This window comes from Durio zibethinus, chromosome 12 (assembly GCF_047325235.1).
Source record: "Durio zibethinus cultivar Kanyao isolate XHJ-2024 chromosome 12, ASM4732523v1, whole genome shotgun sequence".
Taxonomy (NCBI): domain Eukaryota; kingdom Viridiplantae; phylum Streptophyta; class Magnoliopsida; order Malvales; family Malvaceae; genus Durio; species Durio zibethinus.
The window spans coordinates 25042761-25185438 of NC_143173.1; the positions used below are offsets into that span (position 1 = coordinate 25042761).

The window sequence follows — 142678 nt, forward strand, 5'->3', positions numbered from 1 at the left end:
ATGAGCACTTCCAGACTGCTCTTGGAACAAGCAATCCATCAGCTCTGCGTGAAACTGTGAGTATAATGAAGATACTGCTACTGATGAACAGATTCATTGCTGATTATGATTTTTTGGGGTCGGTTCTGTTTCCAATAAATTTTTTCTTGCTCTTGGTCAGGTTGTTGAAGTGCCCAATGTCAGTTGGGAAGATATTGGAGGCCTAGAGAATGTTAAAAGAGAGCTTCAAGAGGTAATACTGTTTACTAGTTTTGATTACTTCCCAAATTTCTTTCCTTTTTTATCTTTTTAAATTAAAAAAAAAAGGGGATTAATTTGTTACTTTGGCATGCAGACTGTTCAGTATCCAGTGGAGCATCCTGAGAAATTTGAGAAGTTTGGGATGTCTCCCTCAAAGGGAGTACTATTCTATGGCCCTCCAGGATGTGGTAAAACTCTTCTGGCCAAAGCTATTGCCAACGAATGTCAGGCAAACTTCATTAGTGTCAAGGGTCCAGAATTACTTACAATGTGGTTTGGTGAGAGTGAGGCCAATGTTCGTGAAATTTTTGACAAGGCTCGCCAGTCTGCTCCTTGTGTCCTGTTCTTTGATGAACTTGATTCAATTGCTACCCAGGTATGTTCAAGGCTAATTAATTATCTTTATGGATTAACTTTTAGCAGCAGAGCATATTGGTTTCTTACTTTCTGTGCGTGGATTATTCTACCAATGAAATTATGCTTGTGTTGGTGTTCTTTGGCTTGCACTTTGTGTAATGATGATTCATGTTTATATATTGCAGAGAGGAAGCAGTGTAGGTGATGCAGGGGGTGCTGCTGATAGGGTTTTGAACCAACTTCTTACTGAGATGGATGGCATGTCTGCCAAGAAAACCGTTTTCATCATTGGAGCCACCAACCGACCTGACATTATAGATCCTGCACTTTTGCGGCCTGGTCGACTGGATCAGTTGATCTATATTCCCCTTCCTGATGAGGAATCTCGCCATCAGATCTTTAAGGCTTGCTTGAGGAAATCCCCAGTTGCAAAAGAGGTTGACCTCAGGGCTCTTGCCAAATATACTCAAGGCTTTAGTGGGGCTGATATTACAGAAATTTGTCAGCGTGCATGTAAATATGCTATCAGAGAAAACATTGAAAAGGTATGATTATGTCTGTTTTCTCCCACATTAATTTATTTTCTGTGCAGGAGATGAAGGAATAAATTATGTTTTTAACAATGATTGAAATGGTGACATGAGATATCTTTATGTTTTCAGGATATTGAAAGAGAAAGGAGAAGAAGGGAGAACCCTGAAGCTATGGAGGAAGATGTCGAGGATGAAGTGGCAGAAATCAAGCCTGCGCATTTTGAGGAATCAATGAAGTTTGCTCGTAGGAGTGTGAGTGATGCTGACATACGCAAATACCAGGCATTTGCTCAAACCTTGCAGCAGTCAAGGGGATTTGGCAGTGAATTTAGGTTTGCTGAAACTGGCTCCAGGGCTGCAGCATCTGATCCTTTTGCGGCTTCTGCTGCAGGAGCTGATGAAGATGACCTTTACAGTTAAATTTCCTTCATCTTTGTTTGCTTAGTTTATGGTGGCAATTTATCCTTTTAATGTATGTTGTATTATATTGACTGTATGTTGTAAAAGCTCCTTGGCAACAACTGTTGAGCCAAAGGGAGCCTTGCCTGGCTACCCCTTGGAGTTCAAAAAGCATGTGTTTGTCATTCTGGAACTGAAAGTTTTTACAAGATTCAACTTCAATGTAAGCTTTAGGTTTACTTTTATGGTTGTGGCATCTTTCAGTTTGAGTTTAAATTATATTAAGATATCTTAAAACATAAATAGAAAGAAAAAAGTGCAATCAAGATTGTGATCATCAGGGATTGAATTTGAGCATTAAAATTACGAGTTCATCATTATTGATTTATTGATAATATTCGTAAGTATCATTTAGAAAAATTTATAGTAGCTGACAACATGTAACCATCTCAATATCGATGAGATATAAAATGAAAACCAAATCAAATATATATTATTTTGTATTTTATATTTTCTTTCCCTTTTCTCTCTTTTTTTTTTTTTTTCTTATTTCTCTCGTTATCTAATATATATCTTACTGACTTGAATATCAAAACATACCTTCAAATATTAGCTCTGATATGTACTAATTTTTTTTCTCTATCATAAATCTGACATACTTTCCAATTTAATCTCCATCAAGCTTGTCAATCATCGAGAATTACATCATGATATATAATTTTTCTTATACTGTTTAGGGTTGGTAGTAATGGAAAAACCTTGTCTCGGTATATGGATGCAAAACTTGGGCCTTGTTCCTCAAATCTAGTTAGCCACCAACTAGACTCAACAAAAACCAGCCCAAGCCAAGTTAGGGATGGCCCGGTGCAGGGGAAAAGGGGTCATGTTCCTCGAAACAAAGGCATTGAAATATATTTTGATAAGATAAGATAGACGTGGGTGGCAATTGTTGATTAGACTAAGCCACTTGATGGGAGACAACCCCACATGAGAAAATGGAGATTAACTTGTAATAATTAATGTGGCATCATTGTCCTTGCACTCTAGGCTTCTTTGGTGTTTGGTCTTTGCAATTTTTGATTATAACTCCATGTCGGTTGTCAAGTCCTACAATAGTGTGACCCCAAATCTCCCCCCCCTTCTTGGAAAAATAACATCAAAATCGCTTGGATGCTTTGGCAATGGGTACTTTGCTTGTTTGGTTGCCTTGAATAATATTATTTCAAAATTTTGGATTTCAAATTTTTTTAAGTTCGGTTCAAATTAAAAAATAAATTTTAAATCTATCCATTAAATTTAATTTAATAATAAAAAATTAAAAAATGATTAAATTAAATTTAATATGTTTATATTCAATTCATATATATATATAAATATAAATATAAATTATATATAAAAATTAAAAATAAAAATCATATAAAAGTAAATATTAAATTTAATAAATTATATATTTTTTATTTTTTATTTTTATACATATGTAAATTAATTTATATATAATTGACATATATATAAAAATAAAAAATTTATATATATGTGAATTTAAGCCAATTTCAGATTTTAAATTTTTTATTCAAAATTCAACTCAAAATGTAAACGAATTTAAAATATGTGTAAACTTATTCAACAAATTTTAATTTTTTATCTAAATTTTTTTAAAATTTAGATAGACTTTCGAGTTTAGACAAGTGATCTAATTTTTGAATAGATTTCGATATCACTTTTTAAAAATAATTGTATAAATCAATTAAATTAAATTCTAAATTTAATGAAAATGTTGAAACAACTCAATCTTCAATTTTCAATCCAAAAACCCAAACACAGCCTCGATTTTTCTATGTTGAGGGGACATGAGTTGTTGTCAATACTCATCAAATGCATTTGAGATAATTAGCATAATAGTAACAAAAACGTATATCAAATCATATCATGTACCAAATACTAGCAATAATGGTGATGAGAGCACATCATATCATATCATACATGAAGATACCATTCCTATCTAGGGGCATACCTTTATAATTATACCCCACCACTTTACTCCTTTTTTCCGCAAATTATACTAAACCTATAGTAAACCCATGCATCCTCCAAATCCATTGTATTGCCATGTCCTTTGAACTCAAATTGGATGTGCTAAATATATTATCAAGTTGTGTATATGACTTCATATATCCATAAAAGATGCTGCTTTCTTACTATAAATTGAAAACAAGATGATATTTTATGTAAAAAACTTGTAATCATATTGAAAATGGTGTGATCAAGCTGTTGTGATGGATTATGGAGGACGGATCAGAGATAAAAAAATCAATAGGGCGAAGAGAAACCCTCCTAGATAGCCCAATTCCCACAAGAATGTAAATTATGGGACACCTGACAAGTGGTTGGAGAAGATAACCTAAAAAGAGATAAAACGAAAAGGGAAGAAAAAGATTGGAGGACCACTCTCTTTTCTTTTTGCCACGATAACCACCACGCAGCACTGTTTGATTTCTTCCTCCGATTCCCTTTTTCTTTATTTCTTTGGTGTTTACCCACACGTGCATCTCCATGTGGAAAGTCTTGAAAGGCTACTGCACAGAAACAACTTGTATGCCGCTGCTTTCTGCTATTGATTCGATTGAATTCGGCTAGCAGCAGCAGCAGCAGTACTACTGCTGCAGTAGCAGTAGTAGTAAATTCCAATCCCATGCCATGGTAAACACAAAAACAAAAACAACAAAACCCCTTCCCCTGTATTTCAATATTGTCAGATATGCACGTGTTGACTCTGCTCATTTATGGGTGTCCCCTCCTTTCTTTGAATTTCCATAGTCCTAGTCGTAGACACGTAGTAGTAGAAGTAGCAGTAGCATTTTTCTTTCCATATTTTGGTGCCCTATCACATCTTTCAACTTCGGGTCTTTTTGGTGAAGTTAGCTACCAACAATGGTGAAAATATATGTCTCGAGGTAGCCCATGGAACTTCTTGATATTTCACTTTCAAATTCAGAATTTCATTTTGATTTTTTCTTGACAATGTGGGCATTCAATCAACTTGTAACAATGTGTTAATGTGTGAAATTGTTTTTTTTTTTTTTCATAAATGGTCAAAACATGAGTGCATTTGAATTTTTTTATAGGAAATTATAAAACGTTGATGAAAGCGTTGATATGGTAGTGTTGAGTTGATGAAATTAGATCATGAATATTGAATTTGATGGGGGGAGGTGTGCAAAGCAAATGCAATGACCAAGAAGGACTAAAAACGGCAGGGAAAGTGGGACCAAAGAGTGAGGGCCGCACGAGGGGCACTGAGAGTAGGGGTAGCTGTAGGGATTGTACCCTCCCTCAGCCTCACTTCTCTTTCTTTACTCTAAGGATTCTTGCTGTCGGCTGACACAGCCATTGACCCACCCACATCATCTCTTGGCCCTTTCACATCGCTCTCTCATCTCACCAAAATATCCTATTTTCCCTTTAGCTTTTGGCTTTGTCGGCGTGATCCTCTTCCCCTTTACATTTCCTGTGCTTTTATACTCCCTTCTTATTACATACATTCACATATTTTCTCCGTAGCAAATTGGTTTCACAGTGACTAGATATATCAAACAAAATAAAAAATGAAAACATGGAGAAGAATCAAATATATAGCACCAACTTGTTCTACCTACTTCAAGGATAATGTTTATTTACTCAGCAGCCATGCATCTTACTTTTCTAATATATTTCTTCATTTTCCACCCCAAAAGTGTAATGGAACAAGAGTAAAACGAGATAATATAATGAAAAAAAACAAAAACTATGCTTACTAAAACTATCATGTATTGAATTCATGTCTATATCAAATAAACTTGATTGCCAACCTGGTCTCTAATCGTACTTCTATATCAGGTAGTATCTTTTCTACTGTTGCTTGGAAGTGGAAGTATAGTAGCTTTCCAGGCTTTTTTTTTTTTTTTTCTTCTTTGTAGAAAGCATGATCCTATAGCTAGGTTCATCTAGTTCAAGATCGGAGTCTATCTAGAGTACACTTTTTTTAACCACAATTATACGAGGATGAAGTTCTGACAGCAACTGTCATTTGACATGTGATCATATCCAGCTGCTATATATAAAACATAATGTCAATCTACATGTTTTAGTTAGAAAAGTTAGAAGATTATTAACTTTAAAAAGTGGGAAATTAAAGATAAACTGTGTTTGAAAGTGGAAAAACAAAATCAACTTGATAAGATTGTTTGAAGACAAGAGAAAAGCATGATTTGTCTGTAATATAGGGGAGTGCTCTTGCCCTGGAAGCATTCTAAAACAAATTTTTTTTGTGTCATATCAGCTAAGTGTTTCCCCTTACATGTGATTTTCATTGTACATAATGGGATCATATGTTGGCTATAATTTCAAATTTCACGTGCATGTGTTGGATTATTAAAGCTTTTTGTGTGAAATCATTATGCTGCTGCTGCAGCTTCCACATCAAACTACTAGTGCCCTTTCCAAAAACTATAGTAAAAAGTTTTGAATGATTAAATGGATAAATAAAAAAAAAAAAACCACCTGTAAACCAATATGCTGGCTGGTCAAGAATTAGTCAATTTATGTATTTAAGTCAAATTAAAAACTCAATTGGAAGGCTCTTATAATATCCAAAAGTACATTCTATAATTAAATTCATCTAAATCTTTTTAAATAGGCAAGATGATATGAAAGTTTCGGATTCCAATTCTAAAAAATGATTTGTTTGCTATATATACGAAGATAATATATAAAATTGCATATATTTGCCATTGAGAAATTCAACAAAAATTCTTTTTTTTTTTACAAACTTTCAGTATGGTAGAAGTCTCAGAGTGGGTCCCCAGCATGTACACTTGGTTAAGGAAACCCTATAATTAGTTGAAGAGTATATATGCTTTAAAAAATTTCCATTTTCATTGGAGGTTTTATTTTGGAATTGAAGGCTATAATTTGCAACTTGCCTGCAGAAGAGTTGTGGTTTTGTCACAGGAAAACTTAAATTATTCTTTTGTGATGATCATGTATATGGTATTGGTATATATTTGATGTATGGTCAGCCATTCCATTTAATCTGAGCCATTGGATTTGTGTTGCATATAAAGGAACATTAAACGAAAACATGGGGGGGTTGGGGGACAAAAGAAAAAATATAAACAAGTTGAAACTGGAGGATGGTCCAGGAAAATAAATGTGAAATTAGTGCTTGCTCTTGTCTGATGTTCCCTAAGCATAAGGACCTGGTGATTAGGATTGTCTGAATTGACCAAATCATATTAGAATCTAGAGGTATGGGGATGAATATTGATTAATGCTCTAATTATTTAACCCAATATCATTCAACAAATTTGAAATTCAAATCTTAACACTTACAATCTTTTTTTCTTTATCTATTTTCTCTTGTTTAATAATTAAATCACAGAATTTTCTCCCAAAATGAAATTCTATAACAAGATTGTCTTAGTTTATTAGCATTCCATTTATTGACAAGGAAATGAGAGGAAACTAGTTCTTTACTGTAGCCAAACGATAAGTACTAGATGTTATTAACAAAGAAAAAGGGTAGGATTACTTTAGTTTAATGATTCATGTGGTTGACAGTGCAAAAAGGAAGGTTGAAATCTGGGAAAGTAGAAGCAACTGTCCTCTTTGTTTTTTCCCTCTAACCAAAGAAGATTTCATGTGAAGAAATGGAGGAAAAAGGAAGAATCTGCAATTTCTATTTACAGCATACAGCTATCACCTCTTGAATACAGAGCCAATAAAAAAATCCAGGTCTAATTCACAAAAATTTCCTTTTTCAATGGAAATTGTTGTAGTTTGTACCTGATGAGACCTGAAATAGATAGCTAAGAAAGATAAGGAATAGAAAGAATGAAGAAAACATGTATATGCGAAACAGTGAAAGTATCAGCCAGGAAAATTAAAAAAAAAAGGGAATTTCATTCTTCCACCAATGAGAAATGGATATGCTATTGCATAACTAAACTAACTCTTTAAGAGAATTTGATGACATCCCAGATTTTCCTTCAGTCCAATCAATCACTTTGACAGCTAAAAAAACAAGTTTGAACTTCACAGCATTCCAAGAAAAGCAAAGCAAGATGAAAGTAAAAGGAGCAACAAAAGGAAAGAAGAAGAGCAACCATTGCTACAGTTACATGGACTCAAGAAATTAACAGTTTCCCATTTCTCAACAAGAAGATTAAGAGAAAAAAGGACATCACCTAAGGAATATCCAAAACCTAAACAGGTCTAAAATTTTATTAGTAGAAGGCTAGACAAATGAACTACTAGTATTAATCAAAAATACTTCTTTTAATTACACTCTCCTATACAAGTAGAGACGATAAACCCAAGCTGGCCTTTTCAAGGCTCGCCTCGTTCACGCCAGCAGACAAGCATTGCTATGCAACGACGGAGGATGTAGAATTTGGCTCGTTGTTTCTTAACCAAATGGCTGCACTTTCCACCAAAAGATCTGCAAGGCTCACAGGCGTGCTTGTTACTAATAAATCTTGTGTCCTTTTCTTTGCCTTCCATATGAAAATGAGTAAGCTTTTTTTCTTGCTTGAGCCCTGTCTAGTGTTGTTCTTACTGGCACTGCTACTAGTAATAGAAGATGTAAATATGAAAGGATAGAGGTTGAATGAGCTTGAAGTGTTATTTATATAGAAAGGGAGAGAGACTTTTTGAATTAAGGGTGTTATGATTTGATTCTGGGTTGGGCTCCTCTAAATAAGGTATAGACTGTAGCCACTGTAACCCACTAGCTGTCAGGGAGGATAGAGCACAGCAGCATATGAGAGAGAAAAAATATATATACAGTAAGGACCAGTATCAGTGTTCCTGCCAAATTCACCTCAACTGTTACTAGAGCATATTTCTTATCCGATTTTAGATGTTACAATGATTGCAGATGATATGCTTCTACTTGATTCTATAAATGTTTTTACTTTGGAAACTAATACAGTAATTATGTATTAAATCTCAAGTTTTTTAATTGAACATTTAATAAACAACTGTTCATTTGGTACAGAGAAAAGCAAAGGAAAAGAAGAAAAGGCTAAATCTGAATGCCACAAGACCAAGCCATGCCAACAATAATACACTCTAAACAGTGTAAATTCAGAACTGTGGTGAGATGCCTTCATTATTTTCTGCTAAGTTGCAAGCATCATTCTCCCTAAGAACCAGGGAGGGGGGGCAGGGCAACCAATTGGAAAGAAAGTGGTAGCGTTTGCTAAAGTTTGGAATTGCTTTCAAGTAAACATGCTTGAGCAACAGTAGGGAAGATGTCTTCTTCCTGTCATGCTTTTCATTGGTGGTGGAATGTCTGTCCCATTCATTTGCTTGTCAAAATAAATAACTAATCACAGTCGTATGCAACTACAACTTGTTAAATATTATCTTTTAATAATGATTATACGATTATATTGAATAAGCTTCGGGTTCAGTCACTTCAACTTTATAAAGGAAAAAAAGCAGTAAAATTTGAAATTGTAAGACGGATTTTATACTGTGAAAATGATAAGTGGTACAAACAATTGGGGGACAGACAGGCTAAAGCCTTAAAGCTGAGAAGAAGCCAACAGCAGTTAAAGGGGATTTGAGGCAATGCATTCAGGCCACTGGCAGTGCATCTTTGGTGAGATGGTGTCCAAGAATGGTAAAATAACAAAAATTAAAAAAAAAAATTCTTTGGATACTTTAAAAAAATTTTTGGGATATTTTAAAAGTTAAAAAATAAAAAATTTGAAAAAAATTTATTCTAAATATTTTTTTCGTCAATAAAATTATTATATATAAATAATTATATATATTATAAATAAATACCAAAAAAAATCTTAAATATACCAATGATACAGGTTACGGCCAGGGATGGCAACGGGTCGGGTCGGGGCGGGTTTTTGCTCGCCCCGAACCCGACCCGATTTTAAATATACAATACCCGTACCCGTACCCGACCCGAAAATTTTTTTATTTTTAATACCCGAACCCGACCCGACCCGACCCGAAATTAATAAAATATTATTTTAAATATAAATATAAAATTAAATATATATAAAAATATATATAATTAAATGTAAAATTTAAAAAATAATTAAAAAAATAAATTTTTTATATATATCGGGTCGGGTAGGGTCGGGTTTGCTTAAAACCCGACCCCGACCCGACCCCGAAATTTTTTTGACTCTACCCGACCCGACCCGACCCGATACCCGATTTTCAAAAAAAAAAACCGACCCTAAGGGGTCGGGTCGGGTCGAAACCCGACGGGTTCGGGTGATTTTGCCCACCCTAGTTACGGCCAATGTTAATGATAGATGCTGAGTGTATTGTACGATCGAAAGAAGAAGAAAGTCAAGAGCCAGAGATCCTGTATATGGGGCCTGCCATGTGCAAAGCCAGTTTCATTTAGTGTCTTGGGTCTTAGGAAAACCTTTTAATTGATGGGTCGCCATCTTCCATGATTTACCACCTAAAATGTTATCATATCATCATTGCAGTTGTTTTTTTTTTATTCTAATCTTTTGCTACAGCCGTTGAGCCTGTACGAGAGCGTACAGTTTCTATTTCCTACTAGTTTTTCCTTATTTTATTTTGTTTAATCTCAAATGACAAGTACTTTTGTATAGATTCATGGATCAGTTAAATCCATGCATCCAATGGTGAAAAGATTGGAAAAAAATTCCTCATTGGTTGGCTCATCATTGACACAAGACGTTTTACCAATGTCGTTCTGATTCAATGGTTTAATAATTTGTGATCATAAATAAAAGTGATAACGATTTAGATATTAAATTTGATTTTATTTTTTTAAATAATATATAAAATTATAAATTTTTAAAATTTGATTTAGATTTGAATTGATTTTTTTAAATAATATATAATATTATAAATTTTTAAAATTCGTTTAAATTTGAATCAATTTTTTTTAAATTGATTTTATTCAAATCAAATTTTATTAATTTAATTCAGTTTATTAATTTTTAAAATTTTTTTATTTTTATATATTATTTTAATAAGATTTTTAATATATTTAAATAGATTTATATATAAAATAATTAATTTTATTTTATAAAAATTTAAAAATATATAAAATCTAATAAAAATATATAATTTAGTTCAATTCGATTTTTTTAATTTTTCATATCTCGATACAAAATTTGATCTGAATTAATATATATATATATATTTAATATTCAAATTTAATTCAAATCAAATAAAAAAAATCTAAACCAAATCAACTACTACAATTTCAATTGGATTTTTTATTTTTAAAACTTTTTTCCACCCCTAATCATAAACATTGAGTTGTGAAATTTTATTGAAGCAATTCTCTTTTTCAAAATTCTTTTACCATAAGTTAGTGGAATTTGCCCAAGGGAAACCCTGTCCCTGAGTTTATTTATCGCATTAACAATGCAGTTTCGAGCCGATGAACTGATGGGTTTTGGCAAGCTCACAAGACCCAAACCAAATAGCTTAAACGATTTCCCTGGTGGTTTATACACATCTCCTGGACTAGAGAAGAATCCATGTTCTGTAGTTTCTGTTGGCGTACTATTGCACCTGACCAAAGAAATGCAATGTGTATTAACAATAGTGTAGCATAGGTTTTAGCCCACTATCAATTTGTAAAACCAGTACTGTAACTGACAAGTTAATTCCCCAATTGCCCAGAAAAATGGTAAATTAAAATATGATGGCATGGCATCAGAAGCTGAGTAGCATTACATCACCTCATGTTTCCCACACAGCTGCATTCCCATTGACGAGGCCAATGATCTTTCCATTAAACATGGTACTCATCCAACATTGACAAGACGACACAAATGTTGCAGGGAGAAGCCAAACAACAGCTATATAGCCTCCAGCAGACGAAACAAATGGCATAAAAAAACAAGGTTGGGACAGACAACATGATAAAGAAAGCACAACATAACGCGGTCCTAATAGGTCACATACTGCTCCACTACAAGCCCAGAGAAGATGCTGCCAGAAATGGAAGCTATGCCAGCGTTGCCAATATCGCTTTTTCTAAGGTTGAGGTTATCTCGTATGATAGATAGGAATAAGAGTAGCTGCTGCAAATGTGGAGATGAAGCAAGTGAAGAAAGAGAGCCAAAAGAGATGGAAGGTGACCATATGGGGTTTGGCAAATGACAGAAGGTTGAAGACTTTAGCTTTATGTTCAGAATCGACAGGCAGTGCAAATTTTGAAGTAAGGTCTGTTGGGATCATGGTGGAAGTGACTGAGAAAGCAAAGGCTAGTTCTTCTGCTGAAACTCCATGCGTGGAGCTTCCTGGCTTGTTCTCTGTTTCAGTCATAGTTTTGATCTTCTAAGTTCTCCCCAAAACAAGAAAAAACAAGATAATTAACTTGAATTCTTATGGTATTGAAGTTGCAGGGTTAACTTTTAGAATTTTTGGCTGGCATTGGTGTTTATATAAGGCTACACTTGATTTTGAAAACAAATTGTTGGAGGTTCCAAAAGCTAAATTTGTTCCATTGTAACAAAGCCATTGGTTCAGGCTCTTTTATTATTAACTCAATTCATATAAAAAAAATATATGATTTCACTGACATTTTCTTATGCAATTGAAATTTTGGAATGGTATAAAAACCTCAATCCTTTTCTGTCTTATTAGCCAAGTATATTTTCTCTAACTGGCCTGCAGCTGCCTATTCAAAACATGAATATATCTTTTGCATGTCTGGCTGACAGAGACAAGAACTTGTTATAAACATTATACTTACCCTTTCGCGTGCCCTAAGAGGTTTTTCTATTAGGGGGTTTGTTTATAAGCCCTAATTTTATCACCAAATCCAAATCTCTTCTTCAATCGGCCATTGTGGCCCAATTATGGGCTTCAAATATACTTGGCTCAATCTACTTGGCACCAAAGGAAACAACCTATGTTTGGGCCATATTGTCAATGGGGAAAGGCAAGTTAGCCTCGATTTAAAAAAAAAAAAAATTTAGTGTGATTTTTCTTTAATTCATTAAGATTTCTTTTTGAAAATTCAAAAATAAAAATCATCATTGCTTGGCTTTCGCATGTGGTCTTTTAAATTTTGATTTTATAAAACAAATTATACTTGATAAAGACGTTGGATTAAATCTATGAAAATTTCTCTCTAATAATAATTATTATAAAATATATTTGACATTTATACAAAAGCAATGTTTTTTTTTTCAACATTATAAGTGAGGGTTGGAGTTGCTTGAACTCGAATTCTTCTTTTAACCACTCGGTGAAAAGATTATTTACACAAAATAATGTTACTTTGTTGAGTTTTATCACTTACAATTTTACAATTCAAAAACGATATCAATATAATAAATAATAATTTTATCAACATTTAAAAAAAAAAAAATCAAACTGTTGAATATAGATAGTTCATATAACAAATGGTTGTACATAAATGGTTTATCCATTACGCAATATTTATTTATGATTATGAAATATCAATGCTTATCTCTTCAATATATATATATATATATATATATATATATATATATATCAATGCTTGGAAAAGAGCTAACAAAAAGAGAGGAGACTCTTGCAGCAAAATCAGATCACCTCATTCTCAAAGAAAAACCTGTCTAAAGCTCAAAGATATATATGATGCTAACTGGAATTTTTTCTCTATTTTATAGAAAGATCACAACTTAAAAAAAAAAAAAAAAATTGAGATTTGAATTTTAAAATTTTTTTTTTTTTAAATAATGACATGAACTAAGCTAAATTTGAAGTTCATTTTACCTGATAACGTGACAATGAAAACAAGTAATTAATAAAACTCGAACATTATGTCATGGAAAATAACCCCACCATTGATCAGTGTTAAATTGGTTCATGGCAGTTTGCTTCTTTTGCTATTTGATGATTGTACAAAAGAAATAAAAAGGGAAAGGAAGTTGTATTGTTTTGGTTGTTGGCAATCAACTCAAGCTAGCCGACGCATTGCCACCCCTTGCAAGTACTAGACATAGTACAGCAAGAAGGATTGCCGGATCTCTTTAATCATCAATTATTTAGAGGCAGAGAGCCCCCACCTTCGGCTTCCCCAAAATAAAAATGAGAAAACTTCAGATACCACATCAGTACAGTTTGGCCCTAGCTGGCTGGACATGGCCTCCTTCTTATGTACTACATTTAATTTACCCTTTTACTAATTTAATTATTTTGTTTTTTTATGAAAAAATATTAATTAAGCTCAAAAAATAAAAAATTACACAAAAATTTTACATCTATTTCACATTTCATCTAATCATATTGTTTAACTAATTTTTTTTTAAGAAATTATGTTAGCTTCAAAATATAACCATGAATTTGATTGAATTTATCCAAGTAAGTTGAAAAGGTCGTTTTAAGGTTTAATTTAGATTTATGATTGCAAGATTTTAATTGGAGTTCAATCATAAAAGGACATTCGATCACGTTATGATAGAAATCCTCTTCTTATGCATCCAATCAAACCTAATTCCATTCAAGCAAGTGACAAGTTGTATAAAGCATAAATTAATCTGACAGGTTATTAAGAAATTTGTGAAGAGTGGGATATTAACTATTGCGGTTTTACAGTAATTGCTTTATTGACAAGGCAAGTTTCTATTGGGACACGATATGAACCGTAGCTTACATTCCTGTTCAGGGTCCAATAATGTTGGTCTAGGTTCACTTCATTCACGGTCTCCCTTTCACACGCCCACAGAAAGAAGCTATAGATATTAACTCAGTTTTTCTTGATAAATGAAAACCAGAAAACTGTTTGCCCAATTTAGTATATTGATCTTTCCTTTTTCCTTAATTTCATTATGCTTGCTTTGCTATTTCTACTTCATAACAGTCAACACCCAGTTCTTTTTCTGATCTTTTCATTTGCAATCTCATAGGTTTTCATCTCTGTAGATGTCTAAAACTGATGATGCACATATTTGTAAGTGTTTTTTAATTATCGCTTGAATTCAATCATTTTGTTTGATTAAATTAGGGTTTCTCTTCCAGGGTTTACTCTTCTAGATCCTAGGATCTATCCCATGCAGCTTTATACTATAGTTGCCTGGCTGCTGCTTTTAGTGCTTTACATAAGGAATTGATGATATTTCCAATCTCTAGAAAACTTGTTAGCTGAATTTTTTTTAAGTGGTTGGTTAATTTGTTTGTTCAAATGGTGGAAAGCAGTCATTGTTTGCAAATGTAGCATCATCAAGATTCACATGCAACGTGTATATATAAAGGTATATATATGTATAGTTTGGGCCTGAGAATCCTGATGATGCTGCATTGGCAATGAATGGCTACAAGGACAACTGTGATCGATCGGTTACTGCCCTTCCATCCCAAAATGGTGATGATTTCTCTCCCATTACCAAGAAATTAAAATGCTAATTTGGATCTAAATTATCTAATCCTACTCCCAGTCTGTTTCTTTCTTTTTGATTGTTAGCTCAGGATTTATGTTCTTTTGAATTGCTAGCTAGCAGATGGATGAATCACTTGGAGCTTGGCATCATGGAGATCGGATTCATCGTATATGACAAATGATAAGGTGAGAAGGCTTTCCTTTTACTCACTGAATAGTATATGTCGACTGCTTATAATTTTAATCAATTTTCGAAAATTTTGAAGTCACTAAAATCTTTTGTCAATAATGAAATATTCTATCGATAATAAAGAGAGTTTAGGATAATCGGTTTAATCGATTAAATGTGAAATGGAAACATATTCGAAGTACAAATTACGCGATTCAATTGTGAATTATAAACCTTTCTCTTATAAGCATCAAAACAAAGTGATGAAAAATCTTAAATTCATAGGTACACTAATCTCATGGTTAGTAGTTTTGAGGGTTGATTTTCTAATTAGTAACTTTTTTATTCTCAGTTTATTAACATTTTTTTATACAATGTTCAGTTTTCTGTTTCTACAAACCCTTTTTTTCACTATAATCATGCCATCAATGTTGTCCTTGGTAATACTGCGAGTGGGGCAAACCATTCTGGTCTGATCTCTGATCTGTTGCAGCACAGCAAATTTTTATTGATGTTCCTGTCTGCTTGTCAATCATGCTGTTCATGGGCATCCTTCTATAGTTGCTTCCATGCTTTACAACCGAATGCTCATTGTAACTCAAATTAATTGATATTCCAGGTGATCACATGCCCTTACTTTTAACCATCCAAATCTCAAGACTTGTTCAAAATTGCTGCATATAGAGTAGTATTAGTACAAGTAAATCAACTATTTCTTCACAAATATCTTATCATTCAAATATGTTTCCATTGAAAGTTAAAATAAATTCTGCCGACTTAAGATGGAAGGATGGAAGAACTATAACCAACCATACATCATCTTTTTCTTCTCAGTGCTGTTTAGGTATTCTTAATTATCTTCTACTTTCTCAACTATACACTTGTTCATTTTGGTTCGATTATATGTTATGCTTTTGAACATTTTATGGTTAATTTTATATATGCATACAAGGTTTATATATTATTTATAAGCCATCTACCTTCGAACATCAATTGTCTCAAATTAATTCATTATTGATTTCCCTTTCTATACATACATACATATATATATATATATATATATATATTATAAAGAATGCTGCAGTCTTAGAATAGGAGAAAGAATTAGAATAGGAAAAAGAATTACAGATGTTGAAATTTGAATCTCAAACTTATTAAATGGCACATCTTAATCTAAATTATGGATTCTCTATACAATTTTTTTTTTTGCCAACCCTTACATATATACATATATATATATATATATCTTTAATTTCATAAAGCAGCATATTTAAAGTGCAAAGGAACTGTTTTGTTAATTAATCAATTTCATCTCTTCAGCTTCCTTAAATAATGAACAAACCCCAAATGAGATGTTGGGTCTCTTTACCATATCTACATCTTACATATGATACATATGAAATAAATGGTAGTAATGGGGTAATGTGTTCATGTAATAGATAGATATAGACGTGATTTTTATGTTCTAGCTTTTCTATTTCTATATAATAATGTCTTTGCTCTTAATTACATTTTCTGTATTTTCTTTCTCGAGTTTTTGTTGATTTGGATTCCTATACGTACATGAACACTTCAATATTTGAACCTGAAATATTTCAGAATCTCAACCCTTAAATTGTAGTATTATTTATTTTCTTTTCCCAATTTATGTGGCTAGACGACAAGCTATGGGCGATTGCTGCTAAAGTGAATGCAAGATTTGTACTCGATCTCTGGTTGTGTTGCTTATGTCAAATAAAATTAATGCCGTGATCAGAGAGCAGGGACATGGGGTTTGAAGGATTTTCCACCTTTTAAAAGTGCATTCAAACTTGATTGAAGATGAGCTCATGACCTTTGTTTCATTTCTGCATGGATTTCTTAATTTAGATTTGTTGGTGTCTAACTAAGCTAATAAGAGTAAAATCCTGAAATTAGAAAGAAAGAGAAAGAAAATTGTTAAAGATAAAGGATTAGAGTGGTTTAATGTTTGTGTTTTGAGGCTCAAATCAAAAATAGACAAAGAAGAATAATAGCAAGGAAAATATAAGAAAAATAAAAAAAGTAAGATGATGAAATGGTATTTGAATAGTTTTATCAGGACGACATGACAATTTAGATTACTAGAGATTAATTTTAAAGTTCAAGATAATTTGAAAAATCAAATTAATCTAAACGTTGATTATTCATTTTAAAAATGATAAATTAATACTTAAAAAGATCCATTAAATAAATTAGTGAAGTGATCAAATTGATGTTATTTTGTAAAATTAAATCGGCCTAACATATCAACTTGATTTAAAAATAAAAAATACTTATGAATGTTTGTCGACAATTTTTAATAGAGTTAAAAACTATTTTACCCTTATGTAATTGGTTGCTGTCATTGTGCTCGTTAAGAGCAGGTTGTCAGTGTCTGCAAATTAATTATTCTTCATTTTAAGTAATTAAGACAAAACCATTCCGGACTTGATTTATCCTGCAGGAAACTACTCTATTGGTGCAAATGAAGAAATCAATTACTGAATGATCTGCTCATCAAAGACAGCAAAACAACGTTGGGTACTTCTTCATGTTCTTCACAGGTGATATTACTTTTAGAACTTCGTACAGGAAAATAGGTGCTTAAAATCTTATAAAATCACAACGGAAAAAAGACTTCAGAAAATATGAAAAAGAGATGCCTCTACTGTTCACATCCAGGAAACGTACGGTTTGTTTAGTCACAATCAATTGGTAGGCTTCAGATCTCTTCCAGCTCTGACATGTTCATCTGGTTAAAATTCTCAAAAGCTTTGATTGAAAAAACCAAAATTTGTCGACAAGAAAACAACTTCTGACTTGTAGCAAGGGCATGATTGATTGGGACAGCAATGACAATTTTTTACATTTGATTTATATCTTTTTGATGCATAAATAAAATATAAGTATTGGTATTTTTAAAATTTTTTCAAACCAAACACACTTTAAACATCTTACCATGCGATCTATAATTAGATTGAAAAAAAAAATGAAAAGCAACAATTATGTTAAAACTAGTAAGCAAGATTTTGTATTAGTTTTTTTCATTTTTTGGTACAGAGGGCCATGGCCACAGTCATCCCGAGAATAAAAACTATAACTATTAAAATTTAAATATTATTTTTTAAAAATAATTGGATCAACCAACTTTAAACTCGGATTTTATATTAGTTAAGGCTTGTGTTTCTAATCTCCTCTCTCGCTCTATCATGTCTTACATTAAAAAAAAATACAATAATATATTTATATATATATATATATAAATTTATACTTAAACTTATAAAGCATTTATTACGAGACAAAAACCGTAAAATTTATTGAAAAAATGTGAAGATATGAAATTATATAAATGTAAAAATCTAAAATTAAATTTATGAGATACTTTTTATAAGATAAAACTTTAAAATTTTCGAATCAAAACAATCTCGTAAATTAGATGCTGATCTCCACACGTCCGCTTCAAGAGGTCCTCTGTCAAAATGCCTGTAATGAGGTATGAAGATCCTCCTTTGCTTACAGTCTACCTTGGCCAGCTCACTGTGTTGACTCACTCTCTTCCTCATTCCTTCCACCTCCTCACCCCATCTTCAACATAGTTACAACCTCCTTAACTTGCTTTCACTTAACCAAGACGCCAATCTTCTCCTCCTCTTCCCATGCCATGCCACTCTGAACACCTATTTCCATACCAATTCTCAACCGAGTCAATACAAATTTCTGATTATAAAACTGCTCAGCAAAGAGTCGCCATGTAATGAGTGGCATACCTGACCTCACTGATTCCAATACTGAATTCAACCCAGAGTGAGTCATGAATCCACCAACAGCAGGGTGTTTCAATATAAGAACTTGAGGAGCCTATCCATTTACAATAAGGCTATGCAAAAACCTACTTCTTTTATCATCTTTGATGACCCCAATGAAAGAAACCTTTGAAGCTTCAAGGCCTAAAGCTATCTCCAAAAAGCTGTGACTCAGCAAACTCACATAAACTCCCAAAGCAAACATAAAGTACGGACCATGTTATGAAACATATTATGAAGTCTAAACTACATACCAGTAAACAAGGGCAGCAGAGTAAAGGATCATTCAATTTATGTTTGAAGCAAACATTAATTGCAACCAGAACTATTGACCCCAGTTGTATAAAGGCTACCCACAAGTGAGCTATAAACTCTTTGATCAGGCATATGGCCCATACTGATCATCTCATTGTACAATCTAAATGCTTCATCTGATCTCCCATCCTTACACAACCCTGAAATTATTGCTGTATAGGTGACTACATTTGGAACTAGACCCTTTTGACACATTTCATTAAACAGTTTCATTGCCTCATCTACCTTACCATAATTACATTCACCATGCACAAGTGACGTGTATGTGTATATGTCTGGAATTCTCCCCTTGGCTTCCATCTCATTCCTTAGCTTATAAGCATCCTTCATTTCCCCTTTCTTGGTATATCCATCAATGAGAGCATTGTATGTAATGGTATTAGGCCTCTCTCCCCTTCTCTGCATCTGTTGAAATAGCCTCTTTGCCTCAACAATGTTCCCTTCTTTGCAGTGAATATGAATCAAAGTGGTGAAGTTGACTACATTAGGAATCACTTGTTTTTCTACCATCATGAACAACCATCTCTTTGCTTCCCCATGCCGTTTCAATCTACTCATCCCACTAGCCATAATGTTGTAAGTAAATACATCAGGCTCAAAACCTTTCTTCTCCATAACAGCCAGTAGCCTCAAAGCATCATCCATCATCCCCTTTTTGCAATACCCATGTAGAAGTGTATTAACTACCACCTGATTGACAACAATTCCTTGACTTTGCATATCATTCACTAACATCTGAGCTGCCTCCATCTGCCCAGTCTTGCAGAGACCATCAATTAAAGCCCCATAAACATGTGCATTCGGAACAAGTCCTTTCTCATTCAACTGATCAAACAAAGCAAAGGCTCTTTTAATATTCCTTCTTCTACATTGCCAACTAATCATAGAAGTGTAAAGATGAACATCCGCTTCCACCCTTCTCTCACGCATTTCATCAAACATCTTCTCAGCTTCTTCATGCTTACCAACACATTCAAAATACTCAATCAAAACAGTATAAGTAGCAGCATTATACTCCACTTTCTCCTCCTCCATCAATGTCAAAACCTCACTAACAACTTCAAAATCCTTCCTTTTAACGTATGCATTTAAAATTGTATTATAAGTAATAACATTAGCCATTACCCCTTTACTGACCATTTCATTCATCAACTCTCTACCTTTCTCAACTTCCCCTCTATTACACAATCCATCAATCACAATTGTCATAGAATAAACACTAATTTCCACACCAGACTCAATCATTCTCCTAAAAAACCCCAGAAGGGAATCACCTTTACCACACTTCCTCAATGCAATCAAATACAAAATGCAAGACCCTTCATCAATCTTAAAACCCATTCTCTCCATATAATCAAAAGCCCCACTTGCCTCTTCAAACATTTTGTTATCCACACAAACTCGGAAAAAGAAATCACAAAACTTTTGGAGAAAGTTTGAGTCATTACACTCAAAACCAACTAAAGAAAACATTTCCTCAACTGGGTATCTAAGATTATCATCAAAGATAATAAACTTCAATACTTCTTTTATTTCTTTAAATTTTCCATCTTTATACAATCTGAGAATGAAGGTTAAATGGGTTTTAAGATTGGGTTTTTGGGAAGCAAGAGAGAAGTTTGTTTTTAAAAAGTTGAAGAAGATGGTACATGAATGAAGAGGGAGATTTGGGTTTGAAATAATGAGGTTTATTATGTTTGAGTTGAGATTGGAGAGCAGAGATGGATTGGTTTTAAAGGGTTTAAGGCCAGATTTTATGAGGGTTTGAGTAATTTCTGCAGCTTTGTTTTGGTTTTTTAATGAAGTGGAGTTCCTAGAGAGGGCTTTCTCCAATACTTGTGAGAGTTTTTGAGTTGACATTGATGGTGTTGAATTCTAACAATTGACATGAAAGCTTGTTTTAACCTCACCACTCACCGGAGCTCGTTTCGCTGCTGACGGAAGATGTGTCACCTTTTTTAAGTCCTCCAAGCGACGTCGTTTAGTTTTCACTTTTTTATTTTGAAACCCTTTTTTTTTTTTTGCTGAAATATTTAAATTTTATACTTTGGGTTTAAAGAAAAAAAATCCTTTTTTGTTTGACATGTTTATTTGAGATAAAAATAAAAATCGTTGGGTTTTGTTTGAAAACAAAATTATTTTTAAATTACATAATTTGAGATTTTTTTATTTTCGTATCTATTTGGTATAAAATATATAAAATATAAAAATTATCGTATTATAATTCACATTAATACTATAAATATAAAATATTTTTTTTGTTAAATTTTTATTTTTTATTTTTATCAAATTTATATATGATTTTTATCAAAATTTTAAATAAAATTATTTATATATTTTTTTCATCTATTTTTATATCATGTAATTGTGTGAGTGTCTAATTGGAAGGTCTCCTTTCAAGAAAACACTTTGCGTACAATTTAATATATTATTAGTAGAAAAAAAAAAAAAAATAAGGCACCATTGTTAGATTACAAAGTTGAGCATTGAAACCTGCTTGTAGGCTTAGCCCATACTCATAAGCTGCCATAAGCTTAACAACAGATTTTAGTCTGGCCGGAGGATAAATCGGTAAATCTGAAATGAATGTCTGTGTCTCTATATCTAAACAAGCAAATCTACATATGCACCAAGTCCTTGTTTGGTAAGGCATTGCTTGAGCTTGTATGATGCCCAGCTCTCTAGCTGCGGCACCCTTTCTTTGGATATTCCAAACATGGTTCCTATCCCAGACAAAGAATTTTGTTTACTTTCTTCAATACTAAATCTCAGCCCTCCTTTCTTTCGAACTGAGAACGCTTAGAAGGTTGCGCACATGCTGCCTCATTAGTTGCTTTGCCACACTAACATCTGGGATATCGATGCCGGTGTCCGGTGTTACCTCCGGCAAGCATGACAAGAACAAAGAATGTATACATAAGTGGCACCCTTCCCTCAAAAACCCCCATTAGCACGAAAATTTGCCTGTCTTTGGCCATTCACATTTTTAATCAAGAAATTACATGTTGCCATAGGGGAATCAAGCTAGAACGAGTGTGCTACCTGAAAGGTGGTATCCTGGTCCGCCCATACAGGTTGTTGCATAGAAAGTGGCATCCTTGTTGTGAATAGCAGCTTATCCAATTTCCCAACTGTTTTTCCAACACGTCTTGCTAGTTCATATTTGGAAGGACAATGATTTCCTTCTTGTATGTATGATCTCTTTGGATCCAATAGTTTGCTCAAGATGCTATATAGAACAATAAGTAGGTTCTTTGCTGGTGAAAGGTGACTCAAATATATAACAAATCATGTGCCTGACTTGAATTGAAATTGAAATTACCGGCAAACGAATGGATCTGGAATGTTGCATTATAGACTTTGTAATAGTTTGCCTTATCCACCGGTAGGCATAGGTGGCAACTCGGCATCCGACTTGTGGTTTGAACTTCTCAACACTTTTCATAAGACCCATACTTCTTTCCTGCAGCAGATCCTGAAGGCTGAGACGACGGCCCTGATATTGTTTAGCAATGTGAACCACCATGCGCAAATTCGCATAGATCAAATTTTCCCGGCTTCTGTTTCCGGAGTGGAGTTCTTCCTGCAAGGCCGAACAACTAAGATCCATGGCTTCAGCCCATTCAACCAAGGTTGGTTCACGCCTAAATTGAGATTGAAGCTTACTCTTTACCTTCACTAATCTCATTAAATCCTACAGGTGTTACAGGCACCAAGAATAAGACCTTTCAGGAACAAAAAAAAAGTTCCCTATTTCCATGCTTCAAAAAAAAGGATGGATTGCGAAAGGCACCTGACTTGAATAATCAATTCAGACTCTTCTTTAGCAGTCAAGACTTGTTTAGACTGTCTCATTAAACGTCTTGTTGACCTAACTGTAACTATTTCCTTCTCATCAACTGGCAAATTAAGTAGAGGAATTAGCAGACCCCAAACTGCAATGGCATTAGATATTGTCCTCAATGGATTAACCTAAAAGGCTAAAACGCTAATGCAACAAGAAGACAAGATAGAAAGTAACCTATTAGGAAGTGAATCATAAAGATCTAATTTGAGGTCCTCAGCGAATGATGCAGCTCGTTTAGATGCTGACAAATTCAGCTTTCTTAGCAGGGGCAACTATATTACTTGGTTCGACAACCATAATCTCCTTGGTATCAGCTGCAACAGACTGCATATTCAAGGAATGTTCCCTAATTCCAAGAGCGGTAATCTGTGATGAAGAAAATTAAAGCAATATATGACGATGTAATTAAGGTGGGAAAGGACAACAGTCACAAGGATTTAATGCTGGAAGCAATAAATGAGATTCAGTTCATGTACAACTGCCTAAAATCAGGCCAATGGAGCAACTGCTGTTAAAAGACCTTGTGAGAGAACTGATGTAGGAAAATGCCTAGCTACCGAAGTAATCGGAATAGAAGTTGCTGCAGGAGCAGCTTGCTCATGAAACATCGGAACTGCATAATTGTACATATATTGTCATTCATAACTTAATATCATTATCTCTATGCACTTGAGAGCAAAACACATACATTCATGCATAACCACACATAGGCAGTTTTCTCATCTATATATCTATGTATCTCCATATACATACACAAATTTATCAAGAACCTGAAAGTTTCATAAATATATATAAACGACATCATATATCAAAAAGTTTAAAGACTGCAAGCAAAAAGAGATGAATTTATGCATTTAACTTGAAAGCAAATTGGCCAATGAAGTAGTAGTAAGTTTCCAGTTCTACCATGTGAATAATTCCCAATTCCAAGTCCAACAATAATTACAAACATATCCTTAAGGAATAAAAAGCTTCAAAAAAAATTCCCAAGGAAGTTAATTTAACGGGAAGAAATATCGAGCACTGAACGAGTAGACTATTGTTTGCTACAATGTAAATTGGGTATTGTACAAATGATCAGAAACAACAGAACACATGTTCCAATAATATAAGTAAATGTTACCTGAAGAAGACGATGAAAAGACAGAATTCTTAAGTTGGGTTCTTGTAGAAAAAGTTGGAGGAGAAGAAAGCAAATTCCTTGCAGCTTCCATTGATGGAAATGTAACCATGGTTCTTCTCTACAATGTAACCTCAAACATTGTTTGGTTTGTTCTTCTCGTTATGTGCTTGTTTTTGTTTGTTACTTGATAGAGAATGTATGTTCAGAGGATTTTAACATTGTAGATAAAGAAGAAGCCGAACACCGCTCTGCAGACAAAAACAAAATGGCAAAATCCAACTTTTGTAATATTTTTCTTTTATTCTCATATTATAACTTCGTTTTTTTTTAAAAAAAAAAAAGAAATTGATTCAAATCCCCTCTTCAAATAAAAAGAAAGAGTTCCAAAATCCAAACTAGAGAAATGACAAAGACAAACGACTTGAAAATTGTTAACAAGTAACATATTTAATTTACTGAAACAATTGAAACAAATCGGTCAAAATCAATTCAAGCAACAGACATATGTTAATTGTATAAGTAGCTGGACAAGCTTAGTCAGCAAAGAAAAAGTTTCATCAATCTTGACAAAAAAGAAGATGGCAAGCATGTGGGTTGTTGGTAGTGATGATTAGGCTAGTTACCAAAGCAACTATGATTGAACTTTCTTAATTCAAATGATTGATATACCTTAATTACGGTCGGTTTGATTAATTTAAAATAAAATAAATAAATTTATATATTTTTAATTTTATATATAAAATTAGTAAAAAATATAATTTTGATTTTATTATTTGAAATTAAATTTGTTTGAAGGTTAATTTTTTTAAAAAAATACTCTTTTCATTTTCATTTTTTTATTTTTTTGAAATGTTTTAAAATTATGTCTTTTTATTCTTAATATCTAAAATTTTTATTTTTTTAATATTTAAAAATTATTTTTATGATTTTTTAAATATTTTAACATTAAAAATCACAAAATTTTAATTTTATAAAAAAATTTAATTTTAATATTAAATACATTAAAATTAAAAAAAAATGAATTTTGTGAAAGACAAAATAAACAAATCGCAATATCGGTTTTAATCGGTTAAAAAACCGCTCTTATGAGTACTGCGCATGGATAGAATTACTAAAGTGTCCAATGATCTGATTATTTGATCATTCATAAAGTTATAATTAATGGGACCTACCATCCACACCCAAATTACAGAAGGGGGACCGCCAAAATCCTGCTAGTGGGCCCCATGTCACAAACATCGAATCCCCAGGTCGACACGTAAGCTAAATAATCGCGTGAATATAAATCCCAACCCATCATCTTTAAAATGACGCTTTCCTTTCCTCTTCCTGGGGTCACCCTAAGCCTAACCTTAACCCTCATGGGCTCTGAAATGGTTCTTCACAAGTTCACCACCACCACCATCTAAAACCACCAGAACTCGTACATGAGTTCAGTGGTCACTAACGAGTCAACTCCCAAGACCCAACTTGGAAACGCGTATCTTTGCTTTCTAAAGACCGTCACACCAAAGTGAAGGGCCGTGGGCGGATGCCGTCCCTTTGCGAAGCCCGGATCTTCCAGCTAACTAGAGAACTCGGCCGCCACTCCGACGGTGAGACCATTGAGTGGCTGCTCCGTCAAGCCGAGCCCTCTATCATTGCTGCCACCGGGTCCGGGACCGTCCCTGTATCCCATGAAATCAACTGTGCCGCCGGACCCACAAGAGCTCCAGCTTCTTCGCCTTCGGTGTCGTGTCAAATGCACCCAGTAGAGGTTGGTAGCGGTGGCGTAGTGACGGAGATGGATATAATGACGGCGCCATCGCCGCGTTTTCGATTGGACTTGTGCCAGCCAATGGGGCTTCAGTATTCAGCTGTAGGAAGAAATGGGTATCAACATTTGCCGTTTACAGCGTTGCTGTTGCAGCTGACAGCGGCGGAGGACGTCGAGTAGGAGCAGCAGGTGGAAGAGGATGAAGAAGAGATTAGCCATCATGAATAGAGAGACGGGAAAGTACAGCATTTATATAATCTGTATGTATATTGGACAACAATCATCATCTAGAAAACATTGGACAATCTATCCGTACAAACAATTCTCAATTAGATTTTCTTTCAGGCATAAAAAGGCGTTTGGATAACCCATTTTCATGCATGAAGAAACAAGTCATAAAACTGCAATTACCTACACAATATTCATGGTTTTTATCCAAATTTTTTATGGGCACCAAACAGCCCATTTCAGGCACAACACCCAAATTCTACCTCTTCCGAGCACTATTGCTAAGCTCCTATACCAAAATGAGAATGTTCAACGGTTTCCCATAGAATTTGCGCTACTGTCTGAAAGTTTTTCACACTATGTGGAGAGAGCACCTTTATACGTATGAAGAAAGAAGAGAATTTCAGATACGGGAATTTATTCAGTCAGTTATGTAATTTTAAATTGAATTGATTGAATTATATTATTTTATTTTTATTAACAAAATTAAAATTTTTAATTTATTGAAATTAATGTAATTTTTTTTATTAATCAAATAATAAAATATATTAAGTTAAATTATATTTTTAATTTTTAATTTTTTATATGTAAAACAAATTAAATAAAATCATTAAACAAAAATATTCAAACAACAAAGCATCAATTTAAAACTCTAATAACATTGAAATGAAATTTTTAGTTTTATATATAAATTTTATTATATTTTGATTAAAATTTTAGTTAATTCAGTTTGAAAATTGAATTAACCAAAAGTCAATTTTTTTTTTAAAATCATTTTTGATAACCGATTAAAATTAACTTATTGATCCATTGATTACCTGAATTAAATAGGTTTGATTAGTTAATTCCATTAAAATTAAATTATTAACATCCATAATTTCAAGATGATTATCCGTATGTATGTTTGTATAGGACTTTATAATAAATCATTAACAATTTAATAATAAATTATTAATAATTTAATAATAAATCATTCATAAGTTAGTAATAAATTATTTATAAATTATTAATACTTCAATGTTAATTTAATAGTAAATCATTGATAATTTAATAATATATTATTGATAATTTAGTAATAAATTACTAATAAAATAGTTTTAAATCAATTATAACTTAATTATTAATAATTAATAAATTTTTTATAATAAAGTTGTCAAGAATTAAACTTTTATTACTAGCAAAAACAAAACTACAAATATTCTCTTTGGAGGCTAGAATAAATTTACCATGAACTTATTCAATATAAAATTTAGTAAAAAAAAATATAAATTTAAATGAAACAATAATAATATTATATAAAAAAAATTACCTTATCCGAAAATTAAACTAATCTATTATTAAATATATGATGATACAAATTTTACTAATAATTATCATAAATATATCATAAGTTACCAAAAGTTATTAAAATTACATTAAGAAGTTATCAAAATTTTATTATCAAAATTTTGTTAAAGATTATCAAAATTTTTAATAGTGGTTACTAAAATTATTCCATAAGTTATCGATTTAATATTAAAAGTTACCATATTTCCAAAATTTTATCAAAACTTAATAAATTTTACTTATAAAAAATACAAATTAATTTATTATTATTTGTCATTGTTATAAAAAATATATCAAAAGTTATCAAATTTACTTATATTATACCAAAATTAAAATTAAATTTTTTCTATTTATCATTATTATTATAGTATAAAAAATTATTTATTAAAATAAATCTTTAGAGATAAAAAGTCAGGACAATTATCCTTACGTATAAACAAAGGAAAGAATTTCGGGACAATTATCCTCATGTATAATTGTATAGGAAGTTTGATTGCATTGTTCAAGTTATATCTATCCAACTGAAAAAGCCGCAGCTGTGGTTCACTTAGACCTGGAAGTTAGCTGCTGTTATCATGTTACCAGCTATGGAGTCCACGTCCGAACAAGCTTTTCACCGCTTTCTTAAATCTATAATCCTTCCTTTATGTTTGCTTTTGGTTTCCCTGGAGTTTTCCACAGATGGCAAAGTTTTCAATGGTGGTTCAGGACTTCCAGATCCTGCTGATGCCTCCACAATCTGGTTCACCATTTCTAACACCTCACTCATCTTAGGGCGTGACTTTGGATTTCTGACTACGCATCGTTTGGCCACCATGGCAAGTTTCTGAGCAGATTTGAGCTGGCATTTACCTTTCAGTCTGGGGTCCAATATCAACTGGAATTTCTTCTTATCAGATAGGTATGGTTTTATCCATGCCAAAAGATTTTGCTCATTCTTGGGACGTTTTTTGTCTAAAGGGCTCCTACCGGTAATGAGTTCATAGAGGAAGACACCATAGCTCCACACATCAATCTTGGATGTCAGACGTCCGGTCTGGATATATTCAGGAGCCGCATATCCCATTGTTCCAACAGCCTGTTGAAGACCATCAGTTTGATGTTTGTAAATAGATTGATGATTGTAAATAGATTGATGAATAGATAGGGAAATATTACTATGAACTCCAACAAGCAATTTTGATAGCATAAACAGAACACTAAACACCTAACGAAAAACAAAAACCAACTAAAGGGATAAACTTCAAGTAATAGATTGATCATTTTGCCTGAACATACCGCTGTTGAGATATGAGTTAATCCTTCCGAAGGGCCCAACCTGGCTAATCCAAAGTCTGATAGCTTTGCATTCCATTGCTCATCCAGAAGGATATTGGAAGACTTAAAATCTCTGAAGATTATCTGTAGTCAAATACAATAAAGAAAACCTCGATTAGTATTGTACAAAATTGTCCGGAAAAGTTTTCTTTAAAATTACTACTGGTTGTGGCAACTGTGAATTCTCCTTAGCAGGGGATTTCAGGAAAAAGAATTAAAAGAAGAAAAAAATGTCAAAGGACGGCGCATATCATGCAAATGCTGAGTGCATTGGAAAGGAATAGGTTGAAAAACCATTAATATCTGAAATGGAAACTTAATAGCATTATACCTGGAAATCCATTCCTTCATGTAGGTATGCTAACCCACGAGCAGCATCTTGGGCTATTTTCAATCTCATTGTCCAGGAAAGAATTGTCTCTGACCTGACAGATAAATGGTTTTCCACACTTCTATTGGGCATATACTCATATACCAAAAGCCTCTGGATTCCTCTTTCATCATCTTCAGCACAGTATCCCACTAGCTTTACAAGATTTGGATGCTCAACCACACCAAGAACATTTACTTCTGTCACCCACTCCTTGTGCCCCTGTCAATTAATAGGTGGGATACTAAGTTTATAGAAGTCACAGGAGCCATCTTAGACAGTATTTTGCATGTATGCATCATAAACATTAAATAGAGTCTATAGAAAGGGGGGGAGGGGACCAGCAGCAGAGCAAATTCAATCGGGATTTCTGGAGAAATATACACTTTTCCTAATCTTTGTTTAATACCATTACTCACTGTAACGAAAAATCAGTTTTGATTAGTACTTTAGTCAAATTCATTGAATGATTAAAACATCCAGCTCTACCTGTTATTTGTTAGAGAATTTAGTTCTGCTAAATTTTATTAACAGGCACAAAATAATGTTCCAGGCCGGAAAATTGAATTCATATCGATTTGTATGCATATGATATCAAAAGTTCTACACTATAACAGCTCAAAATATCAATCATCTCCACCTATGACATTTTAAAAGATAAATAAATAGAAGGCAAGTTAATTCAGAACGAGAAACTTTCTATATGTTGTCAGGTTGAGGAGCCTTGCCTGCATCCCCCTTTTACCAAGCTGTTTCACTCCTACTTCAATCTTTTGAGATGAATCATCAGGACTCTTGATAATCCCCAGGTAAACACAACCAAATCCACCCTCTCCAAGCATGACAGAGCGGCTAAAATTCTTGGTGGCAGACTTAAGCTCAGCAACTGTGAACGCTCTTAGATTGGTAGGTCTTTGAGACATGCTAGGAAGAGAGGACTTCCCCAGGGTCCCAGTGTTCCTGCCTGAGACATTCGGAGAGTTTAATTCAGACCCAGACCGACCTATTTCACGATCAGTGAATGTTGAATTTATAGGCCGAGTTGAAACTGATTTGGGGGTCTTTGGTTCGTCTTTTTTATACCAATTGAGGAATATAAAACACTTCATGGCCCTCAAAAGAATTAAACACACTTAATTCCACAGTGCAGATCCAGATGCTAGGAAGAGATAGAAAGATATGATGAAGCAAAACAAAGACTACATACAAAACCTGCAAAGTTAAGAGCTAAATATAAGAAAGCTTATTCCTGCAGAAGAATAACTATGATGCTATGAGTTAAAAGACCAGGTAACTCAAAAGTTGATTTTTTTACATGCCAATAAGAAAAAACATACCATGAACAACAATTTTCAAGGATAGCTAAATTCACATTTTTATTCATGGAGATTTGAAAAATGATGAGTTCATAGCCACCTGGATTTAACAAAGTAATTTAGAACCTATAATTTCCAAAACCCTATCATCATAGTGAAAAGCCAAAAGAAAAAAAAAACCAAAAAGGTTCTAAATTCTAATAATTCCAAGGAATCCCACATCTTCAGTTTTAGAGAAATAATCACTTTTCTAAGCGACCCAATTTCCAAACACTGCCTTTTGGATCATATCCACAAGTCTAGAAAACAAACGCCAAAAACATTGAATTTTGTTCCTTATTTTCGTAACAAAATAACAACTAAAAATAAAAAATCTGAATATAAACCAAAAATGAAGAACATTGTCTTGAGCTCACCTTCAATTTTGTTGGTTGGAAAGGCAGAAATTTGGCTATTAAGCTTGAAAAAGCTGCCAAATTTAAAGATTTTGAGAGAAACCCATTAGTCCAATGCCCCCAAAAGACCTCAAAATGCTTGGAGATTTGGAAGAACGGTGTTCAATGCCCCCAAAAGGCCTCAAAATGCTTGAAAAAGCTCCCAAATTTAAGGACTTTGAGAGAAACCCATTAGTACAATGCCCCCAAAAGACGTCAAAATGCTTGGAGATTTGGAAGAACGGTATTCGATTCTATAGATAAAGTCAGTACATGGCAACTTTGTAGCTGGGGCAAAAGTCATCTGACCAACCAAAATTTATTAAAAGGAAAAAAAAAGCATAATATTTTGCATAAAAATAAATAAAAACCAACTAAATCGATTCAATTATTTGAAGAGAAGTTACTCATGTCAAGTATGAACGGGTACTTTGACAACGAGAGGCAAAAACAACGCACACAAAAAGCGAGTTGTTTTAGACTTTTTGTGTTTAGTAAGGAGGAGGAGAGAGGAAAGTCTTGTTCCGTGGTGCTTCCGATGAAAAGATGGGAGTCATCAAAGTCAATGTCCTTTTAAACAGGAATTTTTTGGATCATTATCTTCACATTCTTAAGATGAATGGACACCATTGCTATGGCTATTAGCAACTGCCAAAAAATTGAATATTTACCTAAAACGCTGATGTCAGCACCATATAACCATGTTTATGAATTTTTTGGTATTTTAAGATTAGTCGTTTTTCCAGTCTGTGATCTGAAAGTGCAAATCAAGGTGCAGCAACAATGTCTCATAGGTAAAGTCTCTGTTTTTTTGTTAGTAGTAACTTTCTTTGGGTTAAAAAATTTCGGAAAAAGGAAGTTGTTTTGGGAAATTAATAAAAGGTGCGTGAAAATCTTGTAAAAGGGTCGCAAATATCTTAGTACAACCTTACGTATTGAGTTGAGTTTACTCAATGTCTGCTTTAGTCATTGGTATAGTTTCTGTCTCTGAAGCATTGGAAGGTAATGTTTTGTTTAAATTGGGTTAGCAGATGAATCGTTTGATGTAAGTTGTAAATGATCTGATATAGCAAACGCACATATAGGAGTGTTTGTTATTTCAGGTGTCATGCACATAAAATTATTGCAGTAGGATGAGTATAAGGATCTTTTTATTTAGTGAAAAATGATTTTCGAAATATAATTTTTATATTTATTTGATAATAAATTGAATGATTAATAAAAAATAAAATTATTTTTATGAAAATTATCTTCTTTTAAAAGGAAATATAATTTTTGAAAAATAACTACTTATTTATGAATAAAATTATTTATCAAGTTTTTGGAAACAATTCTATTTAAGCCTGACTTTGAATATGATTTTTGCAAACTCACACTTAATTTGATATGACTTAAAATATTATTATATTAATAAAAATATTTTATTTAATTTTACATAAAAATTTAAAATATTATTCTTAAAAATCTTTTAATATTTGAATTTTAAATTTTTTTTATAATTTCACTCAAATAAAACCTTAAACATGATATTTTAAGTTTAAACTTTATTTAATTTGATGTGAAATATTATTATATTAATAAAATATTTTTATTTAATTTTAGTTCAAATTTTTAAATATTAACATTAAAAATCGTTTAATATTTTAATTTTAAATATTTTAAATATTTCAAAAATAAATAGTATTATAATATTATTTTAATAATATTAAATAATATATTTTTAAATAATTAATATTAAAAAATATATAAATATTATTTTTTATAAAATGAATATCTTCAATAATTTAATATTTTAATTTAAAAAATATTATTTTTATATTATATTTATTAATGTATTTATATTATATTTTAATAATAAATATAAATAAAAAATATTTTTGTTGTGATTTAATAATAAAAACTTTTTATATAAAAAATAACTATTTTAATAATATAAATATTTTTAATATTTTAATAACAAATATTACTATTTTATTATTATAATATTAATAAAAATAATATTTTAAAATATTAATATAAATAATAAATAATTTTGTTTTAAGTGTTTTTTATTATTTTAAACAAAGTCTAAGTTTCACCTTCAATGTAGCCACCCATTTCTCCCCACCATATCTTCATTCCCAAAGCCATGGACACGCAGTCACTCCACCCTTTTGACCAAAACTCTTTTGTCTTCTCTCAATAGTCTACAGCTCTCCAAATCAGTCTTCATTGTTGGTCTGCAAATCTTCAATATCCAATTTCCAAGTTTTTTTTTTTTTTTTTTGGGTTGGTTTGGTCCACGAATGTTCATGTATGGCCTTGTTTGAAATATTAAGGCACCTTACCATTGATGATGCCATCATTAATTCACACAATTCAATTATATATAGGATTTGTTTTTTCTAGATCTAGCTTCAGTTTATCAATATGAGAGGAGTTATTAGAGCCCATGCTTTGCCTTTTCTTCTTGTTTTAAGTTTGTTTCCTTTAGCAAGGTCTGTGGATGGGGATGATTACAGTCAAACAAAAAATCCTGCCCACCTACCTCTTCTAACAAACCTCATCTTTAGACCGCTTTCAAATCTAACCATAATATTAAGCAAGATAATAGTCAAAAATTGTGTTTCTATAGTTCACAATTTTCTGTCAAATTGATGTAAGTAATTAAAATTTAAAGTTTAAATATAAAATATTCATGTTTGAATTTTTATTATTTTTTATTGATAGATGATTTGTAAATTAAAAAAATTAAAAAAAAGTTCACAATTTTTTTGCTGTTTTGTCTCAGCATCATGCTTGTCACCCTTTCATCTTTCTTTTTTCTACCTAAAAAGGACCTTTCTCTCAAGTGGTGAATGCATGTTTTCTTTCTTTTCGGAGAAGTTGATTGGAATGGAGCATTTAATTTCTCAAGAAATTTGTATTTCTTGACTAATTGTGTCAAGAAGAGAAAAGCTATGAAGCTTTAGTCAAGTCAAAGGCCATTTCCTTTGCACCTAGTCTTGTTCAACTGGTATGTACAAAAACTTGTCATTTCATATTCTGAATTCTTTTTACCAATGAACCTCACCTATTTCTTCTTCAGTGGGCATTGTTTCTTCCTGTTGTTCTGGGAATTTTTGCTACACAAGGTGGGCTCTAGAAGCTTTTGCCATTGCAAATGCTCCAAGGTTAATCTCTACTAATTTCTGATTCATTTTTCCTTTCTGTTTTCTTCCCATTTTTTTTGTTTTTTTTCTTTTGGGTAACTGAGCAGTAACCATGAGCAGAACAAATCTTTTCCAATTCAGACCATCCTTCACCTTCCTCAATGTTTGTTCCTGATCAGGTACTCCTCGTGGTTCGTTGAGACAAGGCGGCTCTGATCTTCATGTCTGGAATCATTGTCTAATCATCCTTCCTACCAATACCATTATTGCTCGAATCTTCGGTTTCTTTATACTTATGCCAAAGGAGTGCCATGTGAAACTTTTTTTTTTTGGTTTTTTTTTTTTATTTTTTGTCAAAATTTTTTATATTTAACAAATATTTTTTATAAATTTATTTTCTGAAATGGGACCTACTTTACATCAACTTTTTTTTTTTAATCCTTTTAGGGATAAAATATTATTTATAAATAATTAAGATATTATCCATGGTTCATCTATTCATTTTTCATTATATAAAATTTGATTATTTTAACTTTTATTTCACATTCATTAAAGGTATTAACGTGATATTTTATATTTATTTTATTTTATTTTTCTTTTTTGCCAAATTTTTTTTTATTTAAATAGATTTGTGAAAAAAACTCAATCAATGTGTTAACGTGGCATCTTAATTTGTATTTTTTATTTCATTTTTAATTTCATAAAATTTGTAATAAATGAGTTGACTTTTTTAAGATTTTAATTTTTTTTGTTTGTGGGAATAACTTGATATCAAGAGTAATATCAAACGTTTGGTTTTTTTTTTTTTTCATAAATTTGATAAATAATTATTTAAAATTTATTTTTTAGTGACTCACTTGATATCAAGGGTATACTATTAAACCATTTGATTCTTTTTTGCTCTATTGATAGTTTCTTTTTTTGCTTTTTGATTTGATTAATATTTTAAAATATTTTATTTTTTAAAAAAGTGAGACCCATTAGATCTAATTATTAAAAATAAATATTAAATTTTCATTATTTTTCTCCTTTTAATTTGATAATTATTTATTTTATATTATATATATATATTATTAATAAAATTATTTTTAATATCTTAATTTAATAAAAATATTATATTATATATAATTAAAATATAATCTATCTATATGTCCATCTATCAATTATATAAATTTGACTCACTTCCATTATTGTTTGACCCTTATTCAATATATGTTAACGTGACACCTTTTTTATTTTTTAAAACATTTTTCCTTTTTTTACAATTTTTTTTGCTTTTCATATAGATGATTTTGTTAAAAAAAAAAATTTGGTTGAGGTGTCCCATGGGATCCCAATTCGTTTTTTTTTTCCCATTTCAATGTTTTTTTTTTTTTACAAAAATTTGCAAAAAAATGAGCTGGTGGATAGACAAAATAATTTATATTTAATAAATTTCAATTCGACTTAATAGATAGCAAGTAATTTTTCTCTCTTTTTTTGTTTTTCATGTTTTTTTTGTTTTTTGTTTTTTTTTCATTTATTATTTTTAATTATATCTGCTTTGTAAAAAAAATAATGCTAATAGAGTTGTTCACATAATACCTTGCTTCTTTATTTCCTTTGAAAATTTTTATCTATTTTTTGTTTTTTAATTAAATCAATTTTACAATAAAATTAAACACTTTTGTGAAAAATCGATATCAAATTAATTCAAGTTGATTTTTTAATAAAAATTATGATGGATCAAAAATAGATTTAGTCATTTACCCCAAGCTATCTTATGATATATATATTATTTATTTAATTTTATATTTATATATGTATTCATTGTTTTTTGTTTAAAACTTGGTATTAAGTGGATCTCACACATAAAAAATGAAAATTTATTTTTTATAATTTATATTTGTGAGAATAAAAAGCCAATTTAGGTATCTACATTCACTTCTATTTGGGTTTTTTTTTTATATATATTTGGCCTTTTTTTTCTAAAATTAAATAAATAAAAAAAAGAAATGAATAAAAACGATAAAATAAAAAATTTTAACCCGCGAGAATGCACAAATGAAAATGACAAAATAACCTATACTTCACGGGTTTTAACTCACTCTGATACTATGGGGTTGGACATTTTTAAAATCAAAAGTTGAGTCATATTTTTTTCTAAAGTGAATTAGGGTAAAAGTCAAAGTTTTAGGTTGTACCACTTTTACTGAATTTGGTATATATAAAAATATATTTGTTATTATTTATTTAATTTTATATCTACATATTTTATATTATATTAATAAAATTATTATTTAATACTTTAAATTGAAATATTAACTTAATAAAATATATTATATTTATATATAATTAAGACATAATTTATATTAAAAATTATTATTTTATGAATATTTTACTAAATTAATTTTAAATTTAATCAATTATAATTCATGAATATATAAATCAAATAAAATATAATATTCTAATATCAAATAAAAATTAAATCAAATAAAAATCTGACCTTATCTATTATAATTCGCCTCGGCATCCCACCTAATTTATAAATAAGAGTCCAAGATTTGAACCTAAGGTTCTTTAATTTGGGTCCACGACCTCTAAAGGCCTGAAGGACGAGCTAGTGATTGGCAACTGGCAAATGGGTGGCTACATCGAAGTTGAGGGTTGGAATCCAAAGAGAAAATTATTAGGGAAGAGAAAAAAATTAAAAAACTCGAAAATCGATTTGTAATGCTTTGTTTTTATTGATTTTTTTTTTCAATTCGAATTAAATTTAAATATAATTATATATTAAATTTTAAATTAAAATGTAAAAAATTGAAAAAAAAAGAAAAGAATTGAATTATATATTTTAAATTTTTATAAAATAAAATAATAATTTTATATAAAAATATATTAATAATTTATATTAAAATAATATATAAAAATTAATAAATTAATAAATAAAATTTGATTCGATCAAATTAAATTTTAAAATTTTGTAATATTATATAATATAAAAAAATAAATCGAATCTGATTATTCTCACTCTTAAAAGTATCCCTTCGTCAGCCGGTCATCGTACATAAAAGGCCGAACAAACCCATTACCAAACACACACCCGTTTGTAGCATTTACACGCTTCCAAACAGGCCTTTATGACATCTAACGCCCTTACATCTCCGTCAAAGGATTCCTACGTGGACAATCCACAAAATCATTTATTTTGAAATATTTAAAAAAATTTTTTTTTCTTGTCCTAGGTCACAGGCAAGGTAGCCCGGACATGACAGACATGATATATTACCACTTCGACGAAAAAACAAAACATCCTCAAAAGAAAATCAAATAAAATTTGTAATAATATAAATTCCGTTTCGATTCCGTCTGATAAAAATAAAAGCATCCACTTCCCTCTACTTCTCTTCATCTCCTTTCGCTTTTTGGCGGTTTGGGCTTTTCTCCTTCGAACATTCGCTTAATTTTTTTTTTTTAACATAACATCCCCACACTATCTTTCTCAAAGGTCAGATCTTTTTCTTTTTTAATTTAGATTTTAAATCTGTTTTTTTACTAGATTTTACCAGATCTTTTTTCCTTTTTATTTTTTTTAAGAATTTTCTTTTGAGCTGGAAATTGAGTAGATCGGAGAGTGATAAGTGGTTGGCGTTTGGTTTACGGATGAATGAGGTATGTTTGGTTTTTGTTTTGTTTTATGTGTTTTTTTTTTTTTTCAGTTGAAGGAGTTGTGTTTTTAGTGTCTGTTTGGTTGTTGAGAAAACATCGGGAAAAGGAAACTGGAAAAGAAAAAATCTTTCTTTTTTGTCTGGTCCGTTTTATTATGCTTATTTAAATGGATAAGCTTCTCCCATTTTTTTTTTCTCTTCTTCTTGCATAGATTAGAAAAAAAAGAAAAACTTTAGCTGAACCAAACAGCTAGATCAGGCCCACTTCACTGTACATATATACTTTTTATTTCTCTCAGAAATGTAAGTAAAAAATTGCAAAATTGATTCTTTTTATAAAATTTTCCTTTCAGTTGATCATAAAAAACTTTTTTTTTTAAATTTTAAATCCTAGTTGAAATTCCACAGTCTTGATTTTTATCCTTTTCATGTTTTGTATTAAGATTTTACTCTTTTTTTTATTGAAAAATTCTTGAATGACTGCGAGCTTGAAAAACATCGAACAAATGTTTCTTAAAATCTAAAATGGGGTTTTGTTTCTTGGTGTTTGAAAGTAGACTTATGATCCATTGCTACGTATTTTTTGTCACTATGATTTCGTTTAACATTAAAAGGTAAGAGGAGTTATGAGCTTATTGCATTATAAGGGTAAATGGCTATTGAGTTGAAAGTAGAACTGGCTATGTCATGTAGTTTGCTCATGAGTTAAAATGCGAAGTCAAGAAGCAAGAAATACAGGAATGATGAAGGAATGTTAAGAGAACATGAACAAGAACTTTAGATTCTTTTGTTGTTGTGTACACTATGCTTAAGGCCAATTTTGACACCCCAAAAAAGGAAGAAAAAGATATTGTCTTTGAATTGAGTTTATTAGTTGTAAGATGGCTAGTATCAGGTGCAAAAGTGTTTATTTCTTTATTTTAAATTCCTTCTTTGGGTTAATTGATAGAATTACGGATGTTTGTTTGCCCGGGTGTATTAAGCCAGCCATTTTCTGATTTCCAGCAGACGATAGTTTTATAAATTTTTTTCCGTTTGAGTGTAGGGAAAATTTGGACAGATGATTGCAGGTTTATGTAGTACAAGTTAAGGTTATAAAATGAAAACAGATCGGAAACAACATTTGATAAAGAAGCTTTGCAACATGAAACGTCAAAGGGTAAGGGAGTTTCTTCTATCTTTTCAATTGTTGATTTATCATTCTCTTCAATTTTGAAATTCTTATGCATACCATCCTTAGGTTTTGCAAGCTGCAGAGCACTGCGTATATGTTGTTTATTTAATTATGAAATTTGATCTATTAAATTTTGGGAGCAACACAAAACATAGAACGCCAACCTCATCCAAATTAATTATTTCTTTCTTTTTTCATGTTTTTGGTAGGTCCCTATCTCTCTTTTAAGTTGGGCCTACCCATGATAGTTTCTTAAAAGAAAAAATCAATGTTCAAATAATTCATCCTTCTTTTTATGCTTCTCTGTTTTGCCTGCCTTTTTTCATTGATGCTTAGTAACCTTTGCACTCTCAGGCTGCCCCTCAACATCTTTTTTTTTGTGGCATTCTCCTTAAATAAGCTTGTAAATTTGATAAATCCTACATTACTCCTCCCTTCTTCCCCGGCTTTTGTTCTCTGGATATAGGTAGATCAATCCATTGTTCCTGGCTTGGAAGATGAAGCAACTGAGGTTGCGCATTTACTTGCGGAACCTAAAAGTGAGCATGTTTCACGAGATGGAGTCCTATGTTTTGGGAAGGATAGTTTAGAGAAGCACTTGAAAATGGAGGACTTCTCTTGTGCCTTTGATTATGGCTGGAAAATCAATTATGGTAATGCTCTTAATGACTTGTCGATATTCTTTTTGCTGATGCTTTCATTTCAAAAATTAGAAGGAAATTGGTCTTTGAAGTGCTTCTAATTTGTGAATGGTAGCGTGCAGAAGGATCTAGAGTGTTTGATAAGTGTTCTATGGTGGGTCAGTATCATCCCTTAAAAAACAAACTCATAGGATCTTACTTTGGGTGCATAGCTATATCCATGGGGGGAGAGGGAATCAAAACAACATAGTAGGAGCAAAGAGCATGATTTCTAGATGCATGAACTTGCTAACATGCTTTTGTAGAATGATTGAGTGTAAATTTGCTCTGTCCTTAGTTCTGCACATGCACAAGCAACATCTATTATGCCGTAAAATAAGTATTTCTGGTGATATTGGGCTATTAACTTGAATTGTTTGAACTGATATAATTGTGCTTGGTATCTTTCTCTAATTTGCTTTATGGTCAAATCATTTTCCATTAGTGGTGTGAATAACTTAAAAGTTATTGTAATTTGTTTAAAGTCCTGAAAATTATGAGTTGTGCATGGATGTGGGGACAGGCTTGGACTAGAAGTTCTAATACTTGCTTTCAAATTAATTAATTGGCATAATCATTTGAAGATATGAAAATTATGAGTCACACAGGGACGTGGGACAGTCTTTGAGTAGTGTTCTAAGATTTGATGTGTGTTTCTTGTTGACAAATGTTTCTCAAATGTTGCACTAAGGATAAGACAATGCAGTAGTAGAAACTAGATATTGAGTCACCAACTTTACAAGTCCACTGTTCAACACAAGATTGCTTTTGTTCAGATTTTAATTTGCAATTTATATAGCTATTCTTCTGATGCTTGTGTACCTTTTGTGATTCTTCATAAGGTGGGCTGGATTCTATCCATGGTCAAGGAGGAGATGATTTGAAGCTTGAAGTATGTATTGATTATTTTTGAAGCTTTCCTCTCACATCCAAGTCATTGTTTGATGCATTGTTTTCTTTAAAATTTCTGTCTAATACTTTATATGTGTTTGCTATTGCTTTTCCTTCTTTAATTTTTTGTTTATACTTTTGTATTGAATATCGTATTTACTATATGCAAACATGCATAGGTAATATGCTGTCATCTAAATACTGCTTTAGTAGGTTCTTGATGGATTGCTGGATGAAGTTGATGAAGTGGATGATATTCATGCAGCCCATGATATCTCTGGTGCATGTGAAGATTTTCTTTTGGGTGAGTCATATCTTTGCTTGTGTTAATTGCCTACCAGTTGTGTGCTATAACACATGATCCTCATATGTTGTGTTTCCTTTTTTTTTCTTCTCTGTTTGCCTTTTGAGTGCAGATATTGAATTTCCTGAAAAGCATTCTGTATTGGATTGTGGTCCTCGTGAAGGATCAACTTTGCGTAACTCAAGTTCCGAAAGTCATTCACCAGGATTTAGTGGAAGTAGTAATAGTGCTGGTGGCATATCAGAATCATCAATTCCAACTGTTCGAGAATCCAACAGCAAGAATGGTGTGCTTGGGAATATGGTCAGTTGTGATTTACATCGTAACTTCAGGAGCAAATATGGGTGTCGGGGTCCGGTTTTGGACACCATTCGACCTACTATAGAAGATGTGCAAGATCTTGATGTGTCTGATGATGATGAAGAACCTTTAGTAAGTTTTATATTGTCTAATAGGAAAGTAAAAGGCTCTGTTAAAGTAACAAAAGGTGGCACTCTTCTCAGACAGAAGAGACTGCGGAAGCCTACCAGGAGGTATATTGAGGAATTTTCTAGAAATTCTACTACTGGAAAGAATAAGTGCCTTAAAGTCAGATCACAAGAAGAATTTCCTCAAGTGCCATCCAAATCCCAACCTCGGAGAGGACGGCCCAAGAAAATTGTGCCGAAATTGGTAGGAGAAGTACCACTATCTAGAAATAGTTTCCTCTTGCCTCCCAGCCTATCTTTTGTCCTCTCTTTGATAGCTTGTTTATGTTTCTATTCATCATTTTCATTTATCTAGATATTGGCCTTGAATACTGTGGAGCCATGATGACAACCAGAAAAACTCATAAGTAATGAGGAAAAAAACAAATATTGATAAATGCTAGCTGCAAATTGGTGATATTTGCCTTCAAATACCTAAAAAGCCATTGGGCATAAGGAGATGGTTATTTCACATTCCTCTCTACTCTCTTGTAACACATTTGTTGACATCTTGGCAGGGTTTATTATGCATTTTGGTATAGGAATTAATTATGGAATCATATTGGCCTTGATACTTGCTTAATGATGTGAGGGTTTCTTATATGAAAACTATTGACGATAAGTGACTATCAAGGATGTGATACTGTTGTTCTCACTTGCACAAGTAGATAACATTCTTGTTCCTTGATTTTTCTTTTTGTCTTTGGAAGTAGTGAACCATACACCTTTCTTAAGCATGGTAACGTAAAATTTTAAGAGTATTTTCTTGATTTCTGTGCAGGAGCTTGAATCTGATTGTGAGTTTTCTGCTTCTGAATCTGAAGATCAGCATAAGAGAACCAAAAGATCCAAAACGGCATGTGATAGGAGGAAGCATCAAACGATGTGGACCCTTGCAGAGGTGATTAAGCTGGTTGATGGAATTGCTCAGTATGGTGTTGGAAGATGGACTGATATAAAAAGGCTTCTTTTTGCATCATCTGCTTATCGAACCCCTGTTGATCTGAGGGTACCTCACTGCTTTATCCAGTCATATGGTGTCATCTTGTTTTAAAACTTGAATTCTTTTTAAATATGGATACTCTCTACAGGATAAATGGCGAAATCTTCTAAGATCTAGTTCTGCACATGGACACAACAGGAGAGAGGTTAGCTTTCTGTTTTTCTTTTTCCTTCTCCATTTGCACTATCATTTGCCTCCACCTCAAAAGGGTGGTATTCCTCACTTCAAATTTTGTTATCTTTAAATTATTCTATTTGTTTAATTTATGTTCTCTTGATTGCAATTATCTCTTTAAATTACTGAGAGAATGGAATCTGAATTGCAAATGCTTGGAGTCTTTGTATTTATATCACCAAGGGGGCAAGAGCTTGCTGCTGACCTTGGATTCTTAAGGATGCAAATTATTGTTTCAAGTAATATAACTCCTGTCATAATGCAACAAGAGTAACATGTTTGAAACACTCCCTTGTGATAAAAATATGAAATGATAAGGGATGCGTCGGTAGGACAAAGATTTACTTGTGGTCTTCTACCTGTCAAATTGCATAATCGGTATTGATCAGAGTATGTTCATTAAGAGTGTTTTATAGTGCATCTTACGGTATAATTATAATTTAAAATGTTAGTTGCAGGTTCAGAATAATGTGAAGCATGCTGTACGTCCCCTACCAAAGCCTGTGGTACGCCGTATCCGTGAACTGGCTACCATTCATCCATACCCAAGGGTTCGAAGCTCAAAAATTTCATCTGTTGATTATGTTCCTTCATCCAAACAACCGACAACTAAAGTTGCTCCAGTTTACTCTCCTGCAAGAAATTTACGTGGGAAGAACTGTTGTTGAAGAAGCATTTGTGTAATTTGCAATAAAGCTACTGCAATTCGAGTTTAGTTGTAAAACAGCAGTGTTCTTTCCTACAACAGCCCCTTAACATCTGCACATATAAATGCTCTCAGATCATTAAGAGTATCCGGTAAATGTTGCACTAGTGAAAACAAATTTTACAATTTTAATAGCCAGGAATATGGCTAACTGAAGTCTAAAGAGTAGATTTTCCTTCCATGTTGTTGCATGTTACTATCATTATTGACTTCTCAAGTGTTACCATCCAACTTTCATACTGTCGGATTTCCAGGGACAAATATAGGTTCCCTTGCTCTCAAGTGAAGCATTTAGTCAAAAGCAAGCCAAGCCTTGGCCAGCGTCAGAGAGGGCTTGGACCATGGGGTAAAAGAATTTAGAGGTTTCCTTGAGCCCTCCCTGTAGAATTGTGATGTTGCCATTCTAGGATTTGTAGGTGAATGTTGTGGCTGCCCCCAAGTCCCAAGCTTTCAAACCCTAGCCCGGAGGAAAAGGCATGAAACGTGACAGTCTCGGGGTTGGTCCAACTAGGCAACGATTTTACTGTTGGTTATTCTACCCTGTGGTACACGGTCAAAGTTTTAGCAAGAAACTATGCACAGGGAATTCGGGAAACATGAAAGGAAATACCACAATTCACAAGTCAATGTAAAAAAAAAAAGAAAAGAAAACCGTACAAAGCTTATATACAGCTAGAAAAAGTATAGCCAACTATCCCATTCATGGTACCTACAATGTTATTAACAAGTTCTTGTAGCACAGAAACGATAGCATTTATCAGAGTAAATATGATATCCACACCATGCATAGCAGTTAGTTAATGGTACTATTTTTATCCACTTCCATCATCACCGTTATCACCATTATCTGGAGAATTGTTACCCCAATCATCGTATTTTTGTCTAGGAATGTTGTGGTGGTTGTCTATGGTTTTCTCCAAGCTGTACGCAACCGATCTGTTCCTCCTTCCTTCGACAGCTTTTCCTTTCCCAACATGATGTCGTTGCTCTCGTCCATATATTCCACCGATCATGGCTCTCCTTTTCCTTCCCATGCAACTAGAACTCACCATGATCACAACCAGAAACAGCACCAAAGCCTCATGCCCATAAAAAAGGAATAACCTAAAGTAATTGACTATGTATGAAAGCTGGTTAGCTAGGAGTTGGGTTTAATTTTGGTGTATTTTATAGAGAGATCAGCCATTGTTAAAAAATAATAATAAGAATATTGGGGTCTCCACCCATAAAGAGACGAGATTGAGTGATTTTCAGAGCCACTCAAAAATGATAGTTGAGAGAATTTTTGACTGCATCAAGCAGCCTTAATAGGGAAGTTACACCTTTGAAGTGGAAACATATATAATGGCTATACACAAAGAACGAATCATAATCGTTTTCATGTTTGAGTTACTTTATGATGTCAAATCATAGAAGGAAAGCGTTAAATTTTTGTACGAGACAATCTTAATGCAAATTAAAGGGAAGCTGATGAATTTCTTTATTCTTTTGGGTGTGCAACCTTACATGAACCATCTGTCCATGCACTTTGTGTCTTTGTTTAGTGCCTTCATGTCTTTTGCCTTTATTTTTTTTTTTTTTTTTTTTTTTTTGCATATTTCATGTATTACCAAACACATCAAACTTAAGTGAATTCAAATACTTATATGCAAACATGTGAAACTGAGAGATTTGAGATATGTATCATATCTGTCTAATCCCTTAGATCAGGTTTATTATGTTACTTTCATCAATCTGTTCCATTGATGCTTGTAGGATTGATTGGGCTGTGAATTACTTATCTAAAACAAATCAAGGAGAGTTTGTGATTATAAAACACTTTCTGCTAAAATGAGTAACAAAGTTGAATCATAGTTATTCTCAACAGCGTTGTTGTCCTCATTGTGAATATCATTGTCAAAACTTTAGGCTTCCACATACCAGAATCTCCAATCACATTGACATAATCTGGCACGAACTAAGAGAACAATCTAAATTATCATTCTACCAACTCTCAGCCTTGGAGAATTTTAATTGGGTAAAGATTGTAAAAATGTTGCAATATTGAAGCATTTCTATTACCAGAAGCTTCCATCTGAAGCAAGTGGGTGAAGTAATTTCCGGAATTCGTGTCAGCTATAGGTTATAATCGAGTTTGGAGCCAAACCCATTTTTCGACTAAAATATCCAATGTCCTAACCCACCAAAAGGACTTACTTTCAAGGTTCCAACAATCACTTGTAAATAAAAATCTTCCGGTTCTATATTTGGACCTAACCAACCTGTGTCTAGGAAGCATTTTTAAAATCAGGTCCCATCCCAACTCATATGTCTAAGATTATACGGTGCAGAAAGTGTTAAATGATGATGTAAATGTTGGAGCCACCATGAAGTGCCACTTGAATACTTGATTGTTTCACAATGGTGGCCATGAATAGTTCATGTATTGGTGAAGTACTTCCACTAATTATCTTTGGGACATAAAAGTAAAAACGAAAGAGAAAAGTGTTAGAAGATGTGTTTAGGACTGCTAATGTGGATTCATGAATATTGCTTGGTTGAATGTTTCATGTTGTTCCTGTTTTTTTGGTGTTGGTTATTGTTTTTGTTATTCACGCTGATGGTCATGGCTTAATCTTAAGACTATGATTTTAGTGGGTAGTTATTAATTAGGCTTTAAATTGTAATGTTTATGATGTTAAGAAATGGTGACAGTGAGTAAAGTTTTCTTTGCTTCAAAAATAACAACATTTGGTATCAGAGCTATTTTCTTAAGGGATTTGTGTGTGAAATTGACGCGTCATGAAAGCTGAAGTCAGTTTCTCCGTAATTGCTCCGACGATGTTCGAGGAGATAACTACCAGATTTGGGCAGTATGTATGGAGACATACTTGGAAGCTTTAGATCTTTGGAAAGCAGTGGAAGAAGACTATGAAATTTCTGCACTTTCAAACAATCCCACCATGGCACAGATTAAAGCACAGAAAGAAAAAAAGACAAAGAAATCAAAGGCAAAAGCTTGCTTGTTTGCTGCAGTTTCATCCATCATCTTCACTCGTATCATGTCTCTGAAGTCAGCAAAAGAGATAAGAGATTACTCAAGAATGAATATGAAGGAGATGAAAGAATTAAAGGGATGCAAGTCCTTAACTTGATTAAGGAATTTGAACTTCAAAGAATGAAGGACTCCGAGACGATTAAAGATTACTCCGATGGGTTTCTGAGTATCGCAAACAAAGTAAGGCTTCTTGGATATGAATTTACTGACTCAAGAATTGTAAAAAAATTTCTTGTTACAGTACTTGAAAGATATGAATCAACCATCACTGCCTTGGAGAATACAAATGATTTGTCAAAAATTTTCTTAGCAGAATTGCTTAATGCTTTGCAAGCACAAGAACAAAGAAGACTGATGAGGGAAGATACAACAATTGAAGGAGCTTTGGTAGTCAAGCATCAAAATGTGGCCAAAAGCAAAAGAAAGAAGAAAAAGGATTTTGAAGGAAATGGGGCAAGTACTGCATCAGCCAATGCAAAAGGAAAGAATGAAAATAAGAAGAAATCCTATTCACCTTGCCAACATTATGGAAAGAAGGGTCATCCTCCATTTAGATGCTGGAGAAGACCTGATGCTAAATGCATTAAATGTAATCAGATGGGGCATGAAGCTGTTATCTGTAAAAATAAAAATATGCAACATGGTGAAGATGCAAAGATTACTAATCAAGAGGAGGATGATCACCTGTTCGTAGCTACATGTTTTTTCGACATCAAATCAAGTGAAAGTTAGCTTATAGATAGTGGTTGTACTAACCACATGACACATGACACATGACACATGACAATGATCTATTCAAGGAACTAAGCAATGCAAACTTATCAAAAGTTCGAGTTGGTAATGACAAGTACATAACTGTAAAAGGAAAATGAACAGTTGTAATTTTAACTTGTTTAGGTACAAAGTTCATTTTTGATGTATTATATGTCCTTGAAATTGATCAAAACTTGTTAAGTGTTGGACAACTAATTGAAAAGGGTTATAAAGTTATGTTCGAAGATAAAAGTTGCTTGATTAAAGATGCAGTTGGCCAAGATATTTTCAAAGTAAAAATGAAAGGGAAAAGCTTTGCTCTAAATCTATTGGAGGAAGAGCAAATTACTTTCCTATTCAAAGAAAATATCACTGAAGTATGGCACAAGAGGCTCAGGCACTATCATCATCAAGGGCTGCTGTAGATGAAATCCAAGAAGATGGTAAATAATTTTTCAGAACTTGATGATCATATTCCAAATTGCAAAGCATGTCAGTTTGGAAAGCAAAGTAGGAAACCATTTCCCAAGGTAACATGGAGAGCATCAAAGAAGTTACAATTAATTCATACTGATATTGTAGGCCCATAAAGAACGTTTTCTCTGAAAAGTAGTCTTTATTATGTTGCATTCATTGATGATTTCACCCGTATGTGTTGGATCTTCTTTTTAAAATACAAGTCAGAGGTGGCTCAAGTCTTCTGGAACTTTAAAGCCAGAGTTGAGAACGAGAGTGACTGTAGAATTCAAACTCTCAGATCAGACAATGGTAAAAAGTACACCTCTGAAGCATTCACTCATTTTTATGAAGAGGCAAGCATCCAACATCAATTAACCACTCCATACACTCCACAATAAAATGGAGTAAGTGAGAGATGGAATAGATTTATATTGGAGATGACATGATGTATGCTACATAAGAAGAACTTGCCAAAGTAATTTTGGGCTGAAGCAACAAATACTGCTATTTTTTTTGTAAAACAGGCTTCCCACAAGAGCAATGAAGGATCAAACACCCTTTGAGGTATGGTATGATTATAAACCATCTCTGAATTTCCTTAAAATATTTGGATGTTTATGCTTCACTTATGTTCCACAGACCAAGAAAGATAAATTAGATAAAAGAGCACTTCCAGGTATCTTCATTGGCTACAGCTTAGTTGTAAAAGCTTATAAAATTTTCCAGCCACAAACTAAAAAAATTATTATAAGTAGGGATGTGCACTTTATGAAAGATGGATAGTGGAACTAGGATGATGCAAAAAAGATGGATCCAACCTTAAAAGAGCACAAGCTCAAGTTTCCTAGCATTGGAGACTGTGAGAATGAAATGGTGGATGACAGTTCTATCAGAGGTACAAAACTACTTTCTGATGCTTATCAAAGATGCAATATTACTGTGTGTGAACCTACAAATTATGAAAAGGTCAAGACGGATCAAAATTGTGTTGGGCTAAAAGCCTCCAATCCAATCACACACAGCGAAAGTAAAATCAAACAATAAATCAAACACACAAGAGACAATAATTTAACGTGGTTCAGTCCAACTGACCTACATCCACGGATGAGAAAAAAAGATCCACTAGTTGTAGGGAATTACAAACTTACATCAAATCATCAACCTCATTCAACAATCAATACTTATAAGACACTCTCAATCTCCTCTAGTCCTATGGAGTATTCTCAACCCAAACAAACACAAACACAAACTCTTGTGCACCCTTTCAACACAACTAAACACATACCCATATATTCCCATACATCATACCTATGTGGACCCTCTCAATCTCCTGTAGTCCACTCACAAACAAATATACACACCCATAAGACATAGAGCCTCAATACTCCTATGGGATGTCTATCTCACAAAAACCCTACAACTCTCTTACATCTTTTTCTCATACCTAACCCTGTAGAGACTTCACCTATTTATAACCATACAAACTTGCCCATTAAGAATCTCTCTCCCCTTAGAATTCTTCTCCTGTAAGTCAAACTTGCCTATTAAGAATCCCTTTCCCTTTAGAATTCTTCTCTTGCAAGTCAAACTTACCTATTAAGAATCCTCTTTCTCTTGGAATTCTTCTTTTGCAAGTCTTCTTGTCCATCAAGCAATATCTGAAAAATCTCAAACAAATCTCTAACAAATCTCTTATGGGATTTGAGTCAATATTCCCAACAATCTCCACCTTGACTCAAATTTCATCAATCATCTATCTTAATGCTAGATATGCTTGGCTCCACCTGTAATGAAAGTCTCACAATCATCTTCTCTTCTCTTGTGTTTTCACGCTTCATACAAACCAATCTTCAAAACTTGAACTCGAACTCTTTCTTTTCCCATATCTCAAACTGTCAACTTTTCCCATGTCTCGAACCTTCAGCTTTGATACCACTTGTTGAGGAACACCACAGCTATAATACCATTTGTTGGGGAATACCATAGCTCTGATACCATTTGTTGGGGAACACCACAGCTCTGATACCATTTGTTGGGCTAAAAGCCTCCAATCCAATCACACACAGCGAAAGTAAAATCAAACAATAAATCAAACACACAAGAGACAATAATTTAACGTGGTTCAGTCCAACTGACCTACATCCACGGATGAGAAAAAAAGATCCACTAGTTGTAGGGAATTACAAACTTACATCAAATCATCAACCTCATTCAACAATCAATACTTATAAGACACTCTCAATCTCCTCTAGTCCTATGGAGTATTCTCAACCCAAACAAACACAAACACAAACTCTTGTGCACCCTTTCAACACAACTAAACACATACCCATATATTCCCATACATCATACCTATGTGGACCCTCTCAATCTCCTGTAGTCCACTCACAAACAAATATACACACCCATAAGACATAGAGCCTCAATACTCCTATGGGATGTCTATCTCACAAAAACCCTACAACTCTCTTACATCTTTTTCTCATACCTAACCCTGTAGAGACTTCACCTATTTATAACCATACAAACTTGCCCATTAAGAATCTCTCTCCCCTTAGAATTCTTCTCCTGTAAGTCAAACTTGCCTATTAAGAATCCCTTTCCCTTTAGAATTCTTCTCTTGCAAGTCAAACTTACCTATTAAGAATCCTCTTTCTCTTGGAATTCTTCTTTTGCAAGTCTTCTTGTCCATCAAGCAATATCTGAAAAATCTCAAACAAATCTCTAACAAATCTCTTATGGGATTTGAGTCAATATTCCCAACAATCTCCACCTTGACTCAAATTTCATCAATCATCTATCTTAATGCTAGATATGCTTGGCTCCACCTGTAATGAAAGTCTCACAATCATCTTCTCTTCTCTTGTGTTTTCACGCTTCATACAAACCAATCTTCAAAACTTGAACTCGAACTCTTTCTTTTCCCATATCTCAAACTGTCAACTTTTCCCATGTCTCGAACCTTCAGCTTTGATACCACTTGTTGAGGAACACCACAGCTATAATACCATTTGTTGGGGAATACCATAGCTCTGATACCATTTGTTGGGGAACACCACAGCTCTGATACCATTTGTTGGGCTAAAAGCCTCCAATCCAATCACACACAGCGAAAGTAAAATCAAACAATAAATCAAACACACAAGAGACAATAATTTAACGTGGTTCAGTCCAACTGACCTACATCCACGGATGAGAAAAAAAGATCCACTAGTTGTAGGGAATTACAAACTTACATCAAATCATCAACCTCATTCAACAATCAATACTTATAAGACACTCTCAATCTCCTCTAGTCCTATGGAGTATTCTCAACCCAAACAAACACAAACACAAACTCTTGTGCACCCTTTCAACACAACTAAACACATACCCATATATTCCCATACATCATACCTATGTGGACCCTCTCAATCTCCTGTAGTCCACTCACAAACAAATATACACACCCATAAGACATAGAGCCTCAATACTCCTATGGGATGTCTATCTCACAAAAACCCTACAACTCTCTTACATCTTTTTCTCATACCTAACCCTGTAGAGACTTCACCTATTTATAACCATACAAACTTGCCCATTAAGAATCTCTCTCCCCTTAGAATTCTTCTCCTGTAAGTCAAACTTGCCTATTAAGAATCCCTTTCCCTTTAGAATTCTTCTCTTGCAAGTCAAACTTACCTATTAAGAATCCTCTTTCTCTTGGAATTCTTCTTTTGCAAGTCTTCTTGTCCATCAAGCAATATCTGAAAAATCTCAAACAAATCTCTAACAAATCTCTTATGGGATTTGAGTCAATATTCCCAACAAATTGGATTGCTGCAATGAAGAAGGAGCTATTCATGATTGAAAGGAATAAAACATGAGAGTTGGTTGATCGACCCCAAAACAAAAAAGTAATTGGAGTCAAATTGGTGTACAGAACCAAGCTTAATGCTGATGGCTTAATCAACAAGTATAAAGCTAGATTTGTGGTCAAAGGATATGTTCAAATACTCGGTGTGGACTACTCAGATACCTTCGCACCAGTCACTAGACTCAACACCATCAAGCTTTTACTTATCGTTACAACATAAAAAAATTGGAAAGTGCACCAATTAGATGTCAAGTCAGCATTCTTGAATGGTTTTTTACAAGAAAAGATTTATGTAGAACAACCAGAAAGTTATGTCAAGGAAAGAGAAGAAGACAAGGTTTATCTTCTTAAAAAGGTACTTTACGGATTGAAGCAAGCTCTAAAAACTTGGTACAGTAGGATTGATGAACATTTATAGAACTTGGGATTTGTCAAAAGTTTATCTGAATTAACATTATATGTTAAGCACAATGGAGCTAACATTCTTATCATCTCACTATATGTGAATAACTTATTTGTGACAGGAAACAACACAAGTATTATGGAGAAGTTTAAGTAAGAGATGATGGAGTTTTTTGAAATGACAGATCTTGGATTGATGACTTTTTTTCTTGGAATGAAAATCAAATAGAATGAACATGAAGTCTTCATCTGTCAAAAGAAATATGCCAAGGAGATTCTGAAGAAGTTTGAATTCGAAAAATGTAAAGAAATGAGGACACCAATGAACTCAAAGGAAAAGCTCTGTAAAGAAGATGGAACAGAGAAGATTGATCAGGCATATTTCAAAAAGCCTAATTGGTTGCTTAATGTTTCTCACAGCAACTCGACCTGACATTTTGAATGCTGTAAGTATTTTGTCTCGGTTTATGCATTGTGCAAGTGAATGGCATCTCAAGGCTGCAAAAAGGGTGCTTAGATATGTGAAAGGCACAAATGATTTTGGCATTAAATACACAAAGAGCAAAGAGTTCAAGCTGGTTGGTTTCTCAGACAGTGATTGTAAAGGTTCCATTGATGATATAAAGAGCACTTCAGGCTATTGTTTCACACTTGGTTCTGGTGTTTTCTCATGGAGCTCAAAAAAATAAGAAATTGTAGCTCAATCCACAGTTGAAGCAGAGTTTATTGCTGCAACAGCTGCTGTTAATCAAGCTTTGTGGCTAAGAAAGATTTTAATCGATCTTAACTTAGAGCAGGAGAAAAGCACGAAGATTCTTGTTGACAACCAAGCTGCCATTGCTATCTCTCAAAATCCTGTGTTTCACGGAAAAACTAAACATTTTAATATTAAATTATTCTTCTTAAGGGAAGTACAGAAAGATAGAGCTGTTGTTCTTATCTACTGTAAAACAGAAGATCAAGTTGCAGATGTTTTCACCAAGCCACTACCAGTTAGCAAGTTTGAATTGTTGAGGACAAAAATTGGTGTTTGTAGCTCCTAAAGCAAGGAGGAGTGTTAAAAGATGTGTTTAGGATTGCTAATGTGGATTCATGAATGTTGCTTAGTTGAATGTTTCATGTTGTTCCTGTTTTTTTTATGTTGGTTATTGTTTTTGTTATTTATGCTGGTGGTCATGGCTTAATCTTAGGACTACAATTTTAATGGGTAATTATTAATTAGGTTTGAAATTGTAATGTTTCTGATGTTAAGAAATGGTGACATTGAGTAAAGTTTTCTTTACTTTAAAAATAACAACAAAAAGGGAAATGGGTTACTAAAATTAATTGAAGCTGAAAGGCTAGGCTAATAGTTGAGCCGAAACCCATCTTATCTTTGAGTTTAAGAAGTGAAGACACAGACTTGGGCTGCATTTGTGCAGTCTAAACCATAACCTAAGTGCAAAACCCAAGAACCAAATATTCTTGCCTCTTAAGATTTCTGATTTTGGGTGACAACAAGCACAAATGTTATGTAAGTATGTAAATCAAGAAAAGTACTAAAGAAAACGAACAAAGCAAGAAAAATGGGAAACAAGGGAAGGGTGGAACAATGCTTCCCATTGGGAAGCATGGGAAGGAATTAATGGGAAGTGGGGAGGAGCCATGGGAAGGTAGTTGAGGGAATAAAAAAAAAAAAAGGCAAGGGATGACAGCTAAGAGAAACAGGAGCTGAAAATAAAAAACTGAGAGGGATCGAAGGAGGGGAGTGGAAGTCCAATCAAATCATTGGGAATTTGGAGAAACACTGAGTAAGCCTTTGGGAGCCCCAGCCAGCTTAAACAGCCTGTGGTTTGATGTGCCACCAAGTCTCTGTTTAAGCTGTTTACTTGCTTTGGTGTTTCTGTCTGGTAAGAGTGTAAGCCACTGAGCCCTTTTTAAAGACTTTGGCTGGACTTGGATTTAAGATTTTGTTGTGGTGGCCCGACCCTCATGTTCCCACGTCCCTTTTCATCAATAATCCTTCCCTACAATTTCAGAAAATGTTTCACTCCCCTTCTCCTTCTCTTCCTCTTCCTCTTCCTTCTCCAGGGTTAATGTTATGAAGTTGAGTGTTTTAGGTTCAATTTTCTTACACTTGACACTACATTTTTGTAAGATAAATGTCATAATTTTCATGCAGGTTGCTTGCATTGACCCAGATTAAAGCTTATGTCATGTGTTTGGTACTTTTTTTTCATAAAATCGATTTATTGGGGTATATAACGTCAACATTTATATATTTATCGATTTTTTTTTCTTATATAATATGAGATTAATGCACTTTACCTATTTTTTTTGAGTGCTTGACGTGATATTTTTTTTCATTCAATCTCATGATGTTTTCGTCAAAATTGTTACTTTACCTAGTACTTGACATGATCAAATTTTATCACCGTACTTTATCCTTACACCTTGTTAAGTTGTCAAATTGATCCACCTTGCCTACTCTCATTAGGGCACTTGATGTGAAATTAAATAAAACAAAAGCTAATTATGATATTAATTGTCATGTAATCATTACCTTCTTGTTATAAAACTCTTCACTGCTTTAAAAGTTTTATTAATCAATTAAACACTTTAAATTAGATATAGATATAAAACTTTTTTTTATTTCAAGTTTAATGTTGATCAGTATTATTTAATGCAGCTGCTTATAATGTAAATAAACGTTTTAAACTTGAATATAAATATACATCAATTGTCTAATCTTGTTTATACAATTTAAAATTTTTTCTGACGATAAATAAAATATAATTTTTTAAACATATTAAATCAATGTAAAAAGCAGTAAAAAAGAAGAATACATGTATTTATATGCAATAAAAAAAATTGTTCAAAAACATTGATTTGCTTCGAAGATCAAAGCTTGTTCTTTACTATGAATGCGTTGCTTCCAAAGATCAGAACATTCATTGAGACGATGAATAAGTTGGCTCCAAACTCGAGCTCATAATCAATCGGCCCCTTGTGAATTGCGATGAATAATTGAATTAAGTTGGCACCGAATCCCAAGTCAATGAAGAAATTGGTTGGTTTTTCTCGGTACTAACACTGCAAATGCATTGGTTACATGAATTTGTTCCATTTGATTTTAATGAAAAATTCCACTGAAGCAAATCATCTTCATTTTCTGTGTTGACATTTCCCTCCATTCATTCATAGGTAAGAGTAACATTAAAAAACTGTTAGCCTACAAGTCAGATAACATTCACAGTTCAAACTAGCTGTCTGGGGACAGACAGAGTTTTAATCGTATGCTTTTTGGAACATCCTTTTCCCCAGTTACACGTGTACCAATTTTTTTTCATGAAAGAAAAAGCTGAAGAGAAACTGTTGGCAGCACATGTCTGCAAAACTGTTGGCAGGCAGCTCTACTCGAATGATGTGTAGTATTGAGGGGCTCTTACGACCGACTACAGCACATATTTGTCCTCAGGGGATGAACCCTGTGCTGGCTTCTCAATCACAGTTATTTTTAGTTGTCTTTGTTAATCTAATGACCCAAATTTCTCTTTTTTTTTTTTTTAAACTTCCTAAAGTTGGGATTAACAAAATTTTAAAGTTACGAATTCATCAAATGCATTAAAATAAACCTTTATAAATTTGAGCATGGAATGTTTCCAACTATCAACCGTTGGGAAGAGGATCATATTAAGATTCGATAAGCGACTTTCGTTCTCTTTGAATTTTTTTTTTTAGTTTTGTTTTGTTTCTCTGGCAAAGACTGCAACCTAAGTTGTTTCTCTCCATCCTTATTTTGCAGTAAATACCCCATTACATGCTTGCACAGACAGGGTGCAGAGATTCGCTGAAAAAGAAAACCTATTGACAATGGTACGAAAGTCGGACACAGTTTTTTTTTTTTTTCAAACCCCTTGAATCCAGGATCTATTATAGACTTATAGCCGGAAAGTGACCAAACCCACATAAAAGAAGCACCAAAAGCAAGCAATTGCTGCTTCCATCTAGAGAAAATCAGGACAAAAATCTGGTCAGAACATGGTGTTGGTGGGGCGAGGGGGCTTAGCTATCTATTATCATTATCACCAAATGTGATTTCCAGCCAAGCTAAACTCACGGAACAGAACCAATATATAGTTGATATATATTTGGATTACAGTAAATGGTTTTACACGAACATGGTTTTTCCCTCCATCTGAGTCTCTGGGCAAACTGGTGTATATTTTACAATATCCGTCAATTCTACTACTACTATTGCTACATCTACTACTACTAAACATCTACAAATATATGAACAAAAATTAAGTGGGATCGCACTTTGCCCAAGAAGCTTTATCCCATCCCTCTTTCATATCTTATCTTTTTCCACTCTCAACTTGTGGGGTCTTTACTTCGAGAACTTCGAAAGATCACCGATCAAGCACCATCCTCTCTCTCAACAGAGCAATAGAGAGACTTCCTGTATGACCTTAGAAGCAATAATTTTGTATACCCTTTATATCTTGAGATGCATGTTCGTACACTTCGTATCAAGATGCACATGCTTAGTATAAAGGATAAAATGAAAGGGTACAGCACAGCAATGCGCGGCAACCATCTCTATACTCGTACATTTACGCTTACTTGGACCGAGCTGAGCTCAACATCCCTTGGCTACCTGTCATGTCAATCATTTAATGCTTCCCTCCAAACTCAATGTCTCTTTTTTCTATTCTACTGCCATAAAACCCTTTCTTTTAACTACTCCTTTCACCATCCAAACCATACTTGATACTTCTCCATTTCAGATTCTATGCAAACTTCTTTTCCCTCCATCTATTTCCTGTATAGATTGGCATATTACTATTGATTTCCTTGGAAGACAATGAAGGGGAAGTTTCTAAAGGCATGCCTTACAAAATGGACGAAGATGGGGAGTAGAATCATACCTTGTGGCAGCTGCAAATACTGTTATCAGTGGGCAAAGTGGCCTGATTCCATGCATGAAGAGAGGTCAATCCCAAGGGATGTGCCCAAGGGTCACTTGGCTGTGTATGTGGGTGAAAACAATAGGAGGTTCGTAATTAAAATCACCTTGCTCAAGCACCCACTTTTCAAGGCATTGCTGGATCAAGCTCAGGATGAATATGATGTCTCTTTTTTCTATTCTACTGCCATAAAACCCTTTCTTTTAACTACTCCTTTCACCATCCAAACCATACTTGATACTTCTCCATTTCAGATTCTATGCAAACTTCTTTTCCCTCCATCTATTTCCTGTATAGATTGGCATATTACTATTGATTTCCTTGGAAGACAATGAAGGGGAAGTTTCTAAAGGCATGCCTTACAAAATGGACGAAGATGGGGAGTAGAATCATACCTTGTGGCAGCTGCAAATACTGTTATCAGTGGGCAAAGTGGCCTGATTCCATGCATGAAGAGAGGTCAATCCCAAGGGATGTGCCCAAGGGTCACTTGGCTGTGTATGTGGGTGAAAACAATAGGAGGTTCGTAATTAAAATCACCTTGCTCAAGCACCCACTTTTCAAGGCATTGCTGGATCAAGCTCAGGATGAATATGATTTTACCACTGACTCCAAACTATGCATTCCTTGTGATGAAAGCCTCTTCCTCGATGTTGTTCGTTGTACTAGCTCCCCACAAGATCGAAGGCTCTCCCTGTTTCTTTAGGAATTCATGCTAGGAATTTGATTCATATTCACGAGGTCCGAGTCCTAATGAGAATGCTAATATGCAGTATACTGAGTAGATTTTTATAACAAATTATGTAGCCTATTAATGTAACTCAATTGAAAAATATTAACTTCTGTTTTCCCTCGAAAGTTCTGTTTCTAAGGGCATCAACTGCTCAAGCCAAGCAATAGAAAGCGCTTTGCCAAAGCAGAACCCAATTACACAGTACCATGCCAGATCAGCACTGAACAAGAAGCTGGACCAAACCCCACCGCCTGACAACATCGTGACAGTTTCCAGCTCTGGCATCTACCTTATCTTTGAAACTTAAAGCAATAATAAAAGCTACTTAAAAAAAAAAGGCAATTATAAAAGCTAATTGACATAAACAAATAGAACTAAAGATCAAGCTTGTATTACTGTCAGAGAAAATTGCAGTCAATGGAGATAAAAGTTCCTTACTCTCCTCGAACCCATCTCAAGGTCAGTGTCTGTGTCTCTGATATTTAGTTATTTACCTGTAATATTAAAGCAGACTCCATGCTAACAGATACACGTAAAAAACAGATGATTAATCAAGGAGATCAGACACTCAAGGTGTTGCCAGGATTATCAAAGTAGGATTCTTTGAGGTCTGACCGGGTTTTCAATTTCAGGAGCTAATGCTGCAAGAAGAATGAACAGAATAGAGATCAAGTGTTTGAAATCAAATTATGACTAGATTGGCAAGCACAAAGTTTGAAACTCAGAAACGAATCCAATCCCAGCCAGTTAGTGTTAGCATGGGATATGCATGATGATAGGTAGGTTATAAGTCAAAAGATAAGAAAGTTATTCTCCTCTGCTCTGGGAAACAGTGAATGCAGGACCAATGTCAAAGAATTTCTTCAGCTTTGGACCTCAAAAGTAAATCTGATTGGCACAGGGAAAGCAAAGTTTATCAATTTGTTGCTTTCTTAGATTTTTCACATATTCTCTCAACAAGAAGCACCATAAAAATGCAAAAGAGACAATTCAAGCACTTACTTGGGCTTACATGATGAAGGTTAGCAAGGTAGAAAATAAGGAAAGTAAGATAAAGCATACTTCAAGGTTGCATGCTTGTACAAATCTGTGAAAATGTGCATGGTGTAGCACGTAAGTGCAAGTTGTTATGTAATGCCCTGAAATTGTTTATTTGTAGCATAATGAATTATACCACACACTGACATAATCTCCAATAGTAATTGATATTCTTAAGTTTCCAACTTTTCCATTCAACCAACATTAAGTAATTCAACATCCAACCACACGCTCATATAATGAAACTAAGCAACTAAAAGAGAAACAGAGAAGGCAACCATCTGGTGAAACACAATTCTGCAAGGGGCACTGATAGAATTGACACCATTAAAAGTACAAGAACAGTAGTGATATGATAGAATATCTCAAATATTTGGGCTAAGAATCATACACCAATTGGCATATAGTTGATTCTTGTATTCTATTCTTGGCACATCAGCATCTGATATCTAATTGTCTATAACAACAAGGTGAATAGGTACCGAAACTTGTTCTTCGCATGACAACATATCTACACATCATCCATCTACACTTGCTTAAGTGTCCAACAAATATTGACAAAAAGCGTGTGTTTTCGTACGAAGGACCGAAGGAGACTTGTCCAAAAAACTCAGCATAAAAATGGAATCATCAGAATGACAAAATGCTACCCACTAAAATGCATTTGTATCTGAAAAACTATCAAATAATCAGAAAATCATGACTCATCAACAAACACTGGTGGAAAATTTAGTAAGAGCACATACATAGATAATGCTTATGATAAGATCCTCCATATGGAAGGATAAAAAGATTGTACAGCCATCAGATTGCCATCAACATGGAGGTAAATGTATTTCAAAGGCCAAAGCACAAAACCTTCTCTTAGAATCCAAAATCAGTACCATTGAACCTGTCCAACTACATCTGCAAAAAGAGCCGCTTCATACCTGCTGCTACCCAATAGCCAAAAACATAGGAATAGCAGCATCCATTTGGAGGATAATGTTCACAATTTAATTCTATCTTACATCATTTGGGTCAATTTGAACCTGGCAAATATATAAGAGGGCATTCATCATTACGATCTGTTACATCAGTTGTCTAACATAGATCCCCTTAAATCCTAATTCACCATGCCAATTTATTGAACTTCCACAACCCTATGCAACTTAGCAACAATTACAAGCAACTTTCCATAACCTTTAAAAATTCATTAACACAGACAGGTTAAACACATGCAGAACCTGCCTTACTCTAGGCAATGTTTCATGTTTTTACCTCACTTGTCATCTCAGCCCATGTCAAAATGCATCATCTTCAATTCAGATTTTCTCTCCTTCTGATACCTTGGAAGAACACCATCTACTATTTGCCAAAATAGCATGTCACATCCCAATAATTTGCCCATTACAAACGCATCTGTAACAGGATGCCTCCCACTTAATTTCTACAACTTCTACTTTTCCTCACTCCTTTAAAATGGAAAATAAAAAACCTCACAGCCAAAGCAAACGTAAAGAATATTTAGGCAAGACCTTAAGTGCGCCTTTCTTGACTGAACTCTTATTTTCTTCCCTTCACCAACTAACTTCACATTATCACATCTCTCATAAATAACCTTTGTCAGTCTGAAGATTGGTTTCGATCCTAAAGCTCACCAAATTAACTCTACAAGACAGTAGAATGCACACTCGCTAAGATTATCCAGATTCCAAGTTTAAAGCCTTTACTTTTTCCTCATTTAGTAATTTAATGGACTGAAAGCTAACATATGCCAGTAGGCATCTTACAAACAAAATTTCTCCATAAAAGTGGGGTAAAACAAGAAAATGCTCATAAAGTGCAAATAGAGAAATTAATAACATTACATATGCACAAAGAGAATAGGGAAGAAGCCCACACCACAAAGATAACAGTCTAAGTATAACAGCATCAGCAGCATTTGGAGCATGGGAAAGCATTACCATTCTCATTGATAGCATCAAGGAACAAGTACTGCAAGGCAATAAAAACAATTGATTGCAACAGAATATACACACAGAAGCAATGTTGTCGAAACTATACACAAGTAATATATTGCCTCGTGATAAAAGGACATGCCATGCATTGGCAGTTTCTTACACCAAACAATGGCAATATTGCAGCACTAGCATTGCAAAAACAGGATGACTCAAAGCATTTGAAAAGATTGCCGCTATTTTCAGCTATCTTCAGTCACAATTGAAAATTCTAGCAGCAAAAGTAACTTTCACCCATCTTTTTCCAACTTGAGTATCATCTAAGTCCATCAATCAAAGCCTCCAATTCTCTCCTCCCATATCTCCTACCCTCAGCATTAGCTTCCCTACACCTCACCACAAAGTAAAATATCAACCAAGCCACCATGAAATACACCTCCAAAGCTGCCTGAATTACAGTAGCGAAAAATTCCCCACCTATATGAGTCAAAACCCATCTTGCAAGAGACCCACCTAAGATAGCTTCGTAACACTTAATCTGTATTGCTTGGTTCAACAGTGTTGACATCAAATAACAACCTTCTTTAATAATTTCCCTCCCAGTTCTCCTTGAATCCACAATGGCAAGCCAAGCAGCTAATGAGAATGCAAATGACACTAAAGTATCCACCAAAAACCATGTAAACAAAAACGCAGAAATTTCCTTCTCAAAACCCCTAATCCACGGTGACATAACCGAAAAAGGCATCAACTTTAACCTAACAAAAAGCTTGAAAAACGAGAAATGATCCTCAATTTCTCCAAAATACCATAATCCAAGAAGCTGAGTCACCGCGTCTCTTACCGCCCATTTCATTAAAACGAACCCAGTGAGTCTTTTCAAACCCACTTTTGACCCATCCCAAAATGCCCCAAAAAAGGAAACAAATCTTCCAATCAAGTCATTAACAATTGTAACAAAAACAACACCCAAAACCAAAGAGTAAATCGCTGTAAACCCTAGAATTACCCATCCATACGCCGCCGATAAAAAGCTGATGAGAAAGAACAGCGTCGCTGCGTCACGACGGCCCAACTCCAATCCTTTATAAACTAACTGAAAATCCACAATTCTTTCTTCTTGGCGTTTCCCTTCATTCTTTTCGTAGTCAAACCACGCCGTTTTGAATTTGACTCCGTAATGAACGATTTCACCTAGCAGAATTCCATTATCCGCTACAAAATTCGAAAACCCCAATTTAGTATCGAAGTTGGAAAGAATTACCGGCGTGCCATTGAGGGGACGGTTAGGGAAAGAACCGAAGAGAGAGCGGTCGCGGTGATCATCGTCAGACGAAAAGAAGTCATCGTCGAGAGTGCCGACGCGCGTGAGGTGGAGAAAAGGTCGGCGCGTCTGGCGACGAGTGGGGTGGATACGCGCGTGGCGATGGGAAGGGTGGAGGTCGAGGCGGGAAAGGAGAGATTTGAAAGAAGGATCGCGGTCAATAAAGGTAGTGACAAGAAAGGAACCGGATTCAACTACGGAACGAAAAGAGACGAGGAACAAAGAAAGGAAGATGAACATGAAAGGGCGGGCGGTGAAATGCACGGCGGCTTTTTTTAGGATCTGGGATGTGGACCTTAGTTGGCCGAACCGGTGGCGGTGATCGGTCATGGCCTTTTTTTTTTTTTTTTTTTTTTTTTTGGGTTCAGATTTATGGGAAGTGAAGCATTAGGTGTGAGAAATAATGAGCAAGGGATTCTGTTTTTCTGGTTTTCCGTTTCCCTTATACGGTTTAAGCATTTATTTATTTATTTATTATTGGTTGTTGAGAGTTGGCTGGAAAGTTGGAGGAAAGGAGCAGGTTTGGAAAATGTCCGAGCCTAGAAATTATTATAGGCTGATTTTTAATAATTGGGCCTACAAATGGGCCCTAGATTGATCCAATAATAATAATAAATATGTAAAAGAAAAAAAATACAAATAAATTACAAAAAAAAAATCACGTAATTAATTTCAAACTAAATTTATATTTCGAATTTAATTATCTTGAGGATTGTTTTATTATATTTATCTTAAACTTGTAACGAATATTAAATCTTTTGATGATATTTTTGGGTGTCTCAATTGGAGAAAAGTTGATTAAAAGTTGAAGTGAAATGATATGAACCTGTAATAAAAAAACATGATTATTCAAGATGTATTACGATGCTCAAATCAATGAAGTGTTTAGGGTTTGAAAAGAAAAAAGGTGAAATATACCGAGAAATCTCTAATGGAAGGGAATGCTTAAGTCTTGTGGAACCTCTTTAATTGCTCCGTTCCTAACATCCATGGAGGCATAGGTTGATGATGACACAGTCAGTTTCAAGTGCCAGGTTATCTTCAACCAGCACCGCTTGTCCTAGAATAGCATAGCATGGTTTGATTTTCTACTCCATGCTTCAAGCATTAATGCAAGCACATGGAACGAAAATTACAAGTCATTAACGAGAGACTTCTCGCTTGCTCTCAAATGCAAGAATGTAGAAGAAGCAGAAAGCATCGAGCAAAACTCCAGCTCTCAACCATGAGCTTATGAAATGAAACAGAGATAGATGGTCATTGACATTATACACGGTGAAATAGTTGCGTTCGCCCCTTTTGCCTTTTCTTTTCATCTGATGTCATGCATAGGGATAGAATGTCTCATTCTCATATAACAATTTTCTCAGGCTATTTCAGGATATGTGCAGCCAGACCTTTGGATGATAAACATTGGATGCATAGCAGCCAGCCTTTACACAATCTTCAATGGGCTTCCCTTGAACCAATTGTGAAAGAAAGCCTCCAACGAATGCATCACCTGCAGAAAATAGGATAAATTTGTTAACAGTGACTCTATTACACTGATATACCAAACGGGATAAACGTTGATCATATGGCAACTAATTATCTTATTCCATCTTTCATTCTTCCACGCTTCTATTTTATACGTTCGTGTCTCATTTCGTTTTAACATTTACAGTTGTCAAGTCTTGGGAGTAATGGGAATGACCATACACCTGCACTATTTGTGTCAACAAGTTTCTCCTTGGGCAACTATGTTACAGGGAACTGCTTCACTTTCCCATCCTCGGTAACAACTACTGGATCTGCACCCTGAGTAATGACAGTAATCCTCTTGAATGTTCCAGATGCTTTCGGCCACTGAGAAATCTTCAAGGCTATCTTTGCAACATCATCTGTCTAGACAGCAAAAGCAGCTCGAACAGGTAAAATATGAAATATAAACCATTGCCATCCATCATAGCATCTGATATTCAACAGCTATTACATCCCAACCATGAACCTCTGAGAAGGTTCTTGTTTCTGCCTCATTGCCAAAGACAAAGTCCATATACCTGATGAACAACAAATCCAGAGACATTTCAGTACATTTACATTAATTTCCGCTGCAGGAAAATAGAATGCTTACGGTAGAACTTTCGCCTGTGCATCCTTGAAGAACTCAAATAAATGGAGCAGAAAGATTCATTGAGAACACCTGCAGACAATTAAGTATGTTAGGCCACTGAGCCAGTGAACAGAAGCATAAAGAAGGATTTCAGCTACGTGTGATATAATACACCTTGTTATTAGCAGCTGCACGATCAGCAACAAGCTGTATGGAGTCTGGAGGTACAGTGAGAAAAAACCCAGCAATATAAAAGTACTTGGCCTTCTCAACTGGCACAAAAATATATTATGAACAAGTTAGTCCCTAGAAGCTGTAACCAGAGAGAAATCAAATTGCTCATTTCAATTATTCTCATTGGATTTTCATTTTTCACCAAAGGGTAAGTTTCCTTAATGTATAGTTAGACCAAAATAACAAAAAGAAAGCCAAGTCCAAGAAAATAAAAGAAAAAGAGTACCCAATGCCCAATTCTCTGGCCTCTTCAAATGCTCAGACTTGTAGCAATTCGCAGCTGATAGATTTACGATAAGTGACATACAGATAGATCTAACAATGAATCTTGCTACTCCAGTAGATAAAACATAAATGCTTTCATAACATCTTAATAATTGGAGCAAACATAAGTAGGACAATGAAATGGCGGCATAGAAGAAATAAAGGAAAACAAGCTCATTGTCAAACTGACCGTTCACCACCCACAACACAAACAGCACAAGTTCCAGTTGCAGCAGATTCATCCTCAAGGTAGTGAACCCGATTAATATGCATCATACAACATCAACAATACAATTATTTTTATTTCCAATCTATCTTAAGGAAAGCAAAAATGCAACTCAAAATAGTCATCTGCAAATGGGAAGGTTTAGGGACATAACAAAAGGAGCATAATTTATTATGCCTAAAGCTATGAGGAACTGAATTCAGAAAAACAAATATTAATGCTTGCTTTTTTTCCTTTTTGCATTTTCTCTTTTCAATTCTTCTAGAGGTTAGGGGAAAACGGTTTAGAAAGAGGGTTTACATTAACACCAGCAGCTTTTGAGGACTTCTTCATTTCCTCTCCAAACTTGACCTTCCGTATACAACCCATGTAACTGGTGGCACCAGGAATTTGAAGCATCCACTGCATGAGGCAAAAGAAACTTAAGTCTCTGGTAAAAATAATGTTATGACTGAATTTTTCCAAAGTTCCAACCAAAATAAGAAGCACCATAATATGCCTGTGCAACCTTGATTGAATTTTGAGTAGCAACTGCACATAATAAAATTGAGAGAATCACTATTGGTCATGAAGGTCTGATGGAAAATTCTGATTCCAATTTTAATTTTTTGTCGAAATCAAATACCGGCAATCCACCCTTTACCTCCAGCAATATACTCTACAATGGGATTGTAAGCCATCTCTTCATACCTGTCATAAAGAGCCATTAGGATATTGGAACACTGCATACTGCACTTGTAAACAGGAGTTAGTAATGAGGACAAACGTATCGCGCTAGATGGAAGGTGGAAACCATCTAATGTTGATCCCAACAACACACTTGAACCCCAACTTTTCAACCAACAGATCATACCATTTTGAACCTACTGGGTCAAGTCAGAGACCAAAATCTCTATCTTCTAACTGAAGAAGCATGACAGAGATTACCTATCCTTGAGGAAATTGATTCAAAATGACATGGTTTTGCATCTTAAATTCCATCAAAGAAAGTCACATTTGCCCTAAAGATCGGATGGTCAGCATATCATGCAACCCGCTCTTTGAACTTTTTTGTCATAGGTCCAAATTTATTTTATATTTAAGGTATTTAAGTCTTACAACTTTCCACCTTTGCTCTGAACTAGGAAGGAACACATAATTTTTCATGTAGATTAACTATCAATTAGACTATACGCATAAGTAGCTAAACAAGCAAAATCAAACAATTTGAGGAGACAAAATGATCAAAAGAACATATCAATATAAGCATGGAAATGAATAAAAATTTGATCTGGTAGATTGAATAAACCCGTGTGTACACACGTGCATGTGAGGTGAAGCAAGTGGTTAACAGATAAACTAATACTACTAAAATAACAACTACAGTTTAACTTAATCTGGTTTCATGCTAAAAGAAGAAACCCATAAAAATGATCTTGAAAACAGAAACAAATTTTGCTTACGTGGGTAGGTGTTTCTCCTCAGCTAGAATTGCATTGTTCAACTTGATATCGTATCTGTAAGCAAAATCAAAACAAAAACAAAACCAAACCCAAGTCAGATTACACAACAACAACTAACAACCAATACCAACATAATCAAAACACATCCCACAAATAAAAACAGTAAAACCCAACTTTCTAACCGTACTTTTTCAAGAAATCTTCGTCCACGACAGCTGAAATGTCAAGGAGAGGATTGCCCATCCCCAACAGAAGTCCTTCATAGGCCATTCTTTTTGTGGTGATAGTTTGGTGAAAAGGGAATACCAAAGAAAAAAAGGAGAAGAAGTAGGGTGAGAGTAGGAGACTTTTAGATCTTTGGTTGGGAGAAATGATTTGGGTTATTCAAAGTTTATAGGCACCAACACAATTGTGAATTTCCCACAGAGCTGCTCTCAGTTCAAAACGAAAAAAAAGTCACCCTTTTCTTTTTTTTTTTTTCCAACTTTATCCATTATCAAACATAAACGCTTGCCATTTCATTTTTATGGTGAAGCATCGTGTCTTGACTATTACCAATCCAATTGCAATCATGCAACATTGAGATGTACCCTTTTGCATTTTGTTTAAAAGGGATAGATTTATTAGAGAAAAGGCATTGGTTGTTTGTATATCATGATAGATTTAATAGATTTTATTATATTACCACATTCCAGTCCTGCAATCCGTGTTGCAGAAAGCAACTGGGTTGGCATATACAACTTACGAGCACCAGCAACACAACTTCAAGCCTTGAATCCACCATCCATGTCGACATTTCATGTATCAGCCTTGCATGGAAGGATATGAAAAATCAGCAATTAGCAAGTAATCCAAGGGCAATTTCAGCACCCTCAGGCTGCCCTCAGAATCATATGGTATTCATCTCCCAATAGCTGAAGACTTTCCAGTTTACAACAGTTAATGTTTCAATATTTGAAGTTCCTGTGGATATCGGCAATCACGTTGGTCCAGACCTACAACATCAGTTAAGACCTCAGCATAACTTAGTTAAGACAACTTGGGTTTTACTTCTCACATGCCACGTTGCTACTGGTGACTCTAACAGAATAAACATCCTACCCACTATGGATTCCTTCTTGTGTCCCAAATTTTACTTGAAAAGACCAAAGGGTGAGCAGAAGTTCACCAATCAAAAGAACTTTTGTGAAGGCAATGGTAACAGGAAGCAGCAAACCTGCAAGCACATCACAGCTAATATAACATAGCTTTTTTATTTGAATGATATTAATATTTATGTATATCTAAATCGCAGCATTATGTGAAATACAGCATGTCAAAGTCGGGTAATTAAAGGAAAAAAAGGGGCAAAAGGTGAAGAGACACATCATCTTCATAGTTTATTTCATGACATATCAAACTATATAATTGAACAACTCAATAATTTTCCTTACAAAAAAGCCCTCTACACCTGCATGGCCATCTGCCAGAATACAAGTGGACTAAAATATGTTTAACAAATTTAAAGGATGCTATATGTTCTCCATGGCTAAAGATAGGGAGTTAAGAAGATGTGCCCCTTAGCCATGAAGATGATGTGATTTTATTCCTCTTAATAAGAGAAGAAAACATTTAAGCGAGGTGAAAAACACAGCAGACAAATTGCAAAGAAATCAATGCAAAACTTAAAATGCTACAAAGAAACAATCTTTAAAGGTGATCGCAAATAGCCTTCGTAAAATCAGTTGTTGTTGACGAGCCACCAAGGTCAGCAGTTCGATATTTCCCCTCTGCAATTGTGCTGAGAATAGCATTCTGAATCCTATCAGCCTCCCCATGGAGATTTAAGTGGCGCAACATTGTGACCGAACTCAATAATAAAGCAGTTGGATTTGCCAGATTCTGAATAATGTCAACCATATAAATAATTAGCTGGTGACATGGGAAATGAAATTATACTCGGTGAAATAAAGTTAAATGAGAGAAGAAAAAGGAACTCAGCAGAGGCAAATAACAAAATGATCATAGACAGATAAATATGACATTTTGGGGTTTTTACTCCAAGCAACCATCAATTCCTCAAGACTTAGAGAACCACAATCTAGAAACTATAACAATTTAACATACCATGAAGCTTATCCCAGTTTCAAAAATCACCCACGAAATCCTAGATTAAAAACCTCACATAGCTTTTTAATTAGCGTAATGCATACAGACACACCTTAATAGACCTTGGCATACCTGCAAGATCTATCTCAAAACATCCAGTCTCTAATCTCAACCATTAAGATTTTATTTATATCCACTAAAACACTAAATGACTAACAATCCCTAAACATACCTTCATGTTTATTCAAAAGTGCTCCTTGTCTATGAAAAATGAATGGCTCTATAGAAAAAATGAAGGACAGATACTCAGTTAGAAGTCCTAAGATAGATACTAACCTTTCCGGCGATATCAGGGGCTGAGCCATGAACAGCTTCAGCAAGTGCTATTCCTCCCTCACCAATATTGCAACTACATAAAAAGTATATGCTGTTAAACCATCTACGATGTATGTTACCCATGATTGTTAGCAAGGTGTAGTTACCTTGGTGTTAAGCCCAAGCCCCCAATCAATCCAGCACAAAGGTCACTGATAATGTCACCATAGAGGTTAGGCATCACCAATACATCAAAAAGCGCTGGATTCTTCACAAGCTGCATGTGGCAAAAAAGTAATTAGTTCTAGATATTAGTTTTCACTTCCATAAAAGATGAACCGCAGTTCTGTGCATGCTGAAACAAGAACTCTTTTTTGTCATTTGCCAAAAGTAATATAGGCAAAAGTTAGCACCTATAATAGCTAATTCAAAATCCGACCTCTCCTCTGTCATCAAAAGTGAGGGGAAAAAAAGCAACATAATGCCTATTGGAGGAAATCTGTCATACCATCATACAGCAATTGTCAATGACCACTTCCTCGTATGTTATCTCTGGGTATTTCTCAGCAACCTCACGGCAGCACTGGAAAAAGACAAGTAAACCAAACTTAATAAACAGTAATTTAGAATTACAACAAACTAGGCGTTTGAATTGACAGACCTTAAGAAAAAGACCATCAGTTTTTTGCATAATATTGGCTTTATGAATTGCAGAAACTCTCTCTCTTCCATGGGCCTTTGCATAGTGAAAAGCATATTCAGCCACCCTCAAGCTTGCCTGACGAGTAATAATCTTGAGACTTTCAACTACACCTCTCACCACCTAGCACCCAAAGCAAAAGAATTATCTCCTCATACTTATATAGTGAATACCCCGTTTATCAAATCGGGCACAAACTATCAAAACAAACTTACTTGATGTTCGAGTCCACTGTACTCCCCTTCCGTGTTTTCGCGAATAGTGATAAGATTTACATCATCATACCGAGTCTTATATCCCGGGAGACTATAACACGGCCTGACATTGGCATACAGATTAAGTTCTTTCCTTAGAGTAAGGTTCAAAGACCTATGACCTTTACCAATAGGAGTAGCCATTGGACCTTTCAAGCCTACCCCATTCCTTCTCACTGATTCTAAACTTTCCCAAGTTAGAAAACTCTGAGTTCTCGGATCAATTTGGTTCCCAACATAATGTTCTTCCCATTCAATCGGCACTTCAGCTTCTCTAAAAACCTGAATCAATTATAATCACTAAGTTACCACCAAATTTTCACCAGAAATAAATAAAATTTGGTTCTTGATAATGATTTTTTATACAAATATCAATGTATTTATAATTTTATAAAAATAGCTTCTTTAAACTAAAAATGGCTACTTTCTGACAGTTTGTGCCCAAATCAAAAGCTTTTTGAAGCAAAAATTTTCAATTTTTTTAACACTTAAATAAAGAAGTCGAAAAATCAAGACTTTCCAAGCGAAAATTCGATTGCAATATAAATTCAAAATAAATAAGAGAAAAATCAGAGAGGGCAGATACCTGTTTGACGGACTCTGCGATCTCGGGGCCGATACCGTCGCCGGGGAAGAGAGTGGCTCGGATGGGAGCTGTGGCGGAAGAGAAAGCTCTGGCTAAGGAGAGCGGGGAGCCAAGGTTAGGGTTCGCCAGTGAAAGGATCTGACTGGCTCGTCGTTTGAGGAGCTGCGTCGCCATTGATCGTGCTGGCTGGCTGGCTGGCTGGGTCGCGACTTTTGATTGTGTTAAAAAAAATATATGTTATTCCGAAATATGGCTAGCCAGGACATATTCTTTTTACATTTTTTTTCTTAATTTTGACCAATTATATAACGCCACGTATTATACATATTGGATATTATTTTTTTGGCATTTTCTATTGGCTGGTCAAAAAATTCGAAAAGTCTACTTGTCGACTTGGGTCCATATTATAACACCTCCAAGCCCATTTTTAGATAAACGACAAATCGGAATAATCGAATCAAGAGAGGCTGGAAATTGAAGGAAAATGAGAGGATCATGAATATTGATTTATTTGGGATCGATAAATGTTGCTTTGGTCTTCGGAAAATAAATGTTGCATTGGTCTGCTTCACCGCTTCTGGTTCTGGCCTCTAGGGTTCACAGTTGCTGTCTTTTTTTAATCAAAATCTTGGGATATTATGAATGCCAATAATGACTGAGGATTTCCAAGATCATAGGACACACAGCCCATAGCAATGCATAACATGCAGTAGAAATCCATGTCATTTGTTATTTTGAATAGTTTGGTTTTGTCATTGGAGTTATTGAACACAATTACCACGTTTCTGGCATTTCTGGGTAGCTCAGAATTGTCAAGCGCTACGCTTTTGGGACCAAATATTAAAAAAATTTGTGGCTGCCTTGGTGAAAATCTGTACGGTATCCCATGTGGCTTTCAGAAAGTGCAATAAAGATTCAGTTGGTTTTATTACTTCAAGCGTTTTTCAACATTCCATGGATGAAGCTAGGGATTATTTTCAAGGTTAGGCTTTAGAGTGGCAATTAGAGAGATGAAATGAGAAATAAACATATCACATATGCATTCATATAATTAACTTGTTTTACAGGGAAGTTCAAACAAGAAAAGGTAAAAAACAAAGAAAAAGATTGGATAACAAATTTCCCGAGGATCAAAATGAAGGCAAACTAGCAGATTGGGAGAGGGGCACCGTTCCATTCCTTAAGGCATTCCAGCATAGGATCAACGATCTTCCCTTGGCACATAGCTGTGAAAACCTTGTCAAACTCCTCACCAGGTGACTTGACATTTTCTCCAGTCAGCAGTCCTGTTCCAAGCTCCTCTCTAACGAATTTGTACAATGGATAAGATCTGCATTCCTTGATCTTGTTGGGAATTGCTGCATTTCCATTCTCAAGTGACACTCTTGCACTCTCAACCTCCTTTGGCAAGAGAGCCTTCAATTCTTCTTCAAAAGCAGCGATCTTTTGGAAGATTGAAGTGCTTGCATTCTTCTCGTTCTCACCATTTGACAAAGCATGCTCAACAAGTACTTGCCTCAGCTTTTGCATCAATGGATAGGTAGCGCTGCAAGGGTCATCAATATAGGCAAAAACATATTCGCGATCCACAGCTTTAAGTAAATCTTTCTCACAGAATCTTGAAGGGTGAAGTTCACCATTGGCACCGGTAGTGAGGATTTTCTTAGCTATCTGGCTCACGGTGTTCTTCACTGTGTTCCTCAAATTCTCTTCTAGATGCCTCAAATCAATAGCTTGACAAAGAGCCACCAAGAATGTAGACGACATAAGCTTCAAGATATCAACAGCCTCAGCGGTTTTTCTTGAAGAGATTAACCCCAAAGAGTTCACATCTTGGTTGTGCTGTTCAGCACTCTGAACATGGTTAGTGACAGGATTGGCTAGGTATTGGAGCTCGGAACAATAGGAAGCCATTGCAATTTCAGCACCCTTGAAACCATAATCCAGACTTGGATTCCTACCACCAGAGAGGTTTGATGGGAGACCATTGTTGTAGAAATCATTAACAAGTTCAGAGAATTGAGCAAACATAAGTTTCCCGATAGCAGCAATAGCCAAACGTGCATTGTCCATTGAGACACCAATTGGGGTACCCTGGAAGTTGCCACCATGTAATGCCTTGTTCCTTGAAACATCGATCAAAGGGTTATCATTGACAGAGTTAATCTCTCTTTCAATTGATTTGGTTGCGAATCTGATCACTTCAATCTGTGGACCAAGCCATTGTGGAGAAGTCCTCAGAGCATAGCGATCTTGTTTTGGTTTCTGCAGGGGATCCATTTCATGCAACTTCTTAGCTGCTTTAACATAAGAGCTCCCCTCAAGGATGTGTTCCATTATCGCTGCAGCCTCAATTTGTCCTGGATGGTGCTTTAATTTATGTGTCAAATGGTCAGTGAACTCAGGTTTACCATTCATGACTTCAGCAAAAATTGCTGATAAAATTTCTGACAAAACAGCCAGTATGTTAGCTTCAAAAAGAACCGTCGAAGCCAAGCCTGAACCAACTGCAGTGCCATTGACCAGAGCAAGGCCTTCTTTAGGCTGCAACACAAAGAACCCAGAATCAATACCGGCTACGCGAAAGGCTTCCTGGGCGTCAAGGGATTCTCCATTGGGTCCAACAGCCTTGGAATTAGGCCTGCCAGTGAGCAATCCAGCAATGTAAGAAAGAGGAACAAGATCGCCAGATGCAGAAATTGTGCCACGAAGTGGCAAGCATGGAGTGATGTTGTGGTTGAGAAGCTTGGTGACGGCCTCCAGAATCTCAAATCTGATGCCAGAGTATCCCTGGAGGAGGGTGTTGATCCTAACAAGCATAGCTGCCCTGGTTGCTGAGTGAGGAAGTGTGTGGCATGACTCCGTTCCATGGCCAAAGATTCCAGCATTCAAGAACCTGCAGCAAACAAACAGATATAATTATACTGATCAAACCATCTTTCAATTTGTGATTTAAAAAGTAACATAGAAATTTACAATTAAATTAGCTAATCTGTTTAACCAAAATTTTCTAATCTAAAAGAAATTATATACTGTGGTGATACTGTCAAATTGTATCCAATTGCCTATTCATCATCATGACTAAATTTGCCATAAATTGCCCACTACTGTTGTGATAAATGCCCTATCAACGTCGGTTCAATAAATTTGTCAATGTTCTTTCCAAAAATAGTAGGGCCTCCTTGACAACTGATGATAATTGATATAGCAGTAATTATTTATTAAACTCGACTCGATTATAACTCAGCCCAACAGGCCGAGTCAACTCCATTGCCGTCCAGTTTGGACTACTTCCACAAAGTTAACGATTTTGATTTTTTGACTCAACCCCAAAAGACTACAATGGTACGAGTTCGGAAATAAGTCAAATCGGATGATTGAACTCAGTTTAAAACTAGAGTTGCACGCTAATTAAGTACGTATTTCCAGTTTAGACTTTGTAGTTAATTTGGTAGTCTTTCTTTCTTTCTTTTTTTTTGAAGTTTTTAACTTACCTAATCAGCTCCTTTTGAAGGGCAGCTCCTTGCTTAGTTCTTCGATGAGAAGTAGCACCAAAACCAGTTGTAACACCATAGCTGTCAGTGCCTTTGTTCATGCCATCAATGACCCAATCAGCACTAGCCTTAACGCCAGCCCTCGCATCCTCGGAAAGCTCAACCTTGACACCCAAGTCACGTGTAGCTATGGCTGCAACTTGAGAAATTGTCAAGGTCTCACCACCGAGCTTCACCAATGGCTTCCTATACTCAGCTACCATGCGTTTCACTTCATCCAAATGACTTCCCTTGAGTGACTCAGCTGCAACTCCCCAGTTCAAAGGGTCGAAGACACCACCCTTTGTAGCAGCAGTACTAGTCATGCAAAAACTCTCCAAAGAGCCGTTCTGATGACCATTTTGAGTGACTGTCTCCATGTTAAAACAGAAATGATCAAAATGAAGAATAACCCAGGAAAGAATTTGAAGTTCTTAATCTACAAATGTGTGATTTTTTTTTCTTTCCTGAAGAGAGAAAGGAAAAGAAACGTGGTTTAAATAGAGAAGAGAAGAGAGGAGAGGTTAGCGAGTTGGTAGGTGAGCATAAGGAGTGGCAGAGGGAGAGAAAAAGAAGAGGCTTTTGGGTTGGTTGAGATTTAAGGATGGCCGTTGATTGAGGGTTGATCGGAGGGTGGAAAGGAAACAGCGTGGACTAGATTTTGATCAGTGAGAGAAATGAAGAAAGAAAGGTGAAAATTTAAGCTTTCGAGGTTGGTGAGAATTGAGGACGAAACGTTCCCATGCATGTTTTGAAACCTTATGGTCTTCCCCACGCCCACCCCTAATGGGTAGGTTACGTTGCATCAAGCCATTTCAATAATTGGAAACAACCGTGCCACATGTGTAATAATAATATTGTTTAACAACTAAATCCTTTAGGTTTCCACTAATTAAGACTTTTCTTAATCAGCAAGATTATGCTAATTTTATTCATTTTATGTTTAAAGCATGCCAAATTATCAAAACTTATCAAATATATTTTAAAAATTAAAATTAAAATTTATAGTATCAATAAGAATAAGAGAATTGTTATCTTTAAGATTGTTTGAAATCATCTTATTGAAAGAAAAATATATTATTTCATTAAAATTTATAAGATTAATTACTCATCTATGTCTTTATAAGTGATCATAATATTATAGGGTCATAGACAATAAATTTGATAATTTAATTATTTATTTTTATCTATTTATTTTATATTTAACATATAAAAAATAAAAAATTATTATGTTATATTCATATTAATACATCAAATATAAAATATATTTTTTAATTTTTATCAAATTTACATATAACTTTTATTAAAAGTTTAAACCAAATTTCTTTTGTATCATTTTCAATCATTTTCGTATGCATCAAAATTAGCATAAGAGATAAAATTTTCAGCAATTGAACTTTTAAGTAACACGAAAGATGCCAAAATCAATTCGGCACCATGACTAGATGATGCTTGTTGATTCATCCTAGTAATCCTGTTTATTGCATGCTAGCCGGTTTCTTTGAACTTTCTTGCTGATCTGCACTAACACTTGGATTAATTCCTATGGATAGTTCTTATTAATATTTAACTTCTACCATTTTTCACTTGTTTTATTTGTTTTTTAAAGGGCATGTCGTTCCCATTATATGTAATTTGTTTTATTTTTTCTTATTTTATTCCAACTGAGAAAGTATTTGGTCAAACAAGTTACTACCTTGGAACTGGTCTACCTATATAATACGTTTGTCTGTAATGAAGATAGCCCTGTTGCTTTGCGTATTGGATTTTGAATTCCCCACTTGATGATGCCGAGCTTCGAGGTATTCTCTGCATTTGTACTTCAATGTTATAAATTAAAGAGAAGTATAAAGGACGATGAAAGAAAAAAAAAAAGAAAAAAGAATGTGCCAGAAGAATAGAATAAAATGACAGTATTTGGATATTTTTATTTATAAATAAAAAGAAAAGAGTTTATGGGATATAATTGAACTGACATGATATTAAATATATTAAATCAGTTTAAAAATTTAAAATATTTTTGATTATTTGTTGATAATTTATAAAAGAAATGACAAAAATGCTTTTTAAATTCAAAATTACTTTTAATACTGTTAATTAAACTATATATCAATTGTTAAATGGTTTAAATTTAAATTTTAAAAATATATTTAAAAAATTTATCTATCTTAATTTTTTGTGAAAAAAAATTGAAGGTAGATAGATTATTCAATCTCTTAGGTTAAAATAAAATGTGTCATATTTGACAATCTAAAATAAGTAACTGCAAGTCGTGCATTAGAGACGATCTCAACAAGTGATTATTAATAAAACTCAAATGCAAAACCTCTTTGTTAAAAAAGACGAAACTTAATAGATTGAACCAACCATTTATTAATAAATTTATCTATCTTTGTGTTAAAAAATGAGCTTTATAAAATTTTTTTCATGAATTCATCTTCATATTTTACTTTACAACACAGGGGTTGGTGGTATACTTTTTTTTTCAACAACGGTGTCTTTTTATGAACTTATCCTCAAAGCCATTGAAATTCTTTTTTTTCAAACTTCACGTACTTGATTTTTACGGAAAATTAAATATGTAAATGATATATTAATGATAAAAAATTATTCGAGTTTAGTTCGAATAAAATTTGAATTTGACTTCATTATCATCAAGTTGAGCAATTCGATTTATCTAGTCGAGTAACTTGACTTATCAAATGAATTGATTTCAAATTCATACATCTTAATATTCGATTTGAATGCTCGCGAGTTTAATCAAGTTTTTAAAGTTTTATATATTTTAATTATTTTAATTAAAAAATTATTATTATACATATATATTAATTCAAGTTCAAATACATAATCGAGCTTGAAATTAAGTTTATTTTTATTAACCAAATTTAATTAAATAAGTTCGAGTATATCGATTTTTATCTCTAGTTAAGTTCAAATTTAAAAATTAAAATTTGATTGAGTTCGAATTAATTTTGAATAACAAATTTTGAATCGAACTCAAACTTAAATTTTTTACTATATTAATTCAGCTTAAATCAATTACATCCCTGTTAAAAATATGTACTCTATAATATCACCAACTTTTTCTAATCATTCGCGGGTAAATTGCATGATTAATCATTTAAGTTTTCAATTTTATTTTATTTTAATCATGAAATTATACAAATTAACGATTTGATCAATGATCATTTACGTTAAAAATATATATTTTTTAATTTAACAGCAAAAGATTCTTGATTTTCACTCGATATACATTAACTGATGTTGTCACATGACATGATCATCATTCCCTATGATTTTGAATTATAAGTGATTGTAATTGTATTTTATGGTGACAGTAGAGCCTTTGTTATTAACCCATTGCCTACATATTTTGCAACAAGGAAGATTCTTTTATATAAATAAAACAGCAACAAAAATGCAAGATCCAGTCTTACATCAACACTTATGTCTTAGCCATTTGGATGTATAATTGGTCTTGTTCTTGTACAATAACCAACGTCAAACTCAATCAAATGTTTCAACACTTTTGCAATGAAAAATTTTCTAAGGAATTAATTTTTTTATCTTTATCAATCTAGAATTTCATGCCAAGTTAGTCTGGGTCAAGAACTGCTTTGTTTTTATGGTTAGGCATGCTGGTGTTTATACATCAAGCCAAGGTTGTTAAAATTAATGAAAGAAAATTAAATTTAAAAAAAAAAAAGAAAAATGGGTAGATCAGAAGAGTTTTTTGAGCTAACCCTAATCTTTGTTTAGCACAATCTTCCTACCCAATGCTCCTTTAATGGTAGGTAAAAAAGGATGCACCTCAGCTACAACCCAAGAAAACATCATACCCTCCTTTCATATTTTGATTATTTTCTTTTCTTTTCACTTTAAATTTAATTATTATAAAATATTATCAATTTATATATTCATTTTACATAAAAATTCATATGATATCAATTTCAATTATCAAATATAAAGTCAATTTGCTGATAATATTATTGTGATTGTGAAGCAAAAGTTTGATATTTTGCAGGCCTCATATCCCACCTACCAACCCTAGAAAAGAAAAAGTCAAAAACACCATAGATATTTTTTTTTTCTAATTTATTGAAAAGGAGTGGTTAGAACAAAATGATTGCATTGGCTGTCTAATTTCTGACTGGTTCATGTAGTCGCATATGCTTTACTAAATTGAGATTAAAAAAAAATATTTTTTTAATTCGAAATAGAAATATATTGTACAAATTTTTAATTTTTTTATATTTTAAATAAAACAAAGCAATATTATTGCATTATCTAAGATTGTTCATCTTGACGGTAACTAGTTTTTGAAATCTTAATGTTTGATAATTTTTTTAAATACGATAATTTATGTATTTTTATTATATAAAATATTAAAATTATATATTCGTTTCATATTATATATAAAATTTATATTATAATTCATATAAACATAAAAAAAAAAAAAAATTTAATTTTGTTAAACTCATATAATTATTATATCATTTTTATATTTTATTTTCATATAGTATTATTATATCATATCTTAAATTATTAAATTTATATTTTTTAAGATGTTAAATTAAACAAGATATATATATATATATATATGATTCTATAATATTAATTATTTAAATTAAAGCAAAATCTTTTAGCATATAAAATTCGAGTAGGTAGATTGTTCATTTCAAAATTAAAACATAATGTGATATGTCTTATAAAAATCATACATTTGGAATTGACATCAACAAATAACAATATATAAAATTTAAATGTAATTACTCTGAGTCGAATCAATCAATCTTTTGTCAATAGATTACTAATAATAGTTTAATAACAAAAAAAAACTTTTATGTTGCACATGCTATAGGCAATCATAGTAAATCTAGATGCAAATACGCTCTTTCCAACCTGAATACCAAGTGTAACTTTTCAGGATATAAAATTAGAAGATCTATATGAGAATGAATGAATGAAAGACTAGCGCAAGTTACTAAGTACCTGTTTTAGATTATTTAATATATTTTTAGAAAAAATAATAGCTAAGGTCACCCTTATTCTTGAAATCACATGAGAGAAAGAAAATGATTATAGTTTAATTTGAATATTAAATTATAAAAAATTAAATATTTAATAGATATGAGATAATAATGCTTTAAATAGATTTTTATCACGTATAGATAAAAATAATAACAGATAAAAACAATAGAATAAAATTTAACCACGCATATTATATTAAAAATTTAATTTAAAATCAATTAAAAAATAAATTGAGGGATTTATTTAATATTTAATATATAATTCATGTGAGATAATACTAATTTAACTATACATGAAAAAGTGTTAGGTTTGGAGGTTGGGGTTCATGTGACTTCGGCCTAGCTACCAGCTACTAGCTAGCTCCGAATCCATAGTTCAAAATTCAGCACTGGTTGGTTGTTTAATTCATTTAAGACTGTATAAAAAATTTTGTTTCCGTACTGTGCACATATGAAACGTCCGGTTGATTATAAAGTTACAAGATAATGTCAAAACTTCAAATTTCTTACATGTTTTATTTTTCTTCTTTCAATGGATATGTTGGTGCTGGGAGCCTGGGGCTAAAACCCAGTTTCCAGCGCCAGTTTCCTGGTGAGAGTGGATGAATTATTGGGGTTAAAGTCATAGATTCATCATGTATGTAATTCCTGGAGGTTTGAGGTTTATCAGAAACATTGATGCCCTGGGCCCTGGCTGAAGCAAGTACTTGAGCTCAGTGGTGGAATTGACTTGTCATCAGTAATGTTTTCAGACTTGTATCTACCACATAGAGGATCATGAGAAGACTGAAATTTGGACAGTTGAAAGAGGAGCCATGAATTGTGATGCCCTGTTAAAAAAGATTTTGACGAGTACAATAACGAAAATTGCAAAGTTCGAGGCAAAGATGTGTTCATGTTCATTACTGCAAGTTCAGTGGAATAGGAATCAACAATGGATGATCCAATCTTGAACAAAAACACAAGAAAGGTAGAACTGATGCTGAAGTAGATGGAACCAATGTGGGCATCGCATCTGTTATTGATCACAGCAGGATGATGACAAGCGTAAACTCGCAGTCATCTAGTGTTTTTCTGTTTCCCTGTTTAGGTGATGATAATGCTTCAGATTTCAGATTCAAAAAGAAGAAGATATGTTGCAGAATCAAATTTAACTGATCTGAAATTTTGTCGTTTGCCAATTAACATCAAATTGGTTCTTGAATTGGATGGAAGGTTCAGAATCTTTTATCAGAACAAGGAGCTTACTTGATCAAGTCTTTGATAACTTGGATTTGAAAGATGGAATTTTTAGTATAAATTGTGTGATAGAACACATCAAACAATTGATGGCAATTGGAAATGCTTCAAAATATTATTCAATGGAAACTAAGAATCATACAAAATGAAGCTGAAATTTTGCAGAACTAATCAAATATTAAGCAAAGTAACATGAAACCCTAAATGTTATTACCCATTATACAAGCCAAACTTTCAGAAATTCTAGACCTCGGATGATTTTCCTTGTGGGGGTGGTGGAGGTGAGGCTGGAGCTGAAGCTGGTGGTGCAGGTGGACCAAACTATTGGGCAGGTCTTTCACTACGACCCCGAGCTCTACCAAGAAGATAAAATGCAAGGGCTAGGATCAGGATAAGCAAGATCAGTGGAAAAGATATCACTAGAACATAACCCATCTTGCAAAGAGTAACCAAATTTCAATGGAAGGGCTATGCAACTCTTGAAAATGACTTAAAAGTTGCTTGTCTCCTCTTCTTTTGACTATTCTTTTAAGCAGAGGAGATGGTGGAAGCAGGTAAATTATGAGTATCAAATACGATTGAATGATGATAATCACCAGCAGCATATAACTGAGTAGAAAAAAGATATAATCACTGCTGTGGGGTCTGGTTTAGTCTTTTGATTGCGTAATCATCCACGTGTCTCCCCACTAGTCCAGGCCTACTGCCTTTATTTATTAAACTTTGTCGTCCGGGTACGCTCTAAAAATCACTACTCCAAATTTCAGCCACAAATTTTCCTGATTAGCAGACCAAGTTAGAGCAATAATACAACAAGATTGGTTCAATCATGACAATTCAAATCAAGTGAAAAACTGAAAACCCAGAGAGATGACATTTGCTATAGATCAATTTCCACCTTTCTTCCAACTCATTTTCATTCATTCTGCTGCAATTACACATCCAGTAAGCTTTTATCCTATTTATATATAACATACATGGAAATAAAATTTGCAGCTCTGACTTCTAATACACATGAGAGGAGGAAAGAGGAGCTTGGTTTTGAAAGTCCTGTGAGAAGTGAGCAAGCGCATGAGCTGCCTCTGAAAATCAAACAGCTCAGCAGCCGTGAACCCATCAAGGAAAACTGGAATAAAAGCTATGAACTGTAAGAAGCCAACATTGGAGCTGATGTCTGAATCTTGCGTGATCCAGACCCCTCATGGGTAACAACTGGCTTGTTGGCCAATCTTCGCTTATAGCGTTTAAGGACGGATGCCAAGTTCTCTTTTCCCTTCGGAAAGGCTACATCACCAGCAGCAGTACCTGTTCGACCTTTCCGGCAAGATATAGCAATCTCCACATCCTTAATTATATCCAAGAGAGTAGCTGCATTGGTACACTTACCCCTACCAGGTTTTGCAGCTGGGGGCAACATTCCGTTTGAAACAGGACTTGATCTCTGCTGATATTCCATGGGGATTTGAAGGCAGAAGCATGGTGACATTGGGGTTCGAGGCTTTGAAAATGCCAGATCTATGACACCCTGTTAACGTCATCAAAATAAAGGAGAAACAACCACGAAAAAAAAAAAAAAAAAGGTATCACAAAGTCTTCAGCCCAAACAGACAAAAGTTCCATAAAATCAGCTATCAAGCGTAGGCTCTCTGAAATAACACTTGCAATCGGTCAGAAAAACTGAAATGACATAACTGTTTGCAAAGCAAGACTAATCTTGATCAATAAGTCAACAGATGAATCAAACATGACAACTTCCAAAAGAAACCATTTATGTAAATAGAACCCTGAGAACAACACTCCTTAATACTTTACTGCTAGACGGGTGATGATCAGTTAACAATTTAAGCAACATATACATGCATTAACTAGATAAGGAAGCGACTTCAAAGAATATACCTGGAGACGATTAAGCACGTAAGTGTATTTTCCCCACAGCTCTGGTCGGCTTTCCATCAGTGAAAGATCAAGGATCCGGTGAATGCACCACACTCCAAAGCTTATGATCAAATCCGCTTTCCAAATACAGCCCTCCCCACAATGAGGAATTGATGAAATTAAAACATTGGCAAAACTTGCCTCGTCACTCTTTGGTGTAGAACCATAGCTCCTTTCAGAAGACATGTATTGAGGTTCACCCGTGTGAACAACCTGGCTTATCTGTTTAGCTTCAGCATCAAAAAGAAACATCTCCCTTGCTGCTACACGATCAATTAAATCCTCATCGGCCCCGTCATTTTGTCTAAATAACCAGTCGGACCCATCTAATTTTAATAGCCTTATTATACAATCTCGGAAAGATTGAAGAAGCTTGGATTCTAAATCCACACCAGAAGCAGTTTTCTGAGTTACTGAGTTCAACCCACTTCCAAATGCCTCACTACCAGCAGTACATCTTTTCTCAGCTACACCAAACTGCTCAAAAGGCTGTCTAGACCAAAGGGATCCACTGTCTGAACTTGAACTCAACTGTAATGGCAAAGCATCTCTGTAACCCTTTGATTGAGAAAGCTCATCAAAGACCAATGGACCTCCTGCCCTTGAGCCAGCATTTGAATACATGGATGTTTCATAATTTTTCCTACCAACAGATGACCCATATCCAATGGAACTATCCCACTGAGCACTCTTCTCATACATGTACAGATCCCGATGAGGAACAGAAAACCCTGATATGTCTGGTAAGCTATGATACTTCTTTGAATTGACTGGTATCCCAGAAATTTCATTAGTTCCAGAGGAGCTCATGTCATAATAAGATCTTTCGGATTGTAATGGATTATTTCTAGAAACCGCAACATTCTGAAATCCAGGGGCTTGAGCATGAGTTATCCCATCTTGCAATTTTTGCCCTAATGTGAAAGCCAGGGATTCCCCATAATTTGTAGGGTCCAGGGCAGGAGATTTCGATGCTTGTAACTCCATTTGACCATTCAAGCTATCGGAGCTTCTATCCTTGGCAAATCGATTGAAATAGGACGCAATCTGATATCCATGCACTGTAGCTGGTTGATAATCCCATGCACCAGTAGAGGGTGCAGCACGCAAACTAGAGTACCTCCTTTCACCAGAATCAACATTACGGCTCGAATTTTGAACATACGCATCCAATAACTGCACGTGATTTGACCACAAGGAAGAAGATCCTCTTGAACACCCATACGATGAATCGATAGTATTTTGCACCTTCACTTGCTTTGGAGAGTCATACAGACTAGAAGTGATAAGCGCATCAGATCCTCTTCCCCCTATCGAAGGGAAATACCCACAATATTCCTTCCCAGTAGTATCCACTTTTAGTGGCTTTGGATCAGCACCTAATAATACATCTAGTTTCTTCACCTTTGCTTCTTGGGTAGGTTGCCCATGAAAATCATACAATTGCCCCCAAAATTCATCAAGAATGGCAGCTAATTGACGCCTTGCAGCACGCCCTAATCCTGCTAATCTAGAGAGACTCCCGGTACCATTCCCACTGTCATCACTTTTCCCACTGAGGCTCCTGAATGAAGGAGGGCCATCTGGTGTCAAAGAGGAAATACTTCCAGAAGGAGGTTTGGATGGCTCTTCATGCTCCCAAGTATCTCCATCGTCATCATCTTTTTCAATCTGCAGGTCTCCCTCTAAACTCACTGTTTTCTCCACAGGCTTCATCGATTCAATCTTCAGAGTTTTAATGCCAGGTAAATCATGATCTGCTACCTCATTAACTACAGTTGAAGCTGATTCCTGGGTGTTACAAACTGAGGGAGTAGGATATATAATATTAGAAGAGTTCTCATTAACAGTAGTCAAATGTATATCCTGGTCAGACTCCTGTATTGTTTCAGGCAAATCCAGATCATAATTTGGAAAAGATAAATCTGAAAGACTCTCAATAGACTTTTCTGGTGTTGATGGTCTTTCCAGCATATGAGCAGGTTCCTCTCCATGATAACTGGTTTCACTTAAATCATTTTCCTCCCTCTCCATAGCTGCCTCAGGAACAGTTCTACTTAAATCCCAGTTCCATGCATGAGCTTCATGTCTGGAACTAGCAGATTTTAAAGGAGTAGCTGCTAGCCAAAGCATCAAAGAAAATGCTGCACAAGCAGTTACAAGAAGAACAACAAAAGGAACAGAAATGTTCATGCCAGTATTCAATCCAAAATTACCCACCCAATCACTATTCCCAAATATCATTTCTACAACAAAAATTATCTTTAAGCCCAGCATCCCCATGAATGTTACCAGCGCTAGGAATTCCATGATTGGAGAAATCTTATAGACACCCATTATTGGTCTTGATGAAGCAATCCGAAACAGGGGGATCACTGAAGATGGAAGCATAAGAGCTATTATGACCTGAGATAAGATAAGCAACTGATATATCCCTTCAGCTCCAGAAGTCCACACACAATAAAGAGCTGGGACCATTGCAATAATTCTGATTGTTGCACGATGAAGCCAACCTGGTATGTCAAGCCCAAGGAAATCGTGCAAGACAACTTGCCCACCAAGATTCCAGGTTGACGCAGTAATTTGATTAGTTAAGAACGTAACCAGCAAAAAGACTAAGGGCAGTAGACCATTCCTGGACACCTGTTTTAATAAATTTTTAAATGTAGTTTATTAATATCCACATATAGAACATTATATTGAGTGTTGAGAAAAATTTAGGCATGATTTCTAAAAGCCATCATAATCAATAGCTTATAAGAAAAGAGGAAAAACCTGTTCCATTAGTGATATTGCATCTTGAAAAGTAACTAAGACAAGGCCTGCACTGCAGAACACATTTGCAGCTGAATTCATCAGCACGTAACTTACTAGATAAATACCACTGAAGACGCATAAGATGGCCAAAAAATGGTTGTGGCATAAGGCACTCTTAGAAATATTTGGCGGTCCTTGATGCTGCTGTGAACATGAGAACAAAACTTCAGAAGGTAGACAATGATTGCATCAAAACTTAAAACCGCTAAAAGGGCGCATAAGCATAAAACAGAACCAAATGAATTTGCAATCGTTAAATAGATAAGGTGCAATAATTTGTCTCACAGTTTGAAATTTAAGCATGGTGTAATGAACTTCAAGCTACTCTACATTTGAGAAAGGTGTAAGAAGAAATTTCTATCATGTAAGAGCAGCAAAAACTCCAAAAAAGTACCAGCAAACAATGGGCAATCCAGTAGCAAAATGATCTAGTGAAAAGTGATTTTGGCAAACTGGAAGAAAGAAAACTGGAAGAAAATCGTGATACCAATTATTTTGAAATACATTAGTAGAAATGCAATTCACATATTCTTAACATGCTGCCATGCAAGAAATTCAGGCTAAAGCAATAATGATAACAAGAAGACTGAAAAGTTATATATTTCTATTAGGCAAGAAAAAAAGGTATATAAATTGACAAGGGGAAATCAACTTAAATATTAATTTAAGCCAGAATCAACAACCGGCTTATCATATGTATCATTATGATCTCGTCTCACATAAATGCCCACTAATAGGTTATTTGAAACAGGTCCTGATAACAGTTCAGGAGGATAGCAACATCTTTACAGCAGACATATACTGAAGTTGGATATGAATTTCTCACTAGTTTTATCATCTCAATATAAAAATAAATCTTTGCCAAACTTAAACTTCAGTTTAGCTGAATGATTAAAACTAAAAAAAATCAAGCACGATAAAAAATTTATACATGTTCATCGATGACATGAGTTAAGAACATATACAAACATCAACATGTGCAAAGATTCTAAAAAGGCTTCTAAAACCCAAGTTTTGTCAAAAAAAAAAAAATCAGGTTCTTTAGTGAAAACAAATTTCCAAACAATATCAGATTCCCAATCCTGAAGACCAAAATAAGACGTGCATACACAAGAATCATGTACATATACGCATATATGCGGTCCAATGAGAGATACCTGAACAATAGAAGAATGTAGATAAAAATTGTGAGGCATGATGCTTGCTCCAAGGAGACTCATCAAGGCAAATGCACTCTCTGTGCTCAACTTTGTTAGCATCCCAGTCATGGGAAGAGAAATTTCTGGTTGACTAATGAGCACTCCAAAAACATAAGAAAGCAATATGAAACCCGCTGCATATATGCATAGGAAACTTGCCCTGCAGTGATCCTAATTATTGAAAACTTATTAGACTGTTGATGATTTTGCAAGAGAGAGATTATGCAATAAAAGAAGCAGATCAGCTTACCAGGAGAGTGGCAAAAACAGGGAATAAAACAGCATCAAGAGAAGCTAAAAAAACACCCGTGGACAGATCCACCCCGAAGAGAAGATTAATCCCATGTGCAACACCCAAAACCTGGTAAAATAAAGACATTTGTTGCCAGGATAGAACAATATCACTCTATAAAGTGCAAATCACAAATTATAGCTGCCTTAGTCCATCATAATTTGGAAAAGGCATCCAAGCATTATAGAAGCTCATTAATAAGAAAATTACCATGGTAAGGTCCAATACAATCACAGAAAGCTCTGCTTCAACTCCTAAGAATATTTGAGTGGGCTTCTCATACTCATCGCTGCAAATCTATCATCAACAGGAAAATTAAAAATATATATAAGTACCATGAAAAGAGCAAAAAAGATATCCACAAAAACACACACACAGTCACACACACATTTATGCACATAAACATCCCTGACTATAGATTAAGCACCTAATTATAGATAAAATAAGCATTCATTCATAAAAAAGGAGCTCTACTGCTTCTTAATCTAGGTGGCAAACAAATAAAATAAATTATATATGCAAAATATAATTACCTTTTTTTTTATTTTTTGTACACTTCTATAAGTAGGCGGACAAGGATATAAGGCTGTCTATGAAATTGTCTTTTATAAATGGAACAACTCTTATGTTTTATAATTAAAAGGAATCAATTTGGCTCTATCTTCTGCATTTATTTTCTCCAATATTTTTTCATTATGATGTCCCAGATTTTTTGTTGCAATCAATACTGAATGGTTGGCACTCTCTCTCTCTCTCTCTCTCTCTCTCTCTCTCTCTCTCTCTCTCTCTCTCCTTTATAAGAGATATAATTGCACGAAACAATCATACAGCAAAAAAAAAAAAAAAAAGCGAAATTAATCTTGTAATAAGCACAAGAACAAAAAGAATGAACTGTACCTGAGCAAGATCTCTTCCAGTGACTACACCAATTCGAGCTGACAGGTATTGACACAAAATGGCGGCAAAATTAAAAAGAAGCATGGGGGCTACCAGATCAAAACCAAAACGTGCACCTCCTTCAACAGTTGCAACCCACTTTCCAGGGTCAATATATCCAATTGATATTAGAAGAACAGGTAGAACAGCAGAAAGCATCCGATGAAGAACACCTGGTTGGTGGTTACCATTCCCTGTCTCAGCCTCCATGTTGTTAAGTAGAAATTTAGATAATATACAAATTCCAGCGTAGTACAGAATCTAAAAAACTCTTCAGAATAGCAAAACAACTTCCAATGCTCAACAAGCTACACAATTACATGGTTGCTCACAGCGACTGCATCTCCTGAGGAGTGATGATACATATCAAAAGACATTCAGCAGGACATCAGCAACTTCTTTGACTAAACACGAGTTAACAAGAGAAAGCAAACAGTCCAGCCATTTTCTCCGAGGCTTGCTAGAAAAGGAATGTACATCTAACCACAGCCCTCGCACAGCAGGACCGATGGGCATTTAAAATGCACTTTCCCAGAATTACTGCTATGGTGACTGCTAACACATCAACATTCCAGCCCCAGCTGCAATCATGAGATGCCAATCTATCACTTGCAATCCAATTCACTAAAACAGTATTGCTGAGACCCTATGCAATTCCCCACTCATCTCCTAGATGCAAATAGTTGATTATTCCAACTCATGCCAGATTTCTACCAATAACTTGAATCAGCAAAAAATGGGATGCTCTCAGCCGCAGTCCAAAAGAAGAACAACAAATAATAAAACAAATTACTCCTCCAAAGGCACCTGCAAAGTAAAACCTTGATTCAAATCAGTCACACTGGATAACCTACCATCAATCCTTTGAACATAAATACAAGACAAAGAAATCAAAGTTCCAAATCAACATCTAAAATTAATTACAACCAAATTATGGTATAAGATCACGATGAACAGATTTAAACAACACATCTTCCAAATCCATAGACAAAATCATCAGAGTCCACATACAGTGAACTTCATAAGTTTCACCAACTGGTAAAGTAATTTATTCACAAAAAGTACAGTGTGAATTAACTCAACCGGGCAAACATTCAACACCATCACGATTTCAATTTCTAACCTAAGTTTCACCATTAATGCTAATCAATAGTAATAAAGATCAGCACACAAAATAAAACAAACCAAAACAAAGAATCTACTAACGGCTCCATCCAAAACCACAAACCTCAAAAATCTCCCACATGAAAAATGCAAAATAAAAAACTTAACTTAAAAAACCAGCTCAGATATTCTAAAACATCACAAAGCAAGCAAAAGTGCAAAACGCCACCCAAAAAAACTCCCCAACATGAACTTAACACTCAGAAAACTAAAATAAAAATCAAGTTTCATGGATCTGATTCAGCTCAAGAGCTTAAAAAAAATAAAAACCCCACTTTGCACAAATTTCAAGGTAGATTACACATAAAGGAAGAAAACCCAGAAAGCCAAAACTTAAAAAAACAACAACAAAAAACAAATAAAAGCTACCCAAAGCTAAAAAAACTAATATCAGATTAGGGTTTTGGAATGGTAAAGAAGTATTTAGGTTTTACCTTACAGAAAAGCTTATGAGAAGGTTGTTTTCTGAAGCTTATCTACTATCCTTTTCTCTGCAATCTCTATCTCAGTCTGAGTTTCAACAGAGTAGATCCTGGGGAAGGGGCTTTTCTATGAAACCAAAGGGTTTTTTTATTGTTTTTTCTTTGAGAAAGAGAGAGAAGAAAAAAGAGAGTTCAGTTTTGAGAGATAGAGAGAGATAAATATATATGCATATATTTGAAGGGTGCGGGTTCTTTTCAAGCCATGTTGAAGAGAGAGGAAATATTTATAAAAGAAAAAGGAAAGTCTTTTACCATTAATGATCAAGGCGAAGAAAGAAAATTGAAAGAAAAAGAAAAGGAGGAAAGGTCTAAAAACAGTTTACGTTTTCATTAGTGTACATATATCATTATTACAAGCCTAAAACAATATTTTTTTATTTTTTATTTAAATATATAATAGTTTGTATATTTCTATTATTTTTTTTATTTTTTAAAATATAAAAATTGAAATAATTTGTATTGAAATATCAAATATAAAATATATTTTTTTATTTTTATTAAATTTATAAATAATTTTTATTAAATTTTTAAATATATTTTTTATATTATTTTTATATTATATTATTATCATCGTATATAAAATTATCAAATTTTTTATCTTTTAAAAATCTCAATGAATACTCATAATTTTATGATCAAAACTCAATTTTAATAATCTCGATACTTAAAAATATCAAAATATGAATTTTATTTATGTATTTAATTAAATATCCCCTAATTTAGAAAGTTTTTGGAAAAAATTTTTATTCAAATCTTAAAAAATCGAGAGATTTATAAGGTACTAAAAATTATGTATTTTTTATTTAAATTAATTTGAAAAAGCTGTAACTTTTATTTTTTATTTTCAGTAACTCAATAAAATTTTTTTTTATTTTGGAAAATAAAACACTAATATATGGTAATGGTAGCTGAAGTTTGCAAAATTGACTTGTAAAATGCACAATAATTGAGTCCAAACACTCTTTTGTTTTCTTTTTTTTTTTTGCCTTTTTTGCAGTACCACGCCTACATAGTATTATTATTATTGGGCAATATTTAAAAATAAAAATAAAAAGTTGTCCGTACTAAATTGTTCCAATGACTGAATTATGCAAAGTCATTTTCATGGACTAAAAAGAAATTAAAATATTTAAAGTTTTTGGATTGGCATTCCCATGTTGTAGCCAACCATGTTTATGGATTTGTCCCTTTGCAATCATATTTTTTAAATATAATAATAATAATAATAACAATAATAATTCACATATATATATATATATTTATATAGCATAAACCTCTTTAAAATAATTTGAAGAATAATGGGTTTTCTATTTTTTAAAAAATTAATTTTAGAACCCAAAAAAATAATTCCAAATCATGTTTTTATTGTAAATAAATCAAGATATTTTCAACTTTCACTTTTTTTGTAAAAATGATGTAATTTGATATAAAAAAATTAAATTATAATATTGAGATTCAAATATTAAATAATTTAAATATTTTCTTACTTTTATAGATTCTAAATTAAAATCAAGATATTTTCAAAGAGCTTTAAATGATGTGTTCATGTAGTTTTAAATGTATTATTATAAGATACAAGTTGTCATTAAAACAAATCCTTTTTTTTTTTCCAAATATACTTACTAATCACTCATGGAATCCTTTAAATATAATTATTTTAATTAATTAAATTGAACTTGAAATTCTAAATTTTTTTTTTAATTGAATCCAAAGATGAATTTATCTTATAAGACAAATATGTATTTAAAAAGACAAATTAGCCTATTCATTATTGTTTGGACTCAAGTAAAGATAAAACCAATCTTCGTTGTGTAATCAAAGCACATGCTATTAAATGAAAATGAAATTAAAAATTTTAACATTTATAATGTTTTGTTCTCAAATTAAACATTTTTTATGAATAAAAAAGTCAAAAGTTTTACGTTTAGATTTAGACGTAGCCTTTCAACATTATCCAATCAGTTTTTTATTTTTAAATGTCACTTTCATTTCTACTACAGGATAAAATAATTAACTTAAATATCTATATATTTTTTATTTGCGCGACGGTAGGAAAATTAAAAAAAAAATCAAATATATTATATGTTGATTAAATTTAATAATTTAAAATATGATATAATAATATAATATAATTATAATAAAAAATTAAAATAATATTATTTAAAATTTAAATAATTATTATATATAAATTTAATTAAAATTTAAAATTTTATATTTTATATTTTTATATCAATATAAATTATAACATATAATTTTTTAAAAATATTATATAATTATATAAATTTTAATATTTTACATAAATAAATATATAAATTATCAAATTTAATTTTAATTTTCAGAACTATAAAAATTGTGCTGAAAACAACGCATTATTAAAATCATTTGAAAAGAAAAATAAAATTCAAAATACTTGAAAAATTAAATCTTGACGGTATTATAAAAAATAATTATATTATTATAGAAAAGTCTGACTTGTTGGTGCTGGCGCCCTGAGAACATAGGATCTACCTTCCCTTAGCTATAGACAAGCGGTTATGATCCTTTTAGGTCAGGGAGGGACAGTAAATTTTGAAGGCGGGCAACTTGCATGAAAAGGGCAAAAAGGCTGCATCCAAAGGTACAGTACCATTTTTCAGGACTATTATTGCTAGTCCACTCACCAAAAAAGCACATATATTTATATATATATATATATTTACCATTTTAATTTGGAGTGAATTTAAATCAATCCTAGAATTATTCATTTAAATTCGAAAATTTATTAAGAGAAAGTTTATATAAAAAATTAAAATTCATAAAATAAATATATATTTAAATTTTAAATTTATTTAAATATATTTTTATTAAATTAAATTTAATTATATTTTTTTAATTTAATTACACTTTTTATAATTCTATTAAATTCATTTATAACGAATTTATAATATATGAATTAAATTAAATTTTATTAAATTTAATTGTATTTTAAGTTTTTTATTATATAAATTAAATTTAATTAGTGAATTTATTTTTTTTAATTTGTATCAAATTTTTAAAAAATTTAAAATTTAAAATTTTGAGTCGAATTTTATTTGAACAAGTATATAAATTATTAATATAAGTATGAATTTGATTTATATCCGACTCAATTTAATCCATAAATATTTTTAATTCAGATATTCACTTTTAGAAATAAAAAATAAAATATAAATAAATAATCAAATATGTAAATGTAACAAATTGAAGCAACCAAGACTTATAAGCAAGATGAACATGTTCAAAGGATCATTAGTATTGCAATCCCTGGCAGATGGGTTGGGTTAATACCATTGAAAATTACAAACAATTGTGTAATTTGACAGTTTAACAAAGTTGCAGTTGAGGACGACAAAATCTCCACTAAGCTGCCAAGAATCTAGTTTTGTTTACTTTTGTTCACTAGATTGAGATTTTTTGGGGCTGTGGGAGCCATCGAGAGGAATTTATGAACTTAATTATGATCAATTTCTGGTATTATACTAATTTTCTCGTATTAAATCTAATAATTCATGTTATCATACAAAATATTAATTTATATTATATTTTATGTAAAAATTATATATTATCATTTAAGTAGACACGAAAATATATAATATAATTTTTTGATTTTATTAAATTTATTTATGATTTTTTAAAATTTTAATATATGTTATTTTTATATCTTTTATTTGTATTATTTCATATTTTATTATCATATTATGTTTTAAATTATCAAATTTACCTCTAAAGCTTTGTTTGGTTGTATCTTAATTGTTTAACTTAAACAATTCAAATATTGTTAATTAAACTATTTTTATGTGAATTCAAAATTTAATTAAATTGATTTAGATAATTATTTTTAAAATATAATATTTGATAATTTAAATTATATTTTTCAAAAATTTTAAAAATAACAAAATTAATAATTTTTTCTAAACACATTCTTTATTAATAAAATTAATAAATTCATTAATAATTATATATACATATATATATATATATATATTATATGTGAATATCTCAACAATCTCCCATTGCATTTGACGCTTAAATTATAATGAACTGTAAAAAGCTGATAAAAAAGAAAAAGAAAAGCCATTTAATTTTGACAAAAGTAAACAAAATTTTCCAGAACTTTCTTGACACTGCCCTATTAGATTAGTTCCTTTGGTAAATTGGTTCTGCCTCTTTAATCCCGTGCAAAGACTATCATCATCATTGACTAGAAACCATTCTTTTCTACAGGAAAAGATTTAGGTCACGTGAAACACTTCGGACTTTAATGGATGGTCATAAAATCATTAAAGGCTAATGGGTTAAAAAAACTTTTGAGAAAAAATTTAATAATTATCAAAGTTTTTATCGATTTATTATAATTTATTTATTTATTAAATATTTATTTTTATCAATTGAATATTAAAAATTAGTTAACCATTAATATCAATTGAGGTAAAAATAAATATTTAAAAATTTAATTGATTATAACAAAATATTAATAAATTTAAATAATTATTAAATTTTATTCGAAATATTTTTTAGATCTTTTTGCCATCCTTAAAATCATATTAGCTTTCCTTACAACTTTAATCAATCAAATTGATTAAAGGATCTCTTTGTGATGATAATTGAGTTAATCAAGTTCAATAATTTCTACTTAAATCACTTTTAATTTTTATTTTTCATTTTAATAAATCAAACTAGATTTTTCATAATTTAAATGGTTAAATATTATGCTTAGTCAATTTTAAAATTTAAATATAAAAAATTAGCTTCTTAATTGGGACAATTTATAACTAAAATGATTGATGACTAAATGATTTTTTTATAACTTATGAAAAATTAAAAAAAAATTAATTTGAATTTAAAAATTTAGGTCTTTTTAAAAAAATTTTAATCATTAAATTAAAGAGTTGATTTTTTTTTTGGCCACCTATCTATTATTGCAAACAAACTTGGCTTGCTATTTTGGGTCAACAGTATCATATTACATCATTTAGAATTTTTATTTTATTTAGATTATGGACTTAAAATTTTTTTAATTATAGTTGTGTATTAATTAAAATAAATAAAATAAAATAATAGTCTATTGACTAAAATGCCTCTACGTTTGACGCGTGTACTCCACAACGTAACTAAACTGTGTTTGGCGGTTACCGTTACTTTCCGATTTCAATTTCTTTGTACGTCGTCAACCAATTCTACCAAAAACAAAAACATTTTACATCAAAATTCATTACAATCTCTTTGAACATTTAAACCGTCAATCTGTGTTCCTTTTCAAACTTATGTAATCAAAAGGATATATTCATCCAAAGGGTAATGGGATTGGTGGGTTGTTTACTTGGAATCATTGGCTTTCGAATTGGACTTCCCATTGGTCCGTTCATTGGTTTCCTCTTGTTCATTTACAAGGAGCCTGCAGATGTAAAGGTAACATATATATCTTGATGGTGTTCACTCATTTTCCATTATAATTCTATGCCATTCCTGCACACTGGGTTTGATGCCTTGTTTCATGTTGGGTCTTTGGCTTTATGGAAGATGAGTCATTCTTTTTTCTTGGCAAATGCTGTGTTTGATTGCTGTTGGTAATTGTTTTCTCAGTTGACATTCGGTGATGTATTGTCCTACAGAATCATTGTGTGAAAAGTCAACCAGCATTTTTTTGTTCTTTTGCTTTGTGAAAGTACATGAACACATTTCCCAGTGTTGATGATCTTTGCTCCACTTCTATTCAGTAGTTTTGTTTTCTTTCTTCCTGTTGTAGTTCATTTATTCATTACTTTTCTACTCTTCCTTTAGTTATTTCATTATTTGGAGAAAAAAAAAATTCAGGTTAAGATCAGAATCCCAACCCAGGCCTTCAATCTCTCAGTTGAATTAGCTGAATGTTCATTTTCGTCACGTTATTAACTCATTTAAGGAATCATTTTATCTTGTTCTTTATTTTTTGATATGCTGTTAGCTTTGATGGTAGAAGACCATCTAATTTTGAAATGCATTCAGATACTACATGGGAACCATATACCTAAGCCTAACTTTGCAGGATCCAATAATCAGGCCACTTCATGATTTGGATACCAGCTCTCTGCTTGATATTTTGCTTGAGATTCCTTTCTGGATGAAACATCCCGAGTATGATCGAGTGAGTTCTAAGAATGGTTCTGTTCATGCTTTGCCAATGCCATTTGTTTCTTCTGTTTTCTTGGTTTCATTTTATTAATTTAATCCTCGTATAAGAGCAGATTGACTGGTTGAATAGGTTTATCTCGGACATGTGGCCTTGCCTCGATAAGGTGATGAGTTAAGAAACATATATTTTCTTTCTTTTAAAACACTGAACTTGTTAGATAATAAAACACAAAGCAATTCAAGTTTTGGAATTGAGTTTATCATTAACTATTCTGTTAACATAGAATTTGCATATACTTCTTCATAGGCAATTAGCGGTATTATAAGAAGCATGGCAGAGCCCGTATTTGCAGAGTACACTGCAAGTTTCAGATAATATCAATATATTTTAAGAGTTAGAGTCTTGGAGCTATTCCTCCTATAATTCATGGTAAGAATTGTCTCCGAAGGCATGCCGCTGAAATGACTAATTAGTATAGTCTACAGCCTAGTGTTTTAGTTTTTCTATCTAATCCATACTGCTGGCTGAAGTACTCTACTTAACAAAACGTGAAACATACTGCGTTGGAGCTTTGCCAAACTGCCAATTGCAAAACAATACATAAGACAGTTTATCTTTGAGTCATAACTATATATATGAGCTTTTTATCTTCTTTGGAATTTTCTGTTGGATTCTATTTACTAAATATAATATCTTATTCATCAATCTGGCAGGTATCAAAATTGTCGAAACCAACCAAAACGAACTAGTATTTGAGCCTGTGCTTAAATGGGCTGGAAATCCTGACATCACTCTGGTGGTCAATTTGTTGTCTCTTAATATCACACTTCAGGTTAGAAGAGCTTCTAAACTATATCTTAACTGTGGTAGGGTATTGAGAACTTGAGATGATGAAATGACAAATAGTGAAGTTTTTCTAGTGTGATTTTAATAGCATTTGACACAAGTTCTTTTCTTACATAAATTTCAGATAAGCCACATGTCTCTTTCTTGATATTAAATGGGGTAAGGTCATTGCAATACCTGAATCAACTACCTCTAATTTTATTTTTAATTTCCATAATTTTTATTGATAGCATTTCACATAATCACGCATCTAATGTGAGATAGGACTTGATAATATTAATTACCATAATTTTCTATTAGCTTCCATATTTTGATTACGCCTGTGCTTGCATATATGTATCTTAAAAATGTGCCCATGCTTGTTCTCAGCTGTTAGATGTACAAATATATGTAGCACCTTGAATAGCTTTGAAGCCTCTTGTGCCAACATTCCCTTGTTTTGCTAGGGTAGCAGTTTCTTTGATGGAGAAGGTAACTGATAAAGTATATTAGACGAAGTAAAATTTTGAACTCGTTTTGGTGTTTGTTTTAAAAAAGTTTCAAATGAAGTAAAGCTCTCATAATAACCGGTTTTGATGAATAAATGTTAAACAAATGTGCAGCCACAAGTTGACTTCGGACTGAAATTATTGGGATGAGATATTATGGCAATTCCAGGATTGTATCAATATATTCAGGTCTCTTATATCTCTCACCCTGACTCTTTCTAAGATGTCAAATGTCTGAATTCTGGAAGATTGTTTACCTTTTTCATATCAATCATTTAGATGAGACCAGCAACACACACCTACTATAAGTTGACTTTGATGATATTTTAAATTTAATTTTTTATGGATTGACCTTTGATAGCAAAACTGCTAAAATGATCATAGCATAAGAATAAAGTATAACACACATTCAAACTATTAGTTTAGTCTTAAGCCTAACAAAGGATAGATGAATTATCTAGTTTATTTTCTTTGTTTATTTTTCAGTTGACTTATTTGTATTGTTCAACCACTTCATCTCGGAATTCTTTCACTTGGTAGCATAGGGTAATTTATAAGCTGGGTTAATTCTGAACAGATGCTACTAACTGCAAATTATGGTATTGTAACGAACAAAATGTACATTGCTACAGTTAAACTTGTATGCACATCCCAAAAGTCAATCTATCTAAATCCTAGTGATCTAATGCATTTACCATGCTAATACAAGACCTTTAGGATCTCGTTTTAGCATACACTATCTTAGATTCTAAGTGCAGTGACTTTTCTGTTGCCTGCAGGAAATGATAAGAAAACAAATTGCTAGCTTCTCTCTCTGGCCACAAACTCTTGAAATCCCAATTCTTGATGGTTCGGTGTAAGTTGTTATAATATGTGTAATAAATATCAAATTTAGATTTAGTTATTATATACAAGCAATCAAACTGTTGCACAATATTTGGTTCTGCATAGTTTCTTCCCTATTCACTACTATGAGAGTCTGTCAGTTAATTTCTACTTACTGGCATAAGGGTTACAAAGCAGAAGAATCTCTTGCACCCTTCTTTTTTCCCAGTTATGCTGTTAACATAGCTGATTGAAGCCTTTCAATTTCAAGCTCCATCGTGTTTAACACTCAACTTTTTCTTGCATTTTTGTTTTCCATCGCCATAGAGGGGCTACAAAGAAGCCCGTGGGCATATTGTATGTGAAGGTTGTAAGGGCGCTTAAACTTTTAAAGATGGACTTGTTGGGATCCTCTGATCCTTATGTTGAACTCAGCCTTAGCGCGGAAAGGCTCCCGGCAAAGAAAACGTCAATAAAAATGAGGAACCTCAACCCTGTGTGGAATGAGAACTTCAAGCTGACAGTAAAGGATCCGCATTCTCAAGTCCTTCAGCTGCATGTTTATGACTGGGAAAAGGTTTAATATTTATCATTTTCTTATAATTCATATATACTTTTTTCAGTTGCCATAGTTATTGATGTTAAACCATACTTTCAAATAGAGGAAGCATCATAAAAATCTAGACATTCATTCTGTTCTTGATGGAAATTTTTGAAGGTGATTTTCTTGGAGTGATCCTTGTCACTTTTTATTTGAGGAAAATACGTCGCCTAATATCCTTGGAGAAGTTCGTTACAAGGAGTGGTTGAGATACATGCTTTTCTTCTTTGTATTCATCCGAGAATAGTGCGATCAAACATCATAATAATGCTCGTGTTATCAAACAGGATAAGTTCCTTTTTCTGTTTAAAACATTTTATCATTAAATGGGTCCCTGGAAGGTCTTTTAATTTTAGACTATAATAAATCGGATTTGATATTCAGGCCAATCTCATTTCTTTTGCTAATATAACTGATTTTGGATAATTGGCAATGATTTTGTCTCTGGTTTAACAGGTTGGAACACATAACAAGTTGGGAATGCAAGCAGTTCCACTAAGATTACTCACTCCTCGTGAAACACAAGAATTTGAACTTGATTTAGTCAAGAATACAAATCCTAATGATCCTCAAAACAAGAAACAAAGAGGACGGCTAGTGGTGCAGATGACATTTAATCCATTCAAAGAGGATAATGAAAGATTTAGTGGACCTTTGGACAGATATGCAAGTAAGAAAGTGGTGTCGGTAGACTACCCAAACATGAGGGGTCCATTTGTGGAGCCGGTTTGCTTTCAGTTTTGATTCAAAGAGCTGAGGATGTTGAAGGGAAGTATCATAATAACCCTTATGCCCTGATTGTTTTCAAAGGAAAAAAGAAGAAAACCAAGGTGAATATATGTATATACTTCCTTTGCACTTTATATCAGATTGGGCCATTACTCCCAAATTGCCTTTACTGCTTTGCAAGTATGGGGGGTTTGACAGGGTCATCATCACGGTACATAGATATAGGATATGGAGCATCATACACAGTTGTAGCATCATAAAGATAGAAAGACAAGCTTTCATTTTCCTTTTAATAATGTTAAGATTTTAATATTATAAATTTTTTGTGTTCATCTTATTTCTTGATTTATTAGCAAGTCTTTATTATTTTGATATGCGTTCATCTAGCTGATCAAGAAAACAAGGGATCCATGTTGGAATGAGGAATTCCAGTTTGTGCTAGAAGAGGCACCTTTTGAAAGATATGATGCATATTGAAGTTATGAGCAAGAGTACACACTTCAGTCTCCTTCGACAGAAGGTTGGGGCATCACACTTTCTTTTCTTCTACTTGCAATGTAATATACAGTCTCTGATCTTAATTTGTGGTTTTTCTAGGAATCATTGGGGCATGTAGATATCAATCTTAATGATGTAGTTTACAATGGACACATCAACGAGAAGTACGACCTAATCAATTCGAAAAATGGTGTGATATGCATTGAGATACGGTGGGAAGTGACTTGAGAAGAATCAAATTACATAAAGATTCTTTTGGTTTAAGTTGAGCTGGCTTTGGTCTTTGCCATTCTTCTCTAAATGGGAATACTCTTTTGATATACAGTGACAAAGATATTGTGCAAATTATACATTTTTATTGCTGCATGGCACCCTATTGTCTAGATATCAATGATTAAATTACAAGTGTACAATCATTCATATGGTGTAATCTGCATATTTTTAACGTATCTGATACTGTGATCCAAGTATCTGCTAGACAATTCTAGCTCAAGCCATTCAAAAATGAAAAATAAAAATGAATCACTGTAAATAATGCATTTACACTCATAAAGTCTTCCTATCTTCACTCTACACTGTAATATTAGTAAGTTTTATTTGTGAGTGATAAATTTGACATTACAGTTGGTTCAAGAAAGACAGTCCTAAACCCATGAATAAGTTGGCTCAGTTCTCAAACAATCTCACAAAAGGAAAAAGGACAAGACAAAGCCCATTTCAACCGAAATTATAACCTTTTGTTGGGGCGTCACTCGTCAGCGCTCCTGCCTTGATGAAATGAATCAACCAAGACAAGGAAAAACGCAGGAGAAAGGGAAACCATAACTGAAGTTCAAAGCTTTTGTCAGGAAAAATATCTACCCCAATCTTTATCTTATCAACAAAAACCGACGGCCAAGATCTCATAAACATGTGATAAGACAGAGTATGGGCGGCAAGGCAGGTTGCCCTTCTTCCGAAATCCTGTCTTTTGCCTTTCCTCCTATGTAAATATCTAACTAAGCTCTTTTTCTTAAACCCCTGTCTTACAGTTTCAAAACCTTATCTTTGGGGCAAGGCAGAAACGAAGGCTAAAAGGAAAAGAAGCCATGTCTGTAACATCTGCCTCATCTCTTATACTACCATCTCTGATCTCTCAAACCCAAGACCCATTTCACTTTCCCTCTTCTCTCTTTCCCACAAGCTCCAAGCAGAGCCTCTCTTCTGTTCTGCTCTCCAAAGTTTCGAGCTTTTAACCAAAAAGTCTTCTTCTTCTGCTTCTATGTTTTTTAGGAATGTTGCTGTTTCATCTGAATATGGTCAGGAAGAAGACCTTTTCGGTAGTGATGATGGAGAAGGGGCTCCTAGTTTCTCCTCTGACTTGAAACTTTTTGTGGGTAATCTTCCTTTTAGTGTGTGGATGGTGCCCAGCTTGCTGGCTTTTTTGAGGTGCTGGAAATGTTGAGATGGTTGAGGTACTTTTTTTTTATTCTTTTACTAAGTAATGTGCCAAGTTCATGTTTCTTAAGGAGTTTGACTTGTTTTATTTTCTTTATGTTTTGGAATTGGTTGCTCAATGTTGAAATAGATAGTTAGCTAATTGAAGGGTAGTCATGATAGTATGAAACTTCAAAGAAATGCTTGTCCTTTGGTATTTTAATTAAGCATTTATTTGAATTAAAGCAATATGGACCTCATTACTTAAGTGTTGAAAGTATGGAAGAGTTTTTATTTTTTAAATTTATTTCATGATGAACGTTGAATACGAAAAAGACAACTAGCTAATTGAAGGGTCATGATATAACTTGTTCTTTGTTGATTTAATTGAGCATTGATTTGGATTGAAGCAATATGGACCTTATTTCTTCACTTTAATCATTCGTGAAGTTAAGAAACAAAATGCTCACTCCGTTTGATATGGTGAAATTATTGCTTTTGGCAGGTGATTTATTACAAGGTAACTGGGAGAAGTAGGGGATTTGGTTTTGTAACAATGTTCGCAATCAGAAAGTTGAAGCTGATGCTTAACAGTTCAATGGCTATGTAAGTCATTATTTGGAGTCATATGCTATGGACTTAATGCGTTTTGCACATTTCTTAATTGGATTTGCTTTGTCTACATGTCTATTTAAACAATGTGACTATCCTTTTTTAGTTTAGAGTATGCTTCAATGACCATTTTCTTATCTGTCATTATTAGAACAGTTTGAGGGCTGGTGTCATGTTCTGGCTTTAAAGCCTATTGTTGCAAAAGGAATTTGATCAACATCTGAAGTAATAGCATTATTCCTTCTTTCTTCTCTTTTGCAGTATAGTGGATGGGAAAAAGGGTGTTTGCAATGGCTAGTGTGCTTAAGTTTTGACTGTATTAATAGCTAGTACCCCCATAAAATAATTAAGTCATAATAAGTCCGTAGTTTTTATCAGAAGTTTGTATTCAGGTTATCATAAAATTTTCTTCTGTTTATACTTACTCGTTGCAGGAATTGGAAGGGAGGACATTGAGGGTAAACTCTGGACCTTCTCCTTGTAAGGAAGAATTTTCCCCTAGAAGAGCAGGAATTCAAATCGTGTCTATGTTGGTAACCTTTTATGGGGTGTTGATGATTTAGAACTTACGACCTTGTTCATTAAGCATGGAAGGTCGTGGAAGCGACAGTTGTGTATGACAGGGAAAGTGGTAGATCAAGGCGTTTTGGCTTTGTTACTTACTATTCTGCTGAAGAGGTGGCCAGTGATATTAAATCCTTGAATGGTGTTGTAAGACGTAAGTTGATCATTACTTTGATTTTTTATGTTTGAATGCCTTAGCAATTTAGAATCAATTACTGCATAATGGATATGAATTGATAGAATATATAAGATAGGTTATTTGGCTAATTTACACTTTCAGTATCAGTCATGCTTCTGTCATTCTATTCTGGGCACCTATTGATTTTCATGTGCATGATTTTGTATGAACTGCCACGCCCAGAAATCTATTAAGTTTATTAATGATTGCAAGTTACTTTAAAATTTTGTTTGGTGCAGGATTGGGATGGCAGACCAATCCGAGTCTCTGTGGCAGAGTCTAGGCATCTGCTAAAATTCTTTAGGTATGAGTTTTAATCTTTGGGCTTTTGATTGGTTTTTTGTTATAAAAATCTTTGCTTGTCCGGCCACATTTGGCCAACATTATACTTTCTTTATCTCTAATTGTATAACTTTCATCGTTTATCTTCATATTTTTACATTTCATCATGTTCTTGGAGATCTTTGTTTTTCAAAGCAAAAGCACATGAACTTACTCATTGATCTTTATCTTGTCTGACATTATTACATATTTTAGGGTCTAAGGAAGAGTAAGAAATGGTCCAAAAGGACAAGGCCATGCCAAGAATATTGCAGCCTACTCAGTACTCAACATTTGGAGGTTTATAACTAAGTAGAATGAATGGTCCATGAGCTAGAGTTTAGGCAGTACCCGTGCAAAATTCTCTATGAGTTTAAGTATAATAAATGAATCGAATTACAATCAAATTTGTAAGTAATACATAAAATATTTAATCCACAGACAAAAGAATCAAAAGGTAACATGCTAAAAATACCGGGAAAAACTAGTTTCCTGTTAATTGACCTTCAAAGTTCTCAATATTTTCATAGTTTTGTTGTTTGTCAACAGATGATGGGGGTGCTCTTAGATTGGAAGGCTTTGATCCTTTTGATCCTTTTGAACAGCAAGAATGTGACTTCTTATTGAAACCTAACCTTCTGGTGAAATTCCTCCAACTTCTCTTTGTCTTTGCTAGTTTCTGGAGCTCCTCTTTCATACTCAAACAATCCTTTTCAAGCTCAGAAACTCGATGCTTCACATCATCCTCGCCACCTGTAGCACGATGTTGTGCAGAGTCTATTGGATGAGACCCTTTATTTTTAAGGAGTCCAAGGTTTCCACTAGGATTTTGTGAGTTTTCAATATTGTCAAAGAACCAACCAGAAATTGAGGTACGAAGTCGTAGTTGTTCAAAGAAGAGGACTTGTATGATTACTCGAAGAGGCAGCCTCTCATTCTGGGCTGCATGTGAGCTAGCTTCCAATGAGAGCTTTTGACAGTTCATTAGTCTGCAGATTTGCTCTCTTTCAACGTCCGTAATCCAAGAATGTGCCTGCAAATGTGAAATATATAAATATTCAGTGATTAGAACCCTTTTTACTTTTGTTTTGGTTGGATAAGTAATTAAATGGTTCATGATTAAGACCTAATAACATATAAAAGGAATCCGGGTCCAAAATTATTAAGAATTTCAAAGCAGAATTAACATAGAAATAAGCCATGAATTTGAGATAATAGTACCTTCAAGTACACATCAATTGCATGATAGAGGCCATCATCAAGTGGTCTTGCATAATCAGGGATGGTGGCAGCAAGAGTCTCAAACTTGGGAAGCTTGAAATTAACATCTGATGCCACTTCTGCTAAAAATCCATCAATCAGACTGGCCACCATTGTCATTGGTGTCAATGAATCGGATCCATTCGCTAAATGCCCCTCCTCAACTATGCAAGGAGGAGTTGCTACAGCTGCAGCGTGCTCTACTATCATGAAATGATCAAGAATCCTCTGAACACAGTCAATATCGTAAAGTGTCTCTGAGTAACCCATATTCGGTATGAGCAAGTCCACAAGTGAAGCTTGATCCAACTGGGTTCCCACCCTCTTTTCCAAATTTTCTCTGCATGATGGACTTGCATGCAATACCATAGCTGTACGAAGGAGTCTAATCAGGAACTTGGAGGATGTGACTCCCTTCTTGTTAGGAAGTAACCCTACAATCTCTTCCAAGAGAGCCCTTTGATCTGCTTCAGAAGGGTTTGAAATATTTGTTCCAGGGATTGCATCATTGAAGCTTGATTGTCTATTCATCAAGGGGAGATATCTCCTAGCATAGTGTGCCACCGATGCCGCAATGCTCTTAGGCCTCATGCCTCTTGATTCAATTGCTAAAATCAATCTTTTATACAGTGGTAAACTAAGGAATGATACATCTTCATACCACCAATCTTCGCCTGTAGGTTGTGTCTTGGTTGCAGTTGATATTCCATTCCATAAGCCTGTATTTTCAGGACTTTGCTTGGTATCTCGCCCTGGCAAAGGCCAGCTAAATAAACTTGGGTCTGCACAAGCCTTCGTGGCCAAGGAATCAATGCACCTTGAGACAATGTGAAGCTCTTCAGCATATGGCAGAACTTCTTCACATGCGTCAAGAGCTCTAATTGAATCAGCCCAATTGCCGAGTACTTCATTAAGGAAAGACTCTGTCTGCGTTATAAGATTTCCTTCTCCATAATCATCAGTCATTTGTAGGAACACTGCTGCACATCTAATGCTGACTACATTTTGTGCTGTGAGTTCTATTTTAACACCATAGCAGAATTTGGACACAAGCTCAAAGGCTTTGGCTCCACCAGGTATATCATTAAGTCTCAAACTAAAACTTGATCCATCCCCACTACAACACTCTTCAATAAGCTTCTCTAGTAGCCCACTTCTTGAAAGCAATGGAAACTGCAACAGATACCAAAACTCAAAAGCCTGCCATTTCAAAGACTAAATATAAATTAAATAACACACCTTGTGGAGATGGAAAGACATTTCTCCAATGTTAATGCTAACATCGCTTGGAAGTCCAGATGTGCAGATCCTGAAATGGAATTAATCAAGAACAATAGTTGAGATCCATGAATCTCGAGTTTGCGGTAAATCAGAATCCAACAATATTACACACTTTATCATCGCATTCTTCTTTTAGACTGATTATATCAACAAGAACAAGTAGAATGGTTGTTTAGCTTATTCACCATTTCTGCAGCTCAGAAGCTCATTTATATCAACTACTTCTCCAGATGATTAGGCACAAATTCTCTACCACCGTAACAAAAAAAGCTTGTGGATCATACCATCATTCTAGTAATAGAAAATGCAACAAAAACATGTCTGATACAGACCAACATTTGTCCAGGACTTCTTGCATCATTAAAACTCCAATTTTCTTTTCAGGTAGAAGCAGAACCTCAAGAGAGTTGCAATATACCATTTTATCGCAGAAATTAATTATGCCAAGTAAAAAACAATTAAGCAGATTGTGGGGCTAACTGCCTTTAAAAGTGTTCAACAATTCGGAATTAACTTAAAGTGTTTCATAACATTTTATATTGATTCAAACACATTCCTTTGTAATTCACCAAAAGTCAGAGATCTTAGAGCACGTAAATTTCATAAAACTAGCGCATTGTTTGTTGCTCCTTTCTTTTATATTTTTTAAGTATCCGTATCCAACACATATGCCGGGATATGGTATATGAAAAAACTTAAAAATTACTTGTATAGGACACATACCAGAATCTTACACTCGTCGTCTGAATACAAAATAACATATAATACATCCCAATTTTCCCATCCCATGTAAACGAAAAATGCTTACCAAGAGTGACCTTCACGGTGAAATGCTTCAGACTTAGAACCTAGCCTCAAGAATGCCATTTTATTTATTTAAAGTAGTTTTAAAATGGACAACCTTGAAACTATGAATTACTTAAAACGATAGCCAAAGAAAACAAGACAGAGAATGAATGAAAAATCCTTCTCAAAGTGAAAGAATTGGTTCTTGAAAGACATCCAAAAAAAAAAAAGACAAAAATAGTAAGTTAAAGCGAGTCTAAAGCAAAGAATTGCAGAAATATATGGAAGCATTTCCAGTTGGCTTCCTCAGGAGTTAGCACTTGACTCTGATCTCCTTCATTTTCTCATACTTTGGATTCATTCAGTTGATTCATTGTCTTCATCATTTTTATCATATCTGTCAGTTTTCAACCTGCATTTAGCACTCTTGACATGTAACAAAATTAAAAATAAATCCCTCACAAAATTCCAAAACCATTTGAATTTTCTCACAATTTCATATATAAAGACCAAGTAATATATGATTTTTGTTGTTCACACCATGGTACATCTAATTGATGAAATGCAAATACAAATTTCTTTAACAAAATTTATTTTATGTTTTTAAATACGATAACATGTACCAAGAAAAGAAAACACAAGGATTATTATGTGTGCAACAATGGTGCAATCTGATGATAGAATAAAGGGTTGCAAGTATCTATATTTAATATAAATATATTATATATCATTTTAAAAATAATTATATAAATTAATTAAATTAAATTTTGATTCAAAAAATTTTTCGTTTTAGTTCGTTGGAATATATATTTTTTTTGTAGTCTCAATCATGTTAAAAGGAATTTTAATATAAATTAATTTTCGTTTTAAAAACTCATGGAAATAAATAAAAAGAAGTCAATAATTGACTAATAAGCAATAACTCATGAGTCATGGAGAAGAAAAGAAATGGACTCAAATGCCTTTAACTTTCAAAGGTAGAGAAGCTTAAATATTTAAAAAACAATTTTTAGTAAGAAATGGATCACATTGGTGAAAAACTAGACAAAAAATAATAATAATAAAGCCGCCTGTTTGAATTATGAAAAGAAAATCCTTGTCCATTCCTTTTTGAAAAAAAAAATAATTTGCAGCCACCTCTTGGCCTGTCGTATTTCTCATTATTTTCAATCATAAATTTATTATTAAGTTTATTATTTTTAATTTTTACCTTATTTTTTAAAAGAACAAATGGATGGACGGAATAGAATTAATAGAATTAATAGGTTGTTTTTTATTGTATTATTAAAAAGTATTTTTAATATTAAAACCTGAAGAATTAATTATAATTTTGGTATTTAAATTATAAGAAAATATATAAATTAATATTTTAAAAAATAAAATAATAATTTACATTTTAAATTTTTAAATAATATAATTTATATTTAAAAATTTTTATCATATTATTATTTCATATTTTAAATTAAAAAAATAATTTATCATTATAAAAAAACTTTTGGACCATTAAAAATAAAAATAAAAATAAAAATCAAAGTTTTTATTGATTTTCCTCTGTAATCATTTATCAAAATTTCTTATAACGAAAGACAAAAGAAAAAGAAAATAAATAAATAAATAAAATAAAATAAAACAAGATAACAGAGATTTGGGAGGCTGTCAATAGTGGGGTCATGTCATAGTGACAACCAAAAGTACGTCATCAGTAACCAGAAACTGACACGTGTGATATTCTTTAGTCAGAATCAGACACACATGGCGTTGTCACTTGTCAACATCCAAAGCCCACATTCTTCTCTCTTTTGTTGTCTTGTAGCTGTCAAGTTCGCGTGTGCCAGATAGATATTCACATGAAATCCCGTTTACACAATATCAAACCCATCAACCAATCAGATTTCGCCACGTCGGGAACTGAGTAATTAATGAACCTATGATTAGATTTTTTTTATTCAAATCATGACATGTTGGGCTAATTAATATTGTCTGGGCAAAATTTTATTGGTTAGGGACGAGAATTTGTTGAACAACATTACCTGTTGAAATTAATTAATTAATTAATTAATTAAAGTTCAACGGGATCACCTAACAAGTTTGTTAATATTTAAAAAAAATATAGTATATATCATTATAAATTGTTTTGATATATTATTTCAAAATTTTTGATTTAATATAAATATATTTATAAACTTATATATTATAATATTATTAATAAATTATAAAATAAATATGTAATATATTCAAATCAAATAAATAAGTTTAAAAACATAAAAAATAATATCATAATTTTTTATGATATTTTTATACACTTAATTTGATCATATAATATTTAAATAAGTATTTTTTAATATAAACATTACGATAAAAATAAAGAGATGAAAAAGATTAATTAAAACTTTATGATTGTTAAATTTTATAGAATGAGTATAATTATTTTCTTGAAAAAATTAAAATACCTAAAAACTTTGATTTGAAAAAATAAAATATAAAATCATAAACTTTGTTTTGGAAAAATAAAAGTATAAAAAAATAAGTTAAAATCAAGAAACTCAATTTTTAGAATTACAATTAATTTTATTTTTATTAGATTAAAAATAGTTAAATAACAAAAAATAAATTAAAAATTAAAAATTATATTTTACATTCACGTACTATCCGAAATATGTTATTATATCGAAATTCATCAAAATAGATTAAAATTAACAAAAAAAAATGCATTGCCCAATACCAAATTTTGTATGAAAAATTATCCTTACATGTATCGTACTTTTGGTATAACTTAAGTGTATTAGTCATTATGATTGGTATCAAAACGAAATTAACAACTATGCCACTTAGTTCTGGGATGACAATGGTATTAAGCAAAGTTTTTAAAGTCTATATTAATTGGGGTGTAGTTAATTTGATTTGTTCAATTAATTTTGAGATAATGTTTAATAGATTTAAATTTTAAAATTTAATATATAATTTTTTATTTTTAAATTATGACTTTTTATACAAAAAGGTTTATACTATTTGAGATTTTTATATACGAGAACTGCATTGATAATTAAAATTTAAGAAACTATGGAGAAGAAAGAAAAATCAATAATAAGAGAAAAAATGGAAACTAATTTTAAAATTATTTAATAAAAATAAAAAAGACTAATTAATTTTTGGATTAATAAAAGTTTTTGTTATTTTTTATTTTTTTTCATTCATTTTTAACTAAAAAATGCAAAAGACAAAAGCATATATACAAGTTGAAAATTTATTATGGAATAGAAATTTGAAAGTATAGTTTTCTTTCTTAGGTTCTTATGAATTGGCATGACAAAGTAGCCTCAATCTGTTTAGGGAAATTTGACTTGGTACAACAACCTCTTGGTTGCTTCAATTAATTAAAAAAATACCTATTTTATTCATTTGAAATTTGAATAAAATGTTTCACATGCAACTTCAATTTGTTTGTTTCCTTTTTAAAACTTTAATGAGTATGTTGAGAAAATTTAGTTTAGAAATATGTTTTTTTTTTGTCAACAATTATTTATTTTCTTTGTGCATATCTTTCATTAAAAAAAACAAAAATTTTTATTTGTTTTGTAATTTTCAAAGAAAGGTTGCTAGATCTATAGATATAAAATAAAAGAGAAAAAAATAAAAAAATAGTGGAATCTTATCCATGGTTGATGACAGTATTATTTCTATGTTTTTTTTTTTTTTTTTTCAGTTATTGAAAAGCAAGAAAATTTAATTCAACTTCTTTTGTCGCAAAGCTATGCAAAATTACATTTGAAGGCTATGGTACAAATTAGAAATCTTTTGCTCAATGATAAAAGAATAAAAAGTATTTTGCCATTGCTGATTATTTAATCTCCTATTTAGACGATCTTAAAAGATTTTAAAAATACATTTTTCTACATTGATTGTTGTAATGGTTTTAGGCCACTAGATGAATTTAAAAAAAAAAAAATGGACTCGTCATAAATATTTTTTGATTATGTGTGATTAGTCACTTATTAAAACTTATATTTTTAATAAAATTTTAAAATTAATTAAAATTTATTAAAAGATAATTTTTAGATTTGCGAAAATAAGTTGGACTTGAGAGTTGGTTATACGTAAAAAATGATTAGCACCCTTATAGTGCTTGTAAAAACAATACCAATTAATTATGTGTTTATTGTAATAAAAAATTTATTTTCATTTTTCAGTTGTTTGTTTGAAAAATATATAAGAATCTTGCATATTCAAAAATTTATAATAATATTTCAATAATCTAGTAATATTAATATGAGCTTTCTCACTTAATGATTTCTTAAAAATCGCTATTTGGATTTATTAAGAATCCTATCCTCAGTAATTCGTATCTATTTTTAAAATCAAAATTTATAGCATAATATATGTTACCTATGATTTGATTAAAAAAATTTTCTTATTCGATTTGTTTAAAAGGAAAAGAAATCTTTATTGAAAATTATACTAAATATTTCAGTATATTGGTGGTATTTTAGATAAATTTTATCACCTAGATATTCCTAAAAAATCACTATTCGAACTTCTTTAAGATCTCATCATAAGAGATTTCATTTAGTTTTTAAAGTTGGTGTGTATGAAGGAAATATGATGCATATGGATTTATTTATAACATTATTGCATTGTATAAAAACGTTTTTTCATGAGGAAAAGTAAATGAGAATTTTTTTCTTGAAAATTGTTCTAAATACTCAAATACTTTGGCAATAGTTTTAAAAAATATTATCACTTAGGCATTTTTTAAGAATCACTACTTAGATTTCTCAAAAATCTTTTTGTCAAAAATTCATGTTACTTCCGAAATTATTAATTGAAATGCAAATGACAACATATGATATGCATGCAATAATTTTCAGTCACCTCGTTTATTTTTTCTTATGTTATATTTTTTTTATTACTTATTTTGTTTTACTCATCTAATTGATTCATCATCAATATTATTAATTTTATATTATTATTATTATTATTATTATCTTTTTAAGAGACGTGGCAAAAAAATATATTTTATCTAAAATTTTTCAGTTATCCCAATATTTTGGTGGTGTTTAAAAATAATGTTCTTACCTAGAAATTATTTAAAAAATTTTACTCAAACGCTTTTAGGATCTCATTCTCAGAGATTTTTATTTTGTTTCCTTCATCATCTTATTATTATTATTATTATTATTTTTATTTTGTTCTAACTTTAATTTTATTTTTAAATTTATTTATATTTTTTGAAAACAAAAATGATTAATCATCACAAATAAAATTTATGCCATTACATTAATCTTGTTACTAAAAAAAAATTATTTTTACTCTTTATCATCTCATTTTTTATTTATTCATTCATTTGTTTTTGAATTATTATTAAATTATATATTTTTCTTAGGAAAATTAACTAAATAAATAAATAATATTTGTATTAAATATTTTTCTAAATACTCAATTACTTTGATAATATTTTTTAAAAAATTCTCACTTAGTGTTTTTAAAAATTTATTACTCGGACTTATTTAATATCTCATTATCAAATATTTTCAGTTATTATTATTATTATTATTTTGTCATTCATTTTTATTTTTTACTTTTTTATATTTTTCATTCACATTTTCTTTAATTTATTAATTTTTAGACATTAAATTTCTCATTTTCTAAAATATATGCATTTATTCTATGTATTTAAAATATAAGAATGCATTAATAACTAACTTAAATAATTAAAAAAAAAAAAACCAAAAATCGACCGGTCAACGTTGGTTAATGGTCCATAAACGGTTTGGGTCGGTTCAGAGGTTTTTTTTTAGTTCTAATCAATATGAACCAATTCAGGTTCACTCAGTTGGATCGATTGAGGGTTGTGGTTAAAGTGGGTCACCAGATTCGTTGCAAAGACCATAAGTTGGGTCACTGGTTATGCACAAATCGAGTTTTGATTCTTTTTTATTTTTTAGCTATAAAAAATCAAACTTGTTTTTAATTCATTTCCATTTCTTCTTAAGAAAAAAAATTCAAAGAATCTTTCCAACAAAAAAAAACAACCTCAACACCTCCGCATGGTCCAGACTCGAATGCTGTCGTCGCGTCGACTGCAGCTCTTGTCATTGCCGACAGCTTAGTCGGTGTTGGAAAACTTTCAAAAACACGAAAAGACCTTTTGGCTTCTTGATTCTAAATCCAAGCTTTTTTTTTTTTCAAAACTCCTTCTAATCTACTAAATCGATCTTCAAAGTATTCGGTCAAAAGAATTTTTTATTTTTTTATTTTTTTGTTCTCCAATGCTAGGTCCTCGCTCAAAAACTATGATTGTTTTTTGTCTTTTTAATTTTCAACTATTAGGTAAATTTTTTTTTTGGAGTGATTTTTGGTTGTTTGGTTTTTCAATAATCTAAGGGTCGTTGTGGTGCTGATGTGGGCTATGGGTGACAGAGTGAGGGTGGCTGTGGCGTAGGTGTTAGGTAGGATGTGTTGGCGAAGGTGCGGTTAAGTGTACTAGGTGGGGAGTGATTGTGGTAATGGGGTGTGTGGAGGCTATCACTTGGGACAAGGTCGTATAAGGGTGTGGGTTAGGACTGGGTGAGAGCGTAGAGTATGAAGGCCAGGTACTGGGGCTGGGCGAAGTACTAGGTATGTGAGGTTGGCGTCGGGGCCAAGGCTGGGTGGAGGTTGGAGGACTTAGGGTGGTCTGGGGTTGGAGCTAGGACTGGTGACCGTGTGGGTCTATCAAAGGGGCTAGGGTCGGACGAGTCTTTGGTCTTGTTCTGGTTTTAGACTTCTAGATTTTTTTTTTGGTCTCTTGGTGTCTTTTTTCTTCAGCATGAATTCATTTGAGATTTTATTGAAAATCCCATATCCTCTTTTTTTCTGTCTCTGTCTGGAAATTAAATCCTTTCGAAAAGAGTAATTGAGAACTTTAGATTTTTCTTCCAACATTAGTTTGCTGCACTTGGATTTTGCAATCCTACATCTTAAGGAAGGTCCAGGTTAAAGTTTTGAAACAGAAGAAAGTTGACTATTTGCAGTGTTGCTTTTTCATCAGTTGCTGTTGTAGATACATGGGGTAAAATCAATAAGGCAAATTACAAGAGTTGAAATTGTTGAGGCAAATTAGGGAGAGTGGCCTGGGGGAAGGGAAAAGTTGGGGAAGGCTACTGCCATGGCAGCCGCCCCTCAGCCTTTCCCATCTTTTTTTTTTTTTAATATTTTAATATTTTAATTGTTTAATTGCTTAATTTTTAATTATTGTATTTATTTTAATTTAGTCCTTCATCAAAATTGAATCTGAAATTTAATACAGAATTTGGACGAAATTCGGGTTTTAATACGAAATCTAGGTTTTAACACAAAATTTGGACTTTAATATAAAACTTAGGCCTAAACAATTAACCTGATAATGAAATTGAATCAATCTTAAACCCACATGAAATATTCTAAGACGGTAAATAAATTTAATCTTAATTATTAAATCGATCTAATTCGTACTCAAACTTCAAAATTAATTACGATTGAGTTATGTCGGATGATAAAATGAGTGATCTTGTGTATTTAAGATTCTACTTTTAAAATACTTTTCATAAAGATAGAACCCGATAACGAAAGGAAACTCTTATATTACTAACTGTACTGGGTGACATGTAATATAACAATATCACGAAGAGGGAAATGAAGAGTTTGGTAGGTGGTTAATGGCAATTTTCCTTTTCGGTAATTAAATGCTTTCACTTCAATTATTTTCCTTTATTTATCAAGGCACAAATGACTCAAATTCATATGGGAAATCAATTCAATGATATTATTTCCTTTGGAGTTTGGACACCTAAATTATGTGATTGTCAACTCTTGAAATTTATCTTCATGTTTATATTTCCTAACCCTACTACCTTCAATTATCTTATCCTGATCTTGTTCAACATGCCATAACATATTTATGATCGAAGTTAGACTCCATCTAATAATTTTAAATATGAAAAAATGATACGATATAAAAAAATTATAAAAATAATATGATTTAAAATTTTTAAATTTATACGTAAGTTTGGAAAAATAAAAAATTTATTGGTATACTAGACAGGAATTATAACATAATAATTTTGTATTTTATATATATTTGACACAAAATAAATATTATATAAAATACGAATTGTCAAATCTAAATTAAACAACATGATAGATATTAAAGTAGCGTCATGTCATGTTTTAAATTATAATAATCCAAAAACTAATAATATCAACAAAACTATTTCAATTGATGGATATATTTTTTGTGTTAGTGACCTAACTTCAAATTTATGAACCTGTACAAAATAACTTGAAATTTTCTTCATATAAAAATAAGGATTTTGGTTTAGAAAAGAAGATAAAAAAAATATATGTTTAGTCGTTATTTGTGACCCATAATGCTGGTGGGTTAGCAGGCTTGGGAGGGGGAAATTGTAGTGCGCATGCATGGACGATGTCTGAAGTAAATGAGGTCGAAGGTGGACGAAGGCCATGGTGGGCCACATTGGATTTTAATTGATGATATATGGCTTTTGAGTTCTAGTGATGATGTTAGGGAAGATGGGTTCAGTGTCACGTTTGGTTTGTTGTTTTTTCTTTCCAACCAACCACTCTCATTTTTTTGGTTTTTCATCTCCACAAAAAGGGTGGGGGGTCCTAATGCAGCTGATGTTCTGGTTAATGGGTCTTTTCTTTGTCCTTTGCACAAACAAATAATGCTCAATATTTATGGCCCCTAGTTTACAGTAGAAGGGATTAGTAATTAATGTTTCTATATCTAGCATTTTCAAAATGGGGTTTCTTTGGTCTCAATTGACAGGAAACAAGAGATTTTTTTTTACCAATGGGACTATAGGTTGATTTATGTTTTTAACATCATTTCTTTCATATATATATATATATATATATATATAGTGGCAGAAGGATACACATCAGCCTGAAGCATCCTTTACTCAGAGGGTTAGACATTTTCTATGTGTTTTCCAGACTTTATTTCAAAAAATAATGAGGATTAAAAGTCTTAAGTTTCAGCTGGGAGTGATGCGTTGTTGGATGAACAAGCCAGCAGATGTGAGTTTAAACGATTAATTGTCAACACAAAAGGCTAGCTTGAATTGAATTATGATTCGAACGCTTGCAGGCTGTAGGAGCACAAATATATATACCCTATATGACAACTTGGTGCTAAACTGTCATGCCTCTAGGAAAATAAGTGATCATTAATCTTTGAATCTGTCGGTCAAAGTTTTTGAATAATTACTGACAAGATATACTGCTCAGGAATTCATCTCCCAGGAATTTCTTGTCTTGTATTGTCAAATGTCAGCCATTTAAGTTCTTAACAGATGTAGTACTGTAAGAAGGAATCTTTCTTAAACTTGATTTCACTGATTATCCATGAAGAAAAAAGGGAGGGTTTTTTTCAAATTTGATTGCAGGGTCACTTGTTCATCAATTTTCTGCCGTTTTGCAATAAATTTTTTGGTTGATTTGTGACCTTAACTCAATGACCACCCCAATGTGGTCATTTCAAACTTTAATGGAGGCAACATATTCAAGTACAAGTGCTAGAGCCCCAGCCTGTTTATGACTTTATTATCAGTTGCATGGTACAAACAGGGTGATGTTGTTAGGTCTAAGCCTGCCTTCCCTCCTTTAAGCAGCAACTTGCAGGAAATGTAACAAAAGAAAATAAGTAATTATGGGACTCAGCAATCTGAAATTTTGTTATTGATATTAGCGCTGGTTTTTCAAGGTCCCCTCATTGTTCCAAACCAACCCAATAAAAAGGAGCAGATTACCATTCAGCCTTGATCCCTGAACTTCAAAACCTATTTTTGTAGGTCAGCTTGGCAATTTTAGGGTTAGCAGAAGGATAAAAGGATAAGCCCAGCCTTAGCCTGAAGCCCTTAATAGTGTACATTATTGAAGAGTTTTAGGCCACTGAGCTGTCTATATCTATTGTGTTTATAACAGAAACTAACCTGATTTAAACTCATCAGGTTTTGGAAATTACCAAACTAGGTTTTCCAAGTACAGTGAATTTTTTTTTTGCTGCTTCTGCGTATTAAGAACTATTTTCACTTCTTACCTAACAGGCTTGTAACTTCCAAGTTATGGTTAGACATATATGCTGCTGGAAAAAAATGAATGAAGGGTCAGAACTACTCAGAAATAGCCCTAATTAATCTGTTCAGCAATAGTAGTTTCCACGTTCAAAATTTTTTGCTGCATTTTTCTGAGCATAAGAAGAAAGCAGCAATGTACCTAATGCTACCATACATCATTTTCACATTTCCTTCCCCTCTTCAATTCCTCCTGTTTTTTTGTTTGATTGAAATATTAAATTTCAAGATATAAAGCCATGAAATTTTGGGTAAAACTCAATTGCTTTTAAACTTATACTTCACTCAATTCTTTCCCAAATCTGGTTAAACTTTGAAGTTCATCAAAGTGGAAAGTCTCCTTACTATTTCTCCTACCATATTCCTGTGATTTGCCTTGTTGGGAAACAAGTTTCTGTCAGCTGCAAACTTCAGGTGCTATAAACAGTGCGTGGGAGAGTATGATTTTCTTTTTGTTTTCAAAGTGGCAAAATACCCAACACAAGTTTTTTGGTTTTACTTTTGGTGAAGTTTCTAAACTTCACTGAAGTTTATTTTCTACTCAATTAATGAATTTTTTTATCTTTGTTAACACATAATAATATTGCACATATTAATTGTATTTATTTCAAGTTTTGCTTGGATTAAATTGTTTCTTGGAGGATTTTAATGGCATAGTACTCCTCACATCGACATCAATTTTGATATATTCAAGATTTTACTCTTCAAATGATTCTCACAAAAATCAAACCGCAATTAACAAGAAAATGAAACCTCTTTGCTTATCAACTTAGCTAATCCTTTTGGGTATGGTAATTGTGATTGTGATTGTTATGATATGTTTGATGCAGAAAATTATGATAAAATAGGATAATATGATATTATAAATAAAATAAAATAATATAATATAATTTTATCTTGCATTTGATTTGTACAAAAATTAAGATAAAATAATTTTAATATTATAAATTAAAAATAATTTTTTTTTAATTTTAAGAGGATTGAATTATCTTATGTCAAAAGAATAATATATGATTAATTCATCTTATAATTCAATATTTTTTTATATATAAAAAGCAAATATGATATATACTGATTGTCATCTTATGTACCAAACATTGACCTTAATAGATTAAATGATTGTTAAAAAATGAAGTTAACAAATATATTTGGAATAATTTTAACCATTTCACTAATACAAAATGTTAAAGCTTTACTTGCATTAAGAGAACAGCATGCAACCACTGGCGGCAGGAGAGAGTTAGAAAAAGAGAACAATATCCTCAATCCCAACACAAAGTGAAAACAAATTTGAGGTTAACCAAAAAAAAGGTACACTCAAACTCTAGTTGACTAGAAAACTTCGAAACACCCATCAACCATGGCTAACTTGTTTTGTTATTGGTTAAAGATTGCCGTGCTTTTAGACTTCAATTTACTCCCCCAAACATCATTTATTATTCACAAGGAAAAGGAAAACTGAAGCAAACAATATTATCTGTTTGTTTATTCATATAGGAGAATTAGTGAACCAATATTTTAATGAGAACTATTAAACAATATGACTCATAATAATAAATAAAAATGAAATATTGATAGTTTCCTTGAACATCTTTGTTATTTTGCTGGCTACATAAGATACATACAGAGTTCCTTCAGATCCTAAGAAAAAAATAAAATGTACACATCTGTTTTTTAATTTTTACAGTTATTTGTAAAAAAAGAAAAAAAAAACTAATAATAGTATTATAATGCACATAATTATAGGGTCGGGGAGTAATGGACAAATTGATAATTTTTGTTTTTGGGTTTTCATTGTTTTTAATAATTTTAGGCGTTAAAAGTGTGTTCTGTTCTTTCAGTGTATTTCTTTTTGGACTATTGCATGATCCAAAAGGCTGCTCTCATCATTTTTTTTTCTCTCTCTTTCTGCTTTGTGTGCTAATGACTTCTTTATCTGCTTTTGTATCGGCCACTTGAATCTTTGAAATGAAAACTCCCAGAGAAGATTCATCACCTTTTTTTTTGTTCCTACTTATCCGCTTTGGGGCTTTAGGGGAGGAGAATTTGGAGGAGGTTTTGATTACAGAGACTTTGTGTGTAGTTAGTTGGTGAGAGTTTTGGATTCTTTTATGGGTTCAAAGAGAGTGGAAGAATAGCAGAAAACTTTTTTTGTGTGTGTTTTAGTTTCTGGGTTTTTCTTGTTTTGTGGATCTTAATTTTGGAAGTGGAAAGTTTTGTTGGTGAATTGAACAGTGGTTTTTTCCCATGTGGAGATAAATTGAATTAATCTCTTATTTTTTTAACAAAAAACAAACAAAAAAAAAACTTTTTTTTTTTTTGGGTTCAGTTATAGTGTTTCCTAGTGGCAGATTTTGGTGTTCAAAGCTGTTAAAAGAGTGGCAACAAAGCTGTTTGAATTGGACAACAATAGAGTTTTGGATGGGCTGGGGGAGATGGCTCTGAATGTTATTTAGTGACGAAGCCTTAAGCTGTATTGAGAGAAAAAAAAATGGAGCTTTTCGGATTCTGAGGTTGGCTTCTTTTATTGATAACACAATGTTGAGATTCTGTGAAATTACAAGGTTTTGTTTTGGATTCTCTTTCTGGTGAGGACCAAAGAAGATCCTCACTGGATATTTTGTGGCAAAAAGATTCTTCATTGCAGTGTTCCTTGATCATACATGCTTTTCAAGGTAACAATAACAATTCAATAATATAATTTCTGATTCCTTTTTTTTTTTTTTTGGTTGAATTTCATGAATAAGTTTGTTTCCTGTTTACAGCACTCACTTAGAGAGAAGAGGAAACGGAGATTGAGATGATTACATTTATGGACTCAAACGAGAAACTGAAGGAGATGGAGAAGTGCTTGAGTTCTCAGCTATGGCATGCCTGTGCTGGAGGAATGGTTCAGATGCCTTCAGTTAACACCAAAGTCCTTTACTTTCCTCAAGGCCATTCTGAGCACGCTTGTGGCCCAGTTGATTTCAGGAACTGCCCTCGAATACCTGCCTCTATACTCTGCAGAGTTGCTGCTGTTAAGTTCATGGCAGATCCTGAGACCGATGAGGTTTTCGCAAAAATTAGGCTGATCCCGGTTGGTAATAATGAGCCTGATTTTGAAGATGATGGAATTGGAGGCATTCTTGGGAATGAAACACAGGAAAAGCTGGCTTCTTTTGCTAAGATATTGACTCGGTCAGATGCAAACAATGGTGGGGGTTTTTCAGTTCCGAGGTATTGTGCTGAGAAGATATTTCCAAGATTGGATTACTCTGCTGATCCCCCTGTCCAGACAATTCTTGCTAAGGATGTCCATGGAGAGACCTGGAAATTTAGACATATATATAGGGGGACGCCAAGGAGACATCTTTTGACTACGGGATGGAGCACTTTTGTGAACCATAAGAAGCTTGTAGCTGGGGATTCAATTGTGTTTCTGAGGGCGGAGAATGGGGATCTTTGCGTCTGTATTCGAAGGGCGAAGAGGGGGATTGGAGGAGGGCATGAGTCTTCATCTGGGTGGAATGCTGCTGGTGGAAATTGTATGGTGCCATATGGAGGGTTTTCGGCATTTCTGAGGGAAGATGGGAACAAGTTGATGAGACTTAGCTCAAATAGTAATTTGATGGGGAAGGGAAAGGTTAGGCCTGAACAAGTTATTGAAGCTGCAACTCTCGCTGCCAATGGGCAACAGTTTGAGGTTGTTTACTACCCCAGGGCGAGTACCCCCGAGTTCTGCGTGAAGGCCTCTTTAGTGAAGGCAGCACTACAGGTCCCGTGGTGCTTAGGAATGAGATTTAAAATGGCCTTTGAAACAGAGGATTCTTCACGGATTAGCTGGTTTATGGGCACCATATCTTCTGTTCGAGTGGCTGATCCCCTCCGCTGGCCTGACTCACCTTGGAGGCTTCTTCAGGTACTCTCGTCTTTCTTAATTTTACTCTTCTTTTGGTCTTTTGGAAAGATTGTATCTAATCCTTCAAGTGTATATTCCTTTTTGTTGAATACTTGAATTCAAAGAAATCTCCCTCTTTTGCTTGATTTTTCTGATTTATCTTTTCCCAATTCAACACTTTAACCAATTTGGTTCCCTTCACTATTAATTGTGTTTCTGTATGGTTTCCCCATTATGTTCAGTTGATGCATCAATGAACACAACCTTATGCTGTTTATAAGTATGGTTTAAAATTGCAACTTTTGGCTATTTCAGGAATAAGTTACTTCTGTTCTCTGATTGAGTAGGTCATAAATTGCCAATTTATATGGAAATATATGTCTGATATGTTAATAATTGTGTATCTTGTGCCTTAAACTGGTTTGAAAGATGTCATTGACCAGATATGATGGCTTTTTCTTGCTTACTGCATTCTTAAATGAGTTTGGATTGAAAGATGCGTAAAATTGTTGACAAATTCTCCCTTAATGCTTAAATTACTTGTAATAATGTGAGTGTATAATTTATGCAAAAATATCTTGCCATTTAAATATTGTTTCATGTTCAAACAAACTGCTGCTAGTGCCAACTTCATTAAGTTGTTCTTTGACTTTGTTGAATGTTTATGAATATGTTCAATGGTGGTATTCTCAGTGATTTTCTTCTAAATAAAAAAAAAAAATGAAGAGCAAAAACATGTGCAAGTCATTTAGCATCATATTGTGTACTATAGTGGCATGATTGACTTCCATTATTTGAATCCCATGAAGGGACGCCTGGAATATGATCTTGCATCACTTTTCTAATGTAATTCTTAGGTTGTGAATCTTTTGTTGTTTTCCCAGCCAAATTGATTTCTTTTTCCTTCAATTTGTTCTTATTTGCTTAAGTTTTATCTTGCAGGTTACATGGGACGAGCCGGATTTGCTTCACAATGTACAAGGTGTCAGTCCATGGCTGGTGGAATTGGTTTCAAACATGCCAGCAATTCATCTTTATCCCTTTTCACCACCAAGGAAGAAGTTGAGACTGTCACAGCATCCGGATTTCCCCCTTGATGGTCAACTTCCATTGCCAATAGTTTCAGGCAACCTCCTCAGGCTCAACAACCCTTTTTGGTGTCTACCCAAAACCACTCCTGCTGGCATGCAGGGAGCCAGGCATGCTCAATATGGTCTCTCCTTGTCGGATCTCCACTTCAATAAACTGCAATCAGGTCTCTTTCAGGTTGGTTTCCCGCTGCTTAATCATGCAGCTACACCCAATAAGACCTCCAATGGTGGTGCAATCGTTCAAAAGCCTAGCATGAGCGAGAATGTTTCTTGCATGCTAACCATGGCTCATTCTACCCAAAATTCAAAGAAAACTGATGATGCAAAGACAACCCAGCTTGTACTTTTTGGTCAGACAATTCTTACCGAGCAGCAAATCTCTCTCAGCTGTTCTGATGATGTAGTCTCTCCAGTTCTTACTGGAAATAGTTCCTCAGGAGGGAATATGGATAAGAAGGCAAAATTTTCTGATGGTTCTGGATTTGCAATTCACGAACAAGGTCTGCCCGGGCGCCCATCTTGTGAAGTTTTCCCATGGTATAAGGATAATCGCCAAGAAACTGAACCCAACTCGGAGACTGGTCACGGTAAAGTTCTCATGGAATCGGAGGACGCATGTCGTACTCTTGACCTTTCATCATTGAGGTCTTATGATTGATTGGACAAAAAGCTGGCAAAAATGTTTGGTATAGAAAATTCTGAGACTCTGAGCCATTTACTCTATCGGGATGCTACAGGTGCAGTGAAAAAAATTGGAGGTGAACCATTCAGGTAAAACTCGTTTACTTTATACTTTTATCATCTCATTTTGTTACAAATCTTTCATATAAGCAAAATATGCGATGTGCGTTGGATGACATAATGATCAATTTCATGTTGCCGCCATTGCAGTGACTTTATGAAAACTGCAAAGAGACTAACAATTATAATGGATTCAAGCAGTGACAATGTAGGAGAGTATAGAGGAAGAATCAAACCTTGATTTCAATTTGTACAGCTGGTTGCTCAAATCCTTTATTCTCATGCTGACCTATTCACCTTTTTTAAGTTGTAGGAGGAGGTGCTCCAGTCCAAGTTCTGGACTGCCAACCTTAAAAAATTTTCCCTTTTTCTGTTTTTTCCCCTTGTTTTCAAGGGATGTTTGGATTTTGAACCTTTTGATTTCAAGGTTATGGTTCATTAAACATTTTTGTTGGTATATTATTCCCTTTAGGTTTCCTGGTTTCATAGGCAGCCGGTTCCTACAAGTACCAAGTCAATATGTACGACATGGTCTATGTATTTATCAAGAGCAAAGTTGATAAAAAAATTTGATTTGAAAGATATTGAAATATTTATAAACTTTGATTTGAAAAAATAAAATATAAAAAAATAAATTATAATTAAAAAAAAGAGAAATTTAATTTTTAAGAGTTATTTTATTAATTAATTTTATTTTGATTAAGTTAAAAATAATCAAATAACAAAGGCAAATAAAAATTACAAAATATGTTTTATATTCACAATCCATCAAAATAAATTAATCTATCAAAATTAATTAAAATTAATAAAAATAATCGATATTATTTAATATTAAATTTCATATAAAAAATTATTTTTAGGTGTATTATATTTTAATATAATTGAAACATAATGCTCGGTACAATTGCTACCGAAACAAAATTAATAACTATGATAGGGTTTCTTTTTCCGATCATTGGGGAATTGGTTGAAGTCCTATAAAAGCAAAGTTAAAGCAAAGCACATCCCCCCTGGTCTTGCTGTACTTCATTTCTTTTAACTACTAACTGTACGATACTAAGGTTTTCCTGTGCTTATATCATCGCTTATCCTCAATATTGTCAAAATTTGTCCTGACTAATGAAGATAAAAAAAATTAAATTAAAAGCTAGTAGAGTTATATATGTTCTTGGATGCATTTGGAAAACAATTGTTCCGTGCATGAATTAAAAAGCTAGAAAAATGAATCTGGTTACTAAACGTCTAATCAGATTACAAAAATGAAAAAAAAAATGCATATGTTGAGTTGACTGTATTACTTTGGGTGATGAGGGTTTGTTAGGTGAATCAGATGTTTCACACTTCAACAGATTCCCATAAGATTATGAATATGGATATTCTTAGTTAATTAATCACTGCCACCTGTTAATCCCAAATTTTTTTTAACTAAAAACAAAACCAAATTAGAGGAAGGAGTTATATCCACCACATGATAATAATTGTAAATAAAAAATTAATTCGGGCATAAATAAATCTACTTGAATCAAATTTTAAAAAAATGCATTGAATAAAGTTTAAATATCCTTAATCGGTCTGTCAGAGATATTTTTAGATTTAAAGGATATTGTAATTTTTTTCTTTATTAAAGACTATCACCAGATAATCAAAAGTATTTTAAACTTTTGAGTTAATCTTATGTTAGATTAACCTAACATGCTCAGTAATACGTCGATTTGCTCACATCATAATATGTCCCACAGAGTCTTCACATTTTGCCTATAAATAGAGATACTTAGGTACTATCATTTCATTTCATTCTATTTCTAAATTCTTACTTTTTTCTCTTTTTGTACTGATCTCTGATTTACGTATCAAAATATAAACTAAAAAAACATTCTTTATCTTTACTTTTAATCATTTTTTTTTTTTTGTAATCTCAAAGTTATTCTCAATTCGAAGTTTGGCACAAATACATTCAATTAAACAATAAAAATTAAAAATTAAATAAAATACTATTATGGTTATTTGTTGTAATATTGACAAATAATAATTTTCAAATTGATCAATGAACTATTAAGCATATACATGCATTCTGATTATTTACATTGATTTTTGTATCACCTACAGAAAGCAGAAGAAACTGGGACATAGGCATATACATTCACAGACCAGACCAGATCCTTGGTTGAATCATGTGAAGTCCTGAAATGAAAACCCTTACATCAAATAGTTTTCTCTCACCTTAGGAACTTGTTCCAAGCATATCCCAACTTTATTAACCCTTACAGCTTACAAGAATCAATGAAACCCACTTTTTTAGCATGATTATATGTAACAAGCAACGCTAGAACTCTAAAACAAAAACCACTTGGTCATTTAAAATAGAGTTCTGGTAATCTTAAAAAAAAAACATAAAAATAGTCAAATTAAAAATAAAAATAAAAGTATCCATTATAACTTGAATCAATTAGAAATTAATACTTAAAAATTATGAATTAAAAAAAAAACTTAAATATGTAATATATTTTTTAATAAATATGTAATAGAGTAGGAAAGATTTAAGAATAAATTATGGACTTCAAAACAAAATTAAAAAAAAAGTGAAAAAAACTTGGCCTCCTCCTTGTTAGTGTTCTGGTATTAGACTGTTAGTCACTGTCGGAAGTTCTCTTTTTTTTTTTTTTTTTTACCATGGAAAAAGAAAAGGAAAGAAAAAGTCACCTCTTGAAACGACAGATTCTGGGAAGTAATGACATGGCGTCAGACAGGAACCCGTACGGTGGTCCCGACGTTTAAACTGGCTTTAAAACCATAAACTGAATTAACCAAACACCAATACAAATGTATGACTGCGACTGACACGTAGATTTTCACATTATTGTGACGTGTCACAACTTGTTTTTTTATTAATTAATTGTTTGCTTATCATGCTGGGAACAGCAACACTGTCACTACTCAAATTGTGCAGATCTATCAAAAAAAAAAAAAAGGTGACAAGATCAGATCAGTTAAAAGTTAAAACTCAAAGGCCTTTTTGCATTCTGTTGGATGCTGGACCTACGCTATCATCGTATAGTGAACAGCAATCACTCTAGCTTTTAACAATTATTATCCACACGAAATATTCCGCCAACCTCAGCTCTCAGCACTGCATGATAATAATGCCAGCAGGCAACCAATTCTGCTGCACTAAACCGGGAGGGTGTAAGAAAATTTGGTGGCAACTTAGAACAGGAGCATTGATCAACCCTTGTCAATTTGGGCAAAGGTTATGTTACTTGGAATCAAGAATGAGTATCGGATTGTTTTATGTTTTTTATATATTTGAAAGACGACCTTTCATATTTATGTTTGTGGAATCTAGGTCGAATATGAGTTGTTGAAGGAAAATAAAGGAGAAAGATAGGGAAAAATCACAAATTAACAAGATTATTGATCTTAGTAAAAGTGGCTAATAATGCTTTCATGTGAGACTTAATAGTAAGAGGCCCAATGCCATAAGGCACCATCCGTAAACCCATTTTCTGTGTCTTGCTTGAGAAAATATAATAGTTTATCCAATCTTGGGTTTAGGGTTTTCAAGGTACCGAACCTGCCCCAATATCGGCCCACAAAATGCCGTAGTTAAAGCCCCAAAAGACCAACAATCATGCTCACAACCGTAATGTCAATATGGATATACCGTTTACCACATGTATTTTTCTCAGTGCACATGCTAATATGCCCATTACACAACGTTTGGGGCAGCTTTGGGTGCCGGGAGTGTGGATGTTTAGTCACTGCCTTAAATGGGTATGGGATTTACTTCATTTGCTAGTTGAATAACACTGGTGATGTTTTGGTCCAGATCACTTCAACCCTGACATTTACTGCTGCTTGTGCATCTGCTGGTATCACGGTCCTGATCCGCAATGATCTTGATTAATGTGCTCTGAACCACTGCACTAGGTTTGAGACTGCTACAGCAATGGCCTTTATCAGCTGGTTTGCCATGTCACCGTCCTTTCTCTTGAATTTCTGGTCATTGTCATCCCAGTGATGATTGTGTGCAGAGTTCGTCAGTGGAATTTGTACTTCTGTTGTAGCATCGTGCAGCCTTTTCTATCTGTTGTATTGTTGATTGCACCAACTGTGTATATAGATCATTTTTGGTAGGGTTCCTAAATTAATTTTTTCCATTTTGATACAACATTTGTATCTTTGAGGGAAAACAATCATTAAATTATAAATTAGCTTCCCCCCCCCCCCCCCCCCCCTTGCTGTCAATCCTAGTGCTTATTGGCTGCTGATCATGGATTTCCTATTTCAAAGATATTGCTTCTTCTTATCCAGCCTAGGGGCTGATAGCCTGATAGTCACACGACTGCTTGCTCTTCAAACATTGGAATCATTTTTTTCTTTCCTTTTTTTTTTGTTTGGAAATCCTAACATTGGATGTTTTGGTGAGGTTTAGCTTGCCTGTCGGTATCTCTTATCCTTTCAAATCCATTTACTCTCTAGAAATTCTATGTGAACAAACTTAACTTGGCAACAAAGTTTCCTATACATCTTTCCGTTCATGGTGTTACAAAAATGACTTGATTTCATTGGTAGTTTGGATGCAATCCGATATTAAGTTTCTGTAAGCATATCGAAAGTGGTCTCTGCCTTTTGATTTAGATGGTTTCTGCAATCCACATTGTACACGCTTACGGAATATCCTTCATGTGTTTATTCTTTCACATGAAAATGATACAGGTAATCATGTTGATGTCATTGTTGAACAGAGAAATGGGTTTTAGATTAATTAATCCTGGAATTGAGGGCTAAGGAACAACACGTGTAACATGAGACAAGTCAGCAAATTTAGTTTCATGTATATGTAATCAATCGGACATCACGATTTGCATGTTTCTTGAGTTTTGTCCGTCTTAACTCTCTTCTTTGACCTCCAAATTCTGGAGTTAAATTTCCACATTTCATGGGGTAAAAAAAGCTTTATTTTCACACTACAAAGATATGAAACATATATATTTTTTTGCCGACAGTTACTTGTCTTATCAGTAAAATACCGAACTTTTAAGTTTGATGATTAGAATTCAAATCTTCAAGGCGTTGAATACCGTAAACAAAACACACTCCCATGAAAAGAATGACCAGAATTAAAGGGCTTATGGAATCCCATGGTAACTCCCATGAACTTCGAACAATGCAAAAGAAAACTGATCCTCCCATTCTTTGGAAGAAACACATTTTTCATGAACTACCCTAAGATGCATATAGGACACCTCTGATGCAATATTCATCAGTTTATTGGCGGCAGACATGGGAAGTAGTTATTCTTATGTGATTTTGGCAAGTGATTCATTATTCTCTTTCACAATTGGCCTTTTCCTACTTATTTCCAGGAGTGGTTGCCTCTCTCTTACGACTGAAAGCTTTGACATGGCTTGTCATCACAAGAATTGCGTTTGCCTGCTTATAGAACAAGCCATTTATGGTTGCAAAACAACGGTCTCTTCTCTCCTTTTCATTGTCTATATTGAAAGGCAGTTGGTAACGGCCATGTCAGATTCTTGAAGAAGCAACAAATTTTCATCTTAATGACAAGTTATCCACGGCTATAAACACATATATATCAAGTTTTTTGTTTAGCTTATTCTTCAATATCTGATCATTGAGAGTTTGATAATGTCCACGGAAGAAGAAGTGGAAGAAGAGAGAAGGCTATGCCAGTGTTTAAGGAAGTATCACACAATTATAAAACAGGTATTTTAATGTCAATATCTGATGCCATAGGCCATTTTTTTTCTTTGGCCAAAGAAAGAATGATGCCAATTTTTCACAATATTGTTTAAATGGATGGGTGTTCTCTTTCAGTTTGATGAGCTTGTTGAGGTGATGGATGTTAGAACCAGGCCACCAAAGCGACGAAAGGTTATTTCTTTTCTTAGCTATTAATTTCAGAGAGAAGCAAACATGGCATTTAAGCCTATATTTGCCCAACAAATCGGCAAAAATGAAATTCCATGCATAAATTACATCATTTTTGCTTTGGTTTCTGCCTTGATGACTGATCCTGTATTGATGTCTTGTAGAGCACTAGAGGAAGCAACAGTTCCAATGACCCTGACTCTGCAAATCAACCTGACAACGGAGAAGTGTTTGTGCAGACGATAACAAGATTTCTCCATGAACTGAAATCTAACCCTACAACAGATCCTGATTGTTCAACCAGTACCCGTCATCGAGGATAGCTCCCACTTAGTTTAGCAATGACTGTTGCTTTAAAAGCTCAAAAGTCATCTAGTTTAGGAATAACTGATATTAACAAGCTATCTTGGCTATCTCAATTGTATTAAAATGTAAGAAAAAAATTAACTCGGAGTTTCATTTAGCTGGTTCATACTATCATTCAAGAATAGGCAATGTTAAATCTACTTATGATCCAAATTTAATGAGAAAATGAAAATGCTAAGAAGAAATCAGCAAATCTCTTCTAGTTCCTTGGCACACTTTGAAGCCTTGTCTGCTTCCACATCAAATCTCAGCCTCCACTCTGCAGATTCATCCATCGCCTTTTTGTTTGCAAGATCAAACTGTCTCCTTCTCTCCAAGAAATTAAAAAAAAAAAAAAAAAAAAAAACAATGGGTGTAAAATCAAGCAGCTGCTGCTTGTTCTATAATTTTTTTAATAAAAAAATCACAATTTAAAAAAATATTGAACTTAAACCTCATATTTTATCTCACTTTTTAAAAATAATTACGTGGATCACTTAAACAAAACTTTCCTTCCCTTGTTTGATGATTTAATACTACCCAAGATTTATAATTGCTGGTTTTTTTTTTTCCTAAGATGAGCCAATGATGTTAGAGTAGAATAACTGGTTTGTTAGGTGCAATCACTTAAGTCAAACTTAAGACATAGATAAGGTATCTTCTTTTATTGGTTTAACGCCCTATTTTTTTCTAGAATTTTAGATTCAGGTAAGACTATTATTTCTTAATTAATGAATCAACAGGCAGGAACATTTGCTCTTCAAGCTTAGTATTAGTAATTTAAAAATAGAATAATTGTCAAAACTTGCGAAAAAAGTTTTTACTTATCATATTGATTTTTTTATTATTTTAATATATTCTCGTATATTAAACTCTAATTTTATTAATAAAGTTTAAAAATTTCATGTGTGATGTATAAAATAATTTTTCTCCGACGATAAAATTAAATGAATATTGAAGTTTTTAAGAGAAGGATTCATTTGCTTATGTAAAAATTATTTGGTGAAAATCGAAATTAATTTTCTAATGAATAGAATAAATGGTTTATTTTATTTTGTTAATGCAAAAACAACATATACACGAAAAGTGTCTGAGAATAATAGACATCAAAATAAAGTAATAAAATATTTTTTTTTTGGTTTGCCTTACAACTTATACCTTAGAAAACAAATAAGAATTTAAAAAAAAAAAAAAAGAAAGAAAATCAAAAGGTTAGATTGTCATTTGCTTCGATGAATGAACAATAAATAAATTTTACTTAAAGGGTTGTTCTTAGCTTGCCTGTTGCTGCCACCCACCACCATTTCAATGACTCTACATCATCACCATCCTTAATTTAATTTCCTCTCTTAATTAGTATTTCTTTTCAGTCTCATTTTAAGTTTTTTTCTTTGATTTTCATGTATATTTAAAAAATTAACTTTTATGTTATTTAATATTATAAATTAATTTTTTTATAATATTAATGCATCATAATTTTTATTGTCAACAAATAAATTTTAAATATAAAAAGAATATAACATGTTTAAAAATAAAAATATTTCTTCATTTTGGCATTTCAAAAAAGAAAGATAAACACTTCAAATGAGACAATATATAAATTCTTGAAACTTAATTTCCATAATAAATAAATAAATAAATAAAAATATAAAATACCCAAAAAAAGTGAAAAAAAAATGTTGTCAATCTAAACTAAAATTAAATTATCATCATTGATATTTCTGATAAAAATCTCAAAGTTTGGATATAGTTTCGTGATGCCAAAAAACAAAAAAAAACAAAACAAAGCATCCAATAAATATATATATATATGGCAATCAAAAAATTTCCAATTAACTCTATAAAATTCTTACTCTTAAAAGAAAAAGAAGAATAATTTTTTCAACCTGTTGTTTATTTTCTCTTCCTTGGGCTAATCTTCAAACCCTGTTTTTTGCCAGACAGCATTTCTAAGACGACGAAGGTCTCTTCCTTTCAAAGTCCTTCCAATTCCTTCATGAACAGAAAACGAAGCCCCTCTTCTCCTAGCCAAAACTTCGTGAGGAGGAACCCTTTTATCACGATCATCGTCGTCGTCGTCGTCATCGTCGCCGTCGTCAACATCTTCATCGCTCTTGCCATGTTCCCTGTATTCCTCTTTGAGAATCTTGGACCAGTCCGGGATGTTGACTGGCAATGAAGCTGAGGCCGGTGCCATTTGGCTACTATGATCACTACTTACCATCATTTTTCTAGAAACTTTCTTTGACGATGCTCGTGAACTTGACAATGGTTTCTTGGCATCCAAGTTGATTGTTGATTGATCATTACAACTATTATTCCACACATCTGCTTCATCGAACTCGAAAAGGTCGAGTTGATCAAATGAAGGGTTGTTGAGATCAAGTTCCATGGTTGGGTAGATATAGCTTGAGATCTTCCTTGATTCCATTTTTGAAACAAAATTAAAGCTTTTAGCAGTTGGAAAGAAGAAATTTTGGGTGTGTCTTTTCTTTCTATTGTTTTAGCTTTGATCTGCATTTTTATACTGGTGCAATGGATAAGCTTTTTTTTTTAGAAAAGAATTAGTAGCTTAAAATAGAAAAAAAATTTATTAGATATTAAAATTTAAACTTTATATGTTCATCTTCTTTGAAAAATAGCTGTATTTACCAATTAAATTCCAAATTCTAAGCTTTCTTTCACAAGCAAATCAAAGTTACTAAAATACAAGGAGGAAAATTCTACCATGCTTGCATCCTCAGGAGCTACCCATGGGCTCCCCTACTTGATTTTCTCAAATGATAGGTTGATTTCAAGTACAATTAGTGTGATTCACGTGTATGATTTTGTACATTATTAGCAAATTGTAACTCACAACCTTATTAAAATGTTAACAATTATTATGCGTAAACATTTAATTCAATGCTTATTGCATGAATACCTATTTTTAAAAATCGTGTTTAAATATTTGTATCTTAAAATAGAAAAATCACGAATTATTATTATAATTATTTATTTTAAACAAATATACTTTTGATTAAATAATATACAATATTAAAAATTAGTAATATTAGTTTTTTTCTTGTATAAAAAAATAAAAATATAAAATATAAAAAATATTGAAATTTAAATGTTAAATAAAACATAAAAATATTTTCATAATACTATAAATCGTGTTCAATTTAATTTGAAGTAACTAAAGGTGTGCCATAATTTTGCATGATTTGGACACTATTTAAAAAAGGTTAAAATGTCTCATAGGTTTTTGTATTTTTTAATTTTTATGAATTTCATTTTTATAATATTATTTTAAAATTTTTAATTTTTGTAATATTATTTTTAAAAATTTAATCTCTATATTATTATTTTTTAAAAAATTTAATCTCAATTCAATTATTAATAATTGAATTGAAATTTTTAAAAAATAATATTGTAAAAATTAAATTCTTTTAAATAATATTAAAATAACTAAATTTTTAAAAATAAAAAAAATATAAAGACCTATTTTGACCATTTAAAAAATTATCAAGTTACCAATTTTGGGCGCACGAAATGACACGTAAGATAGAGGTTTTGGTGGGGCCGGCGGTTGAATAATTGATAGTGGATAAAGGTTAGATAGCCGAAGGGTGAAGAATTTATCCAACTGGACCAAAGGGATGACAAATGGACCAATCAGAGCGCTTCATTATTCGCAGCAAAATTCATCCGTTACCACGGTTTCGGTGGACTGCAAGACCAAGGCAAGGGGATCCACATTCATCACCGTTAATTATTAAAAGATCGGAGCGTCTATATCTTGCCACGTGATCTTCGGCAAGTTTTTCCTTAAGTGGAATGTCGCGATTCGCGAGTTTTTTTTTTGTCAGACTGCTCAAATGACGTGGCACGTCACGACAATAAGGTGACCAAATGTTGAAGACTTGAAGTAGTAAATGGACACGTGTACAGCCTGGACAACTAAACGCAATACAATTGCAATAAAAATATTTTTAAAATATAAATATGAAATAGTTTAAAATAAAAATATATATATATGAATTTGACAAAATAAAAAATTATTTCATAGTTAATATATTGTTACATAATAATTATTTTATTTTATATGCATTTGATATGAAATAAATATATACACTAATAGTAAAATTTAACTTATTTTTTTTATAATGATTTAAAAAATATAAAAATGAAATGATTTATAATTAAAAAATATATAAATTTGATAAAATAAAAATATCATTTCATATTTAATATGTCAATATAAATTATTATATAAGAATTATTTTATTTTATTTATATTTAACATGAAATAAATATATATACGAATAATAAAATCTCACTTATTTTTTTTTTATCAAAGGTTGCCATATAAAAGGCTACTAAGTTTGAAGGCTTTTATATAAAAAAATAAAAATGTAATTTTATTAATATAAATTAATTCGACCAATTAGATTTTATTTTAATGACAAAGAAAAAGCTCTTCGATATTTAGGTTTTAAGTTGAAACCCGTCTGAGTTTTGTTTGCTCAATTAAATAATAATTTGTTAATTGTTAATTTGGTTTGTTTATTATTTTTTATTTTACAAATTACTTAATTATAATTGTAATTATAATTTCTACTAATAAATTTTTTTTACAAAAAATTTTTTGAATAGTTCATGAAACATTTGATTTTAAAACGTGTACTATTTTTTATTTTCAAATTTAGACTACATAGGGTAGGCATGCATTAAGACTTACCATAAATAATTTTTAAGTGTTGAAAACGTTGCAATAGCTTGAGTTGCATTTTTTGCATGTTTTACTTTGATAAGCTATAATTTTTTAGCCCAAGTTCATTGAACATTTGGGATTCTTTTAATCTTCACAAGTAAGGACAGTAAAGCTTTGCTTCACAGCAACTTCCTTTAAAATTTCACCCCAATGTTATGCTAATTAATTTGCTTATATTTATATATGTTACCATGAAACTTTTTTTTTAAAGGGTGTTAGTTATTTGTTAAATTAAATTAAATATGGATTTAAAGTTTAATTCAGTTTAGACATAATAATTTATATATTCGTGTCGTATAAAATATTGATATATTAATTTATGTTTTACACGAAAATTAAATATTACAATTCGTATCAACATAAAAATATAAAATATATATTTTTAATTTTATTAAACCTATTAATAATTTTTTCTAAAATTTTAAATAGTAGCATCATTGTATTTTTTATTCATATCATTTTCGTTTTATATTACCATATCACGTTTAAAATTGTTAGATTTAATTTAATTGATTAATGTAATCACTTTTAAGATGTGACATTTAACATATGTAAATTTTAAATTCTAACACATATAACTCTTTGGTTTATCTCAAATCACCAATTTCTTTATAAAAATAACTAAATTAAATCACATTTATTGTTGAAAATTTAAAATTTGAAGGAGTTACTTATTTAACCATTTTAATTATGAATTGTGTTGTCAACATTATATTGAAAATTTTCGATAACATCATCGAACAATTCGATTATACGTTTAATTTGGAAATGTTATTGTTTTTCAAAAGGAAGAAAAATCAGCCATGCAAAAAATAATCGTGTTAATTTTTTTTAAAGAAAGTCTAAAAACATGAGCGTGTTACCAATTGATCAGTGGGTCATTATTCATCATGTCTGGCAGTCCAAAATGTGAGGAGAAAAAATCCCACACTTTCTCTTTTCAATTTTGGTTAACTTTGTAAACACCCATCTTTAATAGATTCATGGGTATTTCTAAGTTGGAAAATACTTAGATGAAGTTTCTTACTAAAAACGATTAAATGAAAATTAAAATTGATAAATTAAAAGATTTCGTTATATAAATTAAGTATGTAAATTTTAAAAAATTTTGAAAAATTTTAATATATATTTTTTAGATAAATATTTTTAGTAAAAATATTGATAAAATTTTTACTGTTAAATAAATATCAACAAAGTTTGAATTATAAACAACATTTTTAATAATTTTTTTTACATATTATTAATGTTCATATTAAATATATTAATTTATCAATTTGAATTTTTTTATTAAAATTTTTATTAAATCAGTTTTAAGAAAAAACTTCATAAATTTTACTTAAAGAACTTCATGTAAATTGTCTATTTCGAGTTTCACTTGAATCTAATTTTTTATTAAGTGATTTTAAAAATACATTTTTCATGTTAATTTAATTATGCATTTAAAATTTTATTTTTAAAATATTTGATTCTCACAAAAATAAAACTTTATAACAATAAAATTTTTTTCTCTCTATTGATTAGACTAACTCGGTGTATTGTGTGTGATTTAGACTAATAATCATAATCAAACATGAATTTTTTTTTACATAAAGTTTTTGTATGATTTGAATTCAAATTCTACTTTATTTTACGGAATGATGCATGTACATATCAAACAAACGTTTTATTTGTGAATCATAAGTTCACCAATAGGAAAAAAAACTTGTAACTTCACTCATTGTTTTAACTCTTCATATTATTTAAAAAAAAAATCTTTATATGTATAAATAATACAAACCATGGGGTTAAATTCAAATATGTTACGACTTTTTAAATTAAAGACGTTTAATCAAAACCTAAACTCTAGAAAAATTAGTAAAAAAATAAACAGTAAAAAAATAATTGGAATCTTGCTAATATAATTTATTAGTATGATATGTGGGATTTGACCACTCACTATTGCATCCAACTTGCTCCAAAGAAAAGCTTCAATTTTCTTGAACTTTTTAGGGAGGAAGTCTATTGTTTTTCCTCAAGAGAAAATCATGAAGGATTAGAACAATACAAAGAAAACCAAGTGCATAAAGTTGATATAAAACCTAGAATGCATGCATCAGCTAAATTCTTTTGAAAGTCTTCATTTAAATGATACGAGGGAGTTGCCATAAATAATTAAGATTTAAAGTTTGAATGTAAAATATTCGTATTTAAATCTTCGTAGTTCTTTGTTAATAAACGATTTGTAAATTGAAAAGTCTCAAAAAATTCATAAATCATTTTGTAGGTTGATAATTTACTTTTAACCTTGAAAATGAAATAATACTTTTTGTTCTTAAAATTTTCTCAAAAAAAAAAAGAAAATCTTCATTTAAATTGATAAAAAGAATAAAATAAATACACGAACCTAATAACGTTTTTCGATACTTGAAATTATATAAATTAAATTCTGATAACTAAAATTAAAAGTTTAACACTTTAAATATTAGAATTTATTCAAAACCTCCCTCTATAAGAAATGACCCACTCCCTTTTTTAATGTAGTTAAGTGTGTTATATATGTCTGGTAATGGAGTTCCTTGAAGTATTTAAAGGATTCATGTGACATGTCTAGAGACTCTTTATCAATTGGTAAGGTTGTCAATATGGCCTCTTAAATCCCAAATTGACACGCAAGCCAAAAGAAGAAAAAAATTTTGATTATTTCTTCTTGATGTTGTTGATTAAGTCATTTCTAGTCCATCAAGTTACGATTGCTGTAAAATTAAAAAATGTGCTTTATTTGCTTTAGAATATGAGTATACAAAGTCAATTATTCATGTTCCCATCTTTGAATTTTCACAAATATTATGCCATTGATTAAAACATATTATAGTATTCTATTCAATGCCTATGGATATAGCATCCCTATGATATATCTTACTCTTTACATCTCGAAAAATATATTAATATCATATTAAAAAAATGTTCAATTACTTAAATTTTATCTTATCCATTGGGACTCGAAATTTTTAAAATGATATTTTATTAAACTTTAATTGTTGATGAGGTGTCCCCTTAGATTATATCGATTCATGGGTTGAACAATTTGTCTGAATTTGAAAATTCGTTTGAAATTTTAAAAAGTTTATATATGAATATTAAACCCGTTAAAAGGTCTGAACAAATAAATGATACCTAATTAAAAAATAATGCTGAGCTTAGGTTTCATCATTTAAGCTTGGATCCGATTTGAAAATTAAAAAATAGTTTTATGATAATGGGACAAGGCCTATTTGTTTTATTTTTTATAATAGACAAGATCCATTTGCATTTTAACTTATAACAGGATAAAGTCTAATTTTTTCTTAATGCAAAACATTAAAACAATAATATAATTTTAAATTACATTCAACAAAATTAAATTGGATCCAAACTCAAATGACTCATAAATAATTAAAATTAATTAAATTAGTTAAATTAATAATTTACAAGAAAATAAAAAATTTAATTTTTTTAATTTAAATACTAGTGCTTTGGGCGGATTAAATTTTATTATTATGTGTAAAAACGAGTTTGGGCAACAAATAAAACCCAAAAAATCAAGTCAAGCTGAGCTGGGCCTAGGCTTATTTAATATGTTGGAATATCATGTTTGATCCGATCTAAATCCGTCTGGCTCATGAGTAACTCTACCTTAAATACAGATTGTATGTTTTATAAGTACTATAATGTAAATTTTTTTTATCCCATTTTCTTTGTCCATTTTTTTTTTTTTTGGGATATCCCAAAATTATGTTCTATTTCTTTTATTGGACATCTAAAACTTTTATTTTTTATATTTTAAATTTTTTTTATGATTTTCTTTATTTTTTGACATTAAAAATCATGAAACTTTAATTTTATTAAAAAATTAAATATTAATAAAATATATTAAAGTCAAAACTTTTTTTTTAACTCTATGAAAATGACAAATATTTTTAGACAAAAATAGTTATATTTTGAGATGTGAATTGCTTATCATTATTGTTAGATTAATTAATGTGAGTTTTGGATGAAACTCCTAGTTTCAATATGTGAAGGGGATAAAGTAACTTTGAGGCTTGGGCCAACATCATAAAATCAATCTTCAGCTTCATCAAACATCAAGATTATATTGTACAAAAGATTTGATTAAGGCCAGACTAATTGCCTAAATACTTTAGGTTCAATATGGATTCATGATCAATTCCTTTCAATTTTAAAAACCACTTTGTCTTGGTCCAATTGTTAGTCAAGTGGCACCATAGCCTAATTTTCTCCTCCTTCTTCCTAATTCATTCAAAGTCATTTTAGGTTACCATAAGTTCCTTAATGAAAATCCGTCATGTTAAGTTTATGTTATCCGAAGTTTGATAGTTTTCAAATCAATTAAGTTAAATTTTAGATTTAAATTTTTAAATTTTAATATTGCAATGAATCCATTAAAAAAAAACATCACATGAAATTCAAATAATATCAATTTTCAACCACTAATTTGGAATAATATGGTTACCTTTAGTTCTCTTATGGATCTTTTTTCAAAGTGATACATTATTAGTTTCCAAAAAGATAGGATATTATATTTGTTGTACCAAAAAAGGAAAAGCTTTTTGGGCTTTGGCTGTAATAGTCTCATTAAAAATTAGATGGGCTAATGGGCCATTAAGGGGCCCAAGATTTCCCCAATACCCCAACTTACCCCTAAACCCTACTTTCCCGCCCCATTAAACTTCTCAAGACACTCCTCGTTTTGACTTCGCCTCCGCTAAAATCCCAGTTTTGCCTTCTCGCCCTCAACATCCTAACCCTAGCATCCAACGCCGCCGCCGCCAACCATGCCGCCAAAGTTCGACCCGACTCAAGTTGTCGACGTCTTCGTTCGAGTCACCGGCGGCGAAGTCGGGGCTGCCAGTTCCCTCGCTCCCAAAATTGGTCCTTTGGGTCTCTCCCCCAAGAAAATCGGTGAAGACATCGCTAAAGAAACCGCCAAGGACTGGAAGGGCTTACGTGTCACCGTCAAACTCACCGTCCAGAACCGTCAAGCCAAAGTCACTGTTGTCCCATCCGCTGCCGCGTTGGTCATCAAGGCATTGAAAGAGCCTGAGAGGGATCGTAAGAAGACGAAGAATATTAAGCATAATGGGAATATTAGCCTTGACGACGTGATCGAGATCGCCAAAGTAATGAGGCCCAGATCTATGGCTAAGGACTTGAGAGGAACGGTGAAGGAGATTTTGGGAACTTGTGTTTCTGTTGGGTGTACGGTTGATGGGAAAGACCCTAAGGATCTACAGGAGGAGATTTCTGAGGGGGAAGTTGATATTCCCTTGGAGTAAACAAAAAAAAGTGAGGGTTTTTGGTTTAATTATTGTTTTCTTGTTTAAAGTTTATGTTTTTATTAGTTGGGTAATTGTTAAAAATGGTGATGATTAAGTATCCTGATGGGTTTAATGATGATGAAATTTGTGGATGGTGGTGGGGTTTATAATCTGAATGAGGAGATGCAAGGTTTAAAATTTTTCTTTAGGTGATTTTGCTTCTTGTGGAACGAATATTGGGATGGAATCTTAATTTTGATAATTGCATTTTCTGATGCACTTAATTTGCTTCCTTGTTTGATGAATTGTTGAATGTGTGGTAGGATTTTTGAGTTTTGTGGTGATTGATTCTTATTTTGTGCGTTTCATTTTTCTCTGCTTGCCTTCTGTTTTGTAAGCATTTTGCTGTTGGTTGATTAATTCAGGCTATTACTGATATAATTTTGTTTCAGTAACATTGCCGCCTATGGATTCTTTTTGAATGTAGTAATGTAGAGGGTTTTGATGCTTGGGTCAATGGTTTGGGTTGGTATTATGTTGATGCTTTGTCAACTTATGCTCTTTGCAGTTTTCTATTGTTTCTTGAAAGTGTTTATGGCTATAGAATGAATAGCTGTGAATTTGAAGTGCATCATTTCTATTATGGAATCCCTTTGCTAGGCAGAGTAGTTAAGACTTTGAAGAACCTTAGCTGCCTGGTTATGATCCTAAGTTGTATGTGGTCTAGGAGGTTCACAAGGCTTCTGCTGTGAGTGGTATTTCTTATGAAGCTGTCGGTTATCTGAAACTCTGACTTTGCAATGATGATACTTTTTGAAAGCTTATTGTGGGTTGTTCTTTTTGGTTAATATAACATTGTTGTTGAATTCTTTTTCACTTTTCTTGCATGATATTGATGAAATTTATTAGTTGAATATGTCTTTTGATAACTCCTGGTTACTAGTTTTTGGTAATGCATCAGAGTTTGGATAGATTTGGGAGGAAAAACTTTTGTGAAAGTGGTTGGACATGTTGCTTTCTTATTTGGCCTATAGAGTATCCATCAGGCATCAAGCTGTGTCTTGTTTTCTTGCACCAAAAAGGAGCAGTGAGACGCTTAAGTCGCATATGGTGCCCATTTCTCATGTAGTCATTTTCTATTCCTTACATAGTTCATGGAACTTGATAGAGCATCAGCTATTTGTCACTTTGTAGTACCTTATAGTGACAGATAGTCTGTCTACTTGATTGCCTTTCACCTCTATCCTCATTCCCCTCTCCCTCACAAGAAAAAAAGGTAAAAGGCCCACCTTTAACCCCCCCCCCCCTTTTAATTGATACTGTTGAAAAACTATCTACAAATAGAAGTAAGCGACTTATTATCTGTCTAGTAATTACTAATGAGTTAGTAGACAATATGGACTATCATATGACAATCTCCTTTTGGTCTCTAATCTAGGTCAAAAGGTTTCTGCTTCAATTCCTTGTCATGCAAGTGTTTCTGTTGTTGTAAAGGATAGGAGTTTCCAGTTTTGATTAACTTGTCATCTTTAATGATGTACTAGTAGAGGTGCAAATTTGATTTGCCTTGCGATTTCAATTGATTGAAGATGGGCAACATCAACATGAGATGATATGGATTTGGATAATGGGTTTGGATTTCACTATCAGTTGTTGGAATTTGTGCTTTAGGTTTCATTGTGGTTTATGTTTATGTTATTCATTCTTCTTGATAGGTGGGGTTTTTTAGATTTCTGGTAGGCCTCTCTTTTCCCATAAAATATGTGGTAAGGTAGAACTATAGACTGACACATGCAGAACCAGCAAAGTACGCCACTTAGAGAGGCACAAGTCCGGAAGAAGCCTTTTCTAAATCGTCAGACCATGGACATCAACTCGACTACGTGACCAATTCTAGCCAGCAGATGAAGTTACGCCATTTAAGATATCATATGCTGGAACTTGTTTGTTTCTCCCTTCAGGTATGCCCTGGTTTCACCATCCAATTCCCTCGCTTAAGATGAGTCGATCTCTAATGACACTAAAAGGCTTGATGATCGTGCACATGGTGCTGCAAAAATAGTAACAGCTTCATACGGTAATACAATCAAGAATACATTCAATGATTTAGCAAATACTGTGCCACCCGCATAGTTCTGCAATAAATCTTATTGGGAATCTCAATATCCACAGAGAACCCACTCACCTAGCTACCTAAATTATCACCAACAAACAGTCCTCCAGCAGATGCTCGACGATTTGCCCCACGAAAGGAGTTTCAAAACAAATACATTCTATGCGGGAGGATCAAGTTCCATTTCTAATGTCAGTTTTTCAAAGGTTAAGGTCTCTTCTTTTGATTAGCCAAAAACAGATTGTGGAATGGTAAGGGTTCATCCTATGGCTGGTATTGAAGTCATTTTCTATTTTTGCGTGCAAATGCTGGAACTTACCCTGGAATCAGGCTTGTTATTCACATGGTAGAATGCCAATTTTTGATGAAATAAATGCAGTCTAAATCAAAGCATTCCCATCGTTTCCGGAATGTTCTCTTTTTTAATAGTAAAAGATTCCTATATGAACTTTCTTCGTTCCGGAAACCGTGTTTAACGCCAATGTACACATGGATCGCGGTCTACCATCAATTTGGCTTATGATTCAACCTACTCTGTTTTCTTGCTTGGATATTTTTAGTTGTGTCATTTTCATCCTTCTCTATTTAAGCTCTTTTGGCATTGATATTCATCTCAAGTCTCAATTGAATTGGTTCCTTCTTCTCCCTTTCAAAACAAGAAAAGCTTTTTTGCAAGTCCTCCCCAGGTGTTTTTAAAATCTCTCTTCTTCCCAGGGACAGGAGGAAGAGAGGAATTCATTGTTAACCATCAATAAAAAATTTAGAAACCGCCTCTTCATCAAGGTTTCAATGGCCAAGGAAAGTAGGAAAAGATATTCCTGGATGGAAGTAGCTCCAGCTCCAATCATTTACCCCCAAAAGCCTTCCAATTCTCCAGGTTTGGAGACTATTGTTGAAGATTCTGCCGAGGAATATGATGACAATGCTTAATTCCAGGACCCTGCTGAATGTATTATATCCGAAATCCTCGAGTATTCTTAGCATCCAAGGGATGTTTCGTTGCCTTTTGTCAGAACAGTGGTTCATTAATGCGGAGAAGCAACCAAAAAGAATACATCCATGAAGGATCGAGAAAACTAAGCACTGCTTAAATCAGCAATGTACTGTAAATTTTTTAGATCAGTTTTCTTGTTATGATCTGTATATATTCTCTTCCAATAAAGGAAAGTAATTAATTTTTTGTTCACTTAAATTAGTGTCTTGCTCTCAAATTTTCTTTCTGCTATCACCCTGCAATCATCATGAGAATTGCATGTTTAATCATTCCGGGCTGAAACTTTGACACCCAAGGTCATATAAATTCATGACAGAGCCAGTGAAAGAGCTACTCTAAATTTCTGACTAATGCTTTCCTCTTTGTTTCCCCTTACAGCATATCTTTCTTCTGTAAAATCTAATTCTTTATTCATTACATCAATCTTCAATTCTTCATAACAGAATAAAAATGTAAATTTCCATGCAAAGCATTTGTAAGAAAACCATGGTAGAATAGGCCTTGTTTTATACCCCCCAACGTGTCAAACTTCAATCTTCAAACCCATTCGAGACCTGTTCATCAATGCTCTGTATCAGAATCAAATCAATCTTTTGAACAGGGGCCACGTGCACCAATTTTCACTCGTTGCTTTAAGTGAAAAAAATAATGGAGTTAGGTCACCTTGTTCAACTTGGAATTTGGAAATATCTGTCCTGAGGCCTGACGACAAAGTTTCATCCAGCCAACTAATTGTTGCCAATGTGTAGTGGACAAGTGTTTTCCACATTTGTCTCGTGCTCGTGACAAGTGCTTTTTACTTCATCTTTCATATTTTCCACATTGCTTTAGCTTAAAGAGGCAGCAATCCCTCCATTTTCGTTGTTTTGTGCACAATAAATTTTCACTTTTAACTCCTCTTATAAAAACCATCGATTTCCCATTCACCCCTCAACCCACTTCCAGTCTACATCCAGCAAAGTCCATAATCCTGAAGACAAGTTCCAGGACAGGTTCTGTCTTTTTCCCATTGGTCTGATCTCTTTCATCTGGTGCTAAAATTTATCAGAAGTAGAGTAAAAGGAAAGGCTTTGTAATTCAGCAATGGCAAAGGAGATTAGCTATTTTAGTTCTTGGATTGAGGTCGCACCAGCCCTTCTCATTTCACCTCTCAGAACTTCAAATTCTCCTGTATTGGAGACAATCACAGAAGAAGAAGCTGAGGAATCGGATGACGACTAGGAAATTAAAATTTGGATTTTATTTTCCTTTTTTCTTGTGAATCTGGATGTCATGAATTGTAATTTTGTTTAAGGTTATGCAAAGTAACCGTTTTCTCGTATGGTTTTGTTACTTGATATGGATTGCATTTTTGTTCTGTCAATAGCAAGGTGAGAAAAAAAAATAAAAAACACCGAAAATTGATTTGAAAAGCTGTAGTATTAGTATTTGGTTTGGTTTAAATTGATTTTTTTTATTTGGTTTGGATTAAATTTTGATATTAAATATTTAAATTAAATTCAGATCGAATTTTAGATCAAAATATAAAAAATAAAAAATTTAGAACAAAATTTATTTATATATATTTATTAATTTTTATACATACTTTAAATTTTTATAAAAAATAAATAGTTTATATATAAATTTATTTAAATATATTAAAATAATATATAAAAAATTAAAATTGAAAAACAATGAATAAAATTAAATTGATAGAATTTTACTTAAATCGGATTAATTTTAAAAAAATTGTTTAAAATTAGATCAAAAATTAAATTTAAATTAAATTTTAAAAATTCATAATATTATGAAATTATTTAAAAAAATCCATTTAAATTCAATTCGAATCTTATTATCCTTAATTAATAGTTAGAGGCAAATAAAAAAATTCTGAAAACAGCTTGATTGAACTTGTAAATTGTATTAATCAAGGGCTTCATTTTGAAAAAAAAAAAGTTTCAATTTTATCAATAATTTCTTGATGACGTTAATTTCAAATACATAAATTCTAAGGCATTATCTTACCTTAATATATGAGAATTAAACAACCCATATATTATCCTCAACTCAAGGTTAAAAATAAAATAATACCACAAGAGGACAACCGACCAAAGCTTAATGGCCAGACCAACAGCTAAAATCCAGCCATCATCCTCGAAAAATTTTCTATTGACACGTGGCTAATCATAAACCAGGAAACTTTTATATTTTTCTAGGAAAATTCTTTTGTTTTTTGAAAATTTTCTAGGAAAATGCTTAATTACATATATTTAAAAATATAATTAATTTTCAATAAATGAATAAATTAATATTATTGGTTAGAGATAAGCACAGCGATTTTGTTTAGACTGAAAAAAGACGATGGATAAATACCAATGATTGGTGGCGGCTGCGGGGCTAAAATACAACGTGGCAGGACAAGAGTGGTTGAGACAACAACGGCGGTGGTGGGTGGGACCGAGTTGAAATGGACGGTGGTTGAGAAAGCAACAGTGATTAGTCGGTACACCCTCTAGTCACGCCCTGCCTTCCCCATGTCACCCAG

General features: G+C 32.7%; 13 protein-coding genes, 1 long non-coding RNA gene and 9 pseudogenes across 24 annotated transcripts in view; 11 read left to right on the top strand and 12 right to left on the bottom strand.

The window, feature by feature from the left end:
• LOC111296018 (cell division cycle protein 48 homolog) overlaps positions 1-1774 on the top strand; it is a 4551-nt gene extending 2777 nt beyond the window's left edge. Inside the window, exons 5-9 of the mRNA XM_022890009.2 lie at positions 1-56; positions 161-232; positions 335-616; positions 783-1142; positions 1260-1774. The exon at positions 1-56 is cut by the window's left edge and continues 166 nt beyond it. Coding sequence (XP_022745744.1) covers positions 1-56; positions 161-232; positions 335-616; positions 783-1142; positions 1260-1550 — 1061 coding nt within the window. The 3' untranslated portion in view covers positions 1551-1774. The remainder of the gene's footprint in view (positions 57-160; positions 233-334; positions 617-782; positions 1143-1259) is intronic.
• A 5581-nt stretch (positions 1775-7355) lies between these two features.
• LOC149515917 (small polypeptide DEVIL 16 pseudogene) lies at positions 7356-8201 on the bottom strand (annotated as a pseudogene).
• A 2717-nt stretch (positions 8202-10918) lies between these two features.
• LOC149515918 (high affinity nitrate transporter 2.4 pseudogene) lies at positions 10919-11978 on the bottom strand (annotated as a pseudogene).
• Positions 11979-18357: 6379 nt separating this feature from the next.
• Positions 18358-21123, bottom strand: LOC111296501 (Pentatricopeptide repeat (PPR-like) superfamily protein). Its single transcript, XM_089741389.1, has 2 exons — positions 18838-21123; positions 18358-18747 (listed from the first exon to the last, which is right to left on the bottom strand). Exon 1 carries the CDS (start codon positions 21046-21048, stop codon positions 19183-19185), a length of 1866 nt encoding a protein of 621 aa, XP_089597515.1. The 5' UTR covers positions 21049-21123; the 3' UTR covers positions 18358-18747; positions 18838-19182.
• Positions 21124-21651: 528 nt separating this feature from the next.
• Positions 21652-24459, bottom strand: LOC111297822 (RNA polymerase sigma factor sigF, chloroplastic-like; annotated as a pseudogene).
• A 782-nt stretch (positions 24460-25241) lies between these two features.
• On the top strand, positions 25242-26603 carry LOC111297227 (transcription factor TCP11 pseudogene; annotated as a pseudogene).
• A 1295-nt stretch (positions 26604-27898) lies between these two features.
• On the bottom strand, positions 27899-31025 carry LOC111297226 (serine/threonine-protein kinase PCRK1-like; annotated as a pseudogene). Its single transcript, XR_016326183.1, has 5 exons — positions 30888-31025; positions 29884-30367; positions 29117-29377; positions 28747-28869; positions 27899-28546 (listed from the first exon to the last, which is right to left on the bottom strand). The product of XR_016326183.1 is annotated as a serine/threonine-protein kinase PCRK1-like (transcript).
• Positions 31026-32982: 1957 nt separating this feature from the next.
• LOC149515919 (uncharacterized) lies at positions 32983-34440 on the top strand. The gene is made up of 3 exons (XR_016326299.1): positions 32983-33900; positions 33973-34057; positions 34216-34440. It is a non-coding gene; the product is annotated as an uncharacterized LOC149515919 (long non-coding RNA).
• A 2674-nt stretch (positions 34441-37114) lies between these two features.
• LOC111296147 (uncharacterized) lies at positions 37115-43263 on the top strand. Of its 5 annotated transcripts, none has more exons than XM_089741390.1 (10): positions 37289-37523; positions 37613-37687; positions 38729-38842; positions 39324-39510; positions 40380-40429; positions 40642-40732; positions 40845-41404; positions 41981-42208; positions 42291-42347; positions 42835-43263. In XM_089741390.1, the coding sequence occupies exons 3-10, from the start codon at positions 38783-38785 to the stop codon at positions 43042-43044; spliced, it is 1443 nt and encodes a 480-aa protein (XP_089597516.1). In that variant the 5' UTR covers positions 37289-37523; positions 37613-37687; positions 38729-38782; the 3' UTR covers positions 43045-43263. The 5 variants fall into 5 exon arrangements, with proteins under 5 accessions (XP_022745978.2, XP_089597516.1, XP_022745974.2 ...); XM_022890239.2 differs by having other exon boundaries at positions 37387-37523; positions 42829-43263; XM_022890243.2 differs by having other exon boundaries at positions 37115-37687.
• Positions 43264-46239: 2976 nt separating this feature from the next.
• On the top strand, positions 46240-46851 carry LOC111297823 (uncharacterized). The gene has a single exon (XM_022892432.2). It carries the CDS (start codon positions 46240-46242, stop codon positions 46849-46851), a length of 612 nt encoding a protein of 203 aa, XP_022748167.2.
• Positions 46852-55689: 8838 nt separating this feature from the next.
• Positions 55690-62041, bottom strand: LOC111297255 (uncharacterized). Its single transcript, XM_089741391.1, has 3 exons — positions 56934-62041; positions 56500-56827; positions 55690-56393 (listed from the first exon to the last, which is right to left on the bottom strand). Exon 1 carries the CDS (start codon positions 61901-61903, stop codon positions 60566-60568), a length of 1338 nt encoding a protein of 445 aa, XP_089597517.1. The 5' UTR covers positions 61904-62041; the 3' UTR covers positions 55690-56393; positions 56500-56827; positions 56934-60565.
• LOC149515920 (auxin-responsive protein SAUR50-like) lies at positions 56401-56867 on the top strand (the record flags this gene model as incomplete). Its single annotated transcript, XM_089741818.1, has 1 exon — positions 56401-56867. A coding segment is annotated over exon 1 (432 nt), but the record flags the coding sequence as incomplete, so codon positions are not given.
• LOC111297256 (protein SMALL AUXIN UP-REGULATED RNA 12 pseudogene) lies at positions 56870-57244 on the top strand (annotated as a pseudogene).
• A 337-nt stretch (positions 62042-62378) lies between the features above and the next one.
• Positions 62379-67034, bottom strand: LOC111297259 (adenosine kinase 2-like; annotated as a pseudogene). The gene is made up of 12 exons (XR_016326184.1): positions 66019-67034; positions 65832-65885; positions 65033-65079; positions 64889-64920; positions 64694-64791; positions 64354-64425; positions 64126-64214; positions 63840-63937; positions 63687-63755; positions 63546-63612; positions 63274-63457; positions 62379-63074 (listed from the first exon to the last, which is right to left on the bottom strand). The product of XR_016326184.1 is annotated as an adenosine kinase 2-like (transcript).
• Positions 67035-67185: 151 nt separating this feature from the next.
• On the bottom strand, positions 67186-69981 carry LOC111297258 (isocitrate dehydrogenase [NAD] catalytic subunit 5, mitochondrial). The gene is made up of 7 exons (XM_089741392.1): positions 69775-69981; positions 69150-69470; positions 68896-69057; positions 68743-68817; positions 68402-68511; positions 68256-68328; positions 67186-67712 (listed from the first exon to the last, which is right to left on the bottom strand). The coding sequence occupies exons 1-7, from the start codon at positions 69946-69948 to the stop codon at positions 67521-67523; spliced, it is 1107 nt and encodes a 368-aa protein (XP_089597518.1). The 5' UTR covers positions 69949-69981; the 3' UTR covers positions 67186-67520.
• An 809-nt stretch (positions 69982-70790) lies between these two features.
• On the bottom strand, positions 70791-73776 carry LOC111296231 (phenylalanine ammonia-lyase). The gene is made up of 2 exons (XM_022890420.2): positions 73269-73776; positions 70791-72670 (listed from the first exon to the last, which is right to left on the bottom strand). The coding sequence occupies exons 1-2, from the start codon at positions 73685-73687 to the stop codon at positions 70921-70923; spliced, it is 2169 nt and encodes a 722-aa protein (XP_022746155.2). The 5' UTR covers positions 73688-73776; the 3' UTR covers positions 70791-70920.
• Positions 73777-80418: 6642 nt separating this feature from the next.
• Positions 80419-88535, bottom strand: LOC111297205 (ethylene-insensitive protein 2.1-like). 3 transcript variants are annotated; one of them, XM_022891847.2, is made up of 8 exons: positions 88354-88535; positions 86717-87562; positions 86030-86116; positions 85778-85888; positions 85486-85698; positions 84287-84469; positions 81473-84154; positions 80419-81101 (listed from the first exon to the last, which is right to left on the bottom strand). In XM_022891847.2, the coding sequence occupies exons 2-8, from the start codon at positions 86963-86965 to the stop codon at positions 80715-80717; spliced, it is 3912 nt and encodes a 1303-aa protein (XP_022747582.2). In that variant the 5' UTR covers positions 86966-87562; positions 88354-88535; the 3' UTR covers positions 80419-80714. The 3 variants fall into 3 exon arrangements, with proteins under 3 accessions (XP_022747582.2, XP_022747580.2, XP_022747579.2); XM_022891845.2 differs by having other exon boundaries at positions 84287-84472; XM_022891844.2 differs by having other exon boundaries at positions 84287-84472; positions 86717-87576.
• Positions 88536-93646: 5111 nt separating this feature from the next.
• LOC111296946 (synaptotagmin-3-like) lies at positions 93647-99031 on the top strand (annotated as a pseudogene). Its single transcript, XR_016326300.1, has 12 exons — positions 93647-93828; positions 94445-94543; positions 94644-94694; positions 94838-94960; positions 95245-95363; positions 95747-95848; positions 95980-96054; positions 96645-96721; positions 97018-97267; positions 97748-98121; positions 98408-98540; positions 98618-99031. The product of XR_016326300.1 is annotated as a synaptotagmin-3-like (transcript).
• A 134-nt stretch (positions 99032-99165) lies between these two features.
• Positions 99166-101719, top strand: LOC111297824 (RNA-binding protein CP29B, chloroplastic-like; annotated as a pseudogene). The gene is made up of 5 exons (XR_016326185.1): positions 99166-99461; positions 99550-99972; positions 100440-100540; positions 100981-101264; positions 101528-101719. The product of XR_016326185.1 is annotated as an RNA-binding protein CP29B, chloroplastic-like (transcript).
• A 374-nt stretch (positions 101720-102093) lies between these two features.
• LOC111296429 (BTB/POZ domain-containing protein At5g03250-like) lies at positions 102094-105017 on the bottom strand. The gene is made up of 4 exons (XM_022890729.2): positions 104959-105017; positions 104109-104178; positions 102831-104042; positions 102094-102642 (listed from the first exon to the last, which is right to left on the bottom strand). The coding sequence occupies exons 1-4, from the start codon at positions 105015-105017 to the stop codon at positions 102094-102096; spliced, it is 1890 nt and encodes a 629-aa protein (XP_022746464.2).
• An 11795-nt stretch (positions 105018-116812) lies between these two features.
• On the top strand, positions 116813-121235 carry LOC111296543 (auxin response factor 18-like). The gene is made up of 4 exons (XM_089741394.1): positions 116813-117723; positions 117814-118949; positions 119871-120790; positions 120911-121235. The coding sequence occupies exons 2-3, from the start codon at positions 117849-117851 to the stop codon at positions 120675-120677; spliced, it is 1908 nt and encodes a 635-aa protein (XP_089597520.1). The 5' UTR covers positions 116813-117723; positions 117814-117848; the 3' UTR covers positions 120678-120790; positions 120911-121235.
• A 7587-nt stretch (positions 121236-128822) lies between these two features.
• Positions 128823-129735, bottom strand: LOC111296535 (protein S40-4-like). The gene has a single exon (XM_022890901.2). It carries the CDS (start codon positions 129426-129428, stop codon positions 128910-128912), a length of 519 nt encoding a protein of 172 aa, XP_022746636.2. The 5' UTR covers positions 129429-129735; the 3' UTR covers positions 128823-128909.
• Positions 129736-136447: 6712 nt separating this feature from the next.
• On the top strand, positions 136448-140346 carry LOC111296781 (large ribosomal subunit protein uL11x). The gene is made up of 2 exons (XM_089741395.1): positions 136448-139124; positions 139220-140346. The coding sequence occupies exon 1, from the start codon at positions 136565-136567 to the stop codon at positions 137063-137065; it is 501 nt and encodes a 166-aa protein (XP_089597521.1). The 5' UTR covers positions 136448-136564; the 3' UTR covers positions 137066-139124; positions 139220-140346.
• The last annotated feature ends 2332 nt before the right edge of the window (positions 140347-142678 follow it).

Bases quoted from the DNA above. Each gene is read 5' to 3' on its own strand.
- LOC111296535 (XM_022890901.2), bottom strand. From the start codon at position 129,428: ATGGAATCAAGGAAGATCTCAAGCTATATCTACCCAACCATGGAACTT.
- LOC111297205 (XM_022891845.2), bottom strand. From the start codon at position 86,965: ATGGAGGCTGAGACAGGGAATGGTAACCACCAACCAGGTGTTCTTCAT. The intron at 85,889-86,029 runs GTAATTTTCTTA...TTATTTTACCAG, and splicing joins TTGTATTGGACCTTACCATG to GTTTTGGGTGTTGCACATGG. The intron at 81,102-81,472 runs GTATATTCTTTG...TGACGTTAACAG, and splicing joins ACGTGCTTAATCGTCTCCAG to GGTGTCATAGATCTGGCATT.
- LOC111296543 (XM_089741394.1), top strand. From the start codon at position 117,849: ATGATTACATTTATGGACTCAAACGAGAAACTGAAGGAGATGGAGAAG. The intron at 118,950-119,870 runs GTACTCTCGTCT...TTTATCTTGCAG, and splicing joins CACCTTGGAGGCTTCTTCAG to GTTACATGGGACGAGCCGGA.
- LOC111296781 (XM_089741395.1), top strand. From the start codon at position 136,565: ATGCCGCCAAAGTTCGACCCGACTCAAGTTGTCGACGTCTTCGTTCGA.
- LOC111296429 (XM_022890729.2), bottom strand. From the start codon at position 105,017: ATGGCATTCTTGAGGCTAGGTTCTAAGTCTGAAGCATTTCACCGTGAA. The intron at 104,179-104,958 runs GTAAGCATTTTT...ATTCCATTTCAG, and splicing joins CACCGTGAAGGTCACTCTTG to GATCTGCACATCTGGACTTC. The intron at 102,643-102,830 runs GTACTATTATCT...TCACATTTGCAG, and splicing joins CAATTGATGTGTACTTGAAG to GCACATTCTTGGATTACGGA.
- LOC111297823 (XM_022892432.2), top strand. From the start codon at position 46,240: ATGAAGGACTCCGAGACGATTAAAGATTACTCCGATGGGTTTCTGAGT.
- LOC111296231 (XM_022890420.2), bottom strand. From the start codon at position 73,687: ATGGAGACAGTCACTCAAAATGGTCATCAGAACGGCTCTTTGGAGAGT. The intron at 72,671-73,268 runs GTAAGTTAAAAA...TGTTTGCTGCAG, and splicing joins CTTCAAAAGGAGCTGATTAG to GTTCTTGAATGCTGGAATCT.
- LOC111296147 (XM_022890239.2), top strand. From the start codon at position 38,783: ATGAAAACAGATCGGAAACAACATTTGATAAAGAAGCTTTGCAACATG. The intron at 40,733-40,844 runs GTGAGTCATATC...TTTTGAGTGCAG, and splicing joins ATGTGAAGATTTTCTTTTGG to ATATTGAATTTCCTGAAAAG. The intron at 41,405-41,980 runs GTAGGAGAAGTA...ATTTCTGTGCAG, and splicing joins AGAAAATTGTGCCGAAATTG to GAGCTTGAATCTGATTGTGA.
- LOC111297258 (XM_089741392.1), bottom strand. From the start codon at position 69,948: ATGGCGACGCAGCTCCTCAAACGACGAGCCAGTCAGATCCTTTCACTG. The intron at 69,058-69,149 runs GTAAGTTTGTTT...TTTGGGTGCTAG, and splicing joins ACAGTGGACTCGAACATCAA to GTGGTGAGAGGTGTAGTTGA. The intron at 68,818-68,895 runs GTCTGTCAATTC...GTCTTTTTCCAG, and splicing joins CTGATGGTCTTTTTCTTAAG to TGCTGCCGTGAGGTTGCTGA.
- LOC111297255 (XM_089741391.1), bottom strand. From the start codon at position 61,903: ATGACCGATCACCGCCACCGGTTCGGCCAACTAAGGTCCACATCCCAG.
- LOC111296501 (XM_089741389.1), bottom strand. From the start codon at position 21,048: ATGTCAACTCAAAAACTCTCACAAGTATTGGAGAAAGCCCTCTCTAGG.